The sequence below is a fragment of the Rosa chinensis genome, chromosome 5 (genome assembly GCF_002994745.2).
Source record: "Rosa chinensis cultivar Old Blush chromosome 5, RchiOBHm-V2, whole genome shotgun sequence".
In the NCBI taxonomy this organism is placed as follows: domain Eukaryota; kingdom Viridiplantae; phylum Streptophyta; class Magnoliopsida; order Rosales; family Rosaceae; genus Rosa; species Rosa chinensis.
Window position 1 is genome coordinate 7536166 of NC_037092.1, and position 141940 is coordinate 7678105.

Sequence of the window (141940 nt, forward strand, 5' to 3'; positions counted from 1 at the left end):
AACTTTTTTCTTTCGGCTAATGAGTAAGTTAAGGGGAAATGATTAGGGTAATGTGAATAAGAAAATGCAGAAGTTGATAGATGGGTCAAGGAAGAATAGAATACAGAAGTTTATACAGATGGTCAACATATTGAAGTCGTTGAAGACTGCGAAAAGGACAATGTTACCTTCAAAAAACTAATAACATGAAGAGGGTGAGCTTTCAACTTTGTGACTCACTCTTCTCTCATTATTCTTCTTTCAAATTCTTTTTTTATATTGGTTCCTTCTCAGATGTGCCATTTTACTAATTTGATCGAGTTATTTAAAAAACCAGCAACTGTCAAGTTCATGCCAGACTTGGTGGCATAAATATGGAGCTCAACTGCCTAAAACCCCACCCTGTTGATATTGGAATTGGACCACAAAGTTTGTACTTGATCAAGCTATCCTGTAATTCTCATTGTCGGATAAACTTGGATATCAAGTGATCTATGCATTTTTGTTAATTTTAACCTAGTTTGAAAGTATTGGAAAATGACCGGTTGATTTTGTTCTGTAAGTGCACCGAAAAATATAGGAGGGTTTCACTCTCTTTCGGATATAATGATTCTTTTTCTTTCTTGTTCAAGGTATGCGTTATGTCTGAACTAATGTGAGTGTAATTCATTAGCGCACAATCAACTAAAATTATGTTTTATTATCAACTTGTCTTTGTCATGAAAACTCTTAATTTACTTGTGTCTTTGTAATGTGTTGGGAAAAATTATGAGGAGTTTGTCGATCTCTTTCGAATATAATTATTATCTTTCTTCCTTAATCAAGATAGGCATTTTGCCTAACAAAAACAAACATTATGTGATTTATTATCGCACAATCAACTTGGGTTCAATTTTATTGTCAACCTTGTCCTTATTATGAAAGTTCTTATTAGTTTACTAGTGTATGCCAAGAAATATCAAGAAAGTCTATTTCGGATGTAAATATTATCTTTTTTAATGATCAAAGTCAAAAGTGTTTTACCGAAATTGACAATGTGTGATTTATTATAACCGCAAAATCAACTAAAATGTTATATATTGACTTATGTTTGATAGTTTAGCCGTGTCTTTACTAATGCATCTGAAAAGTTTAAGAGGATCTTTCTCTTATATGCTTATTCTTATCAAGAGGTAATGTAATTCAACTATTTTTCAGAATTGCAGAATCATAATCATCATAACGGAAAAAGACGGGAAAAATAAAATGACATTATGAACATTTGCTCTGTTCATGAGTAGAAAATTAGGAAAAAAGGAAGAGACCAGAGAAAGTAGAGAATCGGGCAAGGCAAAATGGACGACGTCGGCGGACAAGGGCACACTCGTAATTTCAGACAAGAACAGGGTCCCTTTTTTTGGAGTAGTAGGAGCAAAAACTGAAAAAGAAGAGCTGGAATCACATGGGTTTGTTGTTTGTCTAATTGTCTTAGAGGCACACACAGCAGAAGAGGCACACCTCTCCTCAAGCTCTTCCATTCCTCTCTCTTCTCCTTCCTTCTTCTTCATCCACCACCACCATGATGGCTCCATAATGACCACCTTGCCCACCACCACAACCTTCTTCTTCTTCTTCTTCTCATCCCCACACCAATCACACCTTGACTGACTTTGTTGTTTGCTCCTCCCTGGAGAAAAAAAGAAAAGAAAAAAGAAAGAGACTTTGGCAAAATCAACTCCAGCCTCACCATGGCTGATGATAAGGTACACCACTCACTCTCATCAAACTTGCTAAAGATGGGAACTTTCATTGAAATTCAGCTCACCCACAACTCAAAGTCTCTTGCTTTTGATCTGGATTTGACTCTAAGTTCAATTTCAGCTGATTTCAGGGTTTTTTTTTATCTGGGTTTGATTAGCTGCGTATTGGGTTAGCTCTGGTTTTTGCTCAGATCAAAGTGGTTTTGACTTTTGAGCTTGGGGTGGGGATGGTTTTCATTGAAAGGTTAAAACTTTTGGGTAATTTTGGTCTGTAATTGTTTGAATCTGCATCACATTCACTTCATGAGCACCTGATCCAGTCCAGGATTTGGTCACCAGTTATGGGTTTTATTTATTTTTTTATTTGCAAAAAAAAAAAAAAAGTGTGCATTCTTCTTCAAGATTTGAGCTATATCTTCTTCTTCTTTCTTAGCTACCTTTCCTCTGGCCACACTCTTCTTATGGTATCTTTAGCACTCAAAAGGATTCTTCTTGTAGGCTTCTTTCGGTTGTTTGTGTAGATAGTGCTAATCTGTGAATTCGAGGCCAATTGTTAATATCGAGTTTTTATGCAGGAAATGGCTGCCTCTGTTGTAGATGGTAGCGATCCAACTGGTCACATAATTTCTACAACCATAGGAGGCAAAAATGGAGAGCCCAAACAGGTAAACCATTCTGGGAATTTCTGTTTTGGATCTGTTTCACTTCAAAGTTTACTTCTTGAGTGATTTGAAAGATTAAAATATATGATTGCTAATCCAATTTTTGAGATCTAGATGTTTCTAGCTGATCAGGGTTCATTTTTTTTGTCCTAAGAAGCTGATGTTATTTCTGTTTTTTTTTTTTACTTGCAGACCATTAGTTATATGGCAGAGCGTGTTGTGGGAACTGGGTCATTTGGAATTGTTTTCCAGGTATGTTTAGTCATTGTCTTCCTAGCTGTTGTACTGGTGCCGGTTTGTTTTTGATATACGATGATGACTGATGATTCTTTTCTGTCAGGCGAAATGCTTGGAAACTGGCGAGACTGTGGCTATAAAGAAGGTTTTGCAAGACAGAAGATATAAGAACAGGGAACTTCAATTAATGCGTGTGATGGATCATCCCAATGTGATTTGTTTGAAGCATTGCTTCTTCTCTACAACAAGCAAAAATGAGCTTTTTCTCAATTTGGTCATGGAATATGTTCCGGAGACCATGTATCGTGTCTTGAAGCATTACAGCACTGCAAACCAGAGAATGCCCCTTGTCTATGTCAAGCTTTACATGTACCAGGTATGCAAGATGCACCTTTCAGATTTGAACTTGTTGTTCAGTTTTTTTTTTTTACTGTTCTTTATCCGGCATATTTAAACTGTTGAGGTATTCCAGATTTTCAGAGGACTGGCTTACATACACACCGTTCCTGGAGTTTGCCATAGAGATTTGAAGCCTCAAAATTTATTGGTATGTATGCACAGATTCTACATGTGAAATTATATTGGACTTGATGTAGGTAATAGCTATTGATATGTACACTGAGTCAGTGAGATAGTAGCATTATTTCTGATTATGTTCATTCTTGACTCCCTACAGGTCGATCCTCTAACTCACCAGGTCAAGCTCTGTGATTTTGGAAGTGCCAAAATGCTGGTATGTTGCAAACCTTTGGGTTTGAGCATGAATATTATTTTCTCGGCTCACTTTCACTTTCAAATCTTTATAACACTGTTTAGAAGACTAGTTCCTTGTGTTTCTATGCTAGTTGATTCATATAGTTTGTCTGTATTTCAGTATTACTATATGGTGATTCATTAACTTATCATACATTTTCTTGTTTTCAGGTGAAAGGTGAATCAAACATAGCATACATATGTTCACGTTTCTATCGGGCTCCAGAACTAATATTTGGTGCCACGGATTATACAACTTCAATTGATATCTGGTCAGCTGGCTGTGTCCTAGCAGAGCTTCTTTTGGGCCAGGTGAGCAGTTCTTTTGTAGTATTATAAGACATTTGGTGAGTATGTTTCACGATGTAGTTCTTCCCGTTAAATGTCTCTCTTATGTACTCTTATGCTTTTTGTAGCCTTTGTTTCCTGGGGAAAATGCAGTGGACCAACTTGTAGAGATCATCAAGGTGATTAGTTGTCATGAATTCTTGAAATTGCGCAATTCTCATTATCACAAGTCAGCATCTTATTATTTTTCTTACAGGTTCTGGGAACACCAACACGTGAAGAAATTCGCTGTATGAATCCAAATTATACAGATTTCAGGTTTCCACAGATAAAAGCACACCCTTGGCACAAGGTATATGATTTGCTTCCATCTATTAACAATATTATAAAAATTAAGCTGATGTGGAGAAGCATCCTCTTCACTGTCTTGAAGCCCTGGCCTATTGGGCTTTAAGACATTATCTGTTGGAGGATATTTCCTTTTTGCACATGTTGAGTAAAAGCACTTGCTGTTGATTTCTTTGCAAAGTACATATGTTCTTTTTCTAACATGGTAGATTCCCATTTAATTGACTGCTGTATTTAGGTTTTCCACAAGCGCATGCCTCCAGAAGCAATTGATCTGGCTTCAAGACTGCTACAATACTCTCCTAGTCTTCGCTGCACAGCTGTAAGTTTAATTCTGCTATTGTCTTGATATGTAATTATGTATGAGGTCTTACTCAGTCTCTGATTTTTGGTTTATGTTAATTGGTTATGCCCTTGTTTTTTATAAGTTGGAGCCGTAAAGCATTTTATTCTTTCCTCTTAGAGCGTGTGTCATGGTCTACACTGAAAAGTTCCATTTTGTTCCCTATTGAGAACTGAATTTTCTGTTGTCAAAAGTTTTCATTGGCATCTTGAAGTATGTTCAAAATTGAAGGCTTTGTCCTTGATTTTTCAAAATAAAAGTAGGGTACAAAGCATTGCTTGTTTTTTGTGTGATGCTCAGTGCTCCAGTTCAGTTTTATATGCTATTGACAACTGAAATTTCCTGTGTCAGAGTTCTGAGTATGATTTGGTAATTTGGTTATAGTTTCATTGTGTTTGCCTCTAGTGTTTCACTAAGATTACTTCTTGTCCTTGCAGCTAGAAGCATGTGCACATCCTTTCTTTGACGAACTCCGTGAGTCCAATGCCCGCCTACCAAATGGTCGCCCATTTCCTCCGCTTTTTAATTTTAAGCAAGAGGTATGATGCTTTAGGAGCCTGAACGTGCCTATCCATTGAATTTCCTTATGTTTTCATGTCAAATCTGAGAGTCCATTACATTAGGTCTCAGTTTATTGTGTGCTTGCATAGTTGCATCAACTATTTTAAGTTGAATAAAATTAAGTAATGATAATTACTAAAGTATGGTTAAAGTTGGTAGAATGTCTGGTCTTTGAATTTTTCCTGTCTAATCTCCATTATGGATACCATCTGTAACTGTTGGGCTGGCAGTTCAATCAATATGAACGTGTTTTTATAACCAATTAATACCTGGACTAATCTATTCTCCTTACAGTTGTCAGGCGCTTCTCCAGAGCTTATCAACAAGTTGATTCCTGATCATGTGAAACGCCAAATGGGTCTCCCTTTCTTGCATGCGGCTGGCACATAAATGTGAAAAGATTATATGCAGTTGCTATCTTCCAGTTGAACTGTGACACAAAGGCTTCCTATCTTTGTGGTTAAATCGCCACTTTAGAATCCTGAGGATCATCATATTTTGCTCTGCCTGTAAGACTACCAACCGGGGCGGATGGATGGCATCTTGTAATGTGTTTTCCTCTACGGTTTCTTCCCCTATCCCTCTTCATCCTTGTCTCCCGAAATTCCTTTTTGTTGCTGTAAATGTTTGATAGTAAAGATAGACCGAGACTCCTGAGAAATCTGCTAGAGGAAAAGCTAGAAAAAGTGTATCTATATAGCTAGGAAGAGAATCCCTAATAGAATGTTATGTTGGTGGTTGCTGGGCGGGTTTGCTTTCACTTCAATGTTGTTTCTTAAGGTGGTTTGTGGTGGCTGACTTGTAATTGCGGTCATATATTCACTTTACTGTTTGTGCAAGCTTAAAAGTAATGCATTGTTCTCTTGTCAATGTATTGATCTCCCTCTCACCCTTACTTCCGACGTGGTTTCCGCCCTTTTTTTCTCGGTATTTCCAACTGATTCCGGGCAACAATAAGCCGAGTTTTGTGCCTGGAAGGATTATTTGGAAACTCAAATGGTGCGTCTTCTCTCCTCAAAAACATGAGGTAAAGAATTTGCAACCAGTAAAAGGACAAGTCGTTTTCGAGTGGGTGAGTGTGTTGCAGAAAAGTCCAAAAGAGCGGCAGCCTCAAAATTGGCGCCATTAGACTCTAAGTAACAATGATTTGTCTACTCCAAACTGAACGCTGATGAGATTTCACAAATCCACACCGTCCATACTTCAAAGTCTCCATATCCAACGTCAATAAAACATAGCCATAAGCACTAGAAACTCCTAAAGCCAACCCCACAAGGAGACAGTCTCTGTCACTTCCCAAATCTCGAGCTGGCTTCCCAGTTTTACCATCTTAAACCAAGTTTTGATTTTTTGTTTTGTGAAGTATTTTATGTTCATTGGTTTTCGAGGAAAGCAATAAACGGTAAAGACTAAAGAGAGATTCCATAACTAGTGGTTGTTCACTTGTTCCATCAAATTCACGCTATCTTTTAGGCTCTGCAAATTTAGAGCAGTAAAAAGGTCCCTGAGCAAAGTTGTCTTCTTCTTGCTTTTTCTTCATTCTCTGGTCCCTTTTTTCCTGCTGAAAATGAAAAAGAAACTAGAGCTGCCTCTTGGGTTTTGCTTCTTCTACTTGTGCATCCCATTGGTCACAGCTTCTGACAGTTTGCTCTCCCCCAAAGGTGTCAACTTTGAAGGTCTGGCCCTCCAAGATTTAAAACCTAAATGCATTTCCTTTTTGCTTTTTCGAAATTTGTTCTATGATTGATGATGCAATGTGTTGTTTGGTTTGTGTGGTTCAGTGGCTGCATTGATGTCAGTGAAGAAGGAGATGCAGGATGAGTTGCTTGTGATGGGTGGGTGGGATATCAACTCAGTTGATCCTTGCACTTGGAACATGGTGGGTTGTTCTGCTGAGGGATATGTAATCTCCGTGTAAGTGTTCCTCATTCTCCATTTTGTTATTTTCTGTTTGTTTGCCAAGAAAAATGTATGGGAAGCCAAAAAATGATTTCTTCTTTCAAAAGCAAAGAGTTGAAGGTGAAGTTATGAGTTTTTAGCAATTGGATTGCTGTTTACTGGCAATAGCTAACTAGAAATAATGATACAATGTCATTGCTTGTGCTAGTGCAATGGCCAGCTCGGGTTTATCCGGAATGCTTTCGCCAAGTATTGGGAATTTGAGTCATCTTCGGACATTGTAAGCTTTTATTTTTTGGGGTTTGTTTCATTGCCACTTCAATTGAATTCTTTCTTGTTAACTTGAGTTGGGCGCCGAAACCTAGCATATCAAGAACGGTATAGATAATTTTTTTTTTTGTGTTTGGACGTCTGTGAATTAACATTTATAGAAGATGATGAATTTGTTTAAAGCTGCTTCATGACAATGTTGTACTATTTAGATTGAGGACTCATGGAAACCTAGGCTAAATTGGAGCTAGGAATTTGTTTCTTTCTTTAGTAATGAAGTACTTGAAGGAAATACATTGATCATCTTGTCCTTTTTGTCTTTTAAGGAGGTGTTATTTAACGATTACTACAGAATTAGTCATGTGTATAAAATAGACAAAAAGATAAAAGAGATGCGTGTAATCAGTGTGCAAATAGGGCATATGGAAAATATACTAAAGGAATGGTCTAACTCTGCATATGTGCATTTGTATATGTTACTGTCGTTATCTGAATCTTGTAGATTGCAATTATGAAAGAAATTGACATAGAGTGTCAAATTAGTCCGTTAATCTTCTTGCAGTATTGGATTTTTAATTTATGATTCTAGTTTTCTACAATTGCAGGTTGTTACAAAACAATCAGTTGTCTGGTCCTATCCCAACTGAGATAGGGAGGCTTTCGCTGCTTGAAACTCTGGACCTTTCGGGTAACCAGTTTTCTGGAAACATTCCGAGTTCTTTGGGGTTTCTGACTCATCTAAGTTACTTGTGAGTAGGCTTGCAATGGATTAGGCACTGTTTTCTTGTTGATTTGAATTCAGTGTTTTCTATAAGAATAATTCTTGTTTTAGCATTTTTCTCTAATCATTTGTGTTCGAAACCCTGTCCATCCAAGTTTTCAGGAGGCTTAATAGAAATAATTTGAGCGGTCAAATTCCTAGCCTTGTTGCTGATCTCACAGATCTTTCATTCTTGTATGTGTTCTGCCATTTGCAATTTGTGTATTTTTTTTTCTTGTTTTCCTAAATTCTGGATTGTTGTAAGTGATTCTAATTTTCGTGAACTTTATACACAGGGATTTATCATTTAATAATCTTAGTGGGCCCACGCCAAAAATACTGGCGAAAGGCTACAGGTGAGATCATCTGAAGCAAGAGATTTTGTTTTATAATAGCATATAGTGATTTCATCTAATATACAATTTCACCTGTTTGAGAGTGTTTATGTTTCATTGCAGTGTGACAGGGAACAGCTTTCTTTGCAATCCTTTGTCAGCAGACTCAACACGAATCTGCGTGGATGTGTCAAAACCAGTAAACGGTAATATAACTCAACCTCTCAGTTAATAGTGCATTGTGCCATCATTAAATACACCTATACTCAGGACAATTTACTCGCAGACACAGGTTCACCACCGAAAGTCAGTGACCACCATCGATGGGTACTTTCTGTTGCTCTAGGCATTAGTTGTACATTTGTTATTTCAGTGATGCTGCTTGTTTGTTGGGTGCATTGGTACAGATCTCGTCTTCTATTTACATCTTATGGTACTTTCTAATCTACACTAATTCATTTTATGGAGCATATAAAGCATGATCATATATATAACATATTTCCATTCTAATTTGCAGTGCAGCAAGATTATGAATTAGATATAAGTCATCTAAAGAGGTTCTCCTATCGTGAATTACAACTTGCAACGAGCAGTTTTAGTTCTAAAAACATCCTAGGACAAGGTGGATATGGAGTCGTTTATAAAGGATGTCTTCCTAATAGGACACTGGTGGCAGTTAAGAGACTTAGAGATCCCAATTTCACTGGAGAAGTTCAGTTCCAAACTGAAGTTGAAATGATAGGCTTGGCTTTGCATCGGAACCTTTTACGTTTATTTGGATTTTGTATGACAACAAACGAGAGGTTGCTTGTTTATCCTTATATGCCAAATGGGAGTGTTGCTGACCGGTTAAGAGGTCTGTTTCGTTTCTTTGCTTGACTGGCATCCACTTTCTTTTACCTCTCTCTAGATGTTTCAGAAGAAAATGTTATATGCCTACTAACATTAAAATCTTTATCCTTCAACTAATAAAATTTTCTAGAGAAAACCTTAACATTGTTCATATAACAAAGGGCAGTTCATGGTTGGACCTTCTAACAGTTGTTCATGTATCAAAGTTATCAAAGCTTATTCAAAAATCAAAATATATCTAAGTAGCTTGTCTTTTTTTTTTTTTTGCTAGCCCTCATTGTAATTTGATTTTTGTAAACAGACACTTGTCGAGATAGACCATCATTGGATTGGAACAGAAGACTGTGTATCGCCCTTGGGGCTGCCCGTGGACTTGTATACTTGCACGAACAGTGTAATCCAAAAATTATTCACAGGGATGTCAAAGCTGCAAACATTTTGCTTGACGAAAGTTTTGAAGCTGTAGTTGGGGATTTTGGTCTTGCTAAACTGTTAGATCAGAGGGAATCACACATCACTACCGCAGTGCGGGGCACTGTAGGACACATAGCACCGGAGTATCTCTCCACAGGACAGTCTTCTGAAAAGACAGATGTTTTTGGATTTGGGATACTGCTTTTGGAGCTCATAACAGGGCAAAAGGCATTAGATGCTGGAAATGGTCAAGTTCAGAAGGGAATGATTCTTGATTGGGTAGGTTTTACATGCTTTTTGGTGGTTTATCTCAAGTAAAGGTTTGGGTTCACTCTTCAATTCTTCATGAATAGTTCTAAAACCGTGAAATTTTTTCTTGTTAGTGCATTTGATTAAATAAACTCTGTAAATATTTAAATATTTTCTACCCTTGGAGTACCATATTGTTCATCACTATGTAGAGTTAAGTAACCCTTAAAATGAACTGTGGCAGGCAAATATTGTCTCTTTCATCCATCTGGTAAAAATGCTACGCTGCATGAAAATACTTTTTGCCTTGCACAAATCTTTATGTTAACTGTTTTCTATTGTGAGACATCAGTTTTTGCCCTTTTTTCACGCTGTTGACATGCAGGTTCGAACCTTACATGAGGAGAAGAGGCTGGAAGTGCTAGTAGACAGGGATCTAAAAGGATGTTTTGATGCAACTGAGCTTGAAACATGCGCAGAGTTGGCTCTGCAGTGTACTCAGTCAAGCCCCAACCTCCGGCCAAAGATGTCAGATGTCCTAAAGATCTTGGAAGGCCTTGTTGGGCAATCAGTACAAACAGAAGATCCACAAGGTGGCACCAACCCTTCTGAGGCCAGGACTTACAGTTTCTCCAGGGATTACAGCGATGTTCGGCAAGACTCTTCATTCATCATCGAAGCCATTGAGCTTTCTGGACCTCGGTAACAACATGACTATCAAAGTGCAACTGTATATGAGTTTTGCATTGTACTGGAGTAGTATTTACTAATACCAGTCCATAGAAACAAGGCCAACTCACCATCTGAAAACTCAGACTTTTCCTAAACAAACAAAGTGAGCACATCACCATAAAAAGGTTAGCTGTCATGGCTAGGGTCCTACCCTCCTACCAATGATTGAGAGCCTTGGAATATAGTCCACTGAGTTGTACCGCATGCCATTGCCAGCACTTGCTTTCCTTGTCAAGCTCAAAGTACTTAATACTATTCGGGGTACATGATGTGTACATATACTTATCTGGTGGGTAGAGTGCTTCTGGGCCACCCTTCATGATTCATGTGCAGAATTCTCATGGTTTAGGTCAACATATACCCGGTATCCCATTATCTTCTACATTACTTCATTCTATGAGTTTTATGGGTCTGGGTTGTTGAGAGAATAGCCAGTTTGTGGCACAGACAAATTTGACTCCGGTAATCTTTGCAATAATTGCTGTTGTTGTGTATCTTAATCAGATAGATCTTTTTAAGGGAAAATTGTACTATCACATCATGGCCGCTAATTCATCCCATTCATTGTGTCCACACTTTTTGCCTCTACTCCAAAAGAGGAGCTAGAAAAAATGAAAAGTGAAACAGCTATATGAATCATGCTGAATTTACTTGGTCAAGGAATGAATGAATAAGTGGAATATGCATCAAAAGTATAACCTAATCCACTCAGTATTGCTTCAGGGATCTTTCTTTGAAACAAAGCTCTTTAATTTAAAGCATTCTTCTTCAAATGTTTTATCGTCTTTTTAATGTTTAGGTTTAGGTACCTTTTTTTGAAACAATGCTGTTTAATTTAGGGTTTTTGTTCATTTACCCAATTTTTAGAGATTTTTTTCTCACTTATCCCATTAAGTTTTTTAATTCTCTCTTACCCAAAACACTCTAAGGAGGTCTTCCTTAATACTTCATTAAGATCTTTTATTTATTTTTTTAATACCATTTTACCCTCACTCATTTATTACTTAGAGAGAGAGAGAAAAACCATAGGAGACTTTGTCGGAACCGGTCACTGGCTGTCGGATTCCGGTTACTGGTCGCTGGATTTTAGTCAACTTTCGATGAATTTCGGTCACCCGCGCTATTAAACAGCGACAAGCGTGACCCGTGACCCACCATTGTACCGATACTGTCCCAACTTAACCACCCGTTAGGTGTTGGGTTTTTAATCACAAAAGGCCTCGGTACAATTGGGTGAGGTCCACCCACTTATAAGTTATATTTTATTTGTCACTTTTACAATGACAAGCGTGACCCGTGGCCCACCATTGTACCGATACTGTCACAACTTAACCACTCGTTAGGTGTTGGGTTTTTAATCACAAAAGGCCTCGGTACAATTGGGTGAGGTCCACCCACTTATAAGTTATATTTTATTTGTCACTTTTCCAATGTGAGATCTTTCCTCTCCAACACTCCCCCTCACGTGCAACCTACTCTAGGTTAGGTTGCACGTGAAATTAATTAATCCAATTTCACATTGGAAATTGGGACACAAGCCTCATATCAGAGACTTGGTCAATACAATCCAAGGCCCACATTGGACACTTGGTAATTTCGATGGTCATGATACGTGCCTATGTGGAGACGCAATTGGAGAATAACCCGCTTTGATACCATGTTAAACAGCGACAAGCGTGACCCGTGACCCACCATTGTACCGATACTGTCCCAACTTAACCACCCGTTAAGTGTTGGGTTTTTAATCACAAAAGGCCTCGGTACAATTGGTTGAGGTACACCCACTTATAAGTTATATTTTATTTGTCACTTTTCCAATGTGAGATCTTTCCTCTCCAACACGCGCCGCCCACCGGACTTTTCTGAAAACCTCGCAGGAGGTCTCGAAAGAGGTTGTCCCAATATAGGGATAATACCTAATAGACGTGCATCGAAGATCGGGGGTGAAATGAAGAGAGATTGAGGTATGAGGGAATTAACGATGGCAATGAGAGAGAAAGTAGATAAGAGAATGGAGGTTGAGAGAGAGGAGAGAGAGAAAGTGAGATAGAGAGAGGGGCACATGTAATTAACTAATTAAGTTTGTTTTATTCAATTTTGGTGTTTTCGGTCAAATATCCTAATTTAAATCATTCTTCTTCAAATGTTTTATCGTGTTTCTAATGTTTTATTTGAAGCAAAACTCTATGTTTTAGTTGCAATAAAAGACAATAAAATAGAAGTCGAAACCAATCTATTTTACATTTTGTTAAGGTTATAAGCACAACAAAGTCTACTAAATTAACTCCTGAAGACAATGACAAACTTCTTAACCAAGTCATACTCTACTTTCTCTTCTACAAATGAACTCTCTTGATGTGATTAGACTCGTGTAGTTTAAGTTTTGACTAATGAGAGTTAAGATGTGTATTGAGAATAATAAATAAATAGTTTTCCGTTCAAGTAAAGTCACCATACCCAATTGGTTAATAAACATTGAAAATTCATTTGAGCCATCATCATCATAAATTAAATCCTTCACCAATCTGCCTCTTATAGGTTGTAGCCTTGCAAATACTCAACAATGACCACGACATTGGATGTAGCTATTACCTAGGGGACTGTTAATATATGTTCTAATTGGTCTCTGAAAATATCTATAAAAAGTATATAAAAGCCCCCCACTGATGCAAAAAACTCCAAATCCAACCTATCATATAATACATAGGGAAATTCGTCCAAACAGTGTCTGAACTTTTCCAGACTATTAATTTTCATACCTATACTTTGAAAAATATCATACTAGTACCTGAAGTTTTGGCCCTGACCCAATTTCCATACCTGGCAACAGTAAAAACGTTAACTCTGTTAACTTTTAAAGGGTTTTTTGGTCATTTTACTATTCATCCTCCTATCTTATCTGAAACCATCCTCATCTCCATCCTCTTCTTCTCCTCCACCGAAACCATCTCCATCCTCATCTCCATCTTCTTCTTTCTTTTCTCCCTTCTCCTTCCTTCTGGTCTGCAGCGATGGATGGTTTGCAGGGAGGCAAGGTCGGGCGAGCGTGGATGCTGTCAGGCGGGGAGGCGTACGCGGGGCAGCGGAGGCCTGGGGTGCAGCGCTAGACAAGGTTGAGGCCTGTGTGGGCTGGCGGGGACTGGGGATGAGTGGGCTGCTACGTCGTTGCCGATCTGGGTGCTGCGACGGTGGGGAGCTGACGAATCTGATCTGGGTGCTGCTACAGTGGAGAGCGCCGGCGAGCAGTGGCCTTCTCGGGTCGTGCGAGGCTAGGCGAGATGGGTAGCCGGCCGTGCGCGGGTAGGCGAGAGTTGGGCCATGCGTACAGGTGCAGCAGCGCCGTTGCAGGTGAGGAGGCGGGGTGTGCAAGGCGCGGGCTGCCAGACACAAGTCTACTGCAGGCAGGGAGGGTGGCAGGCCAGTCTGGGGAAGCCGAGGTGAGGGCAGGCTACCTTGACTTGTTTAGTTGCTCAATTTTGCATTTGTTTGGTAGAAATTGCATAATTTATGGTGTTTTAGGTGGATTTGGCTTGGTGGGTGTGTTGGGATAGCTGAAAGTTGTTTGATTTTGTGTAATTTTGCAAAAAGTTTGAAGCTTTATGATGCATAATGTATGTTTGGGAGGAATGTATATGAATGAGTTAATCGGTCTGAGTTGAAAGGAAGAGAAATTGGCTTTAGTGCATTATTAATTTGTTATGGTGAGCTAATCAGTATATCGGAAATGTAAGGAAATGCTGAAAACTTTTTTGGATTTTGTGTGCAAAGACTGAAGCTTTGAGATGCTTTCGGTGGAGGAGAAGAAGAGGATGGTTTCAGATAAGATAGAAGGATGAATAGTAAAATGACGAAAAAACCCTTTAAAAGTTAACAGAGTTAACGTTTTTACTGTTGCCAGGTATGGAAATTGGATCGGGGCTAAAACTTCAGGTACCAGTATGATATTTTTCAAAGTATAGGTATGAAAATTAATAGTCTGGAAAAGTTCAGGCACTGTTTGGACGAATTTCCCTAATACATATTATATCATATTTCATCATAATAACGACCTAATTGATAAAATTTGAGCCAAACATTATAAAGTTTTTCTCATTAAGTTCTCCTACTTCTCATTTAATTACGTTTATATGAAAATAACTTAGCTTGTTTGCTTTGACTTCTTCATGAGTTGTTTACTAGGTCGAGAAGAGTAAATTAATAATTTTTGTAATCAGTAAATACTTTGATCCAAAAAAAAAAAAAATCCTAGACTAAAATTTAGGATTGTATTTCATGTGGAATGAGAGTGAAAGACTGAACAGGGAACATGACATGGCAAAGATTACTTGGCCAATAAGGAAGACAACGCAGCTAAACTCTGAAACCTCATCAACTGCTTCCTCAATTTGTGTCGGCCTCTTAACACACACACACACACAGTTTTACCTATTCAAAACTTACCCACCCAAAAGGCCAGAATCAATGCCAAATGGAAATAACCAATTAATTTCCCAAGTAGCAATATTTGCAAGAATCTGCTAATTCCCTGCATCTTTCAGCTTTAAGATTAGAAAGGCAAAATATTTCTACAAATTAATAATTAGTAGATAGCGATTCATCCAGTACAATCCAAATTCCCATTCCCCTTATCTTTTGCTTCCACACTTCCCCATCAATATTTTAATACAAATTGAACCTCATTCTTTCTGATTTTTCGTTCACTCAACCTCTTTATTCTTCTTTTTAACGTTGTTTTTGGCTGAGTTCTATTCTGCACCAAACTCAAACACACACACAGTGTTCCCTATAATATTAATAAACCCAATTCTTTTAGAATATGATATCACACACTTGGTGCAGTTGGAATTGGATTTGGATAAGGACCCAGATCTGAAAAATTCAATCTTGGACCTCCTTGAAGTGGTCTTGGTGGAGAAAAGGTTTGGGTATTTCTCAGAAAGTTTGTAGCTTTTATTGTTTTTAATTTATCAGTGATTAGAAAATTTGAGTTTTTGATGATTGGAGATCGATACTATGTTTGGAGTGCTTCATTGGTTTACTCGCTTCCAGTTTGATCACATTGTTTTTTGCTTTAACGAGGGATAAGATTATTGGTTATTTAATTAGGTTTGTGTGTGGAACTGTTGGAGGTGGTTTCTTTGTGAATATTTGGAATTGGGTTTTGTTATTGGGTGTGAATTGTTGGGGGGTGTTTGTGAAAGTTTGAATCTTTGGGGAGGTTGGAGACTCTTTTTTGTTGAGCAATGGATGCAGGGTCAAATGATGTTCAAGGTAGCAGAGTGGTTTTGGGTGGGGTTGATCAGAATTCCCTTGAGAAATCAAGGAATTCTGTTGTTTGGTCAGTTGTTGAGTCTGTCATTGTCGAGGCGGCCACTGCTATTCGGAAAACTGAAGATTTGAAGGCATTGGGTGGTGAATTGGGGTCTAAGAAGGCAGTAGGTGAAGAAGGGGTTGAGAGACTGAATAATAAGGAGGCATGTGAGCCGCGTACTAGTAGTGAGGTTTCAAGTCATGTTGAGCTAGAAACTAATAAGAATTCGAACAATTTAGCTGATGGGAATGTGTCTGAGACTGTTGTTGTCATCGACTCTGGTGAGGCTTCGCGTGGTACTGGAGATGATGGAAGATTGGGTGTAAAGGGTGATGAACTTGGGTCGAGTAAGGTGGCAGAGTCAAAGATGAAGGTGCCTGAGGCAGAGAGGGATTCACATGTGATTAATATCAAGTGTGGGAGTGGTAAAGGATTTGGTGATAATTGGGAGGCGGAAAGTGTTTGTAGGATTTGCCATTTAAGTTCTGATCAATCGCCGGACAGAAAAACAGAATCTAGTTCTTGTTCTGTCACTATGGATTTAATTCATCTTGGCTGTGAGTGTAAAGATGAATTAGGCGTTGCACATGCTCATTGTGCTGAAGCTTGGTTTAAGCTAAAAGGAAACAGGTACTTGTTTCCTTCTGTCCTTTTTTTTTTTTCTGAACCTTTTCTCTTATTTATTGCTTTACAATAACAGATGTACTATGAGCTTTGTGGGTGTCAGTAAGTGTTGTATGCGCCTTGTTATGTTGAAGTTTCATTTTTCTTTTTTGGCCATTTTTCGTACTTGGCGTTTGATATTTCTGAGCTCATGATATTTGGTTTGTTGATCTTGATTTTTGTCTATACGTCTGTTCATATATGAACTTACTACAAGTTTCCTAGTAGACAAGTGTGTTAATTATCTCACTGGAAAGATGAGCTGAAAATGAACTGAACCTCAATATCTGTTCAGTATCATTACTGTATAAATTTCTTTTTATATGCTTCACCGTCTTAAAGTATAAGAATTGTACTGCTTTGTCACATAGAAAGATCTCTCCATTTTGATGAATAAGATGTAAAATCTAAGAACCATATCATCATACAGTACCCAGCCATTTACCACTTATTGAAACTTATAATCTCTGTGTTGCTGATTATTACTCCACGTAAGAGGTTCAGAGTTTCCCACATGCAATGGATTGTGACTCTAAATCTTATCATCTCTGTGTTGCTAATTATTACTCCACATAAGAGGTTCAGAGTTTCCCACATGCAATTGATTGTGACTCTAAAATGATATATGAAAGTGTTATGACTCTGAAAACACTAGGATTACACATGTTTGGTAATAATAGATAGTCTGAGAAAGTAATTCATGCAAGTGACAAAGTGGTAAGAGTTTGTACTATTTTATATTCTGGTTCTCAAAACTGGAATCTGGTATGGAACAGCCAAGTTAGCAGAAGAGAGAGTGATATTTTTCATTCCCGACAACTATGCAGTGCTTTTAGCTACTCTTGAATTAACTGTGTCAATTTTTCAAATATCAGAGTTAATTTCTGTTACAGTTATATGTGAAATACATTTTGGATTAGTTCCTTAAACAAGTTTAAAGGCTGAAACAAACACTAGCACTGTGGAATCCTTACAATCAATTATCAAAACTGATGAGTATTCCTTTTCTTGTTTTTATTCATGCAGAATGTGTGAAATTTGTGGCGATACTGCAAAAAATGTTACTGGTCTTGGGGATAACAGATTTTTGGAGGAGTGGAACGAAAGAAGATTTTCTGGTCTTGGTGCGAACACATCAGAGAGGAATGTTGGATGTTGGCGGGGACAACCATTTTGCAATTTCTTAATGGCATGCCTGGTAATAGCTTTTGTGCTGCCATGGTTTTTTCGTGTAAATATGTTCTAGTAAGGGTGACATGGATAAAATCAAGGTACTTCTGCTGCATTATTTTACAAGCCTGCAAGAGTAGCTAGCGCATTGTGTGGATTCTTGCAACACAATATGGTGCATTCAAAGGGATTTTTCTGGTCTCCCATACTTGTAAACATACTCTCCGGGTTTCTGCATTAGGCGCTGGAGATATGAAGTTTCAGATTACAACAGTTGTCATCTCGATATTTAGGACCACACCGTAGTTGGTTACTGCATTCCTGTTTGGTTACAATTTGTTGCTTTATTTCAGTGTGGGTTGAGATACTCTTAGATTCTTCTTTTAGGTTTTTGCTTAAACTTTCACATAGGAATTAGGAGAAAAAAAATCTCAAATCTTATTCCTCGGAGCTACCTTAGAATTTTGGCATCTTTGTTGTAGACTCCATAGAAGAAGGAAAAAAAAAAAAGTGAAAGCCGGTACTGGTGTATGTTTACTGCTAGTTAACAGTGCAATGTTTGTTAGCATTTATCTTTCCAGTTTTTGAAAATTCTGCACACGATTATGTCGTTTTGTATGTTGATTTGGAAAAACAAAGTACACTAGACCAGGAAAAACAATGTTATAGCAAAGAAATGTTTAGTCAATTCACAAAGTTGACTTCCACAAGAACCGCTTAAGTGGTCCATAAAAGTTATATGAGAAATTATGAGGCCATTTCCTAACTCAGTGCTGCTGGCACTAGTGGTTATGGAAAAAAATGTTTGTAAGGAACAGACGTCCAATCAAATTCGTCGGCATTTATACGGGGGAACACTTGCTAGGATCACTCTCTAGGTGACTAAAATCAATCAGCAAAAAGATATTTACAAGGAATATGTCATCGGCGAAAATGATATGAAAAAGATATTTACAAGGAATATATCTGATGAAAATTCTGCAGTGAGGAACACTTTAGGCGCCGAAAATCGTTAGCAAAACTGTGCCTATATATATTCTTGTCGCCAAAGTCAAAAATGTATTTAGTTTTTTTTTTTTTTTTTTTGAAAAATATATATATTTAGGTTTAGTTGTTAAGAACATTTTCCACAATACAAATCTGAAAATTGAATCATAGAAGCTGATTATTACAAAGAAAAAAGAAGGAGAAGAAGAAGAGGGTGATATCCAAAATGGGAAGTATTTTAATACCACTCAATCTGCTTGGGATTTTGATCAAAAGAGTCCAAGAAAACACTCAAATAGGGAAAATTGGGCTTTGACATCATCACTGACCCGCAAGGCCTAAATTCAAGTCTAAGCCCACGGAGAGCCCATATAAGTAGCAAAAACCCTAAGGACCCTAAGCACTCGCAACCCTTATAACTTCATCTCTGAGCTTCGGCTGCTCTGCCTCCTCCTCCTCCTCCTCAACACCACAACCCTTGAGCAATGGTCCTTCTCTCTCTTCTCTTCCTCTTCTTTCTGTTTTCTCTTGTTCCGAATCTGAACAAGCCTCTGTTGATTTCGTAATCTAACAATCTGTAAAACCCTAATTGCAGGCGTCGGAGAAGAAGCTCGCGAACCCCATGAGGGAAATCAAGGTCCAGAAGCTCGTCCTCAACATCTCCGTCGGCGAGAGCGGCGATCGTCTCACCAGGGCCGCCAAGGTCTTGGAGCAACTCAGCGGCCAGACCCCTGTTTTCTCCAAAGGTGAGTTTTTTAGGGTTTCTCTGTTCGTTCTTTTTTTTTTGGGGGGTTTGATGTGTTGGTGGGTTTTGACTGTGGGTTGGGGGTTGTGATTGTGTGCAGCTCGGTACACTGTGAGGTCTTTCGGAATCAGGCGTAATGAGAAGATCGCTTGCTATGTTACTGTTAGGGGAGATAAGGCAATGTCACTGTTGGAGAGTGGGCTCAAGGTGAAGGAGTATGAGCTTTTGCGTAAGAACTTCAGTGACACTGGCTGCTTTGGATTCGGTATTCAGGAGCATATTGATCTTGGAATTAAGTGAGTGCTTTGATACTTTGACTCTGTCCTTTCGAAATGGTTGTGTGTATTGAATCTGTAGGATTTGTCATATGGTGATGTTGTTGGACTTGGTTTTGCACTTGTCCTAAAACCGTATATTCTTATTAAGGGTATTGTTGAGATTTGCTTTTAGTCAGATAATGCTTGAGATTTGGCCTCAAACGAGATTGTTATGGCTGTAATACTGTAGCTTGAGCCTAAAATAGCATTTGTATTTAAGATTCGCAAATGATTGGCATAGAGTGGATTATGTTTACATTTTAAGTTTCGTTTATGGAGGAAGTGTTTCTAATCTGTTCTCGGATTTGCATGTTTGATACTTTTTTTTGGGGTTGAATAAGTGGGTATCTTGGATTTCTTTGAGATTTGTTATCACTTGTTTTATCCTTTCTGATGAAGTGTCTGGATTAACAATATGGCCTTTTTTTTATTTGTCATTCTCCCATTTGTGTTGTAAAATAGTTGGACATGGAATTGGTGGCAATGAATTGATTCAGTACATATTTGGTCTTGACTTTCTAAACATTCATTAACCAATATGGAGGTCAAGCAACTCATTGTGATTTCAAATGAGCTATTTCATGGATGATAGCTTTTTCATGAATTAATGGAATATGCTTTCATGTTTCCTAGTAATAGGTAGTGTTATGTACTCATATGACATTTAGTTAACTATTGTTTCTGATCAGTGAACTTTTATTAAAGCTGAGTCGTTAAATTTAACTTGTGGTACGTCTGTTATGGTGACCATTTAAAATAACTTACAATTTAACTAACTATTTGCTTCTTTATCAGGTATGACCCTTCCACCGGTATCTACGGTATGGACTTCTATGTTGTTCTTGAGCGCCCAGGGTACCGTGTTGGCCGTCGTCGCAGGTGCAAGGCCCGAGTTGGAATTCAACACAGAGTTACAAAGGATGATGCAATGAAGTGGTTCCAAGTGAAATATGAGGGAGTCATCCTTAACAAGTCCCAAGCAATTGTTTAGACAGATCCACCATAATCTTGGAGATATTTTGTTTTGGTTTTGGCAAGGTGTTACTTTCTACCAGTTTCAGTGTATCAGATGTTATTTCTTTTTCTTTAAGACTATGTAAGAGTATTTTTGATCTTAAGACCTTGGTGACCTCCCTTGTTTTGACTCTGGTTACGTATGAGGAAGTATTGAGGAAGTATTATTCTTAGTTTCATCGGTAGAACAACCCTTGTCAAATTTGCCCTACCCTTATAATCTGATTGGTTGTCAAATTTGCCCTACCCTTATAGTCTGATTGGTTGTCAAATTTGCCCTACCCTTATAATCTGATTGGTTGGTGGTACGTTAGGTACCTTAACTATTAAACGTATGTGACCTGTTGAGCTGACTGAAACTGTAGTTGTCTCTCAGAAATCAAGGGCGGTATTGTACAAATGCCAAACGTGAATCATGCTAAGTGGTCTTTCATGATGACACAACTCTATTCAATGGCATTTTGACAGTGGGGGGCGTGTTCATGATTTCTCAAATCTCGGGAGGATCAATGTTGCATTCAGAAGTCAGTTGCATCCAAAATTGGATTTCTTGTTAAGAGTATGTTACATAAGCATGGTACCGCACAGCATCTCAATTACTCGACATTGAATCCATGTCTTCAAGAACAAAAGGCACAATCTGATGAGAACAAAAGGTTTTACATTGTTTTTAGGACTTCAACAGTTCCACAAGCTCCCTCTTTTTGAGTTTTGAATAACCTCTGATCCCTCTAGACTTTGCCAGTTCTTTCAGCTCAGGGAGTTTCATTTCTTCTATTGTTTCCAACTCTAACTCCTTGGTTCCAGCTGTGGCAAGTGATGCTCCATTATTCATCTCAAGAAGCTTTCTTGGTGGGCTTGAATTGTTTGATGAAGACGGAATTGGAGACCTCTTCACGAATTTGGATGGTGGCCTCATTAACTTGAAGTCTGTAATTGATGGATTAGCCTGTATTTGCTCCTCTTTCATATCAACCTTTTCTCTTTCCTGGTTAGCTTCTTCTGCATAGTTAAAAGCATTTTACTAAGAAACAATATGTAAATGAACATAAATCGATTTATCCTCACTCATTAGCTAGAACCAACTAGTCACTGTAAATGACTTCAACTCTCCATTTTCTTGCAGTCATAGTGCGACTTAGAGCAGTGCATGTTCAGTTACAAAGGTGGCATGGAAATTAAAACACAGTATTCATCTACATTACCTTTTTGCTTTATTGATCCACCTTGAAGAACCCTAAGAATTGACTCAGCAGAGGGCGGCTTCTCTTCCGATGCATTGGAGTTTATCTTCTCAGTATCTACAGAGTCTACTTCTTTCGATATCGATGACTGTATCCGCCTGAACAGAGAAATGATTTCTTCCTGATTAGATGACTTGGACTTTCTCCCACCTCGAGCTTTCTTAGTTTCATCGTTTTTCCGTGTTCTTCCTGAACCTGAACTTCTCCTAGAAGATTGACCTCTTCCGCTTCCTTCATCAGATCCAACGCAGGACACGGTTAACTTCAGCCCCTTCCTCTCAAACGGTGAAGACACATCTGCAATGTCTGCCAAATTTAACAAGCTGCATCAAAAAATTGACCCCTCAGTCCCTAACCAGCAACAACAAACTTCATTTGCCGATACAAATGTCTCATTATTCAGTTCAAGCTATGAAAACATGAATGAACATTCCCTATCTACATAAGAGTTGACCAATTCCAACACAAAAGATGAACACTAGGAGCTTAAAGAGCTAAGAAATCCCATAAAGGAAAACACTATGAACAATTTGAATCTTTCTCTAACAGATGCCAAACCCAATTCTAAGAAGAACCCATTACAGATTTCAAGATATGATTCCCGAAAAGTGAAAAAAAACCTTTTACCTTTGAGTGAGAAAATAGGTTTTCCCAGCTTGGGCTGCTTACTGAAAGATAAGAATGCCGGGTACCGAAGCACAGAGTGATACTGATACACAATTCCACCCATATTTTCTTGCCAAAAATTTGGGTTCTTGAATATGGAAAATACTCGCTCTTTTTCTCTTGAAAAATTTGGTCTGAGCTAACAAATGGATTAGATTCAAAGTCAGCTCCAGTCGGTATTATATTAGTCCGACGAATTTTCTAGTCCACAGATTCTCCAGGCACGTGCACACCACGCGCCATGGATATACATATATAGCAGCTCTGCTCCTGTTAAACCCTTCCGTGGTTTATTGAAAATTTCCCGCCTTTTGGTTTATACAGGTTCAGAATCACAGAGCCATGTTGATGCTCTGCACAGCCTCACCAAACCAGTCATGGGTCTCTCCTTCTTCTTCTTCTTACCATGACATAAAGCCAAAGCCTTTGAAGCCCTGCTTCATCTTCTTCAAACCCAATTCAACAACCTCTCTGTTATCTCTGAATTTCTCTAATTTTCGCGCCAAATTTCGCGTCTCGGCGACCGCCCTCGCCGGAACCACTGACCGGAAAACTGCGGACAAGAATGTGAAGATTTCCGAACTCTGTGAATTGGGTAATCTGAAAGAGGCGGTGGAAATGGTGTGCGGGTCTGAAAGCTCCGATCTTGAGTTGGTGACTTACTGCTCCGTGTTGGAGCTCTGTGCCGGAACTAAGTCTCTGCAAGACGGGAAGAGGGTTCACTCTGTTCTTTGTGACCATGGAGTAGATGTTGATGGGTATGTGGGTGCAAAACTTGTGTTCATGTACGTGCATTGTGGGGATTTAAGAGAAGCGAGGCGGGTTTTCGATGAATTATCGAATGCGAAAGTGTTTCTATGGAACCTTTTAATCAATGAGTATGCGAAGATTCGTAATTTTAGAGAAGGTGTGTACTTATTTGGGAAGATGCAGGAGTTGGGTATTCATCCGAATTCGTATACGTTTTCTTGTATTTTGAAGTGTTTTGCTGCTCTTGGGTGTGTTAAGGAAGGTGAGTGGGTTCATGGGTATGTGTGGAAACTGGGTTTTAGCTCTGATAATACTGTGGTGAATTCTCTGATGGCTTTCTATTTCAAGAATAGAAGAGTTGAAAGTGCACGGAAGGTGTTTGATGAATTGCGTGACAGAGATGTGATATCGTGGAATTCGATGATTAGTGCGTATGTGTCGAATGGTGCTGCGGAGAAGGGAGTGGAGGTTTTCAGGCAGATGTTTTGTTCTGGGATTGATGTGGACTTGGCTACGATTATCAATGTTCTAATGGCGTGTTCGGACTGTGGAGATCTTGCATTGGGTAGGGTGGTTCATGCTTATGCGATAAAAGCTGGTTTCGACATGGATGTTATGTTGTGTAATAATGTTCTAGATATGTATTCAAAGTGTGGCGATTTGAGTGATGCAGTTCGAGTTTTTGAGAAGATGGGTCAAAGAAGTGTTGTGTCGTGGACTTCGATGATAGCAGGTTATGTTCGTGAAGGTCTTTCGGACAAGGCAATTGAGTTGTTTTGTGAAATGGAAGAGAATGGCGTTAGCCCAGATGGTTATACAATCACAAGCATACTTCATGCATGTGCTTGTAGTGGCTCGTTGGAAAAAGGCAAGGATACACACAAGTATATTAGGGAACATGGCATGGACTCGAGTTTGTTTGTCTGTAATTCGCTCATGGATATGTATGCAAAATGTGGAAGCATGGAAGACGCTGACTCAGTTTTTTCTCATATGCTTAGAAAGGACATTGTGTCATGGAATACCATGATCGGAGGTTACTCCAAAAACTGTCTTCCAAATGAAACTCTTGAACTCTTTTCTGAGATGCAACAGAAATTTAAACCTGACAGCATGACAATTGCTAGTGTCCTTCCCGCTTGTGCAAGCCTAGCAGCTCTAGACAGAGGTCAAGAGATCCATGGTTATTTACTGAGAAATGGATACTTCTTGGATCGATATGTTGCCAATGCACTTGTTGACATGTATGTCAAGTGCGGGGTACTAGTTCTTGCTCAGATACTGTTTGATATGATTCCGGTGAAGGATCTGATCTCTTGGACTGTGATAATTGCTGGTTATGGGATGCATGGATTTGGAAGGGAAGCTATTGCTGCTTTTAATGAGATGAAAAAGGCTGGAATTGAACCGGACAGCATTTCCTTCATCTCTATACTTTATGCTTGCAGTCATTCTGGATTAGTTCAGGAAGGATGGAGATTCTTTGATATTATGAGAAATGATTACAAAATCGAGCCCATGTTGGAGCATTATGCTTGTATGGTAGATCTTCTTGCTCGTACTGGGAATCTAACCAAGGCATATAAATTTATTAACATGATGCCAATTGAGCCAGATGCCACAGTCTGGGGTTCCTTGCTCTGTGGTTGTAGGATTCACCATGATGTGAAACTAGCAGAGAAAGTTGCAGAGCATGTCTTTGAACTAGAGCCAGAAAACACTGGCTATTATATACTTCTAGCAAATATTTATGCAGAGGCAGAAAAGTGGGAAGAGGTGAAGAAGTTGAGGGAGAGGATTGGTCGGCGAGGCTTGAAAAAGAATCCGGGCTGTAGTTGGATAGAAATCAAGGGAAAAGTTAATATCTTTGTTGCAGGAGACACTTCACACCCAGAGGCCATGAAGATAGAGTCCCTAGTGAAGAAGTTTAGATTGAGGATGAAGGAAGATGGCTATAATCCTAAAATGCAGTACGCTTTGATTAATGCAGATGAGGTGGAAAAAGAGGTGGCTCTCTGTGGGCATAGTGAGAAGTTAGCCATAGCATTTGGGATACTGAACTTGCCACCCGGAAAAACCATACGGGTGACCAAGAATCTACGAGCCTGCGGTGACTGCCATGAGATGGCCAAGTTCATATCCAAGACATCTAGGAGGGAAATTGTTTTGAGAGATTCTAATCGCTTTCATCATATGAAGGATGGAAATTGTTCTTGTAGGGGCTTCTGGTAAACTGAAGTTGGACTTGAAATGTAAAAGGGCTGATCTGTTAATTGTCATGCAGGATTTCTGTACTGCTACTATAGTGAGAATTTTATCTTGTAAATTCACGGATGTAGAAAAGAGAGATAAAATTGAATGACATTCTCGAGAATTTTTGGACTTGCTTGTGCGGTCGACGTTGGCGGAGTAGAGCTAGCTAAGCCTAAAGATATACACGGCCATCATGATCATACTCAAGCAAGTTAGGGAGTAGAGCCAGCTAAGACTAAAGATATACACGGCTATGGAAGCTAGCGAGTCTTATCATGATCATACTCATGCAAGTTAGAGAGGCACGCTCATGCTCATGAGATTAAGCACACTGAAAGATGCGATGTGATTTTCTAACTCCGTAGTCGACCATAGAACTTGTGCCAAAAAAAAACAGTCCAAAGTTGTGATTTTCCCTTGTAACTGTGGACTTATAACACAGTTTTCAGGCTAAAATATAGATTTTATTTTCTCATGAAAATTTTCACATTGCTAAATCATAATTTTTTAAACAATTCTAGAATGGAGGGAACACAAAAATCTCAACATAATTTTTTTATTTTATAATTTTCTAAACTTAGAAAATAAAAAAATCATAAAAAAAAAAATTAATATAAAGAAAAAATTGAGTCAAAAATTTTTAGACTTGTCACTTGAGAATCTACTTAAAATTACGTTTACTAATAGTGAGAATATGCCATAAGAGAGTTTCAATAAAAGATAGTGCTGAACTGCTGACAAGATTTGGCATGTTTCAGCACATTACAACATATACAAACGTTGTCAAACCATGTCAATACCCTACATAAAATAATTACAAAAAAAATCCTCTATACACTTTCCTTATTTGAGCAGGAAAGCAAAATTAGAGATCTTGTTATGTCCGAATACAATTACTTTTTCTGTTTGGATTAGACTTGTCTTATATCTCTATATATATTACTCGATCCACCTCTCATAACCCCTCGATTTCTTTTCAATTATCAGCACTCCAATCTCTCTTTTCTCTCGCTTAAACCCTTTTCTTCCTAGTTCTTACATACTTCCCATAATTCAACAACATAATGTCTATAGTTTTCAAACTGAAAAGTTCTGACAATGAAACATTCGAGGTTGAAGAAGCTGCAGCACTACTCTCTGAAACCATCAAGAGCTCATCGTCCACCGAGATTACAGTGCCAAACGTGAAGGCGGAAATCTTAGGCAAGGTGGTGGAGTGGTGCAACAAGCATGCAGAGAGTGAAGGCACCAAAGATCAACTCATCAAAGAGTGGGACGCTGAGTTCGTTAGTGTTGACCAACATGTTCTGTTCAAGCTCATAACGGCTGCAGACTATCTACAGATTAAGGAATTGGTGGATCAATTAACTCAAAGAGTTGGGGACATGATTAAGGCAAAGACATTCAAGACGGTAGAAATGACTTACCCAATGTTTAACGTCGAGAGAGAAGTGCAAGAGGAATTAAAATCATTGGGCTTCTGAGACTTGGTTGAACTTATCTCTATGAATGCTTAACCTCTCTTCTATTTGTTTGCTGGGGAATGCTTTAATTAGGATTCCATGTTTAATTTCTTATATTCTTTTTGTTGGTTCTAATATTTCTGAATTAAAACACAAAATAATGTAAAAATTTTGTTTAGGATTTTCTTTCCATTTACCTAAAATAATTCAAATAAAACTTATTATTTCACGAGTCATGACCATTTTTGCTAAGGAGATCATGACTTCTTGACAACTGGGATTTGACCAATTATACCAAAACTTTAGCATCTCACTATACCAAAGTTCACAATTATTCACATGTAATATGATTTTGAATCGAAAGTTAACAGTTAATGAACTATCTGACTTGTTTGAGTAATCTCATTATGATGTTCTGCATTTTCAATTTTTCATAAATGTACATACACTAGAAGAAGCAAACTCAAAGAAAGCTGAATTGATAAAAAGTGGAAGGAAAAAACAGAAAGTAAACGCTTGTGGTTGAAGAAAAATACATAAATGATGGCAAAGAAATAATACATTCAACTGTTCAAGTAGGTAATAATGGAAAAAACAAACTGCTCTTTTTCTCCAGCAACCCCATCAGAGCAGTGATAAAAATAGAACACTCCAAATCAATTATCACTCTCCCTCTTTTTGTTCTGTCACCTTCCCATCTACTCTTCCTCCCTCCTCATCACCAAGTATAATAAATTAAATCAAAATTCAATCTTTACTGCCTAATTAATCTCTAAACTCCTAGACAAATGAAATTAATCACAACAAACAACTCACTTGATTAGCTCAACTTCACCCACACCACTTTGATAGAAGAATCAAGAAAACTATGAGGAAGACAAGGGAAGAAAGCCCAATTGCCACACCAAGAACTACCTTATTAGGCCCATGATGATGATCCTGGTTTTGGGAACTATCCCCATCACTGTCATCATAATCCGAATCACTGCTGTCATCCGCTGAACTATCCTCTTTCGCCGGAGGAGGCGACATTGGCAGCCCATGTTTATCACAGGGAGCAATGCCGAGCTTCAATTTCGACGAAAGAACCGAATGGTTGTAGCACAAATTGCTGTTCCTACTAATCTTGAACAAAGCCAACTTACTAATGAATGACACATTGAAAGGAACGACCCCCTGGAAGTTATTGTTGGCCAGATTCAAGAATTTCAAGCTCTTCATATCCGAAAGGAACTTGGGGATTGTGCCATTGAGCTGATTCGAGCTCAGATCAAGATGAACCAAGCCGGGAATGGCTGAAATCGACTCGGGTATCGGCCCAGATAGCAAATTCGAAGCAAGGGAGACATTTCTGAGGGATATGAGGTCCCCAAACGAAGTGGGTATTTCGCCATTGAGTGTATTGGAAGAAAGATTCAAGCTTTCGAGGTTTTCGAGTATAGTAATGGAACTGGGTATTCTTCCCTCGAGCTTATTACCCGAAAAGTCGATCTGGGTCAAGTTGAGATTCAAGTGTTTGGGAACATTACCGGTGAGGTTGGCATGGGAGATGGTGACGGACCTGAGCTTCTTCAAGTTGCCGAGAATTACGAAAGGGCCACTGGCATTGACTTGGACGTTGGAGACGGTTAGATCGGTGAGGTTCTGGAGGCGGGAGAGCCAGACGCCGGTGAGGTGGCGGAGGCTGCTGACGGCGGAGAAGGAGTGGAGGGAGGCGAGGAGATCGGCGGGGAAGCGAATGGGGGCGATGGGGCAGTTGAGGAAGTGGAGGGATTGGAGGGTGGAGAGGGACTTGAGGGCGGTGAAGGACAGAGCGACGTCGTCGGAGCAGTTGGCGAGGGTGAGGGAGAGGAGGTGGCGGAAGGGCTTGGCGGCGTCGCAGAGGGTGGTGTTGGAGTGGAGCTGAGTGCATGGGTCTTTGGAAGTTGGGATGTTGAGGGATTGGAGGGCTCTTACTTGTTTGGGGTCTAGAGAAGAGGAGCCTTTTGAGGAAGGAGCGGAGGGGGTGGTGGGGGTTGGAGAGGAAGTGGGGGATGGAGTTGGGGGGAGGGAGTGAGTGGTGTTGGGGGATGGAGTTGGGGGGCGGGAGTGAGTGGTGTTGGGGGTGGTGGCGGACAGGGTGGTGGAGGAGAGGAGGAGGAGGTGGAGGAGAGTGAGGAGTAATGGTGGGGGTTCCATTGGGGAGAGAAGCTTTGGGAGTTTGGACAAGAATGGGGGAAGTGCGTTTTTGTGTGTGAAGGTATTAGAGTGTTTGTGTGTCTGTGACTGTACAGTGAAGTGAAGAGAGCTAGATGAGATTTAGAAGGGTGTGTGTGTTTACTTGAAATTGCCTTCTTGCCCTTTGAGTTCAGATCCAATTTCATTGGAGGGTTTCATTTTTGAGGGAGAAAAAAAATCACCCTTCCATTCATCTTTCAAGTTTCAACCACAAATTACGTGTATGAAAATTTAGATGTTTTTCTAAGCTAATAGTTCTGTTTTGAATTTACGAAGTTTTAGTTTTCAGATTGGTTCATTGTGATTGAGTTTGCTTTCTGAAATGGTTTGATTAGGAAAGAAAAAAAAACTATTTGGTTTTTTGTAAATAGTTTTTTGTAGTTAATGATAAGAGATTAAGAGTGACTTACAAGTTTCAAGAAATCAATGAGAAGTTTGTTTTAGTTAGTGAACAAAACAACAGCCAGCCATTGACTCCTTTAATTTAAGTATGACAAAATTTAGTAGACTAATTGCGAAATATGCATGTTTGATTGACTTATAAGTTATAAGATATTAAACTTCTCATTATTTTAGTTAGTGAACAAAAATAGCCACCCATTGACCCCTTTAATTTAGGCATGTTTAGTAGACTAATTTTCAAATCATGCATGTTCTCATACATTTTATGTTGATTATTTTTCAATTATTAACGTAATAAAAATATAAAAATTCCAAACATCACATATTCTAAAATAAAGTAAAAAAAAATTGTGAGGTGCATCTTATGTGGCTACTGGCTACATGTGTGTTTTGTTTTTCGAATATCACATGTTTTAAAATAAAGATAAAAAGAAAATAGTGATGTGCATCTTATGCGGCTTTGGTTTAGTTAATGTCATGCTTGCTGTTAAAACAAGAACAACGGTCAATAAATCAACTAGGAAGATTTCATGTTTCAAGGGGTTAATTAAGTGATTATATGATAAGTTAAGGGCAGATTTGTTAATCACTTATTAAAATTAGTTTTCCGTTAAAAGCCGCAAAGGCAATGTTTTTAGACTGGGGACTTGCGAGGTGTCTTAGCTGGCAATTTTTCCTTTTTAAATGATAAACGGTGGCGTGCAATGTGTCTCCAAAACAGAGTGTATGCATCTAAGCAAGGAACCATCATAGTTCTTGGCTTCTATACTATAGCATACAATGATAATGATAATTTATTGTTTGATTTTGTGAATTGCATCTTTAGTGTATGAAACTTTTGGTCAATGTGTTTGATTTTGTTAGCAATTTCTATCATTATTGTCGATTTAATGTTGTGAAGTTAAAGATGTCTATTGAAGTGAAAAGAATTATGATATTTATTATGTATACGGAGATAATATAACAAAACCATGTAAATTACAGGCATTGATAAGCGGAGATTAAGATTATCAATTTCTAAACATATTGAGATGTGAAAAATATATAGACCAGAGCTAGTCCCAGACTCCCAGGCTTAGGCGGACTAGACCTATACTCATGATGCCCAATCTAATAAGCCCCAAAAAAATTATTCGTCGATAAACTTAATTAAAATGGGACACGAAATTATAGATTTTGGCAATAATCTCACATAAAAAAATAAATAAGGATACACATTTTCCAACAATATATTTATCAGCACAAACTTCTCATAAAAAAATAAATTTAAAAAGTCACACATTTGCTATGAATTTGAAGACTCGAATGTGCCTTTATAAACCAAACCAAAAGTGCACAGTTGTCTCAAAATTCAAAAACAAAAATTAGTGTAAAAAAGGATTTGATCATTGTCTAAAAAAAGGGAAAAGAGAGGGATTTGATCACAAAAATGTGCTGGTTACCCATAATTACAACCAGTATAAAGGATACAAAAACCCACAATTAAGTAGTTGGACAAGGAAACCATAATTAGGAAGCTCTAGCAAGGCCCTACACCATGATCATCTCTGTCATCATCCCCACTATAAAACAATAATATCGATGATCATAACCTCTGTAATACCCTCTGATATTCCATCAAGACATGGCTACTAAGTCCCTGTCAGATCATAGGAAAGTGATGGTTCAGCTAATGTCCTTTGGGAATTTAAATGCAAAAATGAGAAGTGATTGGACTAGGTGATACAAATGCACATGATGCTTGTCGATTCGTATTATGGAATTGGAAGAACAATTACAATCTCTTTTTACATTGATATTGCTACAGAAATGCTTAATTCAAACCCAAAAAGAAAATCCATTACACATCTTTCTAACCAAAAAAAAATCTGTCTGGTAGATCCACAAAGAAATGAACATGTGATTCCCAGAAATCTTGATTTCCTTCTCATTCAAAGTATAACGAAATCGTAGAGAGTTATAGCTCTAGTGACAGAGAGCATTTATCTTCATTGCAAAGATTAGAGTTCGAATCTCTTTTACACCTCTTGCCTCTGTCGCAACCAAAAAACTAAAATGAATATCCAAAAAAATGGAAAACTTTGGGTTATGGCAACTGACTTAACAGTCGATGGAAATGCAGTCCGTAGTAAGGGCTGAGTTATCGACTTTGCTCACAAATGGATTTATCCTGACCCAAACAAGAGAGAAGACAGAGGCCAACAGAATTGACCACAAAACAACAATGGTTGGAGTCCGGTTTTGGCGTCCCATGAGACCTTTGAGGAATGGATAGAGATGAAGGATCACCCAGAAGGCAAAGAAAACCTTGCCAAATAGTGGCCCCCAAGCTTCATAACCCTTGTTTAGTGCATCAGAAAATCCAGCAACAACACCAACCATGTTCACAATGAGGAGTGTAGTTGGGGGAATCAGAAGTGTAGTCCATTTGATCATATAGAGCTCTCCAAAGTCTGCATCTTCGGCCGCTTTAGATGTGACAGTGAAGTTGGTGTCCACACCAGCCAACATCTTGAGGAAACCTTGGAAAACAGCAAAGAGATGGGCTGAAACACCTCCTATGACCCAGAACTGCTCATTACGCCACAAGTCTTGGATGCTGACACCACTCCACCGCAACTCAATCACACTAGTGAGAATGATGGAGAGGAAGAGGCCAAGAAACAAAACACTTGCCAGATTCGAAAGCTGCATCAAGTTACAAAAATGATCCAAAGTAAGTTGTGTATGCTAATGCCTTGACATAGAAGCAAAGTTTAGGTGGCCTTAATTTTGCTAGTCAACAGTTATTTTAACTCAACTAATGTGACTGCCAAGTTTCTAATTTCACCATTGCATCTGATGATTGGAAACGCACCTTTTCCTTTTATGTCAGTAAAAATGAAGCATGAACAAACTTACTGTTGGGATGATGAATTTTCCTGTGAGAAGGCATATTGCAGGCAGCGAGCAGTAAGCGATGAGAGGGAGGGATGTGAAGGGGTAAACAATGGTGTTAATGTATGCCAAGCGCTGAAGCCACTTGAGGCGGCCTCCTGCAAACCCGTACCAGAGAGGACAATGTCTACTGAGGAAGATTTCCACAGATCCAAGTGCCCACCTGAGGACTTGGTGCAGACGATCAGAAAGATTAATGGGAGCTGAACCTTTGAATGCAGGCCTCAAGGGCATGCAGTAAACTGATCTCCATCCACGGCAGTGCATCTTGAAACCGGTTAAGATATCCTCAGTGACTGATCCATAAATCCAACCAATCTGAGAAAGAATAGTATAAATCATTTGAGTACAATAATTAGTACATACGGCCACAATGTAAATTACAATCAAGACTAGTATCATATTCATCGATAGGCATGCTATAATTCATTCATATGTTTCAGAAACTTCAAGAACCACACCAATATAGTTGTAACCAACATTCGTACCTCTTTTCCCCATGCGGTCTTCTCTTCATAACCACAGCTAATGACATGAATTGCCTCCTTGATTAATAGTGATGGGTTGGAAGATTCAGCGACTCCTCCATACTCCATTAGTGTAGACTCAATAAATACAGTTGATAAGCCAAAAGTTTTCTCAAAGCTCGTCTGGGACATCAGCATTGACCTCTCATACTCATCGTAGTCTGCAAAATAAATCCCAAAAGTTATGTTATATATACTGAAAGCTTTACAAAACATTTTTTCAAATCCAGCTTCATTGAAAGATTACACTCACTTTCAATCTCCCTGAGGTTAAAAATGGCAGCATCAAGCTCCTCTCGTTTTGCATCTCGGAAAGCCTCTGACAGATCTTTAGTTGGTTTCTTGGAGGGGCAGCAACAAGAGAAGCAGCCACACCAAGAACAGGACGAGGACGATGCCTTGGATAAGCTTGGCATAGAAGGAGGACTATAGCCATAAAGTGCCTGCCTATTGAAACAACAACCTGTCCCCACATATACTGGTCCTTGAATGCCATCCAGTCCTTTCATGTTAACCTGAAATTACAGATTTGAAGATTTTCAAAACTTTCACAATTCCTTTCAACTGTGCAGGAGGTTACTAGTAAAAGTAAACAGGTATGAGAGCTTTGCACTAACATCAAAGAAAACTGTATTGCGATTGGCATATCTGTCACTTCGATCAATGCCATCAAATCTCTGAGGAAACTGCACATAACATAGATCTCTACCAACTTGTGGATCCATCAAGAAGCACATTGCCTCACGAATTGCCTTGCTGTTGTTAACGTAGTGATCACAGTCAAGATTGAGGATGAATGGGGCATTTGTGAGAACTGCAGACACCCTTACCTGCATTAAGCCAATCGTTCAAGCTCAAGGGAAACTTCACAGCACTCACATGGGTTATTATTCAAGTATACATACTTACCAGAGCATTTTCAGCACCAGCTTTCTTGTGGTGTTGGTACCCAGGTCTCTTCTCTCTGGAGACATAAACCAATCGAGGAAGCTCATTTCCATCATTGTCAAGGGCGCCACTATGTCCAAGAAAAACCTGAGAAAGGTGAGGAAGAGAAGTTATATCAAGTGATCCTTGTCTAAACCTTGACAAATATTTTTAGATAATCAATGAACATAGATTTCAATAAAGAAGTATGACATTTACGAAATGGCACAATTTCAGAAACTGAACTAAACAAACTGTAGGTTGACTAACCTGGATCATGCCAGGATGGTCACGTGAGTTATTTCCTGGCCAAGGTGTTCCATCTTGCATAGTCCAGCCATCTTCTGGTGTCTTTTGAGCCTTTGCTACCAAAGCATTCATTCTCACTTTGAATTCCTCATAGTCTCTCTGTAAAGTATGTAACTAATTATTAATTTGAAAGCATTAACATATGTATAATACATTAAGAGAGAGTCATTGTATCCTTATAAGTAAGATATAATCCTTCTTCAGCCTTTAGGTGCTTACTTTCATTGATCTGCGCTCCTTCACAAAAGATGGTTGCACTTTATCCTTCAAGTAGTCAATCTTCTGTGAGAAGTAGAACTCAGGTGCACGTGGTTCAATTGCGAATTTTTTGCAGAATGGAACCCACTTTCTTGCAAATTCAGATGTTTCTACAAGAGATTCGAAACTAAGCATGGCAGCACCGTCATCAGACACATAGCAGGAAACTTTCTCCACAGGATAGTCAATAGCAAGAATGGAAAGCACAGTATTGGCAGTGATCAAGGGTGGTTCTTTCAATGGATCGACTGTACTCACGAAGAAATCCACAGGAGCTAGCTGAGAAGGCTCACCCTCTCTTTCAAATCTGCCAAGCAAAGTTATACAACCATTTCACACATCATCTTTGTAATGCATTCACAAACCATTTGGTATCTTAGTTAAAATAAATACCTGGCCGATAAAGTGTCAGTATATGTAATCCTACTAACTGGAGACCACTTAGGAAACTGATCCAACACCCAAGAAAAAGCAAACCAGATCTCACATATGATAGAAGTGAGCCATAGACCATAAGCACTATCAACAGGATTCGTGACTCGATAATGGAAGAAGAGACCAAGAATGATCAGTCGCATAATTATTATAATTCTGTATGGTGTGATTTTACTAGATGGAAGTGGAACGACAGTTGAAAGTGGTTGCGCAGCTTCTGGGGCACTGCAAAAAAGACCATGATTCAAATCACACACTTGTTCTTACTAAACAAGCCACCCAAGTTTTAATAGTACTTACAGATTCTCTGCCATTTGCTGCTCAGGTGGAATTTCAGCCACCTTTTCTGCCTTAGCCGCATCCTTTTTCTTCTTGCTCTTTTTATCCTTCCAACTCTCTACTCGATTCTTCCATATTGGATTCCCAGATTCATCATTATATTCTTCAAACATAAAAAAGTTGAAAAATCAATTACTGATTGTTGGGAATTAGACAAGGGGACTAAAACCATGCAAGGAAAGAGTATACAACTCACCACTATCCACTGTAGACACAGTGCTGACATGTCTAGCATGAATTCCAACATCCTGTTAAAATGAATGTAAGTACTAGCAAGCAGTAGGAAACCTATCAATCTTAAAAAACCAAGTATCAAGAAAAAAAATTATCTCCTTCCACTATAGATGGACATTCATACCGTAGCATTATCCAGGTGAGATGCCATTGTGGATCGGGTGCCGGATACCTTTGTTTCGTGCTCAGCCAGTAACTTCTCTGAAGAATTCAAAAGGCATCATTTAAGCTCAGAAATGATGGGAATCAGAAATTATAGTGAGTAGCATACCATAGAAAAGGTAGATGTCAATCTAGACCAGTTAAGCCCATTTTTTACCCACTTCTGAAAACTATTTTCAAATCAAAAGAACAAAATTGCAGAATACTTGAACTTTCTGCAACTTTTGGTTTTCTTCTTTCCTTTTGTCATTTCCAATATACAATAAGCACATACAGTAACCAAACTTTGCATGCATGGACGCATAAATAACATCTCAAAGCAAGAAAAAGAGAAATAAGATCATTGATTTTAACCCCCTTCAAGTCAGTATCTTGATAAGTAATTTCGACCTATAACTTAAAAGTTCAAACTTTCCAATTCCATGTACTATTATCACAACATTTCTCGAATATAACCAATAATCTTCATAAACTAAATTGCGGGTCTCAAAAAAAAATAATCCCAAAAAGCAAGCAGATTTGAACTTCTGAAACATGAACATAGAATAAAGAAATCCAAGTAAACGAGATACCATCATAGGCAGTGCCACACTGCAAGCAAACTTTGCGCCCCTCCTTGACATCCTCATCAAAACAAGCCCTGCAAATAGGGGAATTGCATTCATGGCAAGCCACAAACACCTCCCCATTGGCATCACCACAGGTACTGCATAGATGATGATGATGATCCTCAGATTGCATCATTTTGATATTGGTGTTTTCCTTGGAAACCCAATACCTTGGTAGTGCAATGGGTCTGTCTCCCTCTGCTTGTCAATCTTCGTGTTCTTGCTGGTTTTATACGATACACCCAAAACTCCATTTGTGTTATGGAGAGAGGAGGAGGTGGAGTGTGGTGGTTGGAAGGGTGTGGAAGTTGGGCTGTTGGTGTCTGTGAACTTCTTTATGGTTTTGCCTAAACAAGAAGGATTTGAAATTTTTGCGGGAAGTCTAAGTTAAGTTGCGGTTGGGGGAGTCACGTCAAAAACCAACAGACCACCTTGTTGTCTTCCTCAACAAAAACCCAAAAGAAACAAGTCATAGTTATTGTTCGCAAGCACGACCCTACAACTACAAAGATCCTTATAAAACTTTCCAGTGGTACGTTCTAGATTTTTTTGGAGCAAGAGTCCTAATCTGGGTTATCTTGCAGCATGAATATTATCCAACGTAAAATTGGTCATTTAGAGCAATTTAGAGCATTCCAGCATGATTCAGATTGGCTATAGTAGTATAGTAGCAACATTAGATGGCTCAAGTTTTGTTCGTTTCAGAAATGTAACTACAAGATAGAAGTCACAGAACACAAAGTTACAATGAGAGTCGGAGTTTTAACAACTATATTGCCTTTCTCAATTAATTCAGATAAACGTTTTCTCCACAACAAGCCTCAATGCCATCATGGATACACGTGTCCCAAAACAAAACACTAACCGAGACAGCATAACCTCTCCAAACTAAAGAAATAACATGTCATACAGTGACAGATTACAGACATACAGACCGATAAATAGCATCTATATGGGGGTGAGCCCTGAAACTAAAGGTTGCTCGGTTAAGTCCAGCAGGCTGATAATGGGGATCAAGAAGAGCATTTTTTTAGCACAAGATGTACAGTGGGGAGAGAGTCAGAATTCAGTTTTCCATAGATCATTGGTTCCTAACTTTACGATTTGGAGTTTGTGGTGAAAATAGAAAATGATTGGGCGGCTTCATCTATGCAACAGAGTAGACCTTTACCACCTTAGTTGTATCACAAACAACTAGGTTTTCCACATCACCTGGAGTGGTACACAGCCAGTTGACCTGCCAAGACATCAATCAATGATGAGAAGCTTCACCTGAAATAACAAGGAAAATTGAATATGTGATATTGCAACAATCACTCACTTTTTTGCTGTGGTCGATATTCAAATGTAGAAGATCACCACTGCCGCTAGTTTGTTCTGCATCAAGATACCTGGTCCAATCCCAGACCTTTACCAGCTTGTCGTTTCCGCCTGAAATTATAAATCTTCCTCTTTCCCCAAATAACGAAAATGCCCTGAAGGATATCAATTAGTCAGGTAAGTGTATTAAGTAATCGTGAACTGCATTTAACTCTATTACTTACACACAAGACACAGCAGCAGTATGACCGCCTGATGAGTAATCCAAATGCAATCTATTCCTTCTATTTTGATCTTGGATTTCCAGATCGGTGTTTTTGGATCTTGATTGAGATCCTTTCCGAGGTTTTGTAGAACCTTTCGACCTTACAGAATCAAGTTCAGCTTCAATATTAATCACGTCAACTGCACCATCACCCCGAGCCACAACACAAACCTTGTCTGATATGTCTAACATTGATATTTCTGGAACTGCTATTGCATGGACAAAGGCAGGATTAAGACACTGCTCACCACCATTATTTACATCAGACAAACCTGCAGTGAAGAATAGGCATGAAAAATTCAACAACAAACAAGGAACAATTCCAATTGAGATTGAATGTCATTCTAATTATATCGACCAAGTTAAATGGCAGAGAAGATAGATACTTACCAAAATTTATTATTTTGTTTGGGCGCCCCTTGGAAAAGTCCCACATCACTAGCTTCGAATCGAGACCTCCAGTAATAACTGCTCATGATAACCCAGCACAGAAATTGGTATTCAATTGTTTGTGATTAGAACGAGACAAATTTTTGCTGGATTGACACAATATATCCATCTGCCTAAGGAAATCCTAAATATACCCAACACATGACTTCCAATGCAGCTAAAAAGTTACTCTATATTGGTAACATTCTAACAGAATAAGAGACACTCAAAGATCCACTTAAAAGTACTGCATAGATGTATAATGCCAACAAGCCACTCCTCCTAATTAGCGCCAACTAAATTCAATAATTCAATACGCAGAATTGATATAGCATATGCATATATGAAAATTGAGCTAATATATACTATTGTATGAAGTTGGGGGAATAAGCATCGGCTAACTCTGTGCCAGCATTTGATTGGTTTTCGTAAACTGAATATAAGTATAAACTGTACTTCATGGAAAACATATTTTTGCTTGTTGGAAATGTGAGTATGCTCATGTGGGCAATAAGAATAAAATGCCTCTGCTCTCGTGTTTATATGTTGACGGTAAGAATTAACAAGTATGTACTGGAACATTGCAAAAGCAGAAGCCATCAACACAATTGTTGCTACTGGTATAGGATCAATTTTTCCATGGCTTTTTCTGAACCGACTTGAATCAATTCTATACACAAGTTGTAAGACCCAGGCAGTTTGTTCTCTTTACTATATGAGATGGAGATTAATGAAAATCTTATAGATATACCTTCCCAAGGTCTCCAAGGGAGAAATTGCACGCTGCTACATATCTATCTTATACGATCAAGGTGATACAATACAAGGGAGTTCCAGGATAGACAGAATGCAATGGGATGGAAGATTCTAGGTTTACAAGCCATTTGAAATACTTTTATTTTTAAGGAAAAAAAGAAGAGAAAAACTACTACTTCATTGAATAACATACTTCAAAGAAGAACAAAAAGGAAATGCTTAAATATCCAAACAGAAAAGGATACACTTGTATGACCAGTATCAGCTCTTAATGTTTTGTAAATGCGCTGCTGGCGAATGTCAACAATCTGCCATTGTGATTACAATAAGCAGCTGAAATTATAACAGAACTACATTATAAGACAGCTTACAAATCACACATTAACGAATAACTGCAAGAGGGGTAACAACAAGGGACCTTAATATCACCGCCATCATCGGCAGCAGCAAGAAAAGAAGCCTTAGAGCTGCATGCAATCTACACAGTCAATCACGAACAATCCTTAACATAAGTTCATGAAATTGAATATAACTAAAGCTTAAGAAAGTAATCAAAAGCAATGTCTGGCCAAATCCGGTACCTGATTTATCTCCTCTTTATTATACTCAAAACTCTCCAGCGCCTTCCACGAGCAAGAACTCCCCTTCCAAAAATGGAAACAAACAAACTCCAACATTCAACAAGCAACAATCTTAAACAAACCGAAACAAAAACAGAGACAATGACATTTGATGACTTACCAGACGCACATCAAAGCTCTTAACTTCCTTCCCCGATGACACATATACAACATTTTCATTCCCTGATTCGACCAACAACAATAAAGTTTCAAACTTTGGATTGTAATTTAGTAAATGACTCACATAAACACATAAAGGTCTAAGATTTCTTAACCTGGCTTGAAGCATAACGATGTAACAGCTTCCTTTCCCACCTCCATAGTCTCTATCACTTCTTTGCATCTCATATCAAACCAGCAAACACAACCATCCTACATATAAAAACAGAAACAACACCAAGATTTGACCCAAGTTGTCTTGTCATACATATGCAAAGAGACACCGACTAAAATTTGATGACAAAAGTTTTCAGGCAAAAACATAATACCTCGGCGGCAGTGGCAACGAGGCCAGGGGTGGCAACTGAGGCGATACAACACGTGGCGGTGGCCTTGTGACCCTTCAGCCGTCTTGGTTTTGGGTCCGTCGCCATCTCTGCCACTACGGAGCTCTCTCTCTCCTTCTCTGGTGGAGGTGGTCTTGGCGCTACTACTACTACTATTGGGGTTGGGCTTAAGATGTCGACAAATTGAGCCCCCCTATTATTTAGCTAGAAAGGTGGATAAAAGATTTAGTTCCTTGTTTTATTTTTAAAAAAAAAAAAAATTTCACTTTCCTCTCGGACTCTATTTTTAGGAATATCACTCTAACCTCTTAAGTTTAGATTTATTTTTCATTTTAGTAACTGTCTTTAAATACTCGATAAATTATAGTTGATTGGCATTTTGAGAAAAATTTGATAAAGATCGAAAGAGGAAAAGGGACGGCCAAGGACCAAGAACATGCTCTTTCCTGCGCTATCAAGAACGAAAAGTTTTTTCTTCTTTTACTGTTCCTCCAAGCTTCTTGGTGGATTTGTTATCAAATAATTGTACTTAAGTCTGATCAATAAAAATGTTTACGTTGCTTCTAAAAAAAGAACGAAAAGAAGGACAGGAAAGAGCAGGAATTGCGGGATGCTATAGAGATAGATGACCATGAGACTAGTTCAAAGAGTCATTTTCTAGAGCTCCATCTTCTCTCTTTCAAGATTAAGAAAAGTACAATCTATTTTGTACATCTTTTTTAGGGCAACGGAAGACTAATCCATTGATAGAAATCATGATGACCTCGCTCGGTCAAGCATAAAGGGTACAAACACCCCTCATATTACAATACATGCTCATAAGAGTGCTAAAACCAAAAGGAAATCCAAAAAACTAAAAGTCCAAAAAGAAAACTACTAGCCAAAGCAATAAAAACTACGAAAACTACGAAGACCGACGCCATCTAGCGTGAGACACTTCCTCGATCACTTTGACGCCTAAGACCCTTCTAGTGTACGTCGCCATCACCAAGCAAGACACATCACACCCTAGATGACCCAGGAATCACCTCCTACCCAGACTGGGAAATGGGCACTGAATCCTGCCCATCCTGCACCCCATGTATACCATCAGCCCCGTCAGCAACAGACCCCGACATCATGGCCACAGAACCACTGCAAATGGACGCTGCCTTCGAAGTTTTTACCTTGTTGCGCTGTCCCTGAGGCCTACCCTTCTTCTTGTAGACCTTGGGAGCCTGAGTCACCGTCACTTCAACCAAACCTTCTGGAGAAAGTTCGAAACCCAGATTTTATGGCTGCAGGTTAGCCGGGACAAGATCCAAGCTATGTTTAGAGCGATTGCCTTCCTCTGAAGCCTCCTCCTCCCTAGGACGACGTACACCTACCACCTGTGTAGAAGCAGAAGTGCCCTCAGTCCCAGAGCTCATAACAAGTTCCGGGAGCGACCGAATATGCACGGATTTCTTCTTCATCAAGCTAGGAACCCTGAAAGCAGACAGAAGTGAAGGAGAAATAGTTGGTTGGGTGTTTGCCCTAAAGACAATGGCTAGAATGATCGACCCCGTCGCCGGCTGTGACCCTGTCTCCACCACAGTATCAGTCTCCGATTCCTCCTCCCTAGGGCATCGCTGCCCGCCATGATTGAGCAGAGAACAAGAGCGACACCGACCTAGGAGCCTTTCATACTTAAAACGAAGGGTTAGGACGTCAATAGGAGAAACCCTAACCCTGCGGTCCAGCCGTACCAGATCATTGATGGAGAGAACAAGCCGGACACGAGCTTCACTCTTGCGCAGCGCCAACCAGTCCACCTCCAGAACCTCTCCAATCGTCCCCCCAACCAACCGGACGGTAGGTTCCTTCAAAATACCCGGAGGGATGCCCTGCAGTATAACCCAAATCCAAACAAAATCCAGCTTCACGGCAGAGATCTCTGAGAAGCCATCATAGTCGTTCAGAAGGATCATAGCGCGCTGAAAGCCCCACGGAACACCCTTCTTCACATGAGCAACATCCCTTTCATGAGTGAACGTAAACAGAAACCGTTCACCCCGTGGTTGGACCTCCACAGTCCCCGACAGCCTCCACATCGACCGCACAGCACTCTTGAAAGACTCCATCACCACTGCCCTACAAGTGTTCAATCTGCCCACCAAGTAAAAGTTGCGAGCCAAAAATTCCTTCCCCGGAACCCTGAGATTCCCCAAGTCCACTGGTTCTTCTCCTTCTCTGAGCGACAGTTTGGTCGCTAGCCTGGTCGTCATAGATGCGATAGCAGCAGCCATGAAGTTGGGTCGCCACACAACTCGAAAATACTCAAAAAACCCTAACCCAAGCAGAGAGAGAGAGGGGGAGCAAAAGTCGCGGTATTTGGTTTTCCTATCTATTTTGTACATCTTAAACACAAAGTATGATTGAAAAGTGTTGCAGACATTACAGTGTAGCAGACATTCAAGATTGATAAAAGATTTAGGTCTTAATTGTTTTATTTTTCAAAATGAATTTCTCTTGCTACATGTAGAGTTGACCAACTCCATATGAACTATAAAGTATAAACTATAAAGTCGTCCACAACTTGAGTCACATTTGCCTATTTTATCCTAAATGTCAAATTCAGTATCTTTAAAATGTTTAACTTTTGAACTATTGTGGAATCATCAAAATTAAATTTTATAAATCTAATTGTTCAATTCAAAACTCTTTCATTTGATAAAAGGAAAATAACGTTAGAGTTGCAAATATTTGATACATTTCAAACTTCAAAAATGACGATAAGTGATGAGACATGAAAAGGATTTGTTTGGAAATTTAGCCTGATGTTAACATATAAAAAGTTGGTATACTAAGGTCATCTCCAACCGAAAGGGCTAAAAAAATAGCCCTGGGGCTAAATTTTAGCCCTAAAACCTTTACTATTCATTGATATGACATCAACCGTCTCCAACCCGTCAAGGCTAAATTATAGCCTTAAAATATATTTTAAACATTTTAAAAATATTTTTCCGGTTGTACTTTTCAAATTCCATATGTTGCTTCACAAGTAATGTTGTAGATTTGTTATACGATTTCATATATGTGGCATATGTCATGAATAAATAATTGAAAATATGACACATGGTAGTAGAAGGATGATGTGAAAAATAAGGTTGAGGTGATATGTATTTATAGTGTAAATTTTTTTAAACCATATATAAAAAAAAAAATTTAAAAAAAAAAACGGCTACATGTTGCTGACGTCATGCATTGGTTAAGCTGACCCCAAACGTGAGCCATTGTAGCTTTCTGATCCATTTCTTTATAGGGCTAAAAGACTAACCAAAGGGCTATTTTTGCCCCTTTGGGTTGCCTTTGCCCCTCAAATTTAGCCATTTAGCCCTCCCCCTTATGAGTTGGACACCATTTGGGTTATTTTTTGGCCCTTTAACCATTTCCCCCCATGGGTTGGAGAATGCCTAATTGGTTAATTCTACTATGCTTGGGTCTCAATACACATCTCATAAAGCTAAAAAAGCTCCACTGGGCCATCTTCAATTATCTGGGAAATCTGGGGAAGTAATCATGAGTGGGAGAACAAGGAAACCAAGGCATTATCACTAATTCAAAGTGAGTAGAGTGGTACTTTTAAATGTTTGCAACACTTTTCAATCATGTGCTCTGTGGCCTCATACAAGTGCAGCTCAATTTTTTTTATTGCTGAAACTTTTTTTAATTTCACTTCCAGGATGAATTGCCGAGCGCAACTGATGATCAGCATCTTTGTAGACAATAACTCTGGTGATCATATAATCATCATTGTTCTCACCGTATTTACCGACCGCTAGTACTTGAACAGATTTAATGTCTTGGGATTCTTTCTCAAAAACTTTTTCCTTAAATTGTCGTTCAGTACTGAGCTGGTATGGAGTCGCGTGGCTGGTGAGAAACAATATCTTTGAGAAATAAGATTGCACCATCTCATAATTATCTTTCAAAACTTGTAGTACGTGTTTCCTTTTATAGCCTAGGACTGCCTTCTTATTTCTCCAAACAGCCCCTGCGAAAACATAATCCCCACTATTGGGGTCATTCAAAGCAGCAACCCCAACTGATACACCCAGCAGCTTACTGTACTCACTTACAGTAGGTTCTCTTCTTGTTGCTTGGTTCTTTAGTTGCTCATGCAAGTACTTTGAGGCCGAGTCAAAATCAGAACCACTCCCAAAAATTACTCCAACTTCACTTTGTTCATATTTGTCCTCAACAGCTGAATATATACAAGCTTTCCCATCTTTGTAACCATAAATCTGAACTTCCCTAGGAACTATGTCATCCTCCTTATGGTGACGCTTCCAATGTGTGATATACCCCCTGCATTTCTTTTCTATTGCAGTCATAGTGACTTCATTTCTATTAGTGAGAATAAATGCTTCTTTAACCTTGAGAATCAGGTTCTCACATTCTTAAACATTACCAGAAAAGCTGGCTAAAATGTAATCGTTCATATCAATGATCTTCTCGTAAGCTCCTGTAATAATTTCACCCTGAGTATCTTCCTTTATAGAATTGAGTCTTCCTTCAGATGCATTAATAAGGATCACTTCTTCACTAACCACTCCTATAATCGTATACACATTCTTTTTTTTGTATACCATATTAATTTTTTTTTTTAAATCTACATAAGCCACCGATTTATCTTAGAATGTATACCAACAAAGATAATCATGTAGCAACATGCATCATCATTATCAGTCATTATATATATACATTATTATTATACTAGAGTGAGAACTTTGGTTGAACACCAAGAAACGAGTACAACGGGTTATGAAGAACAAATAGATTATATGACTTACAAACAAAGAATTAACATAATATTATGTGAAGAGGTGGACACAAAGAAATTTTCATTATGGAAAATTTGTATAAGGATGGAATTGTATATATTGTTATTTGGTCAAGAAATGCATCTTCTCTAAATTGCAAACACAATTCACTTTATTAACATAGAGGAGAATAAAACGCTAAAGTGGTATAGTATATTGTAACCATGTTTCTTTATTTTTTATATGAATTTCTCTTTTTGGTTATCAACCGATAAGTAAATGAAATTTATTTTATAATGTGTTTTCCTCCTTAACTTTAGTTAAGAAAATTAGCAATACATAATACAAATTGAAAACATGCTTAAAACAATACAATACATCACACTGAGTAGCTAAAGAAAGGGAAGAACAAAGATCAACAATGTGTCTCTAATTCTCCTCGTTCTCCAGCTCTCTTTCTCTTATTCTCTTTAAGAAAGCTCTATTTATAGTACAACTTTGATCTTTATTACAACTTGATATCCATGTGAAATTGACTTTAAATGTCTTCACTCATAAATACTTCCATACATCATAACTTTTCTCTACATCTTTTACTCCTCTCATTTTTTTCGTGTAAGAACAACGAGCTATGTACAATATTTCAAAGATTGAAGTTGGTTCTTTGTTTCATTCAAGCTTGTCTCATGCAATTCTTCGTATACTCTTACATTTGCAACAATCAAATGCATGTACTTATGAATCAAACAAGCATAAAGTGAATTTAACAATTGATGGGCAAGGTGAATAATTTCAACACAACACAATTAAGGAAATAGGAAAGCATTCTATCAATTCAAAATGTCCATGTAGGCTACACATGATATTGGAACAATAAAAAGATGTGTTGCACTTATTCATTTAATAAAAGGAAAAATTACTAATATTAAAACGAGAACCCAATATTATAGGAAAATAGATAAATTGCTTACATATCTTTAACATTTTATTTATTAAAGACGAGCGTTCACTTATAAGAACACAATTACAAAGTAAATAACTCAAATTAATCAAAATAAGTTACTAACAAATATAAGTCAGAGATATTAACATGATATAAAATGTGTTCATCATGTAGATATATCATCCTTATTAAGAATTATTTAATTAACCAAATGGAGTAACTCACCCTAAAAAGTTAAGTGATTAGCATCTTTTTCCACTCACTATACTCACATGGTGACATTGTGCACATTTGGACTCATAATTGTCACGTACATCTTTAACGTTCCAAGTCAATTAAGTTAATAAAATTTTAACTGAATTAAACAAAAACAACAAACTTTATTTATCTTCCTAATGTAAATTTCAAATAATGTTCATAAATAGACTCTTAAACAAAAATCAAAATCAACTATGAAACCAAATTTAAAACTATACAAGAACGGAGTAAAATGTTTGCCTAATAAGAATATGACAGATGGATAAAAGAGAGCATTTACTTGTCACTTGTTTTATTTTTAAATATGAATTTGTCTCTACTATATGTTGTGATATGGAGTTTTATTTAGCTTCTAGTGGTATGACCTTGCCTCTAGTAGAAGTATTTCTATCTTTGCCTTTCATCTGAAATTGTATATTCAACTAGTTGTATGAAGGTTCCTAACTCTTGAACTAGTAAGATCGAATCGGCCAAAATGAAGTACTTGTAGCTCAATCATTTCAAGGATTTTTTGACTTGTTAGCATGCAGCGTCTTAAAGTTTCTACAAGAAAAATCAGCTGCTGCTACAGTCTTTTGGATTGAGAGAATCATCTACATCAATGACAAAACATTCTATCATCTACATCATAAATATTATGAAAATCTATTGGTCTTTTGGATTGTCTATAAATATTCTTCAACTGATATTAGAAACTTGCACGAGTTTGCAATCCAGTAATGTGTGACACGAAGAACTCGAAATTATATATATATATATATATATATATATATATATCACCGGGAAAAGTTAGAACCTCATTTTTCTAGGATGAAAATTCAGCACAAGACCAAGCATGAGCATCATCAAAAATAATTACTCTGGTAATAATAATGATAGATTATGGACACTACATTTACCCACAGACAATAGTTGTGCACTTCAAACTCTCTCCGTCCATAATAGCTCTCTTGAGCTGCCACTTGTTATAAAGGCTGATGCATCCCATAACTTACAAGGATGAGTATATTTGACATATAGTTTTCCACATTATCATAATCTATTTCCAAACCTTTAGAATAGAGGTCATGTAAAGCGGCCACCGCCGGGCTGTATTCATTCACTCTAAATAATCATTCATCCTCGATTCTCCACTATGTCTTCATATACTCTTTTGCCAACTTAAAACCACTGCCACTCCCAACAACTACTCATATGTCGCTTTCTATATATTTGTCAATGGCAGCTAAATAAATACAAAGTTCACATTTGTTATAACCATACACTAGTACTACCCTTGGAAATTCCTTATCACGATTTTCATACTTCTGCTTTAAATGTCCATATACTATGAACATTCATTCTCCACTACGGTTATGGTCACATTCTTAAAAGAAAGATGCTAAGCTGCATCTCTCAATGACACCACCACTAATGTTGGCCATAATATACTTTCAGAGTTATTTTATGAGATATTATGAACGTTCCTTCATGGTCATATGGACTTATGTTAATGTTAGACTTATGTTGATGCTTAATTATCAATGAAGGAACTTTTTCCTCAAAAAATATAAAAAGACAAAATTAGTTTTAAGTCAAAAAACCACGACTTATTTTGAATATAGTCCGCATCAACTTTTTTTGCTAAAATTGCGGTCTAGTGACTAGATATCCACGTCAATTTTTTCGTATTGACATGATGAGTCAACTTCTACATTTTCACATACCGAATTTACCCATCACATTATTAGTCAAAACAATCAATAATTTACGAGTCGGTTAATTGGGAGTTAATGTTGTTTTTCAATTAATTTAGTTTTCATAAAAACCATACTTAATATAATATGTGGTCAGCACAATGAAACTCTCCTCAAACTGAAGGTCTGTCAAGCTCTTGCTAGCTCCCTTCCTTCTTCTATCAATTTTAGCCTTCTTATTCGATGACTCTGCTTCATGTTTTTGTACTGGAGTGCCTTCCATTGATTCTGTGGCTTCTTTTTCAGAAATAATGGTGGTGACTGGTGAGCTTTGGTATGTGGAGGACTGAGTCTGGGGAGAGTGTGAATACAATAGAACACTCCAACACAGCTGAAGCAAACCCCAGTTTACCATCCTCACAAACCTTTAATTTTCACACAACAACTAGGCAGGATTTCATTCTCCGGAGAATATCAACAATGATTTATTTCTCAAAATACCCAGCTGAAGGAAACCATGCAGAGCCAATAATGACTAGGCTTGGAAAGGTAGTGAAGGAGAGGAGTAAGGGTGAGACCCTTCTCCCACGAGGGGAGGTTACTTTACTCTTCATCCCAGGTACCATTTTGTAGTATTCATGTTTGACTAATTATTCTAATACTGAAGGACACTACTATTCTTTTAACTCGCGTTAGTAACAGACGGGGACCATAATACACACATTAGCAGGCATCGAAGACTAGGGATGGATTCTCCAACAATATAGAGAATTGCAAGATTACAGGGGCAGTTTAATGACTATCCACATGACATTGAATGGTACCATAAGAGCAAAAATGACTGTTTAATTGCAATGCAAATGCATCATGGAAAACTAATATAAATCTCAGACTGTTTTAGAGAAACTGAATTTGGGAAGAATTTGCTGTGTATTCTCATTGATAATAGGGGCCTCTATATATAGAGGATTACAATACATAGAATCTCAATCGTACAAGGAAAGTAATCGTACATTGAATAGGAATCTAGATCCTTCTAATTTAACCCTATTACCACTAGGTCAAGTAACCTAGAGTTTGGGCCAAACACAAATAGAGATATCCTTAAACACTCCCCCTTGTGTTGTCCAAACGTGGTGCTTCTCTCGTTGCCTCATTAAAAACCTTGCCGAGTAACAGAAACCCAGTGGGGCAAAAATAACCTCGATCGAAGGGGAAAAAGAGCACAACACACCCTTCACGTTTCGAGCTGAACATGTAGACATCTCCCCCTGATGTCTGCGCCTCCCCCTGATGACTACGATCATGGGAGTTCAGATAATTTCCGCAAGCCAATTCTTGCCACATGTTTCTCGAACGTGGATTTGGGCAATGACTTAGTAAACAAGTCTGCCTCATTGTCCTCAGATCGAACCTGGTTCACTTTGATCTTGAGGAGCTTCTGTTGTTGCTGATTGTAGAAGAATTTAGGCGATATATGCTTGGTGTTGTCGCCTTTGATGTAGCCTTGCTTCATTTGTTCAATGCAAGCAGCATTATCCTCATAAATGCTCGTTGGCTCATCTGTGGTAGACTTCAAACCACAATTACTTCGAATATGCGTAACTATGGATCGAAGCCATATACATTCACGAACTGCTTCGTGAAGAGCAATAATCTCTGCATGATTCGAAGAGGTGGCGACTAAGGTCTGCTTTGTAGACCTCCAAGATATCGCTGTTTTTCCCATGGTGAAAACATAACCAGTTTGGGAGCGACCTTTGTGTGGGTCAGAGAGGTACCCAGCATCAGCAAAACCTTCCAAGACACTTATATCGTTTTGGGATGGGGAGAGGGAACGCAGTCCACCATGTGTGGCGTCCCTGGCACTTGATGGGTTAGAATCCATCTTCTCTCTGAAGGGATAGAACAAGCCCATATCGATCGTACCACTTAGGTATCGAAAGATATCTTTAACACCAGTCCAATGGCGTCGTGTAGGCGCAGAGCTATATCTAGCTAGCAAGTTCACAGCGAATGAGGTATCCGGTCTTGTGCATTGTGCTAAGTACAATAATGCGCCTATTGCACTTAGGTAGGGCACTTCTGCCTCTAGCACTTCTTCATCGTCATCTTTTGGATGAAATTGATCTTTCTTTGGATCAAGACTACGGACGACCATTGGGGTGCTTGAAGGCTTAATCTTATCAGTGTTGAAACGCCTAAGCATCTTTTGGGTATAAGCTGATTGATGAATCAGGATACCATCTCTACGGTGCTCAAGTTCTAAACCGAGGCAAAACCGTGTTTTCCCAAGATCTTTCATCTCAAACTCGGATTTCAAGTGTTCAGCGGTTTCCCTTAACTCTTTAAGGGTGCCAATTATGTTCATGTCATCGACATAAACCGCTACTATTGCAAATCCGGAACTTGTCCCTTTTATGAACACACATGGGCATAGTTCATTGTTGACATATCCATTTCCAATCAAGTAGTCACTTAGACGGTTATACCACATCCGTCCGGATTGTTTCAATCCATATAGTGAGCGTTTCAATCTAATTGCAAACGCGCTCCGTGGTTTAGAGCCACTTGATTTGGGTAACTGAATTCCGTCTGGAATCTTCATGTATATCTCTGTATCTAGATCCCCATATAGATACGCAGTAACCACATCCATAAGCTGCATGTTCAGTTTTTCGGAAACTACCAAACTGACAAGGTAGCGGAACGTTATGACGTCCATTACGGGAGAATAAGTCTCCTCGTAGTCGATTTCAGGCCGTTGTGAGAAACCTTGCGCCACAAGGCGAGCTTTGTACCTTACAATCTCGTTTTTCTCATTACGCTTTCTAACGAATACCTATTTGTGACCAACTGGTTTGGTGTTGGGCGGTATTGACATAACTGGTCCGAATACCTTTCTTTTCGCTAGGGAATCAAGTTCTGCCTGGATCGCATCTTTCCACTTTGGCCAATCGGCACTACGTTGGCATTCATCAACGGAGCGTGGTTCGATGTCATCGGTCTCAATAATCTCACGCGCCACTGAATACGCGAATACATCATCAATGATGATGGAGTTTCTTTCCCACGTCCCATGTACACTAGTGTAATTAACAGAGATCTCTACGTTCTCAGGGATAGGTTCTGACAATGAGGCGTCCCCCAAAGATGTCTCTTGGACATAACCATAATCCGGAACATTGTCATGGGACGGATTTTGAGTATCGATGATCAAAGGATTTGTTTGTGCCTCGTTCGCTCTCTTTCTAGGGCGAGTATCCTTCGAACCAATCGGTCTACCGCGTTTTCTTGCGGGACCTGCGGCCATAGATGCCACATCATTGCCATGTTGGGCAATGGCGCCATCTCCTGGTGTCACAGGAGAGGCGTGATGTCCAGTATTTGGGACATCGATCCTTGCAGGCACGTTTGCAGCAGGTATGTGTGATCTCGTCACTTTGGCAACATCAGAAAACGCATCAGGCAGAGTGTCTGCTACATTCTGGAGCTCGATTATTCTTCGCACTTCAAGTTCGGACTGTGCGGTACGGGGATCGAGATGAGACATAGTGGGGACAGACCACGACAATTCCTGTCGTTCCTGTTGAACATATGTGTTCCTATCTCCCCCTAACGATGGGAAGACTGTCTCATCAAAGTGACAATCCGCAAATCTAGCGGTAAAGAGATCGCCTGTCAAGGGTTCAAGGTAGCGGACTATCGCTGGAGATTCATATCCAACATAAATGCCCATTCGTCGTTGTGGACCCATCTTAGTACGCTGTGGCGGCGTAATAGGCACATAAATGGCACACCCAAAGATGCGTAAGTGCGAGATATCAGGCTCGTATCCAGTCACTAGCTGTAACGCAGAGTAAGATTGGGTGGCAGTGGGTCGTAGACGAATTAGCGTCGCTGCATGCAATATTGCATATCCCCAAGCAGAAACAGGGAGATTGGTGGGCATAACCAATGTCCGTGCTATCATCTGTAGTCGTTTGATAGCGGCTTCTGCGAGACCATTTTGGGTATGAACATGGGGAACTGGATGCTCTACATCAATCCCCAGTGACATGCAATAGTCATCGAATGTTTTCGATGTAAACTCCCCAGCATTATCAAGTCGAATTGACTTAATAGGATGGTCAGGGTAGTGAGCCCGTAGACGGATAATCTGGGCGAGGAGTTTAGCATAAGCAGCATTTCGAGTGGACAGTAGCGCGACATGTGACCAGCGTGTCGATGCATCAACCAATACCATAAAGTATTTGAAAGGTCCGCATGGTGGTTGAATTGGTCCACAGATATCCCCTTGGATCCTCTGTAAGAACGGAATGAGTATTTTGGGATCCTTTGCGTAGGACGGTCTCGGTCCTAATTTCCCGAAGGAACAAGCTTTGCAGAAAGAGCGAGGGGCCTTAGAAGCAACCAATGAGGATTTTGGTTGGGCCTGAGCGTCTGTAGCGCTATTAGAAGCAAAGTGTGTGATTACATCTCCCATTATGGCGTTAGAGCCATGGAAATTGGTGTGTGTGGCGTCATGGCCATTAGGAGGAACAACCATGGCGTTATGCTCATGGTTGGCGCCATTAATGGCGTTACCACATGGGACTTGTGCGGCCCTATGGCGCCCCAAGACGGCTGCAGCTCCAGATGCTGCAATTGTTGCGGTCTTGCTAAGTCCTGGAATCAATTTTCGATTCTTGCTTCTTCTCACTCTAAAGAATGGATGTCCGTGTGAAGTCTTTAGTATACGGAGCATCATATCACGACCAGGATGTCCTAGTCGGTCATGCCAAAGCCAATATGTGTCTGAATCCAAGAGATCTTCTCTTATGACATTATTGGATTCAATAGGTCGAATTGTAGTGACATAAAGTCCACTAGATTGACACATAAGCTTCTCTAAGATGCGCTTTCTTCCGCAATCATTAGAGGTAATGCAAAGGAATTCTATTCCGTTCTCACTATGCGTTTCCGCATGGAATCCGTTGGCTCTAATATCTTTAAAGCTTAATAAGGTTCGATTCGCCTTAGGAGCGTAGAGAGCTTCAGTGACTTTAATCAAGGTGCCATTGGGCAAAAGGAATTGGGTCATTCCATGTCCTTGAACTAAACTTGATGACCCAGCCATCGTAGTCACAGATGAATATGTAGGCAACATCTCCAAGAATAATTGCCTATGTCGTAGAATGGTGTGCGTAGTCGCACTATCCGCAAGACATTGAAGTTCATCCATTCCTAAAAGAAAAGCTCGTAATTAAAAGGAGTCATAAAGAAAAGAACTCAACTTTTATTAATAAGCCAAACGGAATTACATCATCGTTTCTTTAACCAAATGAAATCTAATCCAATAAACTAGTTAATGCAAAACAATGGTAGTCGTCTAACTCCTTTCGGTAATTCCAATGTAAATGTGACCAGGTGAGTAGAGAGATGTCGGTGGAGCGAGGCTCACTTAAGTACCACTGATCTCAAAACTTTCCTAGACATCACACTTACATTGTATACGCCTACTTTGAAGAAAGACTAATAGCATTGGCATCTACTACAAAAATAATATGGCAATTGCCTACATCTCTTGGAAATAGAAAGACTTAATCAAAATCGCCAGTTTATGGGTCTTGATCCTTGTAGTCTTCCACCCTTAGATCGAGATCTCCATCTTGACCTTCTTGTTCCATGTAATGTGCCTCCCTTGCTTCACGATACATCTTGTATGCGTTTGCAACATTCTGGGATGCAGTACACTTCTTTGCCCAATGTCCACTTAATCCACATTTGAGACAAGCATCATTATGGTCAGATTCCCTTGATCGAGGCGCTCTGGGGGCGTTTTGTAGACGGTTATTGCCTTTGGTGGCGTTACCACCATAACCGGAGGCTTGGCCTCTCTCTCTCTTTACACGTTTACCTCCACGGTTCCGTGTACGCCTATCTTGGCGATTTGCTTCCTCTTTAGGGCGAGAATATGGACCAGAACGTCCAGAATTATCCCTACTCTTAGGGTTTCGCTCCTTGCGTCCTCCCTTGGGGGCGCGACTATAATTAGACTCTGGAATTGACTTGGTTCCCACGGGTCTAGAGTTATAGTTCTTCACAAGTATGTTGTCGTGCTTTTCAGCTACGTTCATGGCGCCAATTAGCTCATGAAATCTTGTGATGCGTCTAGCATTGACATCAATTCGATAGTTTTTGGCTATCATCAATGCAGAGACGGGGAAGGTGGAGAGAGTCTTCTCGATCAACATCGTATCAGTGATGTTCTGCCCACAGAATTCCATCATAGACTTGATACGAAGTGCTTCTGAATTGTAGTCAAGTACAGACTTGAAATCACAGAAGCGGAGGCTATGCCATCTCACTTCTAAGTCTGGAAGCAGGGAATCACGGACGTTGCCAAAACGCTGCTCGAGTTCCACCCATAGTTTTCTTGGGTCTTCCTCATTGAGGTACTCATTTTGGAGCGCGTCATTCATGTGCCTTGTCATGAGAATGATGGCTTTAGCTTCATTCGCCTCTCTCGTAGCTCTATTTGCTTCAAAAGTAGCAGCTTGTTGAGGAGTACGTACGTCCTGACTTGGCTCTTGGATCGTACTTAGGATCCCATCAGCCTTAAGATGCTGGCGCACATCACGGACCCACTTGTGGTATCCTGCGCCTGTTGTCTCTAGTGGAGCGAAGCTCAACTTGTTCAGGTTATTCATCCTGAAAAACAACAAGAAAATAGGGTTAGTTTCGGAGCGAAGAAGGCTACCACGAAAAACTATATAATTTCTGAGCGTAGTCGCTTCCAAGAAATTAGGGATTTTTCTGAGCGTAGTCGCTTCCAAGAGAATCCGATTCCAAGAGGGGTTTTGGATTAGATCGAAACGACGATGTATGTGGTCGATCGTTTTCTTCTCAACAAACTCTAAGTTTGGAGGACTCTACAAGCTCCAAGCTTGGAGTGAGCACGAACCCCCACAGTTCGGCTATTGGTCTCCCCTATGAAGAAGAAAGGGGGGTAGAAGAAGGGATGTTGGAAGTCCCCGAGAAAAAGAAGAAGAAATTGAAAAAAAAACTTCAAAACGGGAACTTTTATAAAAATTACCTTAAAAGATGGTCGGAAAAGTCGTCGCCGGAAAATTACTGTAGCGACCGGGAAAGCACTGTAGCTGCCGAAGTTACTGTAGCTGACCGGAAAAGTCGCCGGAAGTTGGTCGGAAAAGTGGTCGGAAGTTGGCCAGAAAAGTCGCCGGAAGTTGGCCGGAAGTCGGCCGGAAAAGTTGCCGGCGGTGGTTGACCGGCGTTGACTGTTGTTGACCGGTCTGCTGACGTGGCACAGGTGGCTGACGTGGCTGCTGACTGGATGCCTGCGTGGTTTGCTGACGTGGCAGGTTTCTTGGCTTGGCGGCTTGCGGCTCGGCCGCTTGCGGCTTGGCGGCTATGCGGCTTGGCTTACAAGTGGGCTTCGCTGGGCCTGCTGGCGGACTTGGGCTGCAGGCGGGCTTGGGCTGATCGCAGCTGGGCCTAGGGTTGACCGAACGTGGGTTCGGTTGACTGAAGCACAGATAAGGGATGTAGGCGGCGGTTCAGCGGCTCCGGTGGTTCAGGCTGCCGGTTCACGTGGTTCTAGGCCGGTTCCGATCATGAATTTTTGTCTCCGGTGAATTGAGGTGATGCTGCAGCTGCTGGTGAATTTTGGCGGCAGTTGATAGGGAGGAAGGTATCGAACCGGGCAAAAGGACTTTCGATACTTCCGGTGGCCGGTTCGGTGGTTTACCGGCCGGTTCTGGGGGTGGGGCCTCCGGTTCTGGACTCCTGGAGTTGAGATCTTGAAGGTGGGCTGCGGAGGTTTCTGGGATTTGAAGGCTACGAATATAGGGTTTCAGGGTTAGGGCTCGTGCTGATAACGTGTTTTAGAGAAACTGAATTTGGGAAGAATTTGCTGTGTATTCTCATTGATAATAGGGGCCTCTATATATAGAGGATTACAATACATAGAATCTCAATCGTACAAGGAAAGTAATCGTACATTGAATAGGAATCTAGATCCTTCTAATTTAACCCTATTACCACTAGGTCAAGTAACCTAGAGTTTGGGCCAAACACAAATAGAGATATCCTTAAACACAGACTAAAATTTTTATAAATCTTACGGTTTCAATTTTGGAAATTTTATAAAACTACAGTAAATCTTAAAAAATCAGATTGATCAAACAGTATTTGTCTAATTACAATAACAAAAAAAAAATGCATTCATTTTCTACACTAACAAGAGCCCAAGAAAACTCCAAGATAATATTCTCACAAACCTTACAACAAAATTAAAAAGTAACTTACCAGTAGCACTACGGGCACAGTCGGGTTTACAAAACATGAAACTAAAAACATTCTTGTTACCTGTTTACAAAATAAAAAGCAAAAGATAATGACTAAGTGACCATGTCAAAACCCAAAAATCAAACCACGTGACATCAGAAAGCAAAATTAAATTTTGAAGTTTAATGAATCAGGAGCTGCAATGCGAAATGACTTTAGAAATAAAACACGAGCCCAAGCAAAATCTCATCAAACAATAGTATACTTGATTATCAGAAACGCATCATGCAAAGACCAAAATGACTTGGCTGGAAAAGATATCTCCAACATGTCAAATTGATCCAAAAGTTGGACCCCGTTTTTCCCTAAAGACATAATATAAAATCAACACTTTTTTTCCCTCCCGAACACACAATGATCAAGCAAATTCAAACTAATTTTAATAGCAAACTCTGAAACAAAAGTACAAGCATACCCTGGTGGGGACAAGTGGCAACCTTTCGTTCTAATGGCTCGGCACCTGTTTCACAGTTACATCATTACATACAAATTATTGATAATAATAATTATTATATAAATATATATATATATATATATATATATATATATCTATACTATTATTAAGAGAAGAGGCTTTGTTAGCCAAAATTGAAAATTTTGACAGATTTAACCCTGAAAGATTAAAAAACTTTGACAACAAATTAAATCACAAGAGTAAATAGGAAAATTATAAAATAGATTTTATTAAGAAAATTGAAAAGAAATTATCTCACAACCTCCCATTTTTTCTCCCACTATTTTCTCTCTGCAATAACTACTCACTAAATCTATTTTCTTTTGCAGATAACTCTTTTTTTTTTACAATTAAAATTTTTCTTACACATGCAGAGCATGTGATTGCAGACTAGTATATATTAAAAATAACAATAAAACTATAGAAATAAATAAGTATAAAATCAACTAAAGAAAAACAATAATAAGACTATGAATAGCAAAGAAAAAGCAATGAATCTCTGACTAAAACTATTACAAATATTTCACATAGAAGTAATGAGATCTATGTCCTGTCGAAAAGCTGCTGCTCTATATATAACAGTAGGCTACGCAGAATGCATAGACCAGACAGACCAAAATGAATTGGCTGGAGAAGATAACTTTCAAAAACGATCATAACAATAGTAATCTACCTCAGCTATGCATAATGGAAAAACCAAATTCACTTGGCTAGTAAAGTTATCCTCAAAAGTAAAACTGATCTCACAGTATTGCAAAAATAGAAAATAATAATAATAATAATTTTCGTCAAATCACATAGCCAAAGAAACTTTAAAACAAAAATCAAAATCTTTCCAGGAGGACTACCGAGTTCCTTGGGATTGTAGTAAGAACAAGAATCCTTGCACCCTGTATTATATTGTCAGATAGAAAGATAAAAGGCAAATAAAAACAAACGGGCGACACTATAAAAACCCAAAAGTAAGTACTATGACCACATCACATTTGAATAGTACCGTAAGAAAAGCAAAATGACTGTTCGATAAAACTGTTTTAAGTTTTTTTTTTCCCCTTAGGAATGTGATCCAAACCAAAAAACAGAAAGAAAAAAAGAAAAAAAAAAAGGTTTTTATTTAAGATGAATAAATGAAGTCATTATTATTTTCTATCTAAAATTTACTTTTTATATATACAAAGCACCAAAAGCCTACCCTTCATGCACCATTGGTATCAACCATGCATCATGCACAAATGATACTGACTAAGCTAGAGAATTATCTTCAAAAGTCGAATTGATCCAAAAGTTTGGCTCAGTATTTCTCGAACTACGTAATACAAAATCAGCACTTTGATCTGTCCTTCAGAAAATTCCAAGATAACTAATCACAAACTGTACAACAAAAATAAAAGCATACAGTCGCGTATAACACGCATTTTGGCAAGCTCTTGTTCCGTCACCTTGCTGCCTGTTTCACAGTTACATTGTTAAATAATAATAAATAAAATTTAAAAAAAATGAATGAATGGATGATAATGATGACAAAACCCAGAAACCGGTAAAGCGGGCATGACATTGAATACAGGAATGCTAACAGATATATCAGTGTCATCAGAAGAGAAGAAAAAAAAACAAAACAAAAAACATATAAACAGAGAAGTTGTACATGCAAGATGAAAGATCCAATCAACAAGTACTGGCCTTGCCCACACATACTCTAAATGTGCAGTTCAGACAACTAAACTCAGTTATCTTATGAACATAGTAAAAAGAGAGACAGACTAGAGTACCCCCAGTATGACATACTTTTTTTTTTTTTTTTAATATATAGCAAGTTAATATGATGGTAACCTGATGAATAGGTCATCAGGTTACCCATTCATATTTTGACACATGGCAATTTAAAAAAATTAAAATTACATTTTTAAGCACACATTTGTCATCAATTTGTAATATTGTCCATATACTTGTAAATATTGTTCTAAATTGAGTAATTACTAAAAGGTTTACCCCAATTACAGAATCGAGAACTATATTACGTGAATAAGAACACATGCCCTATTTGGTATAAATATGAAGATTTACCACTTGTACAACACATTTGTTGTCAATTTTGTAAAATGGTTCATAAACTGATAGATGTTGTCTTAGAACTTGTAATTACGACTAACATAACATTTTTTACAATATTTTTCATCATTTGTCCTTATATTAGTAATAATCGTTGTTACTGATGTAATTATTTTCCTAATGGGAAACATTACACAAGTTACCACCCAATTACACAATCGAGAACTCTATTACGTGAATGAGGACGCATGCTTTATTTAGTATGAAATATGAAGATTTACCACCCGGACAACACATTCGTATTCAATTTTGTAAAATGGTTCATAAACCTGTAAATATGGTCGCAGACTTTGTAATTATCACAAATATGACATTTTTTACAACATTTTTCATCATTTGTCCTTGTATATCATAATAAGCAGTTGCCAAAAATATAATTATTTTCTCAATGACGAACATTACACAAGGTACCACCCAATTACACAATCGAGATCTCTATTACGTGAGTTAGAACACATGCTTTATTAAGATTACCACCCGAACAACATATTCGTCTTCAATTTTGTAAAATGATTTATAAACCAGTAAATTTAGTCCTACACTCGTAATTACCACCAATTTTCTTTATAAACCGCTGCGGCTTTCGCCTAAAGACCACACACTTTCCCTCTGCATTTCGACGATTTGATTCTCAAGATTCAAAGTTTTCGTCTTTGTTTGTTCTTTGAATTTGGGGTTTATGGGTTTCAATCAGAACAGGGTTTTACTGATCATGGTTTGGTCTTTCAGTTCGGGGGTTTATGGTTTCAATCAGAAAAGGGATTTACTGATAATTGTTTGTTCTCTCAATTTTGGGGTTCAATCAGAAAAGGGTTTTACTAATAATTGTTTGTTATTTCAATTTTGGGGTTTATGGGTTTCAATCAGAAAAGGATTTTACTAATAATTGTTGGTTCTTTCAATTTTGGGGATTTATGGGTTTTGATCAGAAAAGGGTTTAACTTATAATCTTTAATTTTCGGGGAAGAGTAATGAAGATTCTGAAATGGGTGTACCGAAATCAAGAACAAGAAATGGAAAACAGCAACAACAACAGCAAGACCGGTCTACCTGATCGACATAACCAACGATTGGGTTTCTGGGTTTCATAGTTTGGGGTTTCAAGTTCATATCAGTTTGCATCTGGGTTTTCATAAGAACCATGCGGGCAACCCATTAAGCCTCCATGATTGCAAATCCTGTTTTGGATTAGAGGTTTTGGCAACTTTGGGTTTGGTTTTTAGCCGGCTATAACGTGTAATATGCAGACAAGAGTGTATGGTGTGGTGAGAGCCGTTAATAAAGGTAATACACTGTGGGTTTCGTTCAAACACACATAATTAAGGTATACGAAGGCTGGAAAGTTGTAACAAAAAAAAAAAAAGGCTGGAAAGTTGCGGACATGAATTAATTAAGGTATATAAAACTTGGAAAGCTGTAGACATGACACTATAAACTAAATGGTTGCAAGCAAAGTAGCGTGGAGCAAATAATAAACAAAGAAAAGGCAACCAAACCTTAAATAATATCATTAATATGGATAAATGACTAGCCGGCTAGCCCCGTTCTCTCTCTCTCTCTCTCTCTCTCTCCCTCTTTCTCTCTCTTGTATCCAACCAAGTGAAGTGACAGCAACCTGAGGCGGGCAGGTGGATATCCATAGCAATGGCTATCCGAGTCACCTCAAACTCTTTTTCTTTTTACTTTTATATTTTTTATCTGTTTTTTGTTCAAAGCTATTATGTTATTTATTTACTTGGTTTCTGTCCCATTTTTTAATAAATTTCATTTGTTACCTAAAAAAGTTAATGGATAAAAAAAATCATACAGCATTTATACTAGTCCCACGTAGCCATTTTTTTGAATAAAAGGCTGCTGCAACTGTCATCAATTCTTGATTAATGAAATTGTTGAATACTATTTATTCTTATCATGACAACATCCAACACTCAATTTTGATAAACTCTATTTCCCCATTTTCTCCCTCCTTTTAAGACAGATATGCGTATAATTAAGCGGACACACGCATTTTATTCTTTATTTGTCCACAGCTAGGTTAGTTTATTGGGTTCCATGGTTCCATATCTTCCCAATTTGCGATTGATCTTCTCTACACTTCAATTTCATTTATATATAAATAGATACATGTTGTTTGCTCGATCTAGTTCCTAGTTTCGTCTATTAAATCAGTTTTTCTTTTTTTTTTAAATTAAAAGAGGATCAAAGGATTTCACTTCTACCCCTATGGTGACTCGAACCCATGACTTCGTACATAGATAGTGCGTGCTCTCGTGGGTAGGGGGTCTACTTACGAATGTAAAAATTCTGAGATGTTTGTCCTCGCATGGTGCCGCTCCCTTTAGGGAAATTTGCTTGTACAAAGCGTTGACTGCTCTATTGGGTGTCTTATTCACGACGGATTGGCCTAATTTTTTAATACAATACCTACCACTATTTTATAAACATATCGGAGTTTTTGGATTTATCAATTTCTATTTCAAAATTTTTGAATCGCACATAATCCATATATACCTAGTAATGTTGTCTAACTTGTTTATTAGAGTTGTTACCCTCCATGAGCAAAATGGGGGACGAAATAGAATTTTTAAAATTTCACCATTGGATGGTGTCCGCATACGAATATATGGTAGTGGTAGAAATTTCAGCAATTTCTGCCTTCGGTTGGGTCTCGATTTATTGGTCAACTCGATATCCTAAATAGAACATAAAATAAATATGCTCGTAACCGGTCCTTGGCAATTCAATTTTTTCGATCAATTACATACTAGGTTATCTTCCTTGGGACTGAAACAGAATTCTCCAAATTCAGAAAATGATTTCCTCTCTCTGACTTCACTTGCTGCATCTCACACCAAGTCTTATTAGCAAATCATGTTCATGTAATTATATATCAGCCTCCATTCATTTATTAAGGGTGATGACCCAAAATACTTAACAAAAGTACATCCTACAAAAAAGACGTGTATGTTAAGACGTGTGAACAAACATAAGACATATGAATTGCATATACACTAATCATAGATGGTATATATAGCCAAAGAAATTGAAAGTAAAATAAATAGAAGAATCTTTCGAGGTAGATGAATACGTACCTAGGACAACAACGAATCCATATATCATCAACGGCTTTTGCATGATAAGTGTAAACAAACTAAATGATAGACATTGTAACCACCTGGAACTCGAGCCCCTTGCACTCCACAATAGAAAGAACAAGAGCTTGTTTCCCAACAGAGTTAGAAATTTCCTTTTGAACACTAGCATCACGCACCAAGTTGACCTGCACAGCTCCAAATCCAACAAAATTAGTAGCACTACTCCCAAATAACTTTTACGATCATATCTTCATTTTCTCTAGATTGAAGCAACACTGGAGCTTCCCCATGTACAGGACTTGTTTCAGGATTCAGATTATCATTCGAACACTCTGATTGCAATTCCCATCCAATTTGAATTCCCAACCAAATTACCAAACTGTTTGCAGTTCAGTTACCATCCAAAACTGGCAAAACCAATGCCAAATTTCAAAACAGATACATGACCAATACAGATATACAAATAACGGCAAAATAGCTCAATCAAAACAACCAATAAACCAACTTATCAACAGGGCAACAGGCAACAGCTCGATCAACTAATGGAGATATTCAGAAATGCAGCAACTTGAAGCTCAATCAATTTAATGGTTTTAATCATACAATTTGGTTATACATTCATACAAATATACAAAACCCAGCAACTTACCAAGCTTGATTTCACCAACTAACCAAGCTTGAAGAGTGAAACCCAGAATGTAAGTGAAAACCCAGAAATCGAACCCAGAGTGTAAACAACAGTTTCTGGCTTTCTGCTTTGCTGATTGAGGAAAAAAGCAACCAAGTTGGAGACTTCAAGGCTATTCAACTGAAAACCCAGAAAGTAGTGGAGATGTTCATGAGATACAGATCGATTGAAAAGTCAAAAACCCAGAAATTTCGATAAACCATATGACTTACCACCGTTAGTCCGTCACCGTCAGGTATAGAAAGGGCTGTCGACGCCTCGACGGTCAAGGAGAGAGGTTGAAGAGGACTGGAGGAGCAGTGGAGTGGAGGGGCGCGGTGGAACAGAGGGAGACTGAGGCAGAGTAGCGCAGAGAGAGAGAGAGAGTCGTGGTAGCACAGCGAAGCGGAGGAGCACCGCGCAGGGAGGCCCGACGCTGGAGGCACGGTGACGAACTGAGAGTGACGGCGAAACGGGATACCTTCTGAATAGGTCAGCTTGTTTCGAATATCCATGACCCTTGGATATATTACCGATCCAACGGTCACAAATATTCACAAAATGCCCGGTATGAGATACCCCCAGTACTGTAGAATTTTCCGTAAAAAGAATGCATTTTGAAAAAAAAAAATAATAAAAAATGATTTGTTATGTTATTTGCTGTTTACCATAATGCCATTATTGAAGTCTACAATAATATTGAAAGATTTGGCCAATTTTGAAAAACAAAATCTCTTGTCTTAATAATAGTATAGATTTATTGATATATCCTTTAGAGGCTATCAAAATGACTCTGATGGAGCTACTTATTTTCAAAAACTATATTATTCAGTGTCAAGGCTTGGCACCAGAAATTATCTTCAAACACAAACTGATCCAAAAAAATTGGTTATCCTATAATTACACCAGAAAATATTCTCAAAGACCTTAAAACAAAAATTAAAATCTTACCATCAGCACTGGAGAAACGAGAAGATGTCACAGCACCTGTTTATGATTATATTGTCAGACAAAATATAAAGCAGAAGATAATGAAGAAGTGATGATGTCAAAAAGAAAACAACATTACTATCACCACATGACTTTGAATAGTATCATATACGAAAAGAAAAAATGAACATTGAATGCTAAATGAAACATGAGCTGCGATGCAAATATACTAAACTTGATCAAGGGTATCAGCAATGCATGATGCACAGACCAAAATTGAAAAGTTTGGGCAGTATTTCCCATAATTACGTAAGGAGAAGTCACATACGCAATGAGATGTAAGATCTCATCAACAATTAGTCTCTTCATATTATTCTACTTAGGATATCAAAGTGACATTGATGCAGGAGAAGTCATCTTCAATAACTATATAACTTAATGTGGGGTACGCAACATGCACGAACCAATATGCACAAGAAATTATCTTCAAGCACAAATGGATCCAAACATTTGGTTATCCTCTAATTACACTAACAAAATGGTTACTTCTTTTCTCCACGACAGAAGCCAATGGAAGTGCAGATAATCTTCCTTCCTGTATATTACATTGTAGTTTTTGGTTTATTGTTTGACTAGTTTGATTAATAATTATAAGACTTTTTTATTACTATCTGTTAATTGTAAACACACATCAGTGAAAGAGAGGGAGTCCACATTATCCACATCACAAAAACAGAGGGGGTCCACATCAGCCCGCAATGGAAAGATCAATTCTCTAACGATAACGAGCATTGCAAGAAACTCCAAAAAAAAAAAAAAAAAAAAAAAAAAAATCTATTCCTACTAGAAAATTCCAGGTAAGCGAAAAACAAAAATTAAAAGAAAACCAAGAGATTGGCTGTTGTTGCATGATCCACAGACACAAGTGCTACTAGGTCCTTCTGCACCGGCACTCTGACTACATGATAGTAGCAGAATATCAATGTTGTGGCATAACAAAAGCAAGAATGAATCTCTGATTAATACTAAAATTAATGCAAGACTGCAGATGCAATGAAATCTATGATCCCATCAACAGTGGCTACTCTATATTAACTGTCTCATAGACTAAATAGTCCAAGATTATTTCGCTGGAGAAATCATCTTTAAAAACTATAATGACTCTTATTCTATGTTTGGCCATACATAATGTATGTGGATTTTGTGTTTGTGGTAGTTGACAGGTTCTCCAAGATGACGCACTTTATAGCTTGTAAGAAGACTACTGATGTGATATCCCGGAAATTTGTAATTTTTGTCCGAAGATTTTCCGGAATTAATTTTATGGTTATTGGATGGTTTCGTGGCTCGTGGGCGAAGCGGAAGTGTTTCGGATTAATTTTCATTCGGAAAATATGACTTTAAGGGTGACGCAAAGGTTGACTTTTGATACGTTGAGATTATCCGAAAACTTCCTTCACGAAAGTGGTAGTGCGCGTCGATACGAGTTCGTGGACATGTGGTCTGCGTCAATCGGAGTTCGTATGAGAAAATTATGGCCATTGGAAGGAATTTTCATTTTGGTATAAATAGAAGTTTCCCAAGTTGGAAACTTACTATTTTCATTTGGTTTCCATTTCCGAAAACTGATATCTCTCTCTCTTCTCTCTCGGCTGCACCTTCAGAAACGAAAATATCCGACTGACCTGACCCGGCTTTTCAGGCGAACTGCGGCGGTCTCCGGCGACGAAACTTTCTAGATAGGATCGTCTCCTCAGTCTGGTCTTCCCTCTGGTGTCCTCTAGCGTTGATTCTCCTCCACGGCGGCGCTGCGAGGCTGCGCAGTTGAGTGTTTTCGGACCCGATCGGTTCTCCGATCTCCGACGTCGGTGGGGCTTCAAGTTGAGCTTGGGGAGCTCAGAGCAGCCTCCTTGATCGATCCTTGGTGGTTGTTTGGATCGATTCACGTAAAACTTGGTTCAACTCAGATTGGATTACTGTTCACGGCTTGTGAGGTAGTTTTTGACCCTTTATGCTTGTTTTCTGACTTCGAGCTAGTTATGAAAGTTCACAAGCATGCTTAGATGAAGCTTTTTTATGTTGGGAGTTTTGGGAAATATTGAGTTTTGGGCCGGCGGCGGTGCGCCACCGCCTGTGGTGGCGTTCCGGCCACTTAAGGAACTGTTTTTGGTATTATATATGTTCTACTCATTGATATGAGCGTTTCGATATATAATATGCAAATTTTGGAGTTCGTATGGAATTGTTATGATTTTTGCAGTTTCATACCGATCGATTTATTCTATCTGTGAGGATTTGAGCGTCCGATCGACTTGTGGTTTGGTCACATCGATCGTGGACGTATTCCGGAGACTTTGGGAGGTCTCGGATGTGGTTTTGTCTCGATTGGAGCCACTTTGGTGATTTTAGTTCAAAACAGGGGTTTCGAACTTAAATCAAATGTGAATCGTTACTGATTGGGATCATTGGTGAATAAGTGCTTCTAAAGGGTGAATTGGACAAGTTGTTAGTGAGAGTGTTAGTTCGGTTCTGTATAGAAGACGCAGCGAGAGTTTCGAGGTGAGTAATCTCACAAGGTTCAAGGTTCATTAATGAACGGATTTCCTTTATCGTTTTGAGAGTTATTGATTTAACTGCAAACTATAGTTGGTATTAGTAGGCATTCCTGAGCGGATGACTACATATATATATTTTCGTGAAATATATATGTTTTGGTGGTTTGTGGATTTGTGAAAACAATATGCATGAAATGATGCTTTTTATTGTTTTGGGTTGTGGCTTTTGGAAAACAAATGATTGTGGAAATGATTGATTTTGATTTGTTTTGAAAAGCGTTGAGATTTGGGAAAAAACGTTAAGATTTGGGTATGAAAACAATAGGCATGAATTGATGCTTTTTATTGTTTTGTGTTATGGCTTTTCGGAAAACAATGATTATGGAAATGTTGATTTCGATTGTTTTCAAAAGCGTTGCTATTTGTGTAACATTTTGGGTCCAGTGTGACTCCTTCTATGACCTTGGGCAGAATATCAGGTAATCACGTCTTTGGCCGGACGAGTGGTTACGTTTTCAGTTAGAGCTCTAATCTGTCTGCCATATAGGTAATTCATGGGGTAACGGGAATTGGTTATTGATAACTCATGACATTACGTATTTTTAGGGAACAAGGTGTGAGTTGCTTCCTTATTAATGGTTTTTAAGGGGACAAGGTGCAAGTTGTTTTCCTTATTAACGATTTGATAGAAATCAAGGTGTGAGTTGCTTTCTATGGTACGATTATGGTACAACTGATAGAATTCAAGGTGTGAGTTGTTTTCTATGTTTTACTGATAGAATTCAAGGTGTGAGTTGTTTTCTATGTTTTACTGATAGGAACCAAGGAGTGAGTTGTTTTCTATGTTTCGATTTGAAAGGAAATTAAAGTGTGAGTTATTCTCCTTTATCTCGTGTTTTAAGGAATCAAAGCGTGAGTTGTTTTCCTTATTTTTGGAGTGAGTTGTGTTAACTGTTTTGAGTTACTCATACGGGCTTGCAAAAGCTTACCGGGTTTGTTGTGTGACAACCCGGTACACTATTCAAACGGTGTAGGGGTTAATCCTGCAGGTTAGGATAATCGGGGCTGAAGCTGAGGTAGCGCCCTTGCAGCTTTATGGTAGGAAGCCATTTTTGTAACTTTACCGTTGATAAGGACTTCCCTTGCGTAGTTAGCTCTGAGGAGCATTTACGTTTTATTTTGTAGTTGACAATTTAATTCGTAAGCATTGTAATATATGACTCTATGGAGCGGTCTATAATGACATAGTGGGTTCAGGATATCAATATGTACTTGGGTTAAAAGGAAAAAAAGTTTCTAGGTATTTTGTATTGATGGCTGAACATTCACGCATATATAATTATGGGATTGTATATCGATTTTCATGTGTGTGAAATCAAGGGCGTGACAACTGATGCTTCCAATATAGCCAAACTGTTTTTCAGGGAGGTGGTTCATTTGCATGGAGTGCCCAAGTCCATTACTTCGTATAGAGACACAAAGTTCCTTAGTCACTTCTGGATTACGTTGTGGAGAATGTTTGGAACAGCTTTGAATCGTAGCAGCATAGCTCATCCTCAAATTGATGGGCAAACAGAGGTTACTAACAGAACTTTGGTTAACATGGTCAGGAGTGTTTGTGGAGATAGGCCCAAACGGTGGGATTATGCCTTGCCACAGGTAGAGTTTGCTTATAACAGTGTTGTGCATGGCGCCACAGGGAAGTCACCATTCTCATTAGTTTATACTGTTGTTCCCCAACATGTGGTTGATTTAGTTAAGCTTCCTAAAGTTCTTCGTGTTAGTGTTGCTGCTGAAGGCATGGCTAAGGATGTGCAGACTGTTAGAGAAGAAGTTAAGACCAAGTTGGAAGAAACTAATGCTAAGTATAAAGCTGCAGCTGATAAGCATCGAAGAGTTAAAGTGTTCCAAGAGGCTGATTCCATGGGCATTTCTAACACCTTTAATGTGGCTGATCTGCATGAGTTTCGTGATGATGAGGTTCTTTATCCTGAAGAGAACTCGGGGTCGAGTTCTTCGGATGTGGAGGAGACTGATGTAGAACGAATGACAATCCGAATTAAAGAACAGCTCGATCGTGGAAAAGGAGGAAAACCCGGTTTGCTGCAACTTTGGCATTTGGTGTCCGAATCGCGATTGCTATAGCTTTCTTGAAATGGAACGACGCCAGGAACTAAACTCGTCGCTTTGCTATAAAGTGTGGGCTTTTTCGGGCTTTCGGGGTCGTTTAGGGCATCAAAACTGCAATTTACTGTTTTTTCAGAATTTTCGGTTTTCTAGTTTGTTTTGGATTTGTTTTATTTTTACCCGTGGGCTTTAGGGTTTCATTGTTAATCGCCCTAGAGTTTCTTTTTTCATATATAAGCAATCTTAAACGGCTGTAGAACCTATCTTTTATCATATTATCAATCAAATTGAGAGTTTTCTCATTTATCTCTGGTGGACTCCAGAATCCTTTGTTTTAGGTTTATTGCTTGTAAACCTAAGGTTATATTCCGACTGCGTCACAATGTGACTGCCTGATGAGTATTCCAAAAGCAACCTCTTCCTTCCGATTTGATCTGGGATTTCCAGATCAGTGTCTTTGGATCTTGGTTGAGATCCTTTCCGTGGTTTTGTAGAACCTTTAGACCTTATAGAATCAAGTTCAGCTTCAATATTAATCACGTCAACTGCACCATGACCCCGAGCCACAACACAAACCTTGTCTCATTTGTTTAACAGATCAATTTCTGTTAAACAAATGCGGGATTAAGACACTGCTCACCACCATTATTACGTCAGACAAGCCTGCAGTGAACAAAAAGTACCAAAGATTCGACAACAAACAACTATTCTAATTGTGATTAAATATCATTCTAGTTATATCAAACAAGTTAAATGGCAGAGAAGATGGATATTTGCCAAAATTTAATATCTTGTTTGGGCGCCCCTTCGAAAAGTCCCACATCACTAGCTTCGGATCAAGACCTCCAGTAATAACTGCTCATGATAATCCAGCACAGAAGTTGTTAGTTAATTGTTTGTGATTTGAAAGAGATAAACTTTTTGCTGGATTGACACAACATATATCCATCTGCCTCAGGAAATTCTAAGTACACCCAACACAGGACTTCCAATGCAGCTAAAAAATTTCTGTATATTGGCAACACCCTAACAGAATAAGAGATACCCAAAATTCCACTCAAAAGTATCAGATAGATGTATAATGCCAAGAAGCCATTCTTCCTCCTAATTACTAATTAGTGCCAACTAAATTTAGTGAATTCAATATGCTGAATTGATATTGCAAATGCTTATATTGACATTTGATTGGTTTTGTAAACAGAACATAACTATAAACTGTACCTTATGAAAAACATAACTTTTCCTTGTTGGAAATGTGAGTGTGGTCAGGTGTGCAGTAAGAATAGAATGCCTCTGCTATCCTGTATACATGTTGATAGTAAGAGTTAATGATTATGTAATGGACGCCATCAACACAACTTTTGCAATTAGAATAGGATCAATTTCCTTGGCTTTTACTGAAACGACTTGATTCCATTCTAAACACCAGTTGTAAAATGCCATGCAGTCCTTTGTTCTCTTTACTCTGTGTGTGTGTGTGTGTGTGTGTGTGTGTGTAAGAGAGAGAGAGAGAGAGAGAGGTGATTAAGGAAAATCTTATAGATATACCTTCCGAAGGTCTCAAAGGAAGAAATTGCATGCTGCTACTTATACGATCAAGGTGGATACAATGCAAAGAATTCCAGGATAGACAGAATGCAATGGGATGGAAGATTCTAGGTTTACAAGCCATTTGAAAGTACCTCTATTTCCAAGGAAAAAAGGAAGAGAAAAACAACTACTTCTTTGAATACCATACTTCAAAGAAAAACAAAACGGAAATGCTTAAATATCTAAAAAGAAAAGGATACACTTGTATGGCAAGCATCAGCTCTTAATGTTCTGTAAATGCGCTCCCGGCGAATGTCAACGATCTGCCATGTTGATTACAACAAGGAGCTGAAATTATAACATAACTACATTATAAGACAGCGAACAAATCACTCATTAACGAAATAACTGCAAGATGGGTAACAAAAAGGGACCTTAATATCACCACCATCATCGGCAGCAGCAAGAAAAGAAGCCTTAGAGCTGCATGCAATCTGCATAGACAATCACAAACAATCATCAGCATAAGCTCATGAAATGGGTAGAGCTAAGCTTGAGAAAGTAATCAATAGCAATTTCTGCCGGAATATCCTGTACCTGATTTATCTTCTCTTTATTATACTCAAAACTCTCCAGCACATTCCATGAGCAAGAACTCCCCTTCCAAAAATGGAAACAAACAAACACAGAGACAATGAGATTTGATGACTTACCGGCCAGACGCACATCAAAGCTCTTAAATTTCCTCCCCGATGACACATATACCACAGTTTCATTCCTGCTTCGACCAACAACAATAAAGTTTCAAACTTGTGATTGTAATTTAGTATATGACTCACATAAAGACATACAGGTCTAAGATTTCTTAACCTTGCTTGAAGCATAACGCGATGTACCAGCTTCCTTTCCCACTTCCATTATGTCTATCACTTCTTTGCATTTCATATCAAACCAGCAAACACAACCATCCTACATTTATAAACAGAAAAAACACCAAAAGCTTACCCAAGATGTCAAACATATGCAAAATTGCAAAGAGACACCAACTAGTTAATTTTGAAGACAAAAAGTTTTCAGGCGATACAACCTGCGGCAGTGGCCTTGTGACCTCTCAGCCGTCTTGGTTTTGGGTCCGTCGCCATCTCCGCCACTGCCGAGCTCTCTCCTTCTCTGGTAGAGGTGACCTACAACTAGTATTGGAGTTGGGCTTTAAGATATCGACAAATCAATCCCACTCCATTACTTAGCTGGCAAGATGGATAAAAGAGTGGATTCATGTATTACTTGTTTTATTTTTTCAAAATGAATTTCTTCCAGCTACATGCAGTGATGTAGAGTTTTACTTAACTTCTAGTTCTGGTTGTATGAGGTCCTATTTCTTTGCCTTTTATCCAAAATTTTATATTCAACAAGTTCTATGAAGTTAACTTTTGAATTAGTGAGATCAAATCGTCTAGAAGTAGTTGAAGCTGAAATTGACTTGTTAAACATGCCACCCCTTGAGTCTACATGATAAGGTCGACTGCTACAGGATTAAGACTTGAGGGAATCATCCACATTGATAACAAAAACATTCTATCATCTTAATGAGACAGAGTATGAAAACCTGTTCTTCTTTTGGATCGTCTAAATATCCTATTCTACTGATGGAAGAGGGAATCATCCACATTGATAACAAAAACATTCTATCATCTTCATGAGACAGAGTATGAAAACCTGTTCTTCTTTTGGATCGTCTAAATATCCTATTCTACTGATGGAAGAAAATTGCACAAGTTTGCAATCCTATCACTTGTGGGCATGAAGAGCTCACAATCATAGTTATCATCCGAAAAAACAAGCACCTCATCTCCAGGTTGAAATTGAGAAGAGGACCGAGCATCAGCACTGTCAAAAACAACTACTCGGGTTATAATGGTATCGGGATTCTCAGCACTGCATTCACCTACAGCAAGTAGGTGTGCAGTCTCAACTCCTTCCATATTGTCTGGAATAGCCTTCTTGAACTGCAGCTCGTTAAATAGACTGTAGCTCATCCCATAAGTTACAACCATGAATACCTTTTCCATATACCTTTCCAACTTATCAAAATCTCTTCCCAAAATTTGCAGCACATGGTCCCCCCTGGTAATATGTCCTCCTCTCTTTTTCATCTTTTTCATCTTTTTCTTGCTTTTCCAAACAATTGCCAAGTTGACATAACCTCCGGACAATGGGTCACGTAAAGCGGCGACTGCCACAGCCGTATTTAGCCACTCAATATAATCATTAGTAGTTGGCTCTCCATTGTGGTTCTTTAATTTTTCCTCTATATATTCCTTTGCCTTCTTATAACCAGTGCCACTTCCAAACACTCCTGTGTCACTTTCCAGATACTCATCAGCGGCAACGGAGTAAATATAAGCTTTACCTTTCCTATAGCCATACACCAGCACCAGCCCCGGAAATAATTCCTCGTTGCGATTTTCATCCTTCTTCTTCTTCTTCCAGATGTCCATATACTTCTGAAATCTCTTCCTTACTACTTTCATATCCACCTTAGAAGACAGCTGCTCAACCTCCTTTGTAACAGTTTCTATCATCCTCTCGCTCTCAATCACTCCACCAGAAATCGTGGCCATAATGTACTCTGTAATTGAAACTATTTTTGGATAATCCCATGATAATACAAGACCCTTGGTGTTTTCATTATTACAGGAGGTTTTTCCATCTGATGCGATAAAAGTTCCTTTCTTACCAACCACTGCTATAATGGTTGTACCTATCAAGCCTTTAGATCCTGTATCAAAGATCGAGTCCAAAACTTTAGCTTGCCTTTTGGTCCCTGGATCACAGGTGAAATCCATCTTGTCCCCAATTGGCTCATCTGTTAACAAGGGATCAATTCAATGCCGTTATTCATTTCAAATATAAATTTAACATTCGGGTAGCATCTCCTACTTAGCAAAGAGAAATTTATGGATACCAAGAGAATACCTTGAAATAATGAGCTATTTTTCTTCCCCTGATGTGGTTCTGCTGGTTCTGCCATATGCACAGACTTGTAGGTATTTTTCTTCCCCTGCATACATACAATAATTATTACATGTGGTTCCAAAGAGGAAAAGTTCACTCTCGTCTCTCGATTCATGTCTACATATATTACAAGATTTTCATGTCATGATACCAAAATTGTCAAAACAAACAATCAGGAAAAAGCTCCCTGTTCCAGGAAACAAAAAAGCTCTAATCTTTCCTAGACTCAGCAACAAACGATGACCCAAACCTTGAAAATAACTCCATTATATAAAGTATCATAAGCTACTCGAGCAAATCTGTAATATTTTGCAAAAAGATTGAACCTTTTCTTATTGAGTGTCTTCTGTTTTGTCTTAAACAACACCACACAGTTCATTCTCGTCTCTCGATTCATGTCTACATTACAAGGTTTTCATGTCATGATACCAAAATTGTTAAAGCAGACAATCAGGAAAAAGCTCCCTGTTCCAGGAAACAAAAAAGCTCTAATCTTTCCTAGACTCAGCAACAAACGATGCCCCAAACCTTGAAAATAACTCCATTATATAAAGTATCATAAGCTACTCGAGCAAATCTGTTATATTTTGGAAAAAGATTGAACCTTTTCTTATTGAGCGTCTTCTTTTTGTCTTAAACAAGTAAACAACACAATACACAGACAGAGAGAGAGAGGGAGAGGGAGAGAGAGCTCAACTTACAATGGCGTTGCGTCTGTCTAACGGGGGAGAGAGAGAGACAGAAAGGAAGCACCTTGAAAAAGCTCAAAGCTTGAACCTTTACCCTAGAAAAAAAGTCCAACTCAGTCCAACTCTCAGTCCCTTCAGAACATCTATTTATATTTCTTCCTCTTCTTTCATTAGCGCGCTAATCCAACTTTAATCGAGCTTTACAGATGGCCATTTGGCACTCAATTACACGGGAAGAGCAGATGTTACCTCCAGCCAATGAGGACTGTGGGTATAGGGTTTTTAGGGTATTTCACGATATAAAACCAGAGGCATTACTGGTATATGATAGTGCTTATTTGGGTTTTGATTGGTCGAGAAAATATTGGGGTTTTGAGTTGGGCCATGTGCGTATCTACGTTGGGACAGATGTCGCACAATAAACAAAAAGGTCCAAAAAAAAATATACCTCATTATGCAGGAAGTATAACTTGAATTAATTGCTTTGGGTTAATCTTTGGGAACAAATTAAACCTCAATATGAGGGAAAGTTCAAGTATTACTTTTTTTTTTTTGTCCCTCTAAACAATACACATTAATTTCTCACTAATCAAAATATCGGGTCTTTTAAGATCAGTTACATGAGAATTATTCTTTAGGAAAACGGAATATAATTCCATTGATAAATCATACGACCTTACGAGGTTAAACTTTGAGGGATTTAAAGGTCTCTCAAATTAAAGTCGATACTCAATTATATAATATTGAAATCCAAACAGAAAATGCAAAAATTAAAGTCCAAAAGAAAAATGCAAAGGAAAAACTAACGACTAGATTTATTCTTACACAACCCTACCTCGCCACATCTGTCTTAACTAGCCTTGGGCCTAGTGACCCTCATGGTGTACCCCTCCATCAGTCACTATAGTGAATAGCATTGATTCAGGGTCGTGTGAGGCTATCTTTCCTAGTCCTCTTGGGAAAGAGGTTGCATCACTGCACTGCCATCATTATGGGCCTTGAATTCCACCTTAGAGGAGCGAGACACCATAGAACCCCCAAGCATCCCGCCTTCTAGTCACGCTGCCACAACTTGGGATTGTTCCTCAACCCGCGAGGACAGCCGCGCTTCTTCCAAGGTGATCGTCACTTCAAACTAGCCCTTAGAAGAAAGTTCCAGCCCCATATTCTCCCCTCGGAGGCAGCCCCTGGATCTCCACCCAAATCCGCATTAAGTCCAATAGAAAGCAACAATATACGAGAAGTCATCGTCATCATTTAGGAAAATAAGGATGAGAAGTCATCTTATCATTTAGGAAAATAAGGGCTCGTTGGAGACCCAACGGGCCTCCCTTCTTCACTCGACCAAGATCACTCTCATTAGCAAAGGTAAACATAAACTGATCTTCTCTTGCCTGAACATCCACCGGAACAAACAATCTCCACATAGATCGGACAACAATGTGAAATGAATCCAAAACCATAGATCGAGCACTGTTCAAACGACCTACCGTGAAAAACTTGTTGATGTCATAATTTGGTTCAACAAATTCTTTTGATTTTTCAACCCATTCCATGTAGGACACGTTGAAATGTCAAAGAGTCTATGTAGGACTCTGATCTTTCAACACACTTAAACTTTTCATCTAGAAAGAAAATGAATCCTTAGGCATAAATAATCATGACTCGTGAGATGCATAATCATGGTATGGCAAGTCTTTAACCTTGGACCTCCACCTCTTAGGTCTTGGACAGCCACCATGTTATTGACTTGTCGTCTTGGATAGCAAGGTCAAAGCATATCGTGACCTGGTTATTAGAATAGCATAGTCAGAAGGAATCGGGAGCCTCAAGCCCTAAGGCCAAGAATTTGGCCCCCAAGGCTTAGAAGCCTCAACCTCTAAGGATCATGGCCACGACTTCCAAGCCTAAAGTCTCAACCTTCAAGCTCACACGTAAACACATTTATGGAGACATGGTAGTACAAATCAAGGACCAACTGTCACCAACCTTTCCACGTGTCAAGCTCCGACACCAAGTATGGCTCTCATGTCATGTCAACAGTGATTTGAGGACAAAGGATGGTTTATGTGGTGACACTTGTCACCAACTTTGTCAAACTCGTCCTGAAGTGTCAGTAAGCAAAGAGTAGGGGTTGACACCTCGATTTTATGGAATTGAGCTCATGCCTTTCCCTCTCCACCTCAACCACTTTTCTCCTATAAATACCAATCCTTTATAAGCAGAAATCGACGACTTCAACTCTCTCCTCTCTCCCAAAGCTATGGCAAAATGCATAGTCTCTTCTCTCTCTTTCTCTATTGACATGTCAACTTCATTCTTATGTCAAAATGCTTAAGCATCATTCTTTCTTCTCCAGTCTCCATAAATGTTCAAACACACTCATCTAACTTAGGCATCGGAGTGTGTTTGGCCGACCTCAGGCTGGTCCTCCGATAACCTTCCATCTCTTCACATTTGCAGGTCCTTTCTATGGAGCTCTGCCAACTCGAGGCCTTGGATGCCCAACATCAAGCGAAGGAAGCCCAAGGCAAGACCATCAATTTCATCCTACATGAGAGCTGAAAGCCCAATGTCAGGCAGGTGAAGGAAGCCCGAGACTAGACTATAAGTTTAACTCATCAAGAGAGCTGGACCCCCAACGTAAGGTGAAGGAATCCCAAGACGTCCGGTGAAGAGAGTCCGAGACGGGGCTATCAGTTTCACCCAACAAAGGAGCGTGGAGGCCCAACATCAGGCAAATGAAGCCCAAGGCCAAACTATCTGTTTCACCCAACAAGGGAGCTTGGACGCCTAACATCAAGTGAAAGAAGCTCAAGGCCATACCTTTAGTCACAAGAGGTGGACGACCAAGACCAGGCACAGGACCACCAAGGCATACCTTCAGTCACAAGTAGATGACCAAGGCCACACATATAGTCAAACTAATTGAAGGAAGAGATAGACCCACTTCAAGAAAACAACCCCAGCACTTTACACTTGGATTTCAACGAAAGTCTCGTTGACTCGTTGATACCGAAATTGGCATCAACAAAATTGATAAGCCAAAAGGCCTTTCCATGGACACCGGAGATTGCCGAGATCCACCAATACCTCTTCATCCCTGAGCGACAACTTAGTCGCAAGCCTAGCCGTCATCGAAGCAATGGAGGCAGTCATAGTAACCAACACCGCACAACTGGAAAAACTCACAAAAACCTAACAATAGCCACATGGAGGCACAGAGGGAGAGAGGCGGTATGTCCCAATTTTTAACCTTCGTCAGTTATATGAGATTGGAGGAATAAGAAAATGAAAATATTTGTGAACCAAAGACTAAAGAAATCAAAAGTACGTCTTAAGGTTTGCAAGTTCAATCATTTGGTATCCACGTTGGAGTTACTGGATGTAATTACCTGGGTTTATTCCTTGGGATAACATGAAATACGTAATTACATCAGATTTTCAAAGCATGCATCAAGGAATAGCCATGGACAAAAGTCACAAAACTGGCCCTTATACTAAGCAAATGGCAAACCAATTAATCATTCAAACGTTCTAGCAGTCATGTGCTCTGTGCTCAACTGATCGATACGACTTGAAGCCTTGAAGGGATGCGAAAGAAGCCAAATACCAAGCGATATATGTGCATCACAATTCGTCTGTACACGAAGTCACGATGCAACTCATGCAAGTAATTGCTACACATCCATTCATGTAACTTCTAAGGCAGTAAGCTAGCCGGTAATAATACATATATTGATAAGAAGAGAACTAGTCTAGTAGAGTCTTGAGGGTATCCCTCCACCCACCCGCAGAGTTTCTCGTGCCATATATGTAAGAAGCATATCATCATATCGATGCCGAAAAGGCCGTGCATATCTTCAGTTGCGCCAAGTAGCCTGTTCAGTAACATCTCTCCTGCCTTGAGGGCCTTACTCACACTGCGATGTGTGGGCAAAGTTTGAAAACACAAAACTAGGAGCAACGTATACAATTTACACGAGTATCTGGCCGAAGCTATGTAGTCCGCAAGGGCCTTGGTCAACCCTAGAAGGGCTTAGATCTGTATGTAACAACATTTTATAGTGAGTCGATCCTTAAATCGTCGTGGAGGCTCGTGGTTGGAGCCAGCAAAGGAGGAGATGATAACAACGTAAAGAAGAACCTTGATTTCTTCACGTTAGGAGCTACTTCCTTACGAAAAAGAAAAGTATTTGACTTTATAGTCTTTATATGGGTCTAGTTTCAACTTTCAAGGCATTAAACTACAAAAATTCTACTAAATGAGGGGCAAAATGGGGCATTTGGGTGCAAAAAATGCTGATTTTTTGCCTTGGTGCAGGTGGACTAAGCTTTTCTCTGTTTAAAATGAAAAACTAGACAGCTTTCTCTTCATGATCAACCTTATATATAAAAAGTCCTAAAACCCTGAACTACACTTTGAAGTTAGGAAAAATAACAAGAAGTCAATTCCAGTGCCTAGTCAAAATATAATCACCTAAAATATAAAAGATACGAACTCTACTCATTCACCTATAAATTCTAGTGAAGCCACAGCGCCGCACTTCCATTTTCAAGGGGCAAGGGTGCTGCTGCCCTCTCCCTCCTCGCTTTCTATTTTTTTCGTCTTTTATTTTGAGATTTGAAGAATAACTCACCTAAAGTTTTAAGGACTCATCAAAACTCCAACCTCTACAAAATTCAAGACTTAGTTAATTGTGAGAGTTATAATTCAAAACTTATGTAATTGTGAGAGTCATGTTAGTTTTTTAGCTATTTGTGATTATTATTATTTTTTCCTACACTTCTCTACTATTTTCTATTTGATTTTTGCAATTTTGATGTTTATAATTATGGACTATGAGTAATTTCCTTGTTAGGGCTAGGGTTGTGTTTCCTAGACCAAATCTTGCGTAAAAACGTTTAATTTAATGTAATGATGCAATTTTATATTAAAAAAAAATTCTAGGCATAATATCATTTTGCTTCACTAGCAATATTTTGCAATTTGCACCCATAAGTTTCTAAAATACCAACGTTCCGCGCTTTATATATTTAAAAACATTTCTAAAAATTCTGGGCATAATACCATTTCGCTTCATTAGTAGCTACCCATGGGCTAGAAAACCATTGATAATAAAGCCTCAAAACACAATTAAACAATTAATTAAAAATGATATAAACCTTTAACTACCCATTGGTGTTTAACCGTTTCTAATATATATAAATATATATATCGAGAAATTCCTCACAAACATTTGGGAAATAAATTAGTGTCGTGTGAACACAATAGAACACTTCCATCTCCAACACAGCTGAAGCAAACCCAGTTTACCATCCTCACAAATGCTAAATATCTCACCATCCTCACACACCTTTAATTCTCACACAAACAACTAGGCAGGATTTCATCCTCCGGAGAATATCAACAATGATTTATTTCTCAAAATACCCGGCTGAAGCAAACCCCCCGGTTACCAAATAAAACCAGGAGGATCGAACACGTGATGCTCCTTAGGAATCGACGACAAACACACAGGAGCTGCAATTAGAAAGGTGTAACAATGTCAGGGAATAAAGTGTAATTCCTTACTTTTTGAACTGCCTAGCAAACTTTTTAATTGTTTGGGTAAACTATCACAAATGGGCACTCAACCATTACTATCCGACACTTGAACAAATAAAATTTGTTCTTTTTCACAAAATAAAATTCAACACTTAGATCCACTATATTTTCAAACAGCGAGTAAATCAAGATAGCAGTAGGGTTAGTCTGTAGGCTTTCCAAAACGCATAGGTAACCAAAAGAATTAATAATAGAACAAATAAATAAAATAAATCTCAGACATACCAGAAGTGTCAACTGTCATGTCCAAGTGTTTAGTGGCCTTTTGTTCTTCATCGCTACCTGTTCACGGGTATTGTTAACTGTTATGATAACCAAACGATTCTACGGATGCTATAAATAATGAATAAAACCAAAACCACTTGTTGCATGGTGAAGTTTTCTTCAAAAACCAAATGTTCTCTATAAAAAAGAGCCGAAGGAGGTTCTGAGATATTATTCCTCACAAACATTATTACAAAAGTCAAAAGCTTACCAGGAGCACTAGAGTTATCTTTGATGTTGCAGCGATCAAAAGCACGGCCCAAAAGGACAGAATCTGTTTGTGGCTATATTGTCAGATAATGGATAGTACCACAAAAGGGCAATAATGAATGCTTGAAGATCTATGATCACATAAAAAAGTAATGTATATTATTCTGTTTATCATATACACATCATCCAGAGACCAAAATTAACAATTCGTTACTTTAAATGTAGGCTATCAATATGGCTTAGCTGGATAACTTATCTAGAAAACCCAAATCGATCCAAAAGGTTGACTATCTTCTGAAGCGGCAGATCCAATAATGACTCGGCTTGGAAAGGTAGTGAAAGAGAGAAGTAAGGGTGAGACCCTTCTCCCACAAGGGGAGGTTACTTTACTCTTCATCCCAGTTACCATTTTGTAGTTTTAATGTTTGACTAATTCTTCTAATACTGAAGGACACTACTATTCTTTTAACTCACGTTAGTAACAGACGGGGACCATAATAACCACATTAGCAGGCATCGAAGACGGGATGGATTCTAGAACAATAACGAGAATTGCAAGATTGCAGGGGTAGTTTGATTACATTAGAAATATGGGTGTAGGACGGTAGGGTAGGGTAATAAACTGCAATTTCCCCCTAATTTTTCATGTGTTTAGTGGCTTTTAAATTTACAACAATTCCATTCACATTGTGCAACATGCTGGCATGAAAAGTTGGACTCTCAATTATACCACCAATCTAACGGCAGGGCTACTTAGGTTTTCAAAAAAGTTAGATAGTGAGCAAATACCAGAACAACAAGGGTGGTTTTGTGTCTTTTACCCTATAAAAGGACTTATTTTCCGACGTAACACATAGTTCAAACAAATTCAAGGTAACTGAAAACAAAAATCGGATGAACACCGGGAGAGCTGCATGTGCATTATGTACAAACATGTGCTCTTCTAAGGGTCTGAGTGGGTATTGTTCAATACCAATTACGGACACAACAAATGTGTGTGTGTGTGTGATATCAAATCCCAAAACATCAAGACTGACTACATGAGAATATGATATCAGATAGTCAAGCACTAGCAATGGAAAGATGCTGGGTCATAAGCAAAGCAAATATGAATCTCTAATTAAAACTATTATAAGTTTATAACTATCCACATGAAATTGAATGGTTCCATAAAAGCAAAAATGACTGTTTAATAGCAATGCAAATGCATCATGGAAAACTAATATAAATCTCAGACTAAAATTTTTATAAATTTTACGGTTTCAATTTTGGAAATTTTATAAAACTACCATAAATCTTAAAAACTAAGAATGATCACACAGTATTTGTCTAATTACAATAACAAAAAAAAAATGCATTCATTTTCTACACTAACAAGAGCCCAAGAAAACTCCAAGATAATATTCTCACAAACCTTACAACAAAAATAAAAAGTAACTTACCAGTAGCACTACGGGCACAGTCGGGTTTACAAAACATGAAACTAAAAACATTCTTGTTACCTGTTTACAAAATAAAAAGCAAAAGATAATGACTAAATGACCATGTCAAAACCCAAAAATCCGACCAAATGACATCAGAAAGCAAAATTAAATTTTGAAGTTTAATGAATCAGGAGCTGCAATGCGAAATGACTTTAGAAATAAAACAAGCCCAAGAAAAACCCCATCAAACAATAGTATACTTGATTATCAGAAACGCATCATGCCAAGACCAAAATGACTTGGCTGGAAAAGATATCTCCAACATGTCAACTTGATCCAAAAGTTGGAGCTAGTTTTTCCCTAAAGACATAATATAAAATCAACACTTTTTTTTCCTTCCGAACACACAATGATCAAGCAAATTCAAACTAATTTTAATAGCAAACTCTGAAACAAAAGTACAAGCATACCCTGGTGGGGACAAGTGGCAACCTTTCGTTCTAATGGCTCGGCACCTGTTTCACAGTTACATCATTACATACAAATTATTGATAAAAATAATTATTATATAAATATATATATATATATATATATATATCTATACTATTATTAAGAGAAGAGGCTTTGTTATCCTCAAAAGTAAAACTGATCTCACAGTATTGCAAAAAAAGAAAATAATAATAATAATAATAATTTTCGTCAAATCACATAGCCAAAGAAACTTTAAAACAAAAATAAAAATCTTACCAGGAGGGCTACGGAGTTCCTTGGGATTGTAGTAAGAACAAGAATCCTTACACCCTGTTTGAATTATATTGTCAGATAGAAAGATAAAAAGCAAATAAAACCAAACGAGCGACACTATAAAAACCCAAAAGTAAGTACTATGACCACATCACATTTGAATGGTACCGTAAGAAAAGCAAAATGAATGTTCGATAAAACTGTTTTAAGTTTTTTTTCCCTCCTTTCCCCTTAGGAGTGTGTTCCAAACCGAAAAAACAGAAAGAAAAAAAAAGTTTGTATTTAAGATGAATAAATGAAGTCATTATTATTTTCTATCTAAAATTTACTTTTTATATATACCCTTCAAGGGTTTTAAGGCTTAAGGCTTTGGCAAAACATCATTGGTATCAACCATGCATCATGCACAAATGATACTGACTAAGCGAGAGAATTATCTTCAAAATTCGAATTGATCCAAAAGTTTGGTTCAGTATTCCTCGAACTACGTAATACAAAATCAGCACTTTGATGTGTCCTTCAGAAAAATCCAAGATAACTAATCACAAACTGTACAACAAAAATAAAAGCATACAGTCGCGGATAACACGCATTTTGGCAAGCTCTTGTTCCGTCACCTTGCTGCCTGTTTCACAGTTACATTGTTAAATAATAATAAATAAAATTTAAAAAAAATGAATGAATGGATGATAATGATGACAAAACCCAGAAACCAGTAAAGCGGGCATGACATTGAATAAAGGAATGCTAACAGATATATCAGTGTCATCAGAAGAGAAGGAAAAAAAAAACATATAAACAGAGAAGTTGCACATACAAGGAGATGTAAGATCCAATCAACAAATACCGGCCTTGCCCACACATACTCTAAATGTGACAGTTCAGACAACTAAACTCAGTTATCTTATGAACATAGTAAAAAGAATGCATTTTGAAAAGAAAAAAAAAAACTAAAAAATGATCTGTTATGTTATTTTCTGTTTACCATAATGCCATTATTGAAGTCTACAATAATATTGAAAGATTTGGCCAATTTTGAAAAACAAAGTCTCTTGTCTTAATAATAGTATAGATTTATTGATATATCCTTTAGAGGCTATCAAAATGACTCTGATGGAGCTACTTAATTTCAAAAACTATATTATTCAGTGTCAAGTACGATCAAGCACAAATCAATATGGCTTGGCACCAGAAATTATCTTCAAACACAAACTGATCCAAAAAAATTGGTTATCCTATAATTACACCAGAAAATATTCTCAAAGACCTTAAAACAAAAATTAAAATCTTACCATCAGCACTGGAGAAACGAGAAGATGTCACAGCACCTGTTTATGATTATATTGTCAGACAAAACATAAAGCAGAAGATAATGAAGAAGTGATGATGTAAAAAAGAAAACAACATTACTATCACCACATGACTTTGAATAGTATCATATAAGAAAAGAAAAAATGAACATTGAATGCTAAATGAAACATGAGCTGCGATGCAAATATACTAAACTTGATCAAGGGTATCAGCAATGCTTGATGCACAGACCAAAATTGAAAAGTTTGGGCAGTATTTCCCATAATTACGTAAGGAGAAGTCACATACGCAATGAGATGTAAGATCTCATCAACAATTAGTCTCTCCATATTATTCTACTTAGGATATCAAAGTGACATTGATGCAGGAGAAGTCATCTTCAATAACTATATAACTTAATCTGGGGTACGCAACATGCACGAACCAATATGCACAAGAAATTATCTTCAAGCACAAATGGATCCAAACATTTGGTTATCCTCTAATTACACTAACAAAATGGTTACTTCTTTTCTCCACGACAGAAGCCAATGGAAGTGCAGATAATCTTCCTTCCTGTATATTACATTGTAGTTTTTGGTTTATTGTTTGACTAGTTTGATTAATAATTATAAGACTTTTTTATTACTATCTGTTAATTGTAAACACACATCAGTGAAAGAGAGGGAGTCCACATTATCCACATCACAAAAACAGAGGGGGTCCACATCAGCCCGCAATGGAAAGATCAATTCTCTAACGATAACGAGCATTGCAAGAAACTCCAAAAAAAAAAAAAAAAAAAAATCTATTCCTACTAGAAAATTCCAGGTAAGCGAAAAACAAAAATTAAAAGAAAACCAAGAGATTGGCTGTTGTTGCATGATCCACAGACACAAGTGCTACTAGGTCCTTCTGCACCGGCACTCTGACTACATGATAGTAGCAGAATATCAATGTTGTGGCATAACAAAAGCAAGAATGAATCTCTGATTAATACTAAAATTAATGCAAGACTGCAGATGCAATGAAATCTATGATCCCATCAACAGTGGCTACTCTATATTAACTGTCTCATAGAATAATTAGTCCAAGATTATTTCGCTGGAGAAATTATCTTTAAAAACTATAATGACTCTTATTCTATGTCTGGCCATACATAATGTATGAAAAACCAAAATTCCTTGGCTGGTGAAGTTATCTTAAAAAGACCAAATCGATCGCGCAGTATTTTGTCAAACTACCCGAAAACAAATCCTTTTCTTCAACATACAGAGCCCAAGGAAATTGGCAGATCAAAACCTTAAACAAAAAAATTCAAACTCTTACCATGTGAACGCCCAGCAGGAGAATGATGCTTTGATTTTCCGACCTTGCTACCTGTTTGAGGTAACATTGTCAGATAATTACAAACAAACAAGAAACCAAAAAAGAAAACTAATGGTAACCCATATAGCTATTCCCAGATAGAATGAAACAAAGAGGAAATTGCAATGCCTAAAACCAAAAGGAAAAGGAAAAGCATACCCGCAGGCTTATCTCGTTTTTGGATGAACAGAGGCTTTTCGGCCTGCAGCCGTTTGAGTTCACGATTCCTTGGACCCTTCGTTCGGGAAGACATGCCTGCCATGCCAAATTGGGGATTTAGGGGTTTGGTGCCAAATTGGGCGATGACAGAAAAATTGGTCCTTTTTTGGGTATTAAATTTTATCTTTTTCGACGTCGGTTTTTCACGACACTTCTTTTCTGCATATATTATTATTTTCCTCTGATTCTCATTTACTCTTAAGTTGTTGTAGAGAAACTGAATTTGAGAGGAATTTGCTGTGGGTTCTCATTGATAATAGGAGCCTCTTTATATAGAGAGGATTACAATGCATAGAATCTCAATCATACAAGGAAAGTAATTCTACATTGATTAGGATTCTAGATAGTAGATCATTCTAATTAAATCCTATTACCACTAGGTCAAGTAACCTAGAGTTTGGGCTAAACAGAAATTAGGTTTTCCTTGAACACTCCCCCTTGTGTTGCCCAAACGCGGTGCTTCTCTCGTTGCCTCGTTAAAAACCTTGCCGAGTAACAAAAACCCAGTGGGACAAAAATAACCTCGGTCGAAGGGGAAAAATAGCACAACACACCATTCACGTTTTGAGGTGAACATGTAGACATCTCCCCCTGATGTCTGCGCCTCCCCCTGATGACTACGATCATGGGAGTTCAGATAATTTTTGCAAGCCAATTCTTGCCACATGTTTCTCGAACGTGGATTTGGGCAATGACTTAGTAAACAAGTCTGCCTCATTATCCTCAGATTGAATCTAGTTCACTTTGATCTCGAGGAGTGTCTGTTGTTGCTGATTATGCTTGGTATTATCGCTTTTGATGTAGCCTTGCCTCATTTGTTCAAAACAAGTAGCATTATCCTAAATGCTCGTAGGCTCATCTGTGGTAGACTTCAAACCACAATTGTTCGAACATGCGTAATTATGGATCTAATCCATATACATTCACGAACCACTTCGTGAAGAGCAATGATCTCTGCATTGTTTGAAGATATAGTGACTAGGGTCTATTATGTAGACCTCCAAGATGTCACGGTCTTTTCCCATGGTGAACACTTAACCAGTTTGGGAGAGACCATTGTGTGGGTTAGAGAGATACCCAACATTAGCAAAACCTTCCAAAACACATGTCGTTTTAGAATGGGGATAGAGAACGCAGGCCAGCGTTGGCGGCGTTTCTGGTGTGTGATGGGTCCAAATCCATCATCTCTTCGTAGGGATAGAACAAGCCCATATCAATCATACATCTCAAATATCGAAAGATATCTTTTACACCAATCCAATGGCGTCACGTTGGCGCAGAGCTATATCTAGCTAACAAGTTCACAACATATGAGATGTCTGGTCTTGTGCATTGAGATAAGTACAATAATGCGCCTATTGTACTAAGTAAGGCACTTCTGCCTCTAGCACATCTTCGTCATCATCCTTTCGACGAAGAGGATCCTTTTTAGGATCAAGACTACGGACGATCATGGAGGTGCTCGAAGGCTTGACCTTGTCAAAATGCCTAAGCATCTATCGACACGATGCTCAAGTTCCAAACCGAGCCATAATCGTGTTCTTCCAAAATCCTTCATCTCAAACTACGGATTTCAAGTGTTCAGCAGTTTCCCTTAACTCTTTAAGGGCTTTTAATGAAGATCATGTCCAACATGAACCGCGATAGAATCCAAAACTTGTCATAGAAACGCATGGGCATATCCCTTCCCAATCAAGTAGTCACTTTAGTGAGCGTTTCAACCTCTTTGTAAACGCGCTCCATGGTCTAGAGCTCTATATTCTCAAGAATAGGTTCTAACGTTGAGGCGTCCCCCAACGATAACCATAACCCGGAAGATTCTCATGAGATGGATTTTGAGTCTTGATGATCAAAGGATTGGAATGTGCCAAAGAATCCTTCGAACCCACGGGCCTCCCACGCATCCTAGCTGGGGCCATGGCCTGTAACGCCAGAGTGCCACTCTCTTTGGCGTTGGCGCCATACCCACCTCCGTGTGCGGTGGCGCTATGTCCTCTCGTAGGGACGTCCTTCCTTGCAGGTTTGTTTGCAGCATATTTGTGTGATCTCGTCACTTTAACAGGGATCGAGATGAGACATAGTGGGGATAGGCCACGACAATTCATGTCGTTCCTGTTGAACATTTGTGTTCTTATCTCCCCCGAACGACGGGAAAACTGTCTCATCAAAGTGACAACCCGCAAATCTAGCGATAAAGAGATCGCCTGGCAAGGGCATTAAGAGGCGGGCGATTGTTGGAGTCCCAAATCCAACGTAGTTGCCCATTCGTCTGTAAGGACCCATCATAGAGAGCTGTGGCGGCGCAATTGGCACAAAAATGGCTCACTCAAATGTGCGTAAGTACAAAAGACGTGTACGCAGTCACTAGCTGTAACGCAGAGGTACACTGAGTGGCATTAGGTCGTAGACGAATTAGCATAGCTGCATGCGATATTGCATTACCCCAAGCGGATGTAAGAAGATTGGTGCGCATTACCAATGTTCGGACTACCATCGTAGTCGTTTCCGCGAGACCAATTGGGTGTGTACATGGGAATGTGATGTCCAACATCAAGCCCATTGCAATATCCATCGAAAGTCTTTCGATGTAAACTCTCTAACATAGTCAAATCCAATTGACTAAATAGGATGATTCGGGGAGTGAGCCCGTTGTTGTATGATATGTGCTAGGAGTGTAGCATAAGCAGCATTACAAGTGGACAATAGCACAACACGTGACCAGTGTGTTTGCGTGTCAACCAACATCATGAGATATTTAAATGTCCGCAAGTTGGTTGAATCAATCCACAAAATCCCTACGGATTCTTTGTAAGAACAGAATGAGTAATGGCATATCCTTTTCATAGGACGGTCTCAGTCCTAATTTCCCTAAGGAAGAGGCTTAGTAAAACGAGCGAGAGGCTTTAGAAGCAACCAATGAGAATTTTGGTTAGGCCTGAGCGTATGAAACACTATTTTGAAGCAAGTTGGTGATTGCAGCATCACCTAGGGCGCCATCACCATGATGGACGCCATCCATGGAGTCATGGATAGGGACTACGCCATCCCTAGGCTGGTGGTGGACGGAGGTGATGCCCTAGGCAGCAACATCGGTCACACTTAGTCTAAAAATCAACTTTTGATTCATGCTTCGTTTCGCTCGAGAGAAAAGATGTCCGTGTGAAGTCTTTTTGTAGACGGATCATCATATCATGACTAGGATGACCTATCCTATTGTGACAAAGCCAATATGTGTCTAAATCCAAGAGATCTTCTCTCATAGCTGTATTGGATTTAATAGCTCGAATAGTGACATAAAGTCCACTAGAGAGACACATAAACTTCTCTAAGATGCGTCTTTGTTCGCAATCATTAGAGGTAATGCAAAGGAACTCATTTCCGTTCTCTACATGCATTTTCGCATGAAATTCGTTGGCTATTCATAGGGTACTATTTGCCCTAAGAGCGTAGAGAGTTTCTGTGACAACTGTAATCAAGGTGCCATTTGGCAAGTGGAACTTGGGTTATTCCATGTCCTTGAATTAATACTGATGGTCGAGCCATCGTAGTCACAAAGTCATATGCTCATAATCAAAATTGAGTCATAATGAAAAGAACTCGAAATTTTATTCATAAGCCAACGGAATACATCATTGTTTCTATGATCAAAGAAAATCTAATCCAATAAAAAGTAATATAGCAATCTCCTACATCTCTTGGAAAATAAAAAGACTTAATCAAAATCGCCAATTTCTGGGTCTTGATCCTTGTAGTCTTCCACCCTTAGATCTAGATCACCATCTTGATCTTCTTGTGCCATGTAATTTGCTTCCCTTGCTTCACGATACGTCTTGTATGCGTTTGCAACATTCTGGGGTGCGGTACATGTTTTGGCCCAATGTTCACTTGATCCACATCGAAAACAAACATCATTATGGTCAGGCTCCCTTGATCGAGGCGCCATTGGGGCGCGATTTGGACGACCTATCCTCTTTGTGGCGTTACCACCATGGTCGGAGGCTCAGCCTCTCTCTCTCTTCACACGTTGACCTCCACGATTCCGTGCACGCCTCTCTTAACGATTTCCTTCCTCTTTAGGGCGAACATACGGACCAGAATGTCCAGAATTATCCCTATCCTTAGGGTTTCGCTCCTTGCGTCCTCCATTGGGGGCGCGACTATAGTTAGACTCCGGAATAGGCTTAGTTCCCACGGGTCTAGCATTATAGTTCTTCACAAGAATATTGTAGTGCTTTTCAGCTACGTTCATGGCGCCAATGAGCTCATGAAACCTTGTGATACGTCCTGCATTTACATCAATCCGATAATTCTTTGAAATCATCAGTGCAGAGACGAGGAAGGTAGAGAGAGTCTTCTCGATCAACATCGTATCAGTTATGGCTTGGCCACAAAACTCCATCAGAGACTTGATACGAAGAGCTTCCGAGTTATAATCAAGCACAGACTTGAAATCACAAAAGCGGAGGCTATGCCATCGCACTTCTAAATCAGGAAGCAGGGAGTCACGAACGTTGCCAAATCGCTGCTCAAGTTCTACGGCCCATAGCTTTCTTGGGTCTTCCTCATTGAGGTATTCATTTTGGAGCACGTCATTCATGTGCCTTGTCATGAGAATTATGGCTTTAGCTTGTTTTGCTTCGAAAGCAGTAGCTTGCTCAATGGAGAGCACGTTCTGACCAGGCTCTTGGATGGCTTCTAGAAGTCCATCAGCCTTAAGATGTTGGCGCACATCTCGGACCCACCTATGGTATCCTGCGCCAGTTGTTTCTAGTGGAACGAAGTTCAACTTGTTCAAGTTACTCATCCTGAAAAACAACACAAGATTAGGGTTAGTTTCGGAGCGAAAAGGCTACCACGAAAAACTATTAAATTTCTGAGCGTAGTTGCTTCCAAGAAATTAGGGATTTTCTGAGCGTAGTCGCTTCCAAGAAAATCCGATTCCAAGAGGGGTTTTGGATTAGATCGAAACAACGATGTATGTGGTCGATCGTTTTCTTCTCAACAAACTTTAAGTTTGGAGGACTCTACAAGCTCCAAGCTTGGAGTGAGCATGAACTCCCACAGTTCGGCTTTTCGTCTCCCTTATAAAGAAGAAAAGGGGGGTAGAAGAAGGGATGTTGGAAGTCCCCGAGAAAAGAAGAAGAAATTGGAAAAAAAAAAAAAAAAAACTTCAAAAACGGGAACTTTTAGAAAAGTTTACCTTAAAAAGATAGCCGGAAAAGTGCCGAAAAGTGGCCGGAAAAGTCGCCTGAAAAGTGTTGACCGGAGGGTTGACCGGCGTTGACTGACCGTTGACCGAAGTGTTGACGTGGCAGAAAGGCTTGGCGGCTTGCTGTACGTGGGCTCACCTTTTTTTTGGGCTGCAGCAAGTGGGCTTGGACTGCAGCTGTTGGGCTTGGGCTGGGGCCTCCTCCTCCCTCCCTTTTTTTTTTTTTTTTTGTTCTTTCTTTCTGCCGGTTCAGGTTAATAAGATTCCGGTGGCAGGTTCGATGAAATTTTGGCCGGTTCCGGTGATGAAATTTCCAGTTCCGGGTTACTGGGGTGGAGACGCTGCAGGTGGTCGAGTATGGCTGCAGGAGGTGGTGAGGAAAGCTTTGAACCGGGCAGGGGGATTTTCGCTACTTCCGGTGGCCGGTTCGGATATTTTCCGGCCGGTTTCGGGGGCGGGGCCGCCGGTTCTGGACTCCTGGAGTTGAGATCTTCAAGGTGGGCGGCGGTGGTTTCTGGGATTTGAAGGCTACGAATTTAGGATTTCAGGGTTAGGGCTTCGTGCTAATAACGTGTTGTAGAGAAACTGAATTTGAGAGGAATTTGCTGTGTGTTCTCATTGATAATAGGGGCCTCTTTATATAGAGGATTACAATGCATAGAATCTCAATCATACAAGGAAAGTAATTCTACATTGATTAGGATTTTAGATCCTTCTAATTAAATCATATTACCACTAGGTCAAGTAACCTAGAGTTTGGGCTAAACACAAATTAGGTTTTCCTTGAACATAAGCGAAGTTTTTTGTTCTTCTTTTTCATTTTTGGTCCTTTTCCAAATCACAAGGCCCAGCAATTCTGAATCCAAAAAAAAAAAAAGGGATGATCAGATGATGTCCACATCAAAGAAAATAACATAATGTTAATAGACTAGGTGAAAATAGTAAACTTAACGACTAATAATAAATTTTTACTTATTAAATGATTAGCACTCTAGCATTACATAATCTCTTTTTGAAATTTGTGGGTATAGGGCCATGAGGGCAGTCGTTGATCCTTTGAGGGAGCAGGACTTCCTTAAGCCATCTCTAGTTGTGGCGAATCTCGAAAATTGTGAGTGGCGATCTGTCCTTTTCTTTGAGAGAGCTGCTTGGTTGGTGGTATACATATGGAGACCTTCTTTGTGGTGAAGACGACATGGCTCATGGATATACGATGTTGCAGTAGCAACCTTTGGCGACGGTTGCAATAGTGTTGGCTGTGGTCCAGGCAATGGCGGCATTGATGGGGACTTACGACGTTTGGTAGGAGTGGCTCCAAGTTGGGACAATTGGGTTACGGTTTGTTCAAAGATGGTCGGTGTCGTCAAGGATGGTGGCCAGACCATGATGGCGAAGTGGCTAGTCAGCTGTGATTTCTGGCTAGTTGTTGATGGTTGCCGGTATGGAAGCTAGGGTTTTGGTTCAAGGAGCTTAATCTTAAGATGATATTATGTTATGGTCAGGGGCGGATCTATGTGGTGGGCTATATGGACTCAAGCCTAGACAGCTTTTGGGGCAAAAAACGACCAAGTATATATATCTATCTAATTTCAGCCCATACCCAAAGATAAAGAAAAAGAAAAAAAAGAATAGGGAGGTAAAAGTCGCGTTCTCCCCCACCCACAGCAGCTCACTTCTCTCCTCTCTGTGAGTCTGTGGTCGAGATGTCAAGTCACTCGAGTGCTTCACTGCTTCTCTCTCTTCGCCTGAATCACGTCCTCGACTCCTCAACTATTTTCCACTCAACGGAAATATCAGACCCTCCGCGGCTCCGCCTTTTCTTCTCCATTGCCCGATCTAATGCCCAACAACCCAAGGTTTCTCTCACTCTCCTTTAAGCCAATTTCTTATCTTGTTCGATTTTCTTAATGTGGGTTCACTAGGTTGCTCTACTTTTTTATTAATCATTTGCATCTCTATGCTATCTCACTGATTTAAGAACCAAATTTAACCTCAGACTCTCAAAGCCACTTGACCACTTATGTTTTGATTATGGGTATATTCCATTTCACTTGCAGATTTGCAGAGATTCTTGGCTTCTTGCAGACTGGAGTGTAGTGACCGAGTGATTGCCTGGGTTTCTGGAAGAGTTATGGCCCTCCATGTAATTGTGAGTTGGGATTTTGAGTTTTGGGTATAAGTTGATGATTGGGATTGTTGGATTTGTTTAGGGGATATCGGTTTTGGGTTTGTTTCACTCGGCTTAGTCGGCTATCTTTTTTAAATCTGTCTTGCTTGTGTATAGTGTTTGTGTAGATAATATGAGGCTGAACTGTCAGAGACTCAGAGGCCACGATAGAAAGAAGGGGAGCTATTTAATATTATGAGGCTAACTAATGCTCAATTCCTAAGTTTGATCCTTTTCGTAGCGTTTCGGACTTAATTGACTGCTGTTGAGTGTTGATGCCCTTTCCATCTGGTTAGTGTTACTAACTTTATATTCTTTAGCCTGTTTTACAACAAATGTATGCTTGTAGTTTTTAATTTACGGAGTTTGGTTTTATGTCCCCTTTGTTGTATGTTTTGATTGAAAATAATAAAGACGTGAGGATGAGCCTCCCACTGAAAAAAAAAAAAAATTAGTGTACTTCTAATTAGCCTAGACAACTCTCGGATCCTGGATCCGCCACTGGACTTATGGTCCCTTTAGTTCCTAGGCAGCAATTCAATTCTGACATAGCCCCTCTGGGGTGGATCATTGTATAATGTTACCTACATTTACTAATATATTGGAGTGATGTCCTTTCATGAAAATAAAAATAAAAAGTATTAAACAACTCCAACAGTAATATTCACACTGTTACTAGTGATCAAGGATTTTGCATCCTTGAATTTAATATCAAGTGTTGAGATTAAAAGAATAAATTTTAAGTGTTTTAATCTCAACCCTTGAGATTAAATTCAAGGGTGGATGACCACAAAACTCTTGGTCACATAACATAGTGACCTTGAAATTAAATTCAAGGGTGGATGATCACAAAATTCTTGATCACCTGCTAATTGTGTGATCATCACTGACAACTGCAATCGAAGAACATAATAGATACCCATAAGAAACGCAAGTGGGAGGAAGCCATGGAGGAGGGTGGTTAGCCAGCGAAGGTGCATGTCAACTTGAAAAAAAAAAATATTCCGGAAGATCAACAAAGCCAAGAGGCTTTTAGAAGTGAAGTTGCGGAAGATGAGAATGTGAGGTATGATTGGTGTTGGTGACAAGAAATTATGTAGAGGATATTGACTCACTAATGAATGCAGACTGGATCGGGAGCTGACCGAGAGTGATCTATAAGCTTCCTTTGAGCATTGAAGTTTGACCGTCGGCTCGAGGAGAAGGGGGTACTTGCACAAAACCCTTCGATGCCTAAGTCAGTACGTTTCTCAGTAGTTGAATAGAAAGAGTCGGAATGAGATGATGGACCACGCCCTCGCTAGGATGATGAGATGATGGGATGACTATCGAGGAGTCATATGCCTCCTCGATAGTCATCCCTCTGATGTCTAAGTCAGTACGTTTCTTAGTCGAGTCTAGTAAAAAGAATAAGAATGGGATGATTTACCTTGACGTCGGGCCGCCTTTATATAGGCGATGACTTACTTGGAGGACAACCCGCCATTACTCCCGCTTTTATGGTCGCATTTACTTTCACACTTATGATGATAATCATTGCTGCATTGACGACGGTTAATCATGACTCATTTACGACGGTCATTCATCACGCATTCATAATCGTAATTATTGCGCGTAGTTATTATCGTAATAATAGCCGCATTCATGACTGAAATTTAAAGTCATATTAACTACAAAGTAAATAGCTTTAATTGCGGGCCCAACAAAAGCTGACCACTCCCACAATGCCCCAAATTTTCTCTTTGGACACTCATCCTAAGAGGAAATTTCCATTCTCTGGCTGTTTTGAATCTTGCCTCGAATATTTCCTCGAGCCTTGGCCGTCCCGATTCTTTCCTCGGGCCCTGGCCGTCCTGGCCGCCCCGAATCTTTCCTCGGGCCTTAGCCACCTCGATTCTTTTCTCGGGCCCTAGCCGCCTCAATTCTTTCCTCGATGTGAAGATTCATTTTCAGCATGAGACATGGAATTTGCCCCATTTCCCTTTGAATCCGAGCTTTTGTCTCTTTGAGGCTTGTATTCCATCACTCCCAGTCCTTAGTGATAGAAATGATATTTCCTGAGGTGCAGCTCCCCCATCACTTTTTAGGGAAAAGTGGTTCCCACAGACAGCGCCACTTGTTGGTGATGAAAAATTCCGTAGAGGATATTGATTCACCAATGAATACGGACTGGAGCGGGAGCTGACCGAGAGTGATCTAGAAGCTTCCTTTGAGAGTTGAAGTTTGACCATTGGCTCAAAGAGGAGGGGGTTACGTGTAGAAAACCCTCTGATGCCTAAGTCAGAACGTTTCTTAGAGCAACTCCAACAGTTTCCCTATCATTTTTGTATTATAAGGAAGCAAAAGTCAAACTTTTAGCTTTTTTTTCTTCTCCAACTCTAACAAATTCCCTATTTAACAGTAATCTCTAAAATCTCCATAATTCTTCCTTAAATTTTAGAGATTGCTGTAAATTTAGGGAATTTTGTTTTCTCTTTCCTCTTTATCTCTAAAATAGATATAGTTTTAGGGAATCTATTGGAGCAAAAAAAACTTATTTTTTCCTAAAATAAAGAAAAATCAAAATATAGGGAAACTGTTGGAGTTGCTCTTAGTCGAGTCTAGTAAGAGGAATCAAAATGGGATGGTTTACCTTGACGCCGCCTTTTTATAGGCGATGACTTACTTGGAGGACAAGCCGCCATTACTCCCGCTTTCATGGTCGCATTTACTTTCACACTTATGATGATAATCATTGCTACATTGACGACGGTTAATCATGACTCATTTACGAAGGTTAATCATGACTCATTTACGACGGTCATTCATCGCGCATTCATAACCGTAATCATTGCGCGCAGTTATTATCGTAATAATAGCCGCATTCATGACTGAAATTTAACGTCATATTAATTACGGAGTTAATCGCCTTAATTGCGAGCCCAACAAAAGCTAACTGCTCTCACAATTGGCCATTATTAATGGTCAGAAAATTGCAGTGAAGAGTAGACATTGTGAATGTGGAAGCTTGGATCGCAGGGATCATATTCGCACGTAGAGTGAGCAAAAGCCCTCAAATTTTGTAATACAACCCCGTGAGGAAAAATTATCACAGACTAACTACGTCACAGTCACTACTAACAGGGAGAGAATTAGTGTACGGGCATAGAGATGAATCATGTTCATCCACCTGTTTGCAGTTTGCAAATCCGTTATCTCTTGAAAATATCATATTCCACATAGTACGGCCATCATTCTTCAAAGGAGTTTATGTAGTAACCATCAAAAACCATCTCTATGTGTTGTGGATGACAAACCCAAAATATGACTATTTTGAGCACATGACATTGAACATTAAATAATCCCACAATCTATGTCACAGGAGCAAAATGAATATTTTTGAGGAAACAAAGATTAAAATTATAGAAGCCACATATGGTTGAACGAAAATGATGAGGCTCGGAAACAGTGTTGGGGTAGAAATGTAGAAATGACGGTGAAAGGTGAGAAATCGCCCCGGGGAAGAATTACTTGAGTTTTAGCCATATCAGAACTCAACTGAGACTATGGTTTGATTCTCTCACCATACCAAGAATTGCAAGAAATTGCCAAACATAGGGGGCAGTTAGATTAATTTGGAACAAATGTGCATGACGGTTGGGTAATAAATTGCAGTTCACCCTAGAAAGTTAAAGAGTTTAGCGCCTTCTGAAATTTACCTCAATTCATATGGTGCACGTCTAGACTCACAATTGTCATTCTTTACCGTGTAGTCAATCAAACAAACGGTAGGGTAGTTTATAGGTCTACGAAAACGTTGCACTTGGGATACTTATGTCGAGATTACCACCAAAACATATGGTAATCTGGTGGGTTTCAAATTTTCAATCTATATATCTCGAATTAAAGCACTTCTTATTCTATTCAAGTTATTACCTTCTTTTGCTAGAACTGAACAAGTCAGGGGGACATATATGACTAGGAATTAAGATGGATCTCCCATGGTTGGTTGGTGGATTATGGTAACTGATCACCCACTTACCAATTTGTAAGCATGATTTCAAAAGTAGCTGAAAACTTAAAACTCTTTCAACCATTTTCAAGCATAAATTGGATTCCCATATATAGGACAGTATCATCTACACTTAACTATACTAGCCTAGCTATACTAGCTATATGGCAATTCCAGACAAAATGAATCAAAGTATTGTGCATGTGAACTCTGCCTTCTGTATACTGGAAAAGTTACTTTCACTGAATTGGCTACTTGCACATAATGAGTAGTATTGACTACAACATCTGTTGAAGCAGGACTTCTCTGTGCGTTGCTCAATTGGTATATCTGTTTTTGTTTTTGGCCTTTCAGCACTGAAGTTTCCCTGCAAGCCAAAGCTTTGGCATTTAACCAAGAAGCCGACCCGAAAGTTCCTCGAGGCCTAATACCCTAAACCCCACCCAAGAAAAGACAGTGTATATTACATAAATGGAGGCAGATTTGACTAGAATAATCACACTAGCTGATAAACAGGCTCCTGTCGTTAAGGACGGGTTGCCAGCTTGGTGAAGATGACTCTGTTGAAGAGACACTGAGTTGAGCCAAATTCAAATGAAGTTGAGACTTGGACTTGCTGTTGAAAGTGATTTATGAACAAATGAAAACTTAATTAGAGATCAACTATTCGCAGTCTTCTTCTGCTATTGGTTCAAATAACCAAATTCTGGTTAATTCACAACTTGATTGCTCAACTTCTTTCCAAAAATTCCAACAAAGAAAAGAAAGCTCTTCCTAAAATATACAGTAATTTGAGACTTAAAAAAGTAAGAAATTAGGGATCAATAACCTAAACATAATAGTCAACTTGTTTCATAAAGAAGAGGAATAGCAAAATTCTTAAAGGTGTTGAAATTAGAAACATACTTAAATCACATATCAGATCATTACATTGTCAAGAACGGATCTAAATCAAACAGCTTTGGTCACATATTAGCCACAGATCGGAACAGATCAGAAAGAGAAGCAAATCAAGGTGAGAGATTAGTGCTGAAGAATGTTGGTTAATTTTATCTGACAGTGCAAGCAACAGCGTAAGCCCAAGTCCTGAGATGCTCCTTCATTGCCATATTATCATTGAGATTGAACTGATTCTTATACCCAAAATTCTCCTCCAGAAAAATCCAATCACACCCAGAAACCTCTGCCTTCACATGAAAACCCAAATCAATCTCACCAAGAATCCTTCTCCTGTTTCTCTGCAGACCCCTCTTGCTTCTTGACCTCTTCCTCCTCTGTTCCTTCTCTCTTGGACTTGGACAGTAATATTCCACCACTTCTGCTACATCATCCACATGAGTAATACCAACTTCAGCACATCTGGGTGTGACCGGAACCAAACTCCCGGCCTCTGATTCCGACTCATTCTTATGATCTTCAACAATTGGCAACGCCGGCTTCAACACCTCCTCAATTACATGCTCTTCTTGAACGCGCTTAGTTAAACTAGCAGCACCCGATTCCCAAACCGGGGTTCTGGGACAGAAGACGTTGCTATAGAACCAGAGAGAGTCCAAGCTCTCCATGATAACCCTTTCCATGGAAAACACTCTAAGAAACAAGGAGGAGGAGGAGGCGGAGACTGAAGAGTAGGTTTGTAGTTGACGACATTAATTTTCTATTTGGACGGACTCTTTCGAGAAAGGTGAGGATGAATAAAACACAGCAATATTCTCGTTCTATGCTGACCTAATTACGAAATTGACCTTACAGGACTGGCACTTGGCGTGGAAGTACGGAGGGCAGTTTGGTCCAGTGGGTGGGTGGGGTAACGTTGCGGGACCGGTTCCGTTAATTAAGGTGAAAAGTTACCCAACGGTCGAAAACAACGTGGGGAGACAGATATGATGAAGGTTTTGTTTTCGTTTTACGAAAATGATAAAGAGTGTGGTCTTTAAATGTTTGACCTTCGAGTTAATCGTAACGTATTAAAGTGGAAGATTAGGAATAGAATTTGATGCTAATTACGTCATTAAGTGCATTATTGGTTAGAATATAAATCAGAATTTGAAAAGGAATTTGATTCCACCATGATTGTTTCTTTTTCTCAAAAGTTCCAAAAAAAAAAAAAAAACTTGACTGGTTCTTTTCAGTTGGGCCCGACAGCGGGCCTGATACCACGAGGCAATTCTTACTTGTTGCAGCCCGGGCCCATGAAATCATTTTCAGCATTCTGACCCTTTGTAGTATAATTTGCACGTGTTGTCTGGCTTATCACATTGATGAACCAATCAAAAGATCTCTTTACTCAATGTGCTATGGATTGCTTTCATTTTGGGATCTTACTTCACATGTACAAAAACTATCTCATATGTATTAAGGGGATAAGAATTTACGGCTTAGGCTTCGGGATTTTGATTGCATTGGGTGATGGTTATTGAAAAACCAAATTTTTTTTTACAATAATGAACTATCCACGTAAGGAGCTTTTGCGCCGAATTGTCACCAAGTGAACAAAGGTAGGAACAGTCGTCATGACAAGGTAAACGCGATAAGAACTAGCTCTATAAGAGGAAAAAGAACATAATAGTCTAAAATAGCAGTGAAGATGAATGCACAACTACAATGTTAGAATAGAAGGCAACAAACAACCATGACACTAGCAACACCTTCTACACTTGCGGCCATTTTGTTAGTAAATTATTCTTCCGCATAGAAGATTTTTGAAGAATGATGTAGAAACTACATTTGATAACTACATTTTTGTATTTATATTACATGATTGAAGAAAATTGAGACCCTTTGGTAAGAAAGAAATTCCTCGCTCTCACACTTAAAGACGATAACGAGTAATTGTGGTGCTTAAGCAAGCACACATGTTTCCGGGAACTTGCATTGATGGCTGAGAAATTTCAATGCTCTTATACATATCTGCCTACTAAATATATCCAAGAAGTTTCAATTTTGAATTCTTCAAGTTTAGACCAATAAACCAAAATGCAGAGTAAAGCACCGGAAAGCTGAAGTACATACAACTAAGCAGATTGAAAATGGAAAAGAGAAAGTAAAGCAAAACTTATATACCTTAATTTATTCACATTTACAAGATTGAACAACAATTTGGTTGATCTAAACCTTCTGTATAAAGAATAGAATAGAGAAAGTAAAGCAAAACTTATAATTAAACTAGCTTCAATGTCATCTAACTGTAGAAGCAACAGTATGAGCCCACCATTTGAGATTGTCCTTCATGTCAATTTCATTGCTCAAAGATGGAAACCTCCAATCCATCAATGGCTTCTTCTCTTTCTTTCTCTTCTCCATCACCTCCCACGCTTCAGAAAGATAAGGCCTTGAAATCGCAGACTCATCATCAAAAGCTTCCTCGTCTACTTCACCATCATCTTTCTTCCCCAATTTTTTCAGACCAGGAATGATTGAAGCCAAGTTTGAGTCTTTGTCTTCTTCTGAGAAAACAAATCCCAAATCCATAAACCCTTTTAGCTCCTCAAACTGAAGGTCTGTCAAGCTCTTGCTCCCGCCCTTCTTCCTTCTTCTCTCAATTTTTGCCTTCTTCGATGACTCTGTTTCATGTTTTTGTACTGGAATATCTTCCATTGATTCTGTGGCTTCTTTTCCAGAAATAATGGTGGTGAGCTTTGGTCTGTGGAGGACTGAGTCTGGCGAGAGAGAGCCGCAATTCATAAAGCTCGTTTTGGAGCTCAAATCTTCGCTCATGGATCTAGTATGGAGGCTTGGAATGCGTAAGACCTCTGGTTTTGATGGTTGTTCTTCAATTTCATGAACTGGGGCAGCTTCAAATCTTGATGAGTTTGCTGAAAATGGTTGTTTCTTGAGGATTTCAAGCTCAAACCAGTAAGAATCAAAGAGCTCCATGATTTGCTCTGCTTCCATTAATGGCGTTGTGGCTGCTGAAGAAAACAGAGACTAGAAGATTCTAGTTTTGTGATTGTGCAAGTAGGCCTTTGAAAGGCTTTGATATATAGAGCTTCCTTGGTTCCAAATTTGCCCTTGAAGTGATCCAGATATTACTGGAAAAATTCAACCTTTACTACACGTTTTCCATTCGGGGGTCTTTTTTATAATTGCATGTTGTTTTTACTTGGGATTTGTGAGGGACATTCCAAGAAAGCAAAAGGGGGTTGAACGTGTTGAGATTTGGTGGCTTAAAGAAAAGGCCAATATATTGACGCGTGTGGTTATCCTGGATTAGTTTAGCTTGGATTTTCTTGATTAATTATATTGTGTATTACTTTCAAATTTAGCTCTTTACCTGTTTGCATTTCTTGATGTTTCCATGGTATGAGACTATGAGGAGATATTTACTATTCCTAAACATAGTTGGAATCCTAATATGATAAAAGGGATAAAGATGTCATCGTTGTTTACTACTTTACTTGCAACCAGCTTTGAATGAAAGAGAATCATTTTGTTCCATGAGTTTCTATACTTATACTACAAAAATATATATATATATATTGTAAGTTACGATTTATTTAAAGTGATAAAATTTATTTATTCTATGAGAATTGGATTGCATAATGAAAATATGCAACCTCATCGGTATCACTCGTTCTTTTCAAGAGTTTATATCCAATTCATTCCGATATTATAAATATGTAATAATTACACCTATAACAATTCGTCATTCAACCCAATCAAGTTCAAGAAATAAACCTAGTCCACAGGATGAACTCCTATAATTGTGGGATTGTTGGTTGTAGCTGATGCAGAACATGATTGTGTACAATTTGTCTGCACTGGAAACTACAAAAACATTTGATATGTTGGTGACATGTCCATCATATCATATGAGTGTTGCAGTTTGCTGCACCACCTAACAATAATGAGCGAACCGATTAATGGCCATAGCAATAATGTTTTCTTGCTTCAGATTTACACAAAATAAACCTAACGGCTGTCATAAATATGGTGGATGGATGCATATATATCTCTTTGAGGTAGTTGGTCCAATTGAATTTGACATAAACTTGCAACCTAACGAGTGGGTAGGATCTGTGTGCAGAGATTTATCTCTATCTGGCATGATCAAGTGTAGCTAGAGAATTCTCTAGCTCGATCTAAAAGAGAAAGAGGGACATAAAACCTTAGGATCGATGGAAGAGGGTGTAGTAGTGGTACTTGAATTTACTACATACAGCTGGGTTTTAAAATTGGATTTTTATCCTTATGCATGGTAATATAATAGAGTCATGCATACACCTGTCGATGAATTTTCTTTGGAAGCTCAAGGAACGTTGAATAGTCATGACTCATGAGACGCAACACACTGTGGTTGAATCACCTTTCATGTTTTTGATGTACTTTTTGAACAAAGCAGAACAATTTCATTCACAATAAGTTACTAGATACAAGATCCAAGATACAGCAATGAATATTATGAAGTATGATTTGTTATCAAAATAATCATACAACAAATAGTACTGTTTAACAATTCCAACTGAAGCTCTCTTATTATAAGTACAAAATGTTTCAAACATACAAATTAAATATAAAAAAACTTGAATCCGACTACTAAATAATGTCTTGAATCGATTGAATGCAACATTGTCATATTTTTTTTACGTACCATATTTAGGGTTACCTTAAAATATCATTGTTCTTCGACTTGAGGAATAAAATTATCTCATTCCTAAAAATTACATAAGCATAACTGGACCGAGTCTATTCTCACTCAAATAGTATTATATTTTAGGATGGTTGAGTTTGCAGTCATATCAAGGCTCATTCTTCCCCTGAACCACTCGTGCTGCTCACATTTGGAAGCAGAGAAAAAGTTCCATAGCGTTTATCTACTGCTGTGTATAAGAGGACAATTTTGAGATGTAAACCAAGAAAAATACAAGTCTAGTAGATATACATAATTAGATAGCGTGTGAAGCTGAAAAATATCAGTAAACAACATATATAAGATAGACCATATATATTAAAAAATATTCCGATGATACTCACATGTTGATAATTTAAGAGTTTAATTAATCACATGTGGATTATAGTTTTAGAGTAGTCAAACTCTAACACAACATGAAATATTAAAACTCAGTTTCCACGTGCGTCTGTTCCTTTCAACCAATGAGTCGTTCAAACCGAGAGCTAATTACAGAGTCTCTGCTTCAACGTTCACACGACGTAGTTCTAATTCTCAAGACTGATCAATGCTTGTGAATTTCTTCTCTCTCTTTTTTATTTTATTTATTTATTTCTGGGATGAATGAGATTATAGTTAGGTATAACTAACTTTTGCTAAGCAATCTTAATCAGGTTTAGATTTGCCATTAACTAATGACTGGGGAAACTCAGGAAGTCAGAGCAGAATATTATACTGGCGGCTAGCGATGTGAATCAAGTATGTGTTTTCATTTCTTTTTGCAAATACATAATGATGAATAGCATTTGTCAACTGAAGCAGTTGAGCATCAAACTGGTCAATTCCGGCTGTGTCATAGTGAGCTAGGTGATCAATGACGTCGGATGCTTCATACAGTTTTTTTTTTTCTTAATTAGCAAGAAAAAAGAAGAAGAATTCTTCATCTATTTCTTGCTGAAATTTATAGTAGTACTAGTTGATGTCTTGATGATGAGGCCTTGGGTTTGAGAAGAACTAGTAAAATATGGTTAATATTTTGAAACTGTAATATAGGGTTAAAATGCAAGTATTTCCGTGATGAAGAATTATTTAGGGTTTTATTCTTGGTCTTTTGAATGAGTTATCATGGATTCAGGTAAGCGGTTAGTTAATTTTGGGCGTTCAACCAATTAATTGATTTGAGCTCTTTTTAATATTTGTGTTAGGCTGTTAGCTAGCTAGGGTATATCATTGAGATTATTATTCCTAAAATAATATGTATACTTGAACCAAGTTGGATTTGGTTTACAATAAAATCCAACCTCAGCGCTAGCTCGAGGTACATACATGGCTATCTCATGTGGACCAGTCCTCCTTCTAACTGAAGCTCAAATCACGAATAAGAAACCAGTCAAACCACATCGATCAGTACTGAGCAAACTAACAGATGCATTATTCTCAATAATTAGGTCATACATGTATACCTGCATGCATGTGCAATTAACTAATGCATCTTCTCAAAAAGAAAAAAAATTAACTATGCATATCCAGGATCCCTCCGTGCACATATACATAAGTAAATTTGTATAGCGTAATGGGAGTATAATACGTTACTTACGTACCTAGATGTAGTAGGTCATGAACACATGGGAGTGGATGATGAACATTAATTTGCAAAGCTGAATTGCCGGGCAAATCTCCTTTGGCAGTGAGCTCACTCACTCTACAGATAGACTTCAACCCATAATCGGTCATATTATATATACAATTGAGTAGTGGGTAACTGCCAGAGGAATATTTGCCCAGTAATGCACCTCATGCATGCACCAGCTTCAATGTGACTCATTAGCTCCTTCCCTAGGATCATTGGCTTTGACTAAGTACTTGATTTCTCGATGAACAGATATGAGGCTCCAAATCGAAATATATAGATGACGAACGGGTGAAGAAAATCTGGAATCCGCCATGGAAAAAAGGATATTCCGAGCACATCCTTGTACAGTATCGAGGAAGTGGTCCTGTAGGATGTAATTACTTTCGAGGTATATATATGGAACATTCCTTTCCCCACACACACACACACTCACCAAAAAAAAAAAAAAAAAATCTAGCGACTACGTACGTATGGCATTTTACTATATATACATCCAGTTAACACCAATTTGCTAAGTTAGGCACCCGCCATCAAATTCTAATAAACCAGACAATAACTGTGAACTTCTATTAAAATTGCATGGACTTGATTGTCGTTATTAATATTTTCTTTCATGTCATTAACCACGGGGTAGCCATACATCATCTTAATTTACCTAATTGATTTTGTAATGGTGAAATTATTTGAACCTATGTCTGTCTCTACTAGTTCTTCTCAATATCCTACTCTCTAGCTATTTCATCAAAATAGTAAAGTCTCTTTATATATGATTAATTTTGTAACATGTATAAGCAGTCTAGGCGTCTAGCAATAGTCCAGATATATATACACATTTGTACATACTTGCATGCTAAGTAATTAGTCGGAACATGTCATATATATGCATTCACAGAATACATCCACTGGTCCCAAAAACTTTCGCCATTGCTTAAAGAAGAGGAATAAAGATGCATGTCAACTCCTTTAGTAAAAAAAGGTCGACTTAAGTTGGAGTACATCAGAAGGAAGAGAGAACCAAGAATATTAGATGTGATAAATTAATTAAAAACTAAAAAATCGGCATCGAGTACCAATCAAAATGCAGAGCTCTATGGCATTTGCCAAACGTCCTTTTTCATATTGGTCATTTGGTCCATCAAAATTTCCCAAAATCTTTCTGTCTATTTGGTTTTAATTTTGCTGATAATACAAGAATATATGAAGAATGAAAGCATAAGTAGATATGCTAATCCAAATTGATGTACCACCGAACCATTGTTAGCGTTTTAGGAAAGTGATGCGACTGTGTTGACTTTGAGAATGTTATGTTGGTGTCTATCTATATATGGCCACTTTCTGCCTAGCAGTGATTGCTCTGCAATTATCAACTTGGCATTGCAGTGCCATCGTCTTTAATATTCCAATTAATTAAAACCATTTAAATTTAATAATTACGAGTTCGTCGTCCCAGTCCCTGTCCCCAGGAGATTCGAGTCATTAACAACTCAGTACGTATAATTATCTCTATTAGAACGGTTTAACTTAATAGATTTAGCTAATGATCGAAGTTGTGGATGAAATCATGAGCGGTCTGCAGTCCTGTCCTTGGGGTATTGCATGTGCTCATGACGTGCATAAAGTGGGATTATTTGATTTCATGTGGAATAGGGGACCAGGAGAGCATGAAAGAGATAGAGGAACCTAGGGATAGCTCTACCGGAAGCGTATAGAGCATATCCATTTTGTTTCTGGAACGGCATATTCAGAAGCAGGTGCGAATATCTCTTGTTCATGGTAATATTAAAGGGCTACTGCATGTACGTGATTTCACAAACCAATCCATGATCATGGTGTCTAGAGCTAGATAAGTAACTAGCTAAGCTTCGTAGTTGTACGTGGTTGATGAATAACAGTGCGGTCCTCCTTTGGCATGGAGAAATGCATGCATGAATGGATGCCCTAATCACATGTACGACATGCTTTTCTGCTTTGCCAAAGGAGAATTGCCCTGCCATTCCCTCCACGATGGTCTGTCATGGATGCCACTGCAAAAGAAGAAGAACGATTTCAGAAGTCTTCAATTGATCCATTTCGGCCTATTTAATTACTGATCAACTATCAATCAAAGCTTCATATTTGCGCTAATTAAGTTGTTATACTTAGTTAGTTTCTTATTTCATTTTCAGGTAAATGCAGATGAAGTTTTGCGCCAAAATGTTGCGATGTAGTGCTGCCGGGTGTTCCCCAGAATGAAGCATCAAGGGTATATGCAATTAAAGTGGCTAGCTTAATTACACCAAATCAGTACCAACTTAGATGCATGCGTTCGTACTGTTCCAAGATTTGCCAGGCCAGCTGATCTAATTCAAGTTCTAACACTCCAAGGAGAGTTTGTTGATTATGCTACCTAATCAGAAGATTCGATCAGAACAGAACGTTAAAATAATTGCTGTTGAGCTGAAATTTGTGAAGTTTGCTTTAAGTCGACTGTTAACGGTGCTTGAATTAATGTGCATGTATATACATGATCTGATTATTCATCAATAAAAAAAATTTATATCGCAATATAATTGATCGCTTAATTGCTACTCCAACTTGAACCCATTCACAATCAGAATCTTCCCGACTCCTGAGTGTGCTTCGCCTAGTTCTGGATCCTAAGCTATGAAATTTCCCAGTCCACCTGTTGGGCTAGGGCTGGACTCTTGGGGCAGTTTTTTTTTCCCGAAACCGTCGTCGACCGAACCGCCACGGCAGTACGTTTTTCAAATTCACAGCACCGGTCTGGACCAAATCGGATTATCCACCAGAGGAGCAGCTTTGGTCTTGATAGCTAATTTATAAGCGAATCTTTTCTTTATTCACACATAAGATTTTTGTTTATAGTATAGGTAAATAAGGGTCTTTCCCATACAGGACTCAAAACATTGACCACTGTTCCTAACGATCAGCAGTCAAAAATATAATTAAAAACCTAATCTAAACTATTCAGAAATAATGAAAATTTATAGGAGTGAATGATGCGGGAAGCGTGAACACGATAGTAAGAGGCTCCGTCAAGCGTCGAAAGCCATATGAGATGAGCTAGAATCCACTAGCAATTACGGGCACAGCCGTAAGAAAGATAGAGAAACTTCTCTAATATTTGGGTTTTTATTGATAATTTGAATGAAAATTACAATCGAAGAGGTGCCTTATATAGGGCACATAGCATAAACCTAATACAACTAGAAAACATAAAGAACAATTTATTGTAGACTAAAACTAGAAAACCTAATTAAACCTGATTAAATAAAATCCTAGATACTAAAGAATATTACGCTTGGAATCCCAATCAAGATTTTGCTCGAGAATCCCGATATATCCAAAAGAGTAATTTATGATTAATTTCATCATTAAGAAGCCTATTTGAATACCAATTTCTAATATTCAAATTATTCTTCTTAATGTGAAGACGCTTCTTTCTTTTCGAGATTTTTGGTTGAAATTGGCTAAAATCTCGTCCTACATCAGTCTCCTCCACTTGAAAAGAACTCGACCTCGAGTTCCTCTTGTATGCAGCTCGATCATTAGTAGAAATAAAACATGATAAGCCATCAACTTCAATATTCTCGAAATTAAAAGGTATCACCATGAATCCAATACCGTAGACAAGTTTAGAATAAGCATCTTGAAACTTGAACTCCCCCACTTGAAAAGGAATGGGCAATGACTTCTCATTGGGTTGATCTTGAACACAATTAGGCATGCATGACATGGATATCGATGTGATGAATGGATCAGCTTCCTTATCCTTAATGAGTTTCTCTTCAATATTCAAAGTTGCTTCTTCATGTTCCTTTTCACACACCTCAGGATGGTCATTCTTGATGTTCTTCCTTCTAGGCTTGATTTTAATTTTGTGCGACTCCCACCTAAATAAATATGTGTTGTCTTTGCAATAACCACCTTTGACGCTTTCATGCCATGGTCTTCCAAAAAGCACATTAGTGTCGTCCATGTCAATCACATGACAAGTAATCTCTTCTTTATAAAATTTTCCCATAGAGACAGGAACTTTACAAACCTCTGTTACTTGTGCATATCCATCCTCTCCAAATTGAATCCAGTACGGATCACTCAGCTTCACTGGCGATAATTGAAAATAATCCACAACTTTGTTTGCTACAAAGTTCTCTCGTAGACCATTGTCAATTATTACAGAGCATACCTTGTCTTTGATGACACATGTAGTTAGGAAGTCGTCATAATCCGGCGTTGTGAATATCCAACGTTCCATGTTTTTTTTTTTTTTTCTCTTTTTTTTTTTTTTTGGATTGATGAGGTTGTCCTAGGGCGAATCCCTTGGCATGTTCCTCTTCAACGAACTTTCTTTGATAGATACTCTACGACCAGCGTCGTTGAGGTTGGTGGTAGTGAACTTCTCCCTTGGATCGTCGTCTGCTAAGAAGCGGGCGATACCCGCTCTGATACCAAATGATGCGGGAAGCGTGAACACAATAGTAAGAGGCTCCGTCAAGCGTCGAAAGCCATATGAGATGAGCTAGAATCCACTAGCAATTACGGGCACAGCCGTAAGAAAGATAGAGAAACTTCTCTAATATTTGGGTTTTTATTGATAATTTGAATGAAAATTACAATCGAAGAGGTGCCTTATATAGGGCACATAGCATAAACCTAATACAACTAGAAAACATAAAGAACAATTTATTGTAGACTAAAACTAGAAAACCTAATTAAACCTGATTAAATAAAATCCTAGATACTAAAGAATATTACGCTTGGAATCCCAATCAAGATTTTGCTCGAGAATCCCGATATATCCAAAAGAGTAATTTATGATTAATTTCATCATTAAGAAGCCTATTTGAATACCAATTTCTAATATTCAAATTATTCTTCTTAATGTGAAGACGCTTCTTTCTTTTCGAGATTTTTGGTTGAAATTGGCTAAAATCTCGTCCTACATCAGTGAACTAGACACAAAGAGCGACTATCACACAAATTTTTTTAATTTTTGGAGTTGTTTTACTATTTTAAATAAATATGGGAAGGCAGAGGATAGAAGCTGAAAACTAAGAAAACAGATTTTGAAGATGGTTTTGTAATCAATATGATGAAGCTCGTTAGGGAAGATACAGTCCACCTCTGACAATCACACATAAGACAATTTGTTTAATCCAATTTATTTTAATCTAGAGATGAAAATACTCAGGTTGGCTCGGTATGCTGAAACACAACTTATTACCCTTTCTTACTTTGTACGCTAGGCAGGAAGTGCTTTACACCTAGGCTTTTTCTAACATGCAACCTAAACTCCTAAAGGACGCTTCTTAGGTTTAACATACAAACAATTATTAGGGTTTAAAGGGTTTGAGACATCATTAGGCTTCACAAAAACTTAGCGCCTTGCTAAACCTAGGACTTAATTTACTTATTAGTGAAAACTAATAATTGCTTCTCTAGAAGGTTTGAGGAGTCCAACTATTGACACAGGCATCAAACAATCAAAGCGGTACAATCCTAACATGCATACTAAGTGTGCACTCAAAGCATACAAGCAAGCATTCATCAATGGAAAAATAGTAAACTAAAGTCTCATCTTGAATTAAAAAAAAATAAAATCAAAGACCAAATCATCGGGCTTCAGGCATCCCCCTAACTAATAAATACTTAGTTACTCATAAAAGAAAATAAAGAAGAATGAGAAAAAGAAGTCGCAGCAAAGGCTACCAGAGGGAGGGTGGGAGGGAGCTTTTTCAGATATTTCACAACCCTTTTATATTGCTCTTTAAGCACCAATAACCAATAAAAACTTGACAAGCAATAAAACATTAAAAACAGATTTTTTTTACTGTATAAAACTTAAAAGCGGCACCGAGATGACCAGTTCGATTTGGTTTCCGGCATCGATCAACCGGTTAGGTCCGGTTCCGGTTTCTTCTCGTCGGTCCTATGCGGTTATGACCGGTTTATGTTCTTGATTTTTCGGTGTCAAATTGTCCGCCCCTTTATTGGGCAATCGAGCTGCCACCTAACTGCATCTTGCTTGACCTGAAGTGTCAACTCACTTGAAACAACTTCCAAATTTTCTTTATCCTATATACGTTTCATTGTATTGTACTCAATCACTTAAGCGACAAAAGAGTGAAATTTTATCCTATTAAAGCCTCTTGTCAATTTACCGAGAGCTTTCACTTGTTAATTTGTTATACACCATAATAGACTCTCACTTATCGAGTCTCATGGCAAGTTGCCCAACTCTTGGAGTCTTGGATTATTCATTAATCACACATATTTTAAACAATCCCACTCTACTCACTACATTTTCTTTTATGAAATACAATGTTGTATACTTTTAAATCCAAGTTTTACCACTTCTCTACTCACCCTAATGCGCCACATGATCAATGTGTAGAAATTTATAAGCAAGACTTCAAGGGGATATGGAAATGTCAAGGTACTGAAACAGCTAGATTAGTGTCGTGAACGGTGATATTCCGATAGATATTTTCATATGCGAATTGAAAAGAAGTTAAAGAACTGATCGAGAAAGGAAAAACAAAGAGGACTTTGACATTAAGGGGGAGATCCAATGGAATGTTCCCCTGTTATGCGGAAATCTGGCATCGAATTTATCAGTAGCAATGTCGCCTGCAAGTCATCCATGTCTCTCATATATGCATACCTTTGTAAAGTTTTAATGATGGATAGCTGGAGGATGCCCGGCCAACCACAAAGCTGAAGAGAAAGATAGCTGAGCAAAAATATTGTGATAGATAGCACAGGAAATTAAATGGACCACAATCCCATGATTGAGAAAAGCTGGCTAGGGATAGGGATAGGGATATGGACAGGGAACCTCCAGGAGGAATGAAAATGGTATTTCACTCGGCAGCATATGCGACTGCTTTCTTCAGCATATCCATGCAAATATTAGACCTTGATTATTTCCTTTATTTCTGTTATTAATTGACAAATGCTACTGATGGCCAACGTTAGGTTTTTGTCTGTTCGGTATTTCAGTGTGTGGTGGATTTTGACCCTATTCATCAAATAGAATTAAGCCGTTGAAATTAAGAGATAAACCCTTCTAGTATCGTCTCTCTTTACATGGCTTAAGTGTGTGATGTTCTGTCTGGTGTGTATAGAACTCTTGGTTGATTTGCTAAAAAGTAAAATCATTAGAGGTAACCATTCTGAACTTCTAATCATAGTGCGTCTTGGTCTCCTAATCAGAAGAGAAATTCTTAATTTGTACGTGACCGTAAGTGTGACTAGATCTTTTGTCGACTATATGTCAAACCAGGTCCTTCACTGTTCGATGTAAGTAAGCTTGTCATGAAATATTAAGGATTTGGCGTGACATTTAACTATTCAACCTTATCACTTAGAGATTGCAATGAGTTGAACCCTAACCAATTCCGGTCTCAAATACATGTTAATTCGTGCCATGGAACAGCTAGAGAGAATTTTGTGGTAGTGTGTGCTTGACTGCTTGTGACTTTATTTGGTGCAATTTCTGTATTGGTAGGGGTTAAGAGGAATTAGATTACCTGGAAAAAATTTGTATGATACTATGATAGTAATCTTGGAGAACAGGTGGTCTGTGTTTGACCTTTGGTCCTCTCTACAGCTGCTATTAATTGAGCATCATCGGAGAACAGGTGGTCTGTGTTTGCCTCTGCTTGAAGATTATGACGATGACAACTACCTGATATGAAGATCGATTGAAGTCAATGAAAGATATCAGAATAGCAACTGATGAAATGACGTAGTCGGGAAGTAACTCTAGGTTTACAAGCAATAAACCTAAAACAAGAATTCTGGAGTCCACCAGAGATAGATGAGAAAATTCTCAATTTGATTGATAATATGATAAAAGATAGCTTCTGCAGCTATTTAACACTGCTTATATATGAGAAAAGAAACCCTAAGGCGACTAACAATGAAACCCTAGAGCCCACGGGTTAGAACAAAATAAATTCAAAACAAACTAGAAAACCGAAAATTATCTAATCCTCTCTAGAAACCCTACCGACTATTCTGTCACTCTAGTCGCCGTCACTGTGCTAGTGCTTATCCAGCTATGCCCAGGCAATGGTGACGGCCTTTGGCCTAGCCAACGCACGCTGGGTGCGGCCAGATGGGTAATTGAGGCTGTGTTCAGGCTTGGAGGAGGAGATCCGGGGATGTCCTACTCTCTCTCTCTCTCTCTCTCTCTCTCTCTCTCTCTCTCTCTCTCTCTCTCTCTCTCTCTCTCTCTCTCTCTCTCTCTCGGTAAAAGGAGTAGTTGAGTCGTGGCTGCGAATTGGGATCAGAGTGGACTCGGGGCTCTACCGGGGAGTAGCGGCGTCTGGTGACGGTCAGAATTCGGTGAGCTATTTTGATAGAATGGATCGGATGTTGCTCGACTGGTTGTCGGCGGTGATCGGACTGCCGGTTTGGTTATGGCACAGAGGTCAGGTGCGGCATGGTGTGGGATAGGGATGGTGTTTAATGGAGTTTTCTCGCCGGTGGGTCAGGTGGCAACGACGCCCTTTTCTGTCCAACATCAGTGGTGGAGACGGGGTACGGTGGAGGCACAACGAGGCTGGTCTAGGCCGGGAAGGGTTGGGGACGACCACCTTCTGGGTTTGATTTTCTGGGCTTTGGCATTGGCTGTGGGCCCATTATGGGTTGAAGTTTGGGTTGGGGTTTTTTGGGCCCTGCCTTTTATCTAGTTTTGTTTTTTCAATAATTCCCTGTTGTGTCTAGGCACTTTTGTGCATCTAGTTTCTAGCATTTGATTTTGGTCTTCTCGACTTAATTCTCAGTGTCTCTAGTTGTACACCAATTGAGGTATCTAGGCGTCTAGCTTCACTGGGTGATAGTTAGGTTGGGGGGGGGGGGGGGGGGGAGGATCTTTCTACCGCCTCCGGCGGCGTAGTACCAAACGGGGATCCCGCTTTATCCAGGTATCTGATTGTACACTGAGTATGTCTATTTTCTATGTATCACTTTGGGTACTACCACTATCTTCTTGTCTGTCTAGATGGCAGCGGAAGGGTATGTAACATATGCCCTCGGGCATATTCTGGGAGGATCTTTCTACCGCCTCCGGCGTAGTACCAAACGGGGATCCCGCTTTATCCAGGTATCTGATTGTACACTGAGTATGTCTATTTTCTATGTATCACTTTGGGTACTACCACTATCTTCTTGTCTGTCTAGATGGCAGCGGAAGGGTATGTAACATATTCTGGTTTTTATGGATTATATTCTTTTGCCCTCGGGCACTTCAAAAAAAAAAAAAAAAACTTGAAAACCGAAAATTCTGAAAAATAGTAAATTGTAGTTTTGAGGCCCGAAAACGATCCCGAAAGCCCGAAAAAGCCCACTCGTCGTGGCAAAGCGACAAGTTTTGTTCCTGCCGTCATTCCCTTTCCGAAAAGTTATACCGATTCGGACACCGAATTCCAAATTTGCAGCAAACCGGATTTTCCTTTTTCACGATCGAGTTGTTCTTCAATCCTTGTCACCATCCGTTCTACATCATCAAACATCTCCTGGTAGCTACGTACTTCTTATGCTTATGTTTTAGTCTGAGTTTATTAAAAAAGTACCTGCGGCTGCGGTAGCTAATGCATGCAAAAACCTAGTTAAGGCTCGGAAAGAGTTGAGGGGACCATGAAAGCAATATATAACGCAGAAAGAGATAGAGAATGATGCCATGGCATATACTGGTCAGTACTTTCCATGGAATATCCATCTCCAATGTGCGAATTTCGCAATCCAATAAAAGCCATGGCATGCAATTCAACTCTGCAACAACGCATGCCATGGGGGACACTGCAATTCATAAGGATCGATAGCCCTTAAGGTAGAGATGAATAACAGGGTAATTCTCCTTTGGCAGAAATATTGATGGTGCATTTACTTAGACTGTTAACTGCCCCTGCTTTCAGCCAAAGGAGAATTGCCCTGAAATTCAATTACTCTACCATGTAAGTCCTTATATAGCCCGCCCGCAGCATCAATGGTGCACATGCGCACTCTTTGGTACTTGACCTACAAGCTAGAAAGGTGGTCAGTAATGCAATTATATAATAAAGCATATATGTTTACTATCTTAATATTTGTCTCTAATATTTGTTTTTGTATTGTATTAATTAATAATTTGAAAATCGACTGATGAGCACTGTAGTCGAAACTAGCTAGGGCTGCAAGGAAGCTAGGTTCTTTGAGGTTCAAGTTGAGCTTTGATGAGTACAGGCAAGAACCTAATCAAGCTAGCTAGAAGGCACAGGAAAGGCTACAAATGATCATCTAGCTAGTTAATTATGATCTAACAAGTGGTTCTAGTAGCTAGCTAGTTAGATTAGTAATAACTGTGTTCAAAGAGTACACCCGTATATATAGTTGAGTGGCTGAGATATGTATGTATACATAGCACTCAGCACTGTATTATTCATTCAACACATGCAGAAAATAAAAAAGATTGTTGTTCTTACATTTTTTATCATACGAAACAGTACTTATCAAAGCTGTTTTTCTCCCACAAGCTGAAAGAATCTAATTAAATGGAATACTAATGCACTGCTTCCTGACAATCCGATCCAAAATCAATGTGATGGCATGACTACGCCCAAATTAAAACTAGAAATAGAGGTCATGGCTGGTTTTGCAGTTTTGCACAATCTAACAGAACCACAAGTACCTTGATAAGAAAACTCAGTAGAAGACTGGAAATTTCCCTCTCAATGCAATGTGTACGTGCATGCCCCTCTTCTCTAGTGGACTTACTGTTACTCTTTATAGTGCAGATGCTACTACCATTACCATGGATCTGATTGTACTCACAGACACAGTCGCTCATCTGGAACTAAAGTCATGACCAGCAAACTGTTAACCTAACTGAGAAATTGAGAAACAGACTATGGAAGAAGAAGACCAGGAGAGAAGAGAATGAAAACCATTATGTTAATTCCATAAATTGAATAAGTAATAAGGTAATACAAGTTCCTTTTATAATGCCCTAGCTTGAAGGATCTCCAGGTTTTTAATACCAAACTGGTTCTGGTGGTAATAATAACTGTAGTGATAGCAAATCTCATTGATGTGTAATTTTGAACAATTTGTGTTGCAATATTTTCCGGCTCCTTAATTACCATGGAATCTTGAGGTGAAAAACGAAAGAATAAAGAAATGGAGGTCAATATTTCCCCAAACTATCTCAATTACAAATATTAATAAAGAGCAAACAGTGGTGCTGAATTTCACCAAACCAAATTAATCTAGTCAAGCAAGAATCAAAACTTATTAAGAGTCAGCTACATGGTAAATTTTCTTGTAGATTTAAGACAAAGAAAATTACACATGAGAAATACAATTTAAACAAGAAAATATCCAATCCACTCTAAGTTTTCAAGCACCAAAGGGAAGAGTGAGAAAAACTAATTAAGAACAAGTGACGAGTCCACCTCTAATCACACACACCTCTGATCTAAAACCTCAAACCAACTGATAGTTATTGACATAACAGGAATAGAAATCTCCCAATCGAAGAAAAGCGCCGAGAACTCCTGTTTTGTAATCTCCAGAGACACCCCATAATATATGTTCTGATGGTTAATACTACATGGTTTCAATCTGGTTAGCTCTAGAGACGAACTCTCAAAACACAACACTAAACCTATGAACAAGGATAATATAAAATATAAAAGAAGGTTGATATGTCATTTGAAACTGCATATAACTCTTCTCAGCATAGGCACAACTTCGACAAAGAAAGAAAATACAAGTAGAAGATTACATTAAGAACTATTACCGAGGTTTTGATCAACTATCTATCAATTAAAGACTTAATGTCGTATAATAGACTAATGTATCTGATGTAAACCTCTAGCTAGTTATTGTCTTGACGCGCGTACTCATGAGCATATACAACAGAACTATAATATAATGCTCCTATTTATACCTACATTAAATCTACAAACAGAAGATAACAGAAATCTAACAATGACATTATCTAATTAGTAATTTTCTGATAGACGAAAAACTCTATGTAATTGCTCGTAAGTGTTGAATGGCGAAAATTTTCCAGTATAGTCTAGACATCTACTCGAAACTAAACAAAGGCTATTAAATTTGTATGTACAATAGAGCTACAGGAGAATTGCTGGGCAAATCTCCTTTGGCAGGATGCACACTATAGAGAGATTTGTGGCGGTGGTGCCAACTCGATCATTCTCATAGTTGCTGCCTGCCAATGGAGGTCTTACCCTGTAATATGCAACTGCAGCTAGCTACCTGATCAGTAGTCAATTCACTGAGTGATGCCATATAAGAACACCTATCTCCTATATATAGTACTGTCGGAGAATGAGCATATACAATGGAATTATGGAACAATACTCCTCTAGCTATCTTGACTCTTGAGTCATCTAAACGCTAGCTTTAACATTACTTTATATCAGAACCATTAGTTCCTCGTAAATACAAATTAAAGTTCCTATGCTAACTAAACGGATCGATATTATGTTATGCGATTTGATTATGAGAGGTTCTTTATTCAGAATTTTGATTTCTATGGTTTGTGAGTCTGTGGCTTCTTCCCGAAACCATATATGAACGTGAAATCGTTTTTTTTTTACAGTAAAATTTTGTCCATCGTTATACTGGGAAATTTAACCTATTGATTTAGCCTAGTCAAAGAATACTTAGAAGGGTTAAAGATATTATTCAGTACGTATGATTATTATGTCCCTACCTCCCCCGTAAGGTCATCTATATAAAGGGTGGCTTTCACGAAGAGCATCAAATTTGAAGTTTGTTGGTTTCATTACCACATGCTTGATAAAAGAGATAAAAGATAAAGAGAAAATAATTTTGATGGATGGATACTTCAATACGGAAGATCCATAGGCATCTTCTCCAATTCAAGGACCAAAGTCTTTATCTCTACGTACGTGTAAAGTTGTGATTTCATGGCTATCAATTGCAGCTGAAAATGGACCCGAAAGTTATTTTCGTGCAAAAACTCGAGGAAGCACGAATTGAAAAAGAAAATTCCAAATCATATCTATTACATACATGATACATCACATGTGTGCGTGTTGTTAATTTGCTAGATTTTCGTCATGTATATATATTGGCTACTATCCGCAAGGATCAACATGTACGTATATCCAACATGCATGCAAGTATAATACTTATAGAAAATTACTCACAAGTGCTATTTTGAAACTTTAATTAGGCACAAGTCCACCTAATTCTTCTTGAACAAATAAAGCCACTTTCATCTTTAAAATATTTCATCTAGGACGATTTTACCCTTTCAACTAACAAACGAGCCCCATATTGATCTTCTGATCTGATTCAAACTCTCTCTCTCTCTCTCTCTCTCTCTCTCTCTCTCTCTCTCTCTCTCTCTCTCTCTCTCTCTCTCTCTCTCTCTCTCTCTCTCTCTCTCTCTCTCTCTCTCTCTCTCTCTCTCTCTCTCTCTCTCTCATCACCAAATCGCGAAGCCCCAATCATTCGACCTCTCTCTCTCTAAGCTCTGAGCAATCGTCGTCGTTCATCGAAGAGTAATGCAGCATCGTCTCAGTAAATCGAACTGCAGTTCTTCACTTAGCGCAACGGATCGTCGTCCACGCGCCTCTCTTCTCTCCTCGCCGCGTCTGCTTCCCGATCCAAGCCAAGGCCTTGACGAGCTCATTCAAATCGCCGTAAGTCATCTCCTCTATGTGATTCATTGATTAATTATTCATGATTGAAGTTGTTGATTTCATTGCTGACCGGAATTGGTGAATCTTTGATGTTGTTGATTTCATCTCCTCAAGTCTCACCGCCTCTCCGCCCAAACCTCCACCTCAGATTCACACCCACACACGTGTCTCCGCCTCGCTCAAGCCTGACACCGCTCTCACCTCCTTACCAATGACGCCCTCTCCGCCGCTCTTTCCCACCGATCCTAGTCCCTCTCCTCCTCCGATTTCAAGCTCAGGCCCTGGACTTCTCCTGCCGTCGATTGGAGCAGTTTCGAGGTCGCTGCTACTGCCGAGAGCTCTGACGAGACCGCCGAGCCTAAGAGCAACTTGTTCAAGACTCTCGAGCTCGGGTCGTTGTTCGGCCTCTGGTACCTGTTCAACATCTACATCAATATCTATAACAAACAGGTAGCGTTTCGGTGCCTTTGTTTGTAATTCGTTTTGGAAATGTGGATTTTTACTTGTTTGGATGTGGTGAATGAACGTTGATGGCTTTGGAACTGAAACCGTGAGGGTTGCTTGTTAGAATTCCAGTGAAGTTTAGTAGCTTTTAGATATTTTTTGCTCGATAAAAAGTGAAAAGTGAAAGAAGATGAAAAAGGTAGATTTGATTTACTACTGAATAACTGCAAGTGTGATTCAAAACGCAGGGTAGTTCTGTGCAATCAGCGTGTATGTCAGTAGCTTTTTATTACTGGTTTAGTAACTTTGTACATGTGTCATAGTAGCTTTTCGTGTCTATGTCAGTAGATTTTTAGATTGCTTGTTTTTAGTCTACATTTTAAATACTAATATTTTCTTGTATCTTCTTGCAGAATTCTTTTCCTTTGTACTTGCAGTAGTAGATTCCGAAAATCATGTGAATTTGAGTGCTGAAGCCACCATTGACCAAGAGATTATCCGGCCAACCAAGAAATGTTGAAATGAAGTCTGATGCTGAAGGTGACAAAATAATGTCTATGGTTAGCGTAGTGTGGTAGAGCTTGACAGTAGTTTTATACAACTATTGTAATAGGTTTTCAAAACTATGGTAGTGGTTTTTTACAACTATGGTAGTAGCTTTTTACATAATTATATCATTGTTGAACCCTGCATACTTTTTATAGCATTGAATATGTTTTCATTTCTCAATTGCAGTAGCTTTTTTATTGTGGTTGCATCCTTTACATTTCCATATCTTTGTTAATATTTGAGAATAGCTTTTTTTCAGTCTCTCAGAGTAGCTTTTGTTTTGCTTAGTTATTGCTTTTGACGTTGTTGGGAGTAACTTTTGATGATGGTGAGAGCAGCTTTCTAATGTTGGGGACAATGGTGTTTGTTAGTGGTGAGAGTAGCTTTTGGTGTTGGTGACAGTAGCTTTTGTTGGTAGAGATAGTAGCTTTTAGTTTTATAGAGCGTAGCTTTTGTTAGTGACAGTAGTTTTTATTGCTGGTAACAGTATCTTTTATGACCTTGTCAGAAATCTCACTAGCATAGCTTTTGTTAGTGGCAATAGCTTTCGTTGCTGGTGACAGTAGCTTTTGTGACCTCGTTGGAAATCTCAACAGCGTAGCTTTTGTTGCTGGTGATAGTAGCTTTTGTGACCTCGCCGGAAATCTCATCAGCGTAGCTTTTGTTGCTAGTGACAGTAGTTTTTATTGTTAGTGATAGTAGCTTTTGTAACCTCGCCGGAGGTTGCCGGAAATCTCATCACAGTAGCTTTTGGTGTTAGTGACAGTAGCTTTTGTGATCGCCGGAGGTCGGCCGGAGACTCGCCGGAAGTTGGTCGGAGGTCTGCCGGAAGTTGGCCGGAGTTGACCGGAGAGGAGAGAGAGAATGATTGTTGACTTTTTACTCTAGTGGCATCTATGTAAATATGTTGGTTTTTATATCCAAAATATAACACCTTTTTTAATCTAGTGGCCTTATGAGGAAAAAAAAGAGTTGGTGGCCTTATGGCTAAAAAAACATTCAAATATGCACTTATATGTAATTAACCCTAATACTTAAGCATGGTGGTTCAGCGTGTTAGCATAGTATAGTTACTGTGTATTATTACAGTGTGATAAAAATGTAAGTTGTTAGAAATGTTGTTAAGCTGTTAGAAATTAGTCAGTAATGAGCTGTATATCTTGCCATGTGTCAATAGATTAGTGATTCTAGTAATCTCTCTTCGTATAAGTATCTAGCCCTAATCTTTGTGTAATTACTTTGAGCTTAGCTTAATACAGACGCATTGTTCATCTCCTTCATTTTCTTCAATTTTCTTCAAGCTTCTCAGTAAAACTTTCACAGCGCCAGGAAGAAAATAATTGCTAGGGACCGCAATAATAAAGGTATTATTGAGGATCAAGGGGAGGGGGACCAAAAACCAAAATCTCCCATACAAAACAGAAATAAGCTATAGGAAAGACAAACTAACGAAAACGAAAATTAGGCATTCCCGAACAGTCACTTTGAAAATGTCTGTCAATGAAAGGATGAGCTAGGTCTCACCAAATCAGATCACTAGCTAGAGGTCGCACCATACTTTAATAAGGAGACTTTTGGAGTAAGCAGATTAACATATTAATTATTTGGAATATTTAGGTAAACATCCCTAGCAATTATTTCTTTAGCAAGGGACCGCACAGTCCCTAGCAATTTACTTTTGAGGATCAATGGATTTCTTTATTGTTAGCATCACCAGGAAATATAACAACCCTAAAGGTTAATGATATATTTTCTTTTGCTTTGATATCACTTTAAATTGTGTTAAGGAGGCATACTACACTCTTACAGTTCATTTTGGAGTCAATAGCATTGTAAATTATTGAGGTCCAGTAACATTATTTGCTATTGAGGATCAGTAGCATTGTTGCTATTGAGGGTCAGTAGCATTGTTGCTATTGAGGATCAATAGTCTTATCTACTACAAAGGGTCAGTAGCATTATTTCTTATAGGCTTTTCTAGTGTATTATACAAATAAGGCTTTTCTTATTCATGTCTTTCAATATTTGTTGCTGATGGCTACTGGCATTACTTGCTAGTGAAGGTCAATACCTTTATTATTGAGGGCATATAATCACTTGCTGTTTGGGACCAGTAACTAAATAACTATTGAGGGTTAGTAGTTTTATTTGCTATAAACTTTTAGTTCAGAGTCTATTTTATGCTCTATTTTATACCCTTTTATGTAATAGTAATTTGGAGTTTCATACTACTTTTTGTTTATAAAATGGGTTGATACCGTACTATCTTATTTGTTAAAGTGGAACAGTGAAGTGACAAATAATAAACACTGAAAACTGGGGTCCATGTCCCTTAAAGTTAATTAGAGTGTAAAATTCTTTAATTCCTTATATCTAGAGAGGGAAAAAAGACAGATAAGGCATACATATGAGTTTGAGTGTTTGACTGAAGCGGTGGTAATTTTGTAATTTTTAATAACTTCTTAGACAAAAGTGAAAACTATGTTGATTGCGTCAGTATTAATGCAACCGCATGGGAAACCCGCTGATGACTTTTGCGCATGGTAGTAAGACTTAGCCTATTTACCTTATTGGTAAATTACTCCTTTTCTTATACTACTGTGAAGTTACATAATATGATAGCTAAGAGTATAAAGAGTCAGACATGATTTGCATTTGTAGGTATAACGGAGTGGTAGATTAAAGAAAATTAATATATATCACTTGCGTACAGAAGATCTTGCATTCAAAATTAATGCTAAATAATTAGTAATGCACTTATACTTCCTCATCATTTTATGAAAACTATAAGCATGATATTTCCTTACTCCCGTTTACTGGTGTTTGTATAGCATATGTTTTTTTTTTTTTTTCCTTTTCTGTTAATTAGTTCAAGTTTGAGTTGCCGAGATCGTTTTATAGTGGTCGTTAATGTTTCTGTCTCAGCAACGCGGCTTGAATATGTTATCTGAAACTGAAAGTATTTCGCTGCTTTCGCATCGAGATTCGAGAACGTGTGAAGCCTCCTGCTTATTAATTAGTTCATAGAATCTTGTTCCTGTTGTAAAAAGATCGATGGTGCACCTAAACTAGCTGATGCATGATTCATAGATCCTGAGTAGCATGGATTAGGATATCATGAAAATATCAGGAAAGACTAAAAATTTATAACGTACTACTCTTACAGAATCAAATACATGTGATACAATCATCTTCATTCATTTCTAGTTACACGGTAAAAGTTGCAATAACAAATCTTTGCTCGTTGTCTGGAAATGAGTCATATTCTTGGCATAAGCCAGTGCTCCAGTGATCCAAATCTTAGAAGGTATTAAGGAGCTTCGGCTGACCCACATCATGTAATATATTTGTACCTGCACACGCTCCATTCACTATATATATAATAAATTGAACTACCACACTTTCCTCTTAGAAAATCATGACATGAAAAATTCGTAAAAATTAAGACATGCATGCATGCCTAGTTTTAGTTTCCATACTACTGATCGATCAACACTAACCGTACGTTACAGAGAAGAAAACAAATTAATGCCACTTACAATTAAGGACCCGGAGCATTAGTTATGACTTATGATCACGCAATTAATTACTGCTAAAGATTTTTTTATTTGTTTAAACATGAGCACTGCTGACAAAATTAGAATTAAGACTGCAAATAATTAAGGTAATACCAACACTAACCCTAATACCAGCAATTATCTCCAAGTGGTACTAGTACAGTTTGTGCATGATATATATATATATAAAGTATTTCTTGGGTGCGGACGTCCGTACCTAAGCATTAGGTACGGATTTCCATTTTTTCCCCATTTTCCGATCACACATTTACATTTTAACCGTTCAGTTTTTAGATCCTAATATATAGATCATCTCTGCAAAATTTCAGCCAAATTGGTGATCGTTAAGGCATTCAAAACTGCAATTTACAACAATGAATACGAACGGTTCCAAATCTGTCAAACCGGAACCGTTCGTATTCATTGTTGTAAATTGCAGTTTTGAATCCCTTAACGATCACCAATTTGGCTGAAATTTTGCAGAGGATCTATATATTAGAATCTAAAAACTGAACGGTTAAAATGTAAATGTGTGATCGGAAAATGGGGAAAAAATGGAAATCCGTACCTAAGCACCGCACCCAAGAAGTCCTGATATATATAGATATATATAGATATATAGATATATATATATCTATATATATCTATATATATATATATAGATATAGAACCATTCTCAGGTGCGGATGTCCGTACCTAAGGACGGATTTCCATTTTTTCCCCTCTTTCCGATCACACATTTAGATCTTAATCGTTCAGTTTTTAGGTCCTAATGTATAGATCATCTCTGCAAAATTTCAGCCAAATTGATGATTGTTAAGGCATTCAAAACTGCAATTTACAACAATGAATACGAACGGTTCCGGTTTGACAGATTCGGAACCGTTCGTATTCATTGTTGTAAATTGCAGTTTTGAATGCCTTAACGATCTCCAATTTGGCTGAAATTTTGCAGAGATGATCTATACATTAGGACCTAAAAGCTGAATGGTTAAGATCTAAATGTGTGATCGGAAAAGGGGGGGGGGAAATGGAAATCCGTACCTAATCCTTAGGTACGGATGTCCGCAACCAAGAACGCCTGTGTGTGTATATATATATATATATATATATATATATATATATATATATATATATAGAAGAACTGGGCATGCATGGACAAAAATTCTCCTTAATAATTATTTGCTTAGTAAGAAAGCAAAACGGTGCAGAAGAATTGCCGAGCAAATCTCCTTTGGCATAGAACACACTACAAGAAGATAATGCAATGCTAATCGGTGATGAATGAGCAGAAGCATTTGTAATTGTAAGTGGCTACATGCCAGAGGAAAATTTGCTCTGTAATCTATGCAACTGCACCAAGCAAATGTTCAAAGTTGCAGAATTGTAGACACTGGAGAGTGCTATTTATCAAAAGCTAGAGGAAAGCATATGCTCTGGATCCTAGGAACAATGCTCTCGTTGTGTGATGGAAAAGCATACCAGGGCCTTTATCCATAAATCACCCAACTTCATGGTGTAGAATTTATGCGCACCTGTACTTCTTCATTAAGGTGTTACTATTTATTTCTTTTTCTTTTTCTTTTATGAAAAGCTGAAGGTTCTACTAATTGAAGTTAATTTTTATTTTTTCTCTGGGGATACAATGAACAGTAATAGTCTTGATTAATTAGGTTTCACCAAACCAAAAATGCATCATTAAACAAGTGAAACACTATAACGAAGGTCGATGGTTTGAAAGTTTTGAAAAGTAAATATAAAAAACCTAGCTAATCGGTCTGAGTTATAAGATGGAAGATCCAGAGCATGTTCCTTATGTATCTCTTTCACCTTCAATATTGCTTTCAGGACCAGCCAAATGGACCTAACATGAAAAGTAGATTTTGCTCGAGAAAAAACTCGAGGGTTCGTGGCTGCATAACAAATCGATGCTCTCAATTTGTTTGTCCTTTATACTATATCTCCACAACGTACTACATATAAATACATAATATGTTACACATGCATATATCAGATTAAAAATTGAATGGTTGAAGACTAGCTGGTGAAGTGTAACTTTTAAAGTTGTTTCTTCAATGGGTATGACTGAATTCGATCACTGTTATGTGTTCTTACAAAATAAAAAAGTTTGGCCTCAGTTAATATCCCCAGAACTGAGTTCTAAAGGATATCCTTTAGGACAATATATACCTTGTACGTGGGGATAAACGCTTTCACATTCAATTCCTCCCTTGCAATGTTATATATATAAATATATATATATATATATATATATATATATCAGTCCTTCTCTGCTAAAGACCTCCGCATATAAATAAATATGCGGATTTCCTTGATAGATCTATTTTTCGATCATATATTCACATCTTAACCATTCAGTTCGTAGGTATATATGAGTAGATCATCTCTGCAAATTTTCAGCCAAATTGATAATCATTAAGGTATTCAAAACTGCGATTTACAATTACGAACACGAACGGTTCAAGTTGGACAGATTCGGTTCGTTTATTGATTTAATCTAGTTCGATACCTTTAATGATTATCAATTTGGCTGAAAATTTATAGAAGTGATTTATATATTAGGATCTAAATATATATATATATATATATATATATTTATATAGACACACACATTTATATTCTTGAGTCTTGTCAACTCCCACCTCCCTATTCCAAATCCAGTGTACATATTCATAGCATTATTCTTTCCAGGGAACAAATTCAGCCACAGATTCATAAGAGATGCGGAAGCTCGAAGCTGCTGCCTCTTCTTAATTTTTGTTCTTTCTATTTTGATCGTTTGGCACGCCATTATTTCAACCACGTCCCTATTCCCAATCCAGTGTATATATTCATAGCATTATTCTTTCCAGGGAACAAATTCAGCCACAGATTCATAAAATGCGGAAGCTCGAGGCTGCTGCCTCTTCTTAATTTCTGTTCTTTCTCATTTGATGTTTTGGCACGCCATTATTTCAACGTATGTGCTCCACATTATGCTCCACAAAACAAAAGTGATCTCATTATGCTTCTTACTTTTGTTCTTTGTCCTTAACAAGAGTAAAGCTCCATGTTTGATTGTACGCCCCTTAATATTTGTATGGGTGTGTGATACACTTCTCATGCTTAGGGTTATCCTTGCACCTAGGGTTTACCTAAGAAAGGCTTGATGAGATCCCTTTTGTGCACCATTTGTGTATGTTTTTAGAGAAGATCTTCAGTATGGCGGTTGGACCATTAGAAACATGCCCGTGTGCAAGTTTTTAAGTATTTAAAATAATTTCAGTATTATGGAACTAAAACTAGAGACACATATAAGATTTGAATTGAGACTTTTGATTGGATGAATGGACTTGCAACTTGGTTATAAGGCGACCCTTTCTCGTGTTTTTGTGATCCTATGGAGTTTTCCTCTCCTTGGATAGTCTGCATATCTGCTTCTTAATTGGATGGTTGTGTTAATTATAACAATGACCGGCTTAATATTATTAGTCAATAACTTCTCCATATATTACGGACCTGCCCTCAATAAATTTAACCGCATAGATGTAAATTTAAGTCTCATTTAATTATAGTATAGACCATACTGTTGAGAAATTCCATAATATGCGATCATGTGTATCTGGATTCCATGGACGAACAAGTAAAAAGCAAACTGGTTCACAAGCATTAGTCTAGCTAGCAAATGAGAGAGAGATGTCAAGCACAAATGGACAAGGAAAATGGATTGGAACCCGAGCTTAAAGGATGGAAATATATCTTAAACTAGGAGACATATAAAAAGGACCACCGTTCTCTAAAAGGAGAGGTAACACGCTACTCTATCTAGCACCACATAGCTAACTTAGCTCATAGAACAAACAAAAATAGCCAATTAGGTATGTATATATTAAGAGTGATTTAACTGTGCTCATGCTGAAATCCAAAATCGCTTTTTTGCCTTTTGGTTTTGTTTATGTGTTGTGCATGCATGTTCGTACATGAAGAATGAAAAATACAATTAAGAAGTCGATGAAATGTCTCCTCTCACGGGTTATAGGCAAGGAATTAAGGATAGTGCTACATGTTTGGAATTTACTAGCTTGCACATGCAAGAAGGAATGAGCCAAGTATGTCTACTGTTTTAGTCCAATGGTTTTCTTTATATAAACACAAAATCAAAGTAAATCGGGAGTCATTTATTAAATTTGTTGGTAACAAATTTGAGTCACTTGCTCTTATATACCCGGACTAGCAACTATGAATTACTTCTTTGATTCCCTCAGAATAATTCTAGTGGTTTAGTGGATGCACTGGATCTCCTCACGGAAACGTTCAAGATGTGGAGCCCTCACGTTTTGCATTCGAACGCTGAGTTGGTTTAATAACAAATTATAAACGTGGTCAGGGAATGGGCGGTAATGCCTTGTTGGCCTTCCGGACCCCCAGCGGATTAATCTCTGGCCTTGACAAGCCTTTGAGATGCTGAGAACAATCACAAAGATGGTTGTTTAAAAAAAAATACTAGTCTTTTTTTTTTATGGTAATAGGTCAGCCCTTTCATTAATATTCAGCAAGCAGTACAAAAACGAAACACCCCTATGGGGTCGACAGAAAGAATCGTTCCTTAGAACCTCATAAACCCTATTCTAGTAGAATAAAATCCCAGAAATCCCTAGTACACCTACCTTTTGGTAAATTCACGCACTTTTATTCTAACAAAAACCTAGACACCTCGAAGCTTACATAAAATGGTTCCAACTAAGGCACTGGTTTTTGCGACCCAAACAAAAATTAAACGGCACTATGGGCCATAGAGACCCACAACATCCAATCCCCTAGCAATAGGGTAATCCAGCCCCAATCCCTAGCAAACAGAGTCCAAGCCGGAAGTTGTAGGACCCAGCCCACCCACTTCCAGCCATACCACAAACCCTCCAAACAGCCCCAGGCCCAGCTGGCCCAATAGGGCGAAATTGCTAAGGGAACCCCAAGCACTCCGTCACAGCCGTCCAAGCTGCCGCAGCCACCCCCGTGAATCGCCACCCTAAAGGGATCAGATTCCGAACAGAAACCATCACCGCCTCCAGCCAAAGTACCCCCTCCACCATCGAAGACCTGATACTCCGCCGTCTTGAAGCAAAGGCAGCCCACTGCTCCATTACCAACGTCGGAAGACAACGAGAAACTGGAGCAGAAGACGAAGCCAGCAGCTCGCCTAGATTCCTCATTTGGATGCACACAGCCCTGCCACCAAGCCTTACCACCTCCAACAGAATCAAGTTGGCCGCCGCTTTGGACGCTACCACCACCATCAATCGACGGATCAAGACCAGATCCATCATCAGTGTCAACGGGACCATCGAACCGGATCTGATGGTGATCAAGGGTAGATCCCTCATCACCACCAAACCAGATCTCACCATCTTCACTCGGCCCCGATCGAGACAGCCGGTCGACCCACCAAGCAAAGTCATCAAGATCGACATCACCCTCGCCACCAAAACTCAAAACTACCACAGGAACATCGTCACCAAAAGCAACGAAGAAGAGAAGAATCAGCCAGAGAATGGCCATGGCCTCTATTGGCAAGCAATAAAGGAAGTCGGAGAAGCCGCCGCCGTAAAGGAGAGGTTTCTCAACCCTAGCAGAGAGGCGGCTAGGTCAAAGTGTTATCTAAATTCAAGTCTTAATGCTATAAAAAAAAAAAATACTAGTCTTTTTTTCATATATAAGTTTCCATAAAAGTTTTTTCTTTTTGCTTTTTTTTTTGGTCAAATAAAGTTTATTAAGTAATTTTTCCACTCTAGTTGATTCCATGTCAATCCTTTTCTCTTGAAATGTAATGAGGCTACATTTTCATAATTAAATAGTTAAATGCAAGTCTTATTCAAAGTTATCGAAATTCCTTCTTTTTCTTTTTCTTTTTCTTTTTCCATGAAAATCAATCCTTGATAAAATAAAATAATAATAATAATAATATAACAAGAGGCTTTATCTTGTGATCGACTTTTTCACATTGAACTATCATTGTCATTGCCCTGGGAGATATCTTGTATTTGGAATTAGGGCATTTGGATTACCAGGCCAAAGGGGAAAGAACGAGATAAAGAATAAAACAGAATTACAGAAGTATGTTGTCGTGTCAGAGCATGTGAGCTACTGCGGCCAGTAGTAAACAATATATATATATAGCCTGCCAGTACTGCCTGCACCAATTATATAAGCAGCACAGCAGGGGGAGACAAACCGAAACCAGACGATAGACCCGTGAATGATCAAAGAAGAGACTAGCTAGTATAAACACAGCACTACGTACTGTAATGCTTGTCTCTATTGTCTACAGCTTCCTCCTCTTCTTCATTATTGACTGGCTCAGTTTCTTACCCATGTTTATATATGAATCCCTGCATATCACTTTCTTACTTCGAATACTCCCCATGCATATTTGCACCGTAAAAGTGTGGGACAAGTATATATATAGCTGTTGTAGTCCATTCCTTTTTGCTCCAGTTTTGTATTATTGCTATTGCTTATATATATAGTATAGCACTGCGTAGTCATTGGCTAGCTTGCCTCAACCTGCCTCCTTTGGCATTGCTCGTAACTCTTTCAATACCAACAATGAACATATTGTCTTAATGTTGGTGTCTTGGGCCTGTCATTCCTCCCAATTGAGGGTAGGGTTAGTTACTATATCCCTATATATTCCCTAGCTATAGGTTTTTTTGTTTTTGTTTCATAATTAACTCTATATTCTCATAGCCAGGGCACCAATTAAATGATTGAGCTTACCCAAGGATAATGAACACCAATATCACCAGCGGAGAGAGACGAAAATTCTCCATTGTATTGATCAACGGTAATTACATAGACATAAGAGTCAGCATTATTGGACCCGTATGTAAGATTTATTTGCTGCTTTTGCACAACAGTATATACGTACACTTGAACTCTGTTTCTCTTAAAACTCTAATAACTTGATAGAGAAATCCTAGCCTTATTCAACACGAACGAACAAGTAGTTCAAAACCGTATGTCGGAATAGAACACGAGTTAATTCGCTTAATTAAAACCTTAAAACGCAAGTTCGAAGGCGCCTAGAAAGATTTTTGTACCGAACTTCACCTATTTAATTACTCGCCTTCTAGTCTATTCTTGTCCTACATCATGTATATTTAACGAAGACAGATCTGAAAAAAGTTTGAATGCAGGCAAAACCATTTAGTTGGCTTGTTAGAAGAGTACATATATGCACCATATGATGAACTTTGTTTCGTCTCAAGTGTCTTGTACCATCTGAGAAAAAAAAAAACAATATATACGACTGATACAGAAAAGGCCCGACAATTTGCAACCTCACCAGGCCATTATATACCGGACCTGTATATGTAAGGATGAGAAATGGTTTCTGACAGCGTGCATTAGATGTTATACACTTGAATTCACTCTGTTTTTACAATATTCCATTTCATCCATTTTTCAAACTTTCGAACCTTTGATGAATATACAGTCTGCAATATTGCCAATTCATATAAGACAAGAAGATAATATCTTGAAAATTCAAGATTTCAAGACATACCCCCATACTGTAATAATTAATTAATTGATGCTCTCCTCCCTCTCGGCAAGCTATAAAAGCCAGGCTAACTCACACAGTACACTGTATCTCACTATACATAAATTTCAAAGTTGAAACATAAAAGAGAGATAGAAACAGTGAGGAAGATGGGATCTTGGGTGAGGAAGAGACTGCCATTGCGCCGAAAGCTTCAAACTCAAAGGAGCCTTACCAGGAGGAAATCCGTACGTACTGCAAAAATATATCACTGGCCACCCTTTTAGCTATATGCTTCTTTTCTTCTCTGCTGCTAACCTTTTAAATACACTGTTACGTGTTTTATATATGAAGATCAAGAAGAGTTCAATTGTCATGGATGCTATGCTCCACATTTACCTACTGAAACTCAAGCTTGAAGCAGCCCACAAAGAGTGCTTAGATCTCATGGCCATCAAAACAAAGTACTTAGATCTAATCAAACATCTTCATGTGCCCGAGGTGAGAACAAATCCCGACCTTTAAACTTTGATTTGTTCATTTTAACTACCTATTTCTTCTTTTCAGTATATCACTTTAGGGATTATGTTGGACAGGAAGTGAAGGTGGAGAAGATTGAGGAAGGGTTTCATGTAAGAGTGACATGCGAGAAAGCAGAAGACACTTTGGTTTCAATCTTAGAAGCGTTTGATGAAATGGGTCTTAATATTCTGCAAGCTAAAGTTTCCTGCAATAGTTACTTTTCCATGGAAGCCATTGCAGCTCATGTAGCTCTAAATCAAGAATACAAGCTGGATGTGACAGATGTGACCCGAGCAATTATTAAGGCCACCAGAAGCGAGATTAATGCCGCAACTGACGAAGTTGATTTAAAAACTAGTTAGTGCTAATCATCAATGTCATGAAGACTTAAACTGTTGTATGCGTTTCTGATTAATTCTGTGTGCTGTGATGTAATATATGTATTTGTTGAGTAAGATGCTGGTACATGTATGTTTCTCATACATATTATTTGACGCAGTCGGATTGATAACTAGGTTTACCAGCAATAAACCTAAGCAAAAGATTCTGGAGTCCACCAGAGGTAAAAGAGAATAATCTCAATTTAATTGATAAAAGATGAAAGATGCGTTCTGCAGCCGCTTGCGGCTGCATAAATAAGAGAAAAGTACCCTAGGGCGACTAACAACGAAACCCTAAGGCCCATGGATAAAAACGAAAACAATCCAAAATTAACTAAGAAAACCAAAAACGGGTAAAATAGAAAAATGCAGTTTTGAGGCCCTAAACGACCCCGAAAGCCCGAAAAAGGTCACACGTCGTGGCATAGTGACGAGTTTGGTTTCTGGCGCGATTCCCTTTCCGAAAAGCTAAAGTGCGTCCCAATCGGACTCCGGAGGCCCATTTCACGTCTACTAGTCACTTTTCGGTTTCCACCTTTAGCACGATCCAATTGTTCTTGAAATTGGACCGCCATCTGTTCTACATCAGTCTCCTCCACCTCCGAAGAACTCGACCCCGAGTTCTCTTCAGGATAAAGAGCCTCATCTTCACGAAACTCATGCAGATCAGCAACATTGAAAGTGTTAGAAATGCCCATTGAATCTGGAAGTGCAACAACATATGCATTATCATTGATCTTCTTCACCACCTTAAAAGGACCATACTTTCTGGGCTTCAACTTGTTATAGGTACCAACAGGGAATCTCTCCTTCCTCAGGAACACCATCACGTCATCACCTTCCTGGAACACTTTAACTCGCCGATGCTTGTCAGCTGCAGCTTTATACTTGGCATTAGTTTGTTCCAATTTGGCCTTAGTTGATTCTCGAACAAACTGCACATCCTTGGCCAGGCTTTCAGCAGCAACACTAACACCAGGAACTTTAGGAAGCTTTACCAAATCCACCACATGTCGAGGAACAGTAGTATAAACTAAGGAGAATGGGGACTTCCCTGTTGCACTATGCACAGCACTGTTATAAGCAAACTCCACCTGTGGTAAAGCATAATCCCATTGTTTGGGCCTATCTCCACAAACACTCCGAACCATGTTACCCAAGGTTCTATTAGTAACCTCTGTCTGTCCATCAGTTTGAGGATGAGCTGTGCTGCTACGGTTCAAAGTTGTTCCAAACATCCTCCACAAGGTAATCCAGAAATGGCTAAGGAACTTGGTGTCTCGGTCAGATGTAATGGACTTGGGTACTCCATGCAAACGAACCACTTCTCTGAAGAACAGTTTAGCTATATTAGAAGCATCAGCAGTCTTCTTACATGCGATGAAATGCACCATCTTAGAGAACCTGTCAACTACCACAAACACTGAATCCACTCCCCTTTGGGTACGGGGTAGTCCCAACACAAAATCCATAGCAAGGTCCTGCCAAATATCATCAGGAACAGGTAAAGGTAGATAAAGACCTGTGTTTTGAGACTGACCCTTAGAAACCTGGCAGGTGTAGCACTTCCTTACGATAGTTCCTGCGTCCTTCTTCAACTGTGGCCAGAAATACCTCTCCTCAAGGCTAGCAATAGTTTTGTCTCGGCCCAAGTGCCCACTCAAACCCCCTCCATGCAGATCTCGAATCAGTTTTTCTCGCAATGAAGAACTAGGGATACATAACCGATTGCCTTTGAATAAATACCCTTCATTCACATAAAAATCTGCAACTGCATTATTGCTACTGCATTTGGTCCAGATCTCCTTAAAATCAGTATCTTCCTCATACAACTCCTTCAAGAGCTCAAACCCCACAATCTCCTGAGCTAAGGTGACCAGTAAGGAAGCCCTCCTACTCAAAGCATCTGCCACCCTATTAAGAGTACCAGATTTATGTTGAATCACAAAAGGAAATTTCTGCAGAAAACTCACCCACCTGGCATGCATCTTATTCACAGTTTTCTGACTATTAAGGTACTTCAAGGCTTGATGATCCGTGAACAGTACAAATTCTCTCTGAATCAGGTAGTGCTCCCATTGTCTCAATGCTCGGAACACTGCATAAAATTCTTGATCATAAGTACTCCACTTCTGGCGAGCTTCACTCAGCTTTTCACTAAAGAATGCTACTGGTTTCTTCTCTTGTGACAACACAGCACCTACTCCCACGCCACTAGCATCACATTCAACCTCAAAAACCTTATCAAAATTAGGAAGAGCGAGAACGGGTGCAGTACAAAGCTTTTCTTTGATCAAGGCAAAACTCTTCTCTTGTTCCTCTCCCCACTGGAATTTGCCTTTCTTCAAACATTCAGTAATAGGGGCAGTAATGGTACTGAAATTCTTCACAAACCTCCTATAGAAGGTAGCTAAACCATGAAAGCTCCGCACCTCAGAAGCTGTCTTTGGAGCTGGCCATTCTCTTATAGCCCGTACCTTCTCTTCATCAACCTGAATGCCTTCTTCTCCAACCACAAATCCCAGAAATAATAACTTGCTGGTGCAGAATGTACATTTTTTTAGGTTGATGTACAGTTTATTCTCCTGTAAAGCTACCAACACCTGCTTCAAGTGCACCAGATGTTCTTCTTTGGTCCTGCTATATATCAGTATATCATCAAAATACACTACTACAAAGGAACCTATAAAAGGGCGAAGAACCTGGTTCATAAGCCTCATAAAAGTGCTGGGTGCATTAGACAATCCGAATGGCATAACCATCCACTCGTACAAGTCATCCTTGCTCTTAAAAGCTGTCTTCCATTCATCTCCTGGCTTGATTCGAATCTGGTGATATCCACTTCGAAGGTCTATCTTGGTAAACACTTTGGAACCCTCTAGCTCATCAAGCATGTCTTCCAAACGAGGAATAGGGAACCTGTACTTCACAGTTATCTTATTAATGGCCCTGCTATCAACACACATCCGCCATTGATTGCCCTTCTTAGGAACAAGGAGGACTGGAACTGCACAAGGACTCATACTTTCTCGAATGAACCCCTTTTTCAACAAATCTTCAATCTGCTCTCTCAAAATCTCATTCTCCTTGGGACTCATTCGGTAATGTGGCAGATTGGGCAAGCTAGCTCCAGGCACCAAATCAATCTGATGTTGAATGTCTCTCATAGGTGGCAGCTCATTGGGTAACTCATCCGAGATCAGCTCTTTAAATGCCCCCAATATGTTCTGCACTTCCTTGGGAATCACCACTTCTTCCTTTTCTGCTGACAACAACCCTTTTATCACCACTGGACAGAATACCTCAGATTCTTTAAAGGCCCTCTCCATCTCAAGTTCACTGCTAGACAAGGTCAGGAAACTCTCCACTTTCTTCACACCAGACTTCTCAAATTGACACACAGGAGCCATAGCAATTTTATGGTTATTCCACATAAACAACATCACATTGTCCCTGCCTTTATAAGTCACATCCACATCAAATTGCCAAGGTCGTCCAAACAAAATATGACAAGCATCCATATCAATAATGTCGCATAAAACTTCATCTTTATAATGCTTACCAATGGTTACCGGTACTTTGCAGGATTCAACAACTCGAACTTGTGGACCTTTCTTGACCCACCCGAGGGAATAAGGTGTCTCATGAGGTTGCGTAGGTAACTGCAAATATTCCACCAGTTTCTTGGCCACAAAATTTTCGCAGCTTCCATTATCCACAATTAAATTGCACACTTTGTTATTAATGGAACAAAGTGACCTGAAAATATTGCGCCGCTGCCCTTCATCTTTAGGACATAGTAGAACCCGCTGCAACACAATATTAATCTTCTCAGGAGATTCCTCCTCCGCAAACTCAGCCCCATCATAATCGCCATCTCTTCCAACTTCTTCTTCATCCTCATCATAATCATCTATAAGGGCAGTTTGTCTCCTCTCAGGACACACATTAGATCTATGCCCAGGCTTGTTGCATCGATAACAGACATCTCCTGTAGGTCTAGCATAAGGATTATTAAACCTCTGATTCGGGGCTCTATTTTGAGCACCACTAGAATTGTTAGAACTGCCCGCGCCCTTAAAAGGGGGATTAGAAGCTTTAAAGGCGTTTTCTGCTCTCTGCAGCGTAGTTGTACCCTTGGCAGTTGAGGCATTAACCAAATCTGCACTCCTTTGGTAGTTATACCTTTGGAAAGAAGAAGCTCGTGAAGGTTTCTCCAACAACTCTGCTTTCAATGCTAGGTTTGTAACTTCGGCCATAGTATGAACAGTTTGTAACCCAATTCTCTCCTGAATGGAAGGCTTCAGCCCACTGATATAGCGAGCCACCTTCTGGCCTTCAGTTTCTCCTAATTCGTTACGCTCTGAATAGCGTAAGAACTCAGCCGTATAATCAGCCACCGTCCTAGTTCCCTGGACACATTCAATATACAGCCGATATAGAATCTGCTCATAATCATCTGGCAAGAACCTTTCCATCATCAACTGCTTCATTCTTCGCCATGTTCTAACACCCTGCTTCCTCTGCTTCCTTCGAGTGTTCTGCAACTTATCCCACCATACTGCTGCAGTACTCTTCAATCTCCAGGCTACATGCTTAACTTGCTTGTGTTCAGGCACTTCCATAATCTCAAAGAACCTGTCCACCTGAAGTTGCCAATCCAAATAATCTTCTACACCCAAATTGCCCGAAAAGAAAGGAATTTCGGCCTTGACTTTGTAATCCTGGTCAGCTTGTCCATGTTGTTCATGTTGTAAAATTTCTTCTTCAGGTTCAGATTCTGATGTATTATCAACAACTTCACCACGTGGAGCCCTAACTCGCTGGCTTCCTTCCCCATCTCTACGCTGATTATTGTTGTTGTGGTTGTTGTTGTTCCTCTCACCCAACAATCCACGAATTTCTCCGATCTGATTATTCATGGAATTGATGGCAGCGGTAAACGCTGCTGTAAGAGCTTCAATATCTGATTTCGTGACTTCACCCATTGCTACGAAGGTAAATAAAAGAGACAGGGAAGACCTGCTTTGATACCACCTGACGCAGTCGGATTGATAACTAGGTTTACCAGCAATAAACCTAAGCAAAAGATTCTGGAGTCCACCAGAGGTAAAAGAGAATAATCTCAATTTAATTGATAAAAGATGAAAGATGCGTTCTGAAGCCGCTTGCGGCTGCATAAATAAGAGAAAAGTACCCTAGGGCGACTAACAACGAAATCCTAAGGCCCATGGATAAAAACGAAAACAATCCAAAATTAACTAAGAAAACCAAAAACGGGTAAAATAGAAAAATGCAGTTTTGAGGCCCTAAACGACCCCGAAAGCCCGAAAAAGGTCACATGTCGTGGCATAGCGACGAGTTTGGTTTCTGGCCCGATTCCCTTTCCGAAAAGCTAAAGTGCGTCCCAATCGGACTCCGGAGGCCCATTTCACGTCTACTAGTCACTTTTCGGTTTCCACTTTTAGCACGATCCAATTGTTCTTGAAATTGGACCGCCATCTGTTCTACATCATTATTTTTCATCTAATCTTTTACTCTTTTTACCTCAATGACAACTCATCCATTGCCGAAGTAGTAATTACAAAATCTTCGATAAGATGAAAAAGGTTCCCAATTGGGTAAATATGTTCAAGCTTGAGTAAAGTGGTGAAAAGAGATCAAATGAGAGCATCTGAAATTTGGTCTAATCTGGAATTTCTTACTTAGATGCGGAGAAATAATAATGATATCTGTGTGTGTGTGTGTGTGTGTGTGTTTTGTGGAGGGGGTGGGCTTGGAAACTCTTGAAGAAGCCTATTAAGCTGAGGAAAGCAACTCTCCATTAGAATGAAACTTGTCCTTGCTAATAAAGCTAGAAAAACAATTATGCCAAGCCCAAACACAAGGCAACGCTAGACTGACTAGAGTAAAAGAAAAGACAAGCCCAAAGTACCAACTAACAATGACAAACCTACCAAAGATTTTTGGCAACCAAGCTATAGCTTATGGATTTCAGCTACATTTTAATTATATAATATCAATTCCTATGTACATTTTCTACGCTCTTACCTGGCCTTGCAAAGCAAGTAATAACTTAGAATTGACGAGATCTATAGAGTTAGAGAATCCTGGGTCAATCAACCCCAATTCTGAGGGACTCGATCGATATTACTGTTGTGTTATATATATACACACACACACACACACCCTACCGGAAACTATCCGGATCTCACTTCAAATATTCAATTGCCAATCCGGACAATATTACATGCCCAGGACTGCAGACTAGGGCTTCATTGCCATATCCATCAATGGAAGCTTCCGTACAAGTAGGCAACTATTGTAAATGTCGAAACTATCTACTTTAATTTACACGCCATTGATAAGTACAGAAAGGGCTGGCCTAGCCTGCAGCTTGACCCCCAATTATTAGTTTAATCATCACAGTGATAGTGACTCACTCGATGACGAAATGCTGGAATATTTCTCAGTTTTCATTGAGAAAATGGGAGAAAATTAGGCAGTTTGGAGTTTATGCCTTTAGGGGTACAAATGGGGCCACTTTCTTAGTTCTATATATGTGAAACCTTTCGCGCAAATCGGTTAGCGATCGAGTACTAGAAATATAGGTTTCAAGTGTTAGTTGTGGGATATGTAAATAATTGATCCCATGGTTCATAATCCAGCTAACCTGCATCCAGAAAAGAGCAATATATTTCTCCCAAAACCAACAACAAACCAAAGCTAAAGTCAATCAATTGAATTGTGTCCCTTCCTACATATATGGAAGTACCTTCCTTTGTTCTTGTCTCACTAGGTATTCTTAATGGTGGTTGTAGTTTTCTAAGGTGAAAATTAAAATCGATCCTAGCAATTTTAGGTCACAACTTAAAATGAGACGAGTCACATTTTTAACATCTTTCTATGAAAGTATGATCTATGCCAATATCGGCTCACTAAGAGCTAGAGATGTGTACCACTAGTACAATTTGAATACAAATACCTAATTTAAAAATGAATATACACATTGACATTTATTATGTAAACATGAGAGATTCTTCCGTCTACCAGCCTTCAAATGCACATAAAACTACCAAGGACATAGAAGGTGATATCCTCATCGAAATGAGACTGTCCATATATGAGATCCTCTTTTTTTTTAGAAGAAAAGAAAATTCATTAATCCAAAAATTTATAACCAGCGGTTACAGATACCATGAGCCGATAGAGGCTCAACTCTAACCACAATCACCCTTTCTTCCGGGCTACAGACGATCAACCTATCCCAAGAGTCCCGATACATCCTTATTGCCAACCTCAAGAAGAGACTATCCCCTTCCAACTCCATATACCAAAACCGCCAGTATATGAGTAGGGGCATCTCCCCATTACATTGACAACAAGAAAACATCGACATTAAAACAACTAGTCCCTGGATATGACACCATATGACACCATAACAATGGCACAACCATGAAACCAAGACAAACAAACCCTTGCTCAAATGAGGAAGGACTTATTAGACCTAACCAAAAACCAAACGTTAAAAACCTAACAAAGAAAAGTAATAGACTGCCGCAAACCGTTTTCCTGTCCCTCATATTCAACTCCAGCATCCCGGAAACCGCCATATGAAGTCAGAAACCTGCAAGGTTGGCTATCTCGAAACCAACTGCTTGTATGCCCAACGAGAACACCAAACCACGCTGCTCCAACAATTTCATTACAGCCCACCACCGAGCAACAAATGACTTTGTGGTCGACTCCAAGTCTTGGAACTCAGGTTGACAACGCCGTCCCCTACCGATGTCGAGCCCCTGCACATCTGCACCGCATCCCCGCTCCACCATTGAACTTGTCTGAGAGAAAGAGAAAACTAGATACTGCAGCCATAAAACCCGACCACCATCTTTCGCCAGCCAAACACCATCCCGTCCGGACACACCCATCATACACAGACGAGGCTGGAAGCCGACGTCAGTGAGAGGGCGCCGCCGGATAGGCACCGAAAACCCTTTTATTCCCAACCCTAATCTCCCCTGTTTTTGCGGAGCTCGGGGTTTTCTCAGTAGCCTCAACAAGGCTTAAGCCTCGAGATTTTAAAAACAATCTTTGTTAAAATTTAGTCAAATTAAAAGTAGTATGGTGATTAGACTGTCATTGCTGTCGATTTTAATTTTATCCAACAATTTGTTGTATCAATCTATCTATTTACCTTATATAGACTACAAATTATTTATTTGTTTTTTTTTTTTTTACAATAATGGTTCATTGTAGAGATCTATATGGATCACTCATGCAACTAGAAAGGCAAAAGTATAGACGTAGATCGAGGCTTTTCAAATATGCGGACATAGATTCCTACTATGCTCATCTTTTGCCATCACTAAACCATTTGGAAATCCAAGATCCAATGTTTTAGGTACGAAAGATGCTAATTTTCCTCGGAAAAAAATGAAGAAGGTGATCCAATCCCCACCTCGTAGCCACCCTTAAATGGACATAGTTCTAACCAGTCCCAGCATTACACGGATCGGGACAGCATGTGAGTTACAATTTGCTAGAGATTTGATATCAGATAAAGCTTTAATGGCGACATATGCCTCACCAGGTTTGGCTCCTTCCACTACATCGTGGTCATCAATTCGAACATAAACTATTCCTATATACTTTCATATTGATCATGTCGTGCTTAAAAAGTCTCTGTTTGGCTCTCTGGGAAGAAGCTTAAACCAGATAGTCATTTCTAAATGTGAATGAGGAAACCCTCGAGGAACTTTCCCTTCCTTGAAAATATAGGGAGGAGAAGGGGCATGGTGGACGCAGTGAGTGATAAGATACATTAAAATAGACATTAGGGTTAGGGTTTTGTAGAGTATACACCATAAAGAACTATTAAAAGTGACATACACGTACATTGCTTCACGGCATTCATGAGGTCTAGAAGGCTTAGATTAATAGGGGATTTTGATATTTTTGATGTAACAAATTGGCCAATTGGCATTTTCCATCCCTTTTGAGTTTTGAGCTAGACTGGGTCAAATTCTGAGGCTTGATATTAAGCGTCTGCCAAATTCTAAGGTTTGGAGCTATGCCACTATGCCAGATGCCACTTTCTATAGGACCCTTTCTATAAAGCTAAGGGGATCCAATTATATCCAAATCTTGGTGGTTTTTTAATTTTGGCTTTGTCTTTGAGCTATGAGACATCACCCTTAAAACTTTTTTTTTTTTTTTATGAATATTTATTTTTCAAAAGAGAATTAGGCGAAATTAGATTTTTAACGTTAAAATATAACAAGCGTAAACTATTGCTTAAATATGCCTAGTTAATTAATGGAAAATATAGCGTTCAAGTTTACGTGCGCTTTTTTTCTCTCTCTTGACCTAGCGCTCTGCTAGGGTTTATCGTCGGCCTCCTCCTTCGAAAAATTCCCAAACTTTCAAACTTCAATGGTCATGGCCATTGGCAGCCTTGTGGCTAATTGTCTTTTTCTTTTTGCTGCGTTCGATTTGGCGCTTGGAGTACCAACTTGGACAAGGAGCCCTGTGGTTCCTGTCAAAGACGGTCGTTGTGTTTTCATGGCTGATCTGAGGCTGAAATCCGATGGTTTGAAGCCGTGGTGGTCTGCGGCAGATCGGCGCGTCTGGATCTTGGATGAAGGTCGTGGGGTGGGTGACCGTGGCGAGCGTATCACAGTTGGATTTGATGGTGTTCTCTATCTCAAAGGCGGGGCCTTCCTGGATCATGGCTGGTTCACAGCGGCAAGTTATGGTGACCCTGTTCCCGATCTGGGTCTCGCATCTAAGCTCTGGGTTGGTGGTTGGCGGGAGCGCTACTGCGGTGGGAAGCTTGGTTTACATCTTTCTGCTTGCAGCGGCGATCCTTTCTGGCGGGGCTGTGCTGGGTTCCCTGGACACGGAGGGTCTAATCTGGTGGCGAGTACTGGCGTCGTGGTTTGGAGGTTGAAGGTGATGGAATAGTGGCACTGACGGCGAGTACCGATGGTAGTGCATCTGGCGGTCTTTGGTCCTTCGAGCTCACTGGGCTAGGGGTTCCAGTGGGCTGGATTACTCTTTTGCTATGGGATTGGATGGATTGGGTCTTTATGACCCATAATACTATTTAATTTTTGTTTAGGTCGCAAAAACCAGAGCCTTAGTTGAAACCTTTTTATGTCTGCTTCGAGGTTTCTTGGTTTTTGTTAGAATAATGGTGCGTGGACTTCCTAAAAGGTGGGTGTACTAGGGATTTCTTGGGATTTTATTCTTCTAGAATAGGGTTTTCATGAGGTTCTAAGGAACGATTCTTTCTGTCGTCTCCATAGGGGTGTTTCGTTTTTGTACTGCTTGCTGAATTTAATGAAAGGGCTGACCTATTACTCTCAACAACAAAAAATTAATGGAAAATATGATTGTTTTCCACCTTTCTATAATTCTTTTTGAGCATATAGTATGGAAATTATGAACACAATTCGATCTGGCTTTAATAAAAAAAATGGGCATAAGTGTATGTCATTAAGGGATTGGTTAACCTAGCTAATAATTAAGAGCTTAATAAAGAACACATAGCTGTATTTGACTTTTCTTATTAAATAATTAAGGGGAACTTGATCTGAATTATTGGATGGGGGTAAGAGCTAGCCAGGGAATAGGGATAGCCCTTTTGAACAAAGAAATACAAAAACAAAATTGATGAGATCATTATAATATGTCATTAGAGACATTAATATAAGTAGGCCTTTAAAATACAACATTATCTTGTCATTTCAATAATCATATGCATAATTAATCATGTCCCTTGGTTAGGGTGAAAGTTAAGTCCATATGAACTAAATCAATAACTTGGTCTCCATTGAATTTGAGGGTGAGATCAAATTTGGTATATACTTGTATATCATTAACTTAGGAATGAAGGAGGAGGCTCTCGCATACTAGCATATAGTAGACATGCATGTATAAAGGTGTAACTAAAATTAAGCATTAATACTCCAAAATAATATTTTAAATGAGCCCAAGTGTCTTTTTTGTTTTCTCATTTTCATTTGTCACTCTTAACACAAAACTACTCATAATTGAACTTTAGTCGATTTAGATTGAATAATTTATTTTCAAGCTACATTAGAAAGAAATCGAACTTTTAACTTATCTCAAACACAAATTATTTTGCTAATTATAGAATGAAATCTCTCTACACTTGATTGTTTTTAAAACCAACTAAAAATCTTAAAAATTCACTAATAAATTACTTTCACGATCGCACATTCTTTATAAAGATAAACAAATTTCGCTTTTGTTCGAAATTGAAAAAGCAAAAGCATTCCATCCAAAAAAAATTATGGACTTATCTCTTCATGAGTGGAGCTATGGACATGGAGATCAAAGATTGAGAAGTGTCTCTTTCAAAATTGCAATGTGACATTTTTGAGTAGCTTGGGCAAAAAAAGAAGTGAAATGGGTCAGAAAAAATTGATGAGAAAAATCCATTATAGGGGGCTTAAATAAAAGGATTTTTGTCTATTTACCCCATTGTGACAATAAAAAAAAGACACATTTGGGTTGCACGTCCTTTATTAAACAATTCCCCCACAACCCATTTGTCAATGTGGCGGCCAATTTTTTAAGGACCCACCTCCCGATTTCTACACCTCCCTCCCCTCCCTCCATTTGTTTCTTCCTCCCCATCAAAAACCACCCAACCCTTCTCCATCCTCCCTCTCTCTTTCTGCTCTCAGCAGCCACTTTGTGTCTTCCACAAGCCTCATCATCAAAACCATCAAGTTCCCACTTCTAGCTTTCAGAAATGGGCTCCCCCACATTCTTCAATAAACACTTCATGAGTGATATTGATCACGACGATTACAACAACAACACGAGCTCCACCCCGGAAAACAGCTCCGGCTCCCCTCCTCCTCCTCCTCCTCCCGCCTTCAACGACGTCGTCTACTCCAAGATCGCTTCGTCTCCCAAGAAAAGGTACGTGTCTATCTCTCAATTCGTAAATTAGCTAGCTAGCTAGCTCATGTATGTAATCAATTCGATCACCGGTATGAAATTAACGTTTGAATTTCTTGTTTACAGTAGCCGGCGGGCTGTACAGAAGAGAGTGG

General features: G+C 38.8%; 15 protein-coding genes, 2 long non-coding RNA genes and 1 pseudogene across 19 annotated transcripts in view; 8 read left to right on the plus strand and 10 right to left on the minus strand.

Annotated features, from left to right (window-relative positions):
• The first annotated feature begins 1411 nt into the window (after nt 1-1411).
• LOC112166294 (shaggy-related protein kinase eta) lies at nt 1412-5780 on the plus strand. The gene is made up of 12 exons (XM_024303094.2): nt 1412-1721; nt 2294-2383; nt 2573-2632; nt 2721-2993; nt 3090-3164; nt 3294-3350; nt 3542-3682; nt 3787-3837; nt 3915-4010; nt 4245-4328; nt 4787-4888; nt 5205-5780. The coding sequence occupies exons 1-12, from the start codon at nt 1707-1709 to the stop codon at nt 5298-5300; spliced, it is 1140 nt and encodes a 379-aa protein (XP_024158862.1). The 5' UTR covers nt 1412-1706; the 3' UTR covers nt 5301-5780.
• LOC112166292 (probable LRR receptor-like serine/threonine-protein kinase At5g45780) lies at nt 5300-11194 on the plus strand. 3 transcript variants are annotated; one of them, XM_024303091.2, is made up of 11 exons: nt 5300-6586; nt 6692-6824; nt 7018-7089; nt 7685-7828; nt 7963-8034; nt 8136-8195; nt 8298-8380; nt 8461-8607; nt 8692-9030; nt 9328-9719; nt 10075-11194. In XM_024303091.2, the coding sequence occupies exons 1-11, from the start codon at nt 6478-6480 to the stop codon at nt 10393-10395; spliced, it is 1872 nt and encodes a 623-aa protein (XP_024158859.1). In that variant the 5' UTR covers nt 5300-6477; the 3' UTR covers nt 10396-11194. The 3 variants fall into 3 exon arrangements, with proteins under 3 accessions (XP_024158859.1, XP_040361607.1, XP_024158861.1); XM_040505673.1 differs by lacking the exon at nt 8461-8607 and having other exon boundaries at nt 5919-6586; XM_024303093.2 differs by lacking the exon at nt 7018-7089 and having other exon boundaries at nt 5919-6586.
• Nucleotides 11195-14910: 3716 nt separating this feature from the next.
• LOC112168106 lies at nt 14911-18137 on the plus strand. The gene is made up of 2 exons (XM_024305229.2): nt 14911-16362; nt 17422-18137. Exons 1-2 carry the CDS (start codon nt 15665-15667, stop codon nt 17639-17641), a joined length of 918 nt encoding a protein of 305 aa, XP_024160997.1. The 5' UTR covers nt 14911-15664; the 3' UTR covers nt 17642-18137.
• A 739-nt stretch (nt 18138-18876) lies between these two features.
• LOC112168108 (60S ribosomal protein L11) lies at nt 18877-20758 on the plus strand. Its single transcript, XM_024305231.2, has 4 exons — nt 18877-19040; nt 19148-19298; nt 19398-19593; nt 20410-20758. Exons 1-4 carry the CDS (start codon nt 19038-19040, stop codon nt 20603-20605), a joined length of 546 nt encoding a protein of 181 aa, XP_024160999.1. The 5' UTR covers nt 18877-19037; the 3' UTR covers nt 20606-20758.
• A 395-nt stretch (nt 20759-21153) lies between these two features.
• LOC112168107 (SAP-like protein BP-73) lies at nt 21154-22683 on the minus strand. The gene is made up of 3 exons (XM_024305230.2): nt 22500-22683; nt 21834-22178; nt 21154-21630 (listed from the first exon to the last, which is right to left on the minus strand). The coding sequence occupies exons 1-3, from the start codon at nt 22600-22602 to the stop codon at nt 21299-21301; spliced, it is 780 nt and encodes a 259-aa protein (XP_024160998.1). The 5' UTR covers nt 22603-22683; the 3' UTR covers nt 21154-21298.
• On the plus strand, nt 22670-25667 carry LOC112168105 (pentatricopeptide repeat-containing protein DOT4, chloroplastic). Its single transcript, XM_024305228.2, has one exon. The coding sequence runs from the start codon at nt 22881-22883 to the stop codon at nt 25518-25520; it is 2640 nt and encodes an 879-aa protein (XP_024160996.1). The 5' UTR covers nt 22670-22880; the 3' UTR covers nt 25521-25667.
• Nucleotides 25668-26605: 938 nt separating this feature from the next.
• Nucleotides 26606-27025, plus strand: LOC112201770 (SKP1-like protein 1A). Its single transcript, XM_024342689.2, has one exon. The coding sequence runs from the start codon at nt 26606-26608 to the stop codon at nt 27023-27025; it is 420 nt and encodes a 139-aa protein (XP_024198457.1).
• A 504-nt stretch (nt 27026-27529) lies between these two features.
• LOC112202260 (receptor-like protein 51) lies at nt 27530-29299 on the minus strand (the record flags this gene model as incomplete). The annotated part of the gene is made up of 1 exon (XM_024343204.2): nt 27530-29299. A coding segment is annotated over one exon (1464 nt), but the record flags the coding sequence as incomplete, so codon positions are not given.
• Nucleotides 29300-31339: 2040 nt separating this feature from the next.
• On the minus strand, nt 31340-36585 carry LOC112202860 (cellulose synthase A catalytic subunit 8 [UDP-forming]). The gene is made up of 13 exons (XM_024343883.2): nt 36324-36585; nt 35714-35790; nt 35552-35603; nt 35317-35458; nt 34975-35241; nt 34543-34888; nt 34285-34422; nt 33997-34122; nt 33705-33917; nt 33341-33602; nt 33049-33248; nt 32525-32878; nt 31340-32311 (listed from the first exon to the last, which is right to left on the minus strand). The coding sequence occupies exons 1-13, from the start codon at nt 36493-36495 to the stop codon at nt 31724-31726; spliced, it is 2937 nt and encodes a 978-aa protein (XP_024199651.1). The 5' UTR covers nt 36496-36585; the 3' UTR covers nt 31340-31723.
• A 497-nt stretch (nt 36586-37082) lies between these two features.
• On the minus strand, nt 37083-40342 carry LOC112202861 (WD repeat-containing protein 53). The gene is made up of 11 exons (XM_024343884.2): nt 40238-40342; nt 40025-40121; nt 39871-39932; nt 39711-39773; nt 39548-39607; nt 39375-39437; nt 39125-39167; nt 38335-38412; nt 37904-38216; nt 37681-37834; nt 37083-37596 (listed from the first exon to the last, which is right to left on the minus strand). Exons 1-11 carry the CDS (start codon nt 40340-40342, stop codon nt 37507-37509), a joined length of 1128 nt encoding a protein of 375 aa, XP_024199652.1. The 3' UTR covers nt 37083-37506.
• A 21095-nt stretch (nt 40343-61437) lies between these two features.
• Nucleotides 61438-63175, minus strand: LOC112165953. The gene is made up of 4 exons (XR_002923070.2): nt 62824-63175; nt 62573-62731; nt 61921-62330; nt 61438-61775 (listed from the first exon to the last, which is right to left on the minus strand). It is a non-coding gene; the product is annotated as an uncharacterized LOC112165953 (long non-coding RNA).
• Nucleotides 63176-68462: 5287 nt separating this feature from the next.
• On the minus strand, nt 68463-70874 carry LOC121049136 (annotated as a pseudogene).
• A 492-nt stretch (nt 70875-71366) lies between these two features.
• LOC121048978 lies at nt 71367-73559 on the minus strand. The gene is made up of 3 exons (XM_040505349.1): nt 73449-73559; nt 72709-72793; nt 71367-72598 (listed from the first exon to the last, which is right to left on the minus strand). The coding sequence occupies exons 2-3, from the start codon at nt 72761-72763 to the stop codon at nt 71478-71480; spliced, it is 1176 nt and encodes a 391-aa protein (XP_040361283.1). The 5' UTR covers nt 72764-72793; nt 73449-73559; the 3' UTR covers nt 71367-71477.
• A 5033-nt stretch (nt 73560-78592) lies between these two features.
• Nucleotides 78593-84678, minus strand: LOC112165952. Its single transcript, XM_024302666.2, has 10 exons — nt 84504-84678; nt 84306-84356; nt 82979-83014; nt 82261-82311; nt 81690-81743; nt 81413-81457; nt 80961-81020; nt 79520-79582; nt 79270-79326; nt 78593-78960 (listed from the first exon to the last, which is right to left on the minus strand). Exons 1-10 carry the CDS (start codon nt 84604-84606, stop codon nt 78893-78895), a joined length of 588 nt encoding a protein of 195 aa, XP_024158434.1. The 5' UTR covers nt 84607-84678; the 3' UTR covers nt 78593-78892.
• A 14429-nt stretch (nt 84679-99107) lies between these two features.
• LOC112168065 lies at nt 99108-99824 on the minus strand. Its single transcript, XM_024305185.2, has one exon. The coding sequence runs from the start codon at nt 99822-99824 to the stop codon at nt 99108-99110; it is 717 nt and encodes a 238-aa protein (XP_024160953.1).
• Nucleotides 99825-102780: 2956 nt separating this feature from the next.
• Nucleotides 102781-103405, minus strand: LOC121049512. The gene is made up of 2 exons (XR_005800541.1): nt 103140-103405; nt 102781-103001 (listed from the first exon to the last, which is right to left on the minus strand). It is a non-coding gene; the product is annotated as an uncharacterized LOC121049512 (long non-coding RNA).
• Nucleotides 103406-129072: 25667 nt separating this feature from the next.
• Nucleotides 129073-129957, plus strand: LOC112201456. The gene is made up of 3 exons (XM_024342330.2): nt 129073-129194; nt 129301-129447; nt 129543-129957. Exons 1-3 carry the CDS (start codon nt 129117-129119, stop codon nt 129828-129830), a joined length of 513 nt encoding a protein of 170 aa, XP_024198098.1. The 5' UTR covers nt 129073-129116; the 3' UTR covers nt 129831-129957.
• An 11523-nt stretch (nt 129958-141480) lies between these two features.
• The window catches only part of LOC112168456 (probable WRKY transcription factor 65), a 1642-nt gene continuing 1182 nt past the window's right edge, over nt 141481-141940 (plus strand). The window contains exons 1-2 of the mRNA XM_024305576.2: nt 141481-141806; nt 141912-141940. The exon at nt 141912-141940 is cut by the window's right edge and continues 109 nt beyond it. Of these exons, the coding sequence (XP_024161344.1) occupies nt 141634-141806; nt 141912-141940 (202 nt within the window). The 5' untranslated portion in view covers nt 141481-141633. The remainder of the gene's footprint in view (nt 141807-141911) is intronic.

Coding starts and splice junctions, on each gene's coding strand:
- LOC112166294 (XM_024303094.2), top strand. Junction 4,011..4,244: donor AAGCACACCCTTGGCACAAG/GTATATGATTTG, acceptor TGCTGTATTTAG/GTTTTCCACAAGCGCATGCC. Junction 4,889..5,204: donor TTTTTAATTTTAAGCAAGAG/GTATGATGCTTT, acceptor TTCTCCTTACAG/TTGTCAGGCGCTTCTCCAGA.
- LOC112166292 (XM_024303091.2), top strand. CDS start 6,478: ATGAAAAAGAAACTAGAGCTGCCTCTTGGGTTTTGCTTCTTCTACTTG. Junction 7,090..7,684: donor TTGAGTCATCTTCGGACATT/GTAAGCTTTTAT, acceptor CTACAATTGCAG/GTTGTTACAAAACAATCAGT. Junction 9,031..9,327: donor TGTTGCTGACCGGTTAAGAG/GTCTGTTTCGTT, acceptor TTTTGTAAACAG/ACACTTGTCGAGATAGACCA.
- LOC112168106 (XM_024305229.2), top strand. CDS start 15,665: ATGGATGCAGGGTCAAATGATGTTCAAGGTAGCAGAGTGGTTTTGGGT. Junction 16,363..17,421: donor TTTAAGCTAAAAGGAAACAG/GTACTTGTTTCC, acceptor TTATTCATGCAG/AATGTGTGAAATTTGTGGCG.
- LOC112168108 (XM_024305231.2), top strand. Junction 19,299..19,397: donor GACCCCTGTTTTCTCCAAAG/GTGAGTTTTTTA, acceptor GATTGTGTGCAG/CTCGGTACACTGTGAGGTCT. Junction 19,594..20,409: donor CATATTGATCTTGGAATTAA/GTGAGTGCTTTG, acceptor CTTCTTTATCAG/GTATGACCCTTCCACCGGTA.
- LOC112168107 (XM_024305230.2), bottom strand. CDS start 22,602: ATGGGTGGAATTGTGTATCAGTATCACTCTGTGCTTCGGTACCCGGCA. Junction 22,179..22,499: donor ACCTATTTTCTCACTCAAAG/GTAAAAGGTTTT, acceptor TAAATTTGGCAG/ACATTGCAGATGTGTCTTCA. Junction 21,631..21,833: donor TGGATCAATAAAGCAAAAAG/GTAATGTAGATG, acceptor TTAACTATGCAG/AAGAAGCTAACCAGGAAAGA.
- LOC112168105 (XM_024305228.2), top strand. CDS start 22,881: ATGTTGATGCTCTGCACAGCCTCACCAAACCAGTCATGGGTCTCTCCT.
- LOC112201770 (XM_024342689.2), top strand. CDS start 26,606: ATGTCTATAGTTTTCAAACTGAAAAGTTCTGACAATGAAACATTCGAG.
- LOC112202860 (XM_024343883.2), bottom strand. CDS start 36,495: ATGATGCAATCTGAGGATCATCATCATCATCTATGCAGTACCTGTGGT. Junction 34,889..34,974: donor ACTGACACTTTATCGGCCAG/GTATTTATTTTA, acceptor TTTGCTTGGCAG/ATTTGAAAGAGAGGGTGAGC. Junction 33,603..33,704: donor GCAATACAGTTTTCTTTGAT/GTTAGTGCAAAG, acceptor CTGTAATTTCAG/GTTAACATGAAAGGACTGGA.
- LOC112202861 (XM_024343884.2), bottom strand. CDS start 40,342: ATGGCGACGGACCCAAAACCAAGACGGCTGAAGGGTCACAAGGCCACC. Junction 38,413..39,124: donor CCCTTGGAGACCTTGGGAAG/GTATATCTATAA, acceptor TATCATGAGCAG/TTATTACTGGAGGTCTCGAT. Junction 37,597..37,680: donor ATATCGACCACAGCAAAAAA/GTGAGTGATTGT, acceptor ATGTCTTGGCAG/GTCAACTGGCTGTGTACCAC.
- LOC121048978 (XM_040505349.1), bottom strand. CDS start 72,763: ATGGCAGAACCAGCAGAACCACATCAGGGGAAGAAAAATAGCTCATTA. Junction 72,599..72,708: donor AAATAGCTCATTATTTCAAG/GTATTCTCTTGG, acceptor CCTTGTTAACAG/ATGAGCCAATTGGGGACAAG.
- LOC112165952 (XM_024302666.2), bottom strand. CDS start 84,606: ATGGCAGGCATGTCTTCCCGAACGAAGGGTCCAAGGAATCGTGAACTC. Junction 81,744..82,260: donor AATGCGTGTTATCCGCGACT/GTATGCTTTTAT, acceptor TAATTCAAACAG/GGTGTAAGGATTCTTGTTCT. Junction 78,961..79,269: donor CATGACAGTTGACACTTCTG/GTATGTCTGAGA, acceptor TTCTAATTGCAG/CTCCTGTGTGTTTGTCGTCG.
- LOC112168065 (XM_024305185.2), bottom strand. CDS start 99,824: ATGGAAGCAGAGCAAATCATGGAGCTCTTTGATTCTTACTGGTTTGAG.
- LOC112201456 (XM_024342330.2), top strand. CDS start 129,117: ATGGGATCTTGGGTGAGGAAGAGACTGCCATTGCGCCGAAAGCTTCAA. Junction 129,195..129,300: donor GCCTTACCAGGAGGAAATCC/GTACGTACTGCA, acceptor TTATATATGAAG/ATCAAGAAGAGTTCAATTGT. Junction 129,448..129,542: donor AACATCTTCATGTGCCCGAG/GTGAGAACAAAT, acceptor TATGTTGGACAG/GAAGTGAAGGTGGAGAAGAT.